Source organism: Hippopotamus amphibius, chromosome 12, assembly GCF_030028045.1.
Source record: "Hippopotamus amphibius kiboko isolate mHipAmp2 chromosome 12, mHipAmp2.hap2, whole genome shotgun sequence".
NCBI lineage: Eukaryota > Metazoa > Chordata > Mammalia > Artiodactyla > Hippopotamidae > Hippopotamus > Hippopotamus amphibius.
In genome coordinates this window covers 23,626,819-23,769,297 of record NC_080197.1, presented here as the reverse complement: position 1 = coordinate 23,769,297, position 142,479 = coordinate 23,626,819, and the positions used below count along the sequence as shown (strand labels likewise).

The 142,479-nt window shown below is 50.1% G+C and overlaps 1 protein-coding gene across 8 annotated transcripts; it reads left to right on the top strand.

Moving 5' to 3' along the window:
- Positions 1-47,712: 47,712 nt before the first annotated feature.
- On the top strand, positions 47,713-134,474 carry DLGAP4 (DLG associated protein 4). Of its 8 annotated transcripts, none has more exons than XM_057701748.1 (11): positions 47,713-48,730; positions 51,594-51,835; positions 54,484-54,598; positions 57,195-57,245; positions 60,116-60,356; positions 99,545-99,906; positions 102,404-102,492; positions 103,034-103,446; positions 130,627-130,718; positions 131,641-131,796; positions 132,648-134,474. In XM_057701748.1, exons 1-11 carry the CDS (start codon positions 47,732-47,734, stop codon positions 132,864-132,866), a joined length of 2,979 nt encoding a protein of 992 aa, XP_057557731.1. In that variant the 5' UTR covers positions 47,713-47,731; the 3' UTR covers positions 132,867-134,474. The 8 variants fall into 8 exon arrangements, with proteins under 8 accessions (XP_057557731.1, XP_057557738.1, XP_057557734.1 ...); XM_057701755.1 differs by lacking the exon at positions 102,404-102,492 and adding an exon at positions 102,070-102,149; XM_057701754.1 differs by lacking the exons at positions 47,713-48,730; positions 51,594-51,835; positions 54,484-54,598; positions 57,195-57,245; positions 60,116-60,356 and adding exons at positions 70,045-70,856; positions 73,365-73,412.
- Positions 134,475-142,479: the final 8,005 nt, after the last annotated feature.

Below are 142,479 nucleotides of genomic sequence, written 5' to 3'. Positions count from 1 at the left end.
AGCTTTTTATTTTTGCATGTATCTTTCAGGTACTTTTCAGGTACAAGTAAGAGAAAACCCAACCCAAACTGGCTTAAACAAAAATGGAGTTTATTGGCTTGTGAATGTAAAGTCCAGGGGCAAGTTCAGCTTCAGGCTTAGCTGCATCCAGGGGCTCAGATCTTGTCACCAGGACCTGATTTTTTTTTTTTTACCCACAGGATTTTGTTTGTTTGCTTGTTTCTTTGTTGTTTTGGGTTTTTTTTTCTTGTTTGTTTGTTGTTGTTGTTTTTGCCATACCCCGCGGCATGAAGGATCTTAGTTCCCCAACCAGGGATCAAACCTGCACCCCATACAGCGGAAGCGCAGAGTCTTAACCACTGGACTGCCAGGGAAGTCCCCAGGACCTGATTTTTAGTCACCATTTCTCAACTCTGCTTCCTCTGGGTTGTTCCTGTGTTCTTACAGGGCTTTCTCATACAGGTAATAAGATGCCTGTCCAGAGAGAATATGCTAGACTTCTTCCCAGATAGCTCAGACACAAGTCCCAGAACAGAGTCTTGGCATTAATTGGTCAAATTTGTGGACGTGCCCATTCCTTAATCAAGTGCTCTGATTGGCAGCCTGGGCCTATGCACTACCGCCCAGCTGGAGGTGGAGTTGACACCCAGAACTTTACCAGTGGAGAGTGGAGAAGAGTAGCTTCCCCAAAGAAAATATAGGGCTGTGGCCTAAAGTCGACCCAACAGTAGCCAAACACAGCAAATTCCCCTTCCTGTATTTATCTGAATTTCCCAAGATGTGTGACTTTCATAATCAGAAAAAAACAACACAACAATTGAAAGGAATTCTGATCCCAGACCTTACGATCAGAAGCTCCCTGAGGCAGCTTTAGACTCTCTTGGAATCAGAACATCAGAATCTCTGAAGTGCCAGTTCAGCTCAGGAGACATTGGCTCTCTCTGTGTCAGAGTCCACTGTGGGCCCGGAGGGGAGCCGTCCTGGCCTCCAAAGGTCTTGCAGTCTTTGGAAGATTGGGAGGAGCCCACAGATGATTCACCTGGAATGTGGGTGTACATACTGGGGCTCAGGGAACACAATGGCCAGCATGGGAGCAAGGAAGGCTTCCTGGAGGAGGTGACACCTAAGCTGAGTAGCCAAGAGTACGGGAAGAACATTGTAGGTGGAAGAAACAGTGTGTCCAAGGCCCTGAGGCATGGGGCATGAGGCACATGGAGGCATGTGTGGTGGGAGAACAACCAGTTGATGAGCAGCAGCAGGCCCAGGTCACAAGGGCCGTGAATGCCAGGGTAAGAACTTGAACTTGATCCTGAAGGCAGTGGGGAGCCTTTGAGGGATGTTGTGGGAGGAGGGAAGTGTCAGCAAGCTCAATCTGGCTGGTGCTGAGAGCACAACCTTGGAGGGGTCAGTTCGAGGTTCTACATGAGGAAGGAGAGAGGATACTCAATGGCCCCTTAAGGGGGCCTTAGATATCTACTGGTCTAAATTCCTCCCCACCCTGGGTCAGAATTCTTGTCCCGATATATCCAACCACTGCTTGCATACCCCCAGAGATGGGGAGCTCACTCTCTGTTCTCTCCACCTCTAGTCAAAAAGCCCCTGCACAAGATCAAGTCCACAATCCTGCCATTCCCCGAGGCACACCCGGAACACTGCCCACCCCCCTGCCACTGAGGTCTTTCTCCCAAATGACCTGCTGGGAGGGCTGCCAGGGGTCTGCATTTTCAGGCCAGAGCATTCCAAAGCCAGAAAACCCTGAGTGTCTGCACACCCTGCTGGGAGCTTGAACGGAGAGGGACAGACAGAGAGTGTCACATCAACCCAACAGCAGAGGAGTGTTTAGGCCTTTGGATGCACATCTGCCTTAGCAGTTCTCCAAATGCCTTTTGCATTTTACCAACAAGAAACTGAGGCTCAGAGAGGTCAAGCCACCTATACAACAACGCAGAGCAAGTTAGAGGCAGGTCTGGGACATGGACCTAGTCTCTTCCACCCCTGCCCCCTCCAGGGCCCTCCTCCCATCCTTCAGGTGACCCTGGTTACTTCATCTACTTGGACAGCTTATTTCTTGAAAGCTCCAACCATCCCAGATCGTCCCCGGATACCCTTCTAAATTCGAAGGCAGCCAGCAAAATCTTCATTAATCAAAATTTTCGTGTCTGTTTATTTTGACAGCAGCATTTTTTGTTTCTGATACATCAAAGCTGTGACGCATGTGAGCCATGTTTTATGGGTCGCCTCTAATGCTTCATTGCGCCCCATGGTCCCCATTTAATCATTCATTCTCACACTCCACCGACATTTATTAGCACCTGCCATGTGCCAGGCGCCGTACTAGACACCAGGCTACAAAGTACACTAGAGCAGCCCCTGCCCAGGGGGAGTTCACAGTTCAGCCGAGGAGAGAGGCGCCTCCATCACCCATGGCAGGTGACACGTGGCAGATCAGAGGGGGGCCCTGATCCCTTGGGGATCTCTGGGGTCAGAGCCATTGATTTTGTCCTTCTGAGCAGAGTCTTGAAGGATGCATAGGGGTTCTGCAGGAGAAACAACTGGGCTATGCAAAGATCTCACTTGCTTCCTGCTAAGCTCTTAGGCCACTGGGCGTGAGGGGTGGTGGGGGAGAGAAGGCTGGAGAGGGCGGCCCAGGCCAAAGCTTGGAAGGCCTCAAGTGTCAGGTCAGGGAGTTTGCATTTGATCCTTGGTATAGAAGGGAGCCAAGGGCAGGACAGGTTTAGGTGTTAGAAAAACCAGCACCTTGGGCTGGTGACAGTTGGGGGTGACAGCGGGCAGGGCAGGACCATGGGAATGGCTCAGAGTGTGCTTAGCACGGAGACAAGACTTGGGGACTTAGAGGTGCTGCAGAAGGGGAGCGGGAAGGTTGAGCTCGATCCTGGGAGAGGGGTGGTGTGGGCTTGGGGGCCCTGTGGGCCAGTTTCAAGGGAAATCCTGGCAAAGGTTGGCTCAGTGTCAGTGAGAGGGTCCCCAGGCGGGGCCAGCAGGGACCTCTTCTGCTTTCGTGAGACTTAGAGCCGCAGCCCCGTGAGGCCTCTGGGGTCCCCATGTCCCTGCTGAATGACTTAAGTCTCTACCCCCACGGAGGGTCACTTTGCTACTCTGTAGAATGGGGTGATGATAGTACTTCCCCAGGGATTGTGGGGAGGGTCAGAGGAGGATGTCGGCGGGGGGCGGGCTTTGCACGGTACCTGGCACACATTAAGTGCTGGTGACTGGGGGCTGTTCGGCTATCATGCTCGGGGTTGCAGAGGTGGGCACGGGAACTTGGGTGTGTCACCTGCAGAGGGGAGACCAGAGACCTTGAGGGGGCCTTGCTCCCTGCCCTTCTGTCTCTGTGGGGGAAGGCAGGCGCAGGGTCTGGCACTCAGACCCAGGGGAAGAACTCCAGGGAAGGAGATGTCAGCTAAGGTTAGGAAAACCTTTTGGATACAAAGAATTCTCTGCAGATGGGCTAACTTGGGTGGTAATGATGCTGGAGAATTCAAGCACCAGCTGCATCACAACTTGACCAAAAACTCTGTAGAGTATTTGCAATTCTGCTGAGACTCTGGAAGGTCCTTTCTAGTCCAGAGAATCTTTGACTTCATGTGTTTTCTTCTCTGAGCCTCCGTTTTCTCATCTGTAATACGGGGGAAATAGCAGTCCCTGTCTTAGATTTGATTGCAAAGTTTAAGTGAAATCATGCAAATAAAGAGCCTAACCCAGATTCAGCGCTCCGGGAGTGGCTGTCACCGTTGTTGATGTATGCTAAATTCCTGGGCGTGTCACGTTGCTCAAGTTGCTGTATGTGGGTCAGGTATTCCTGCCCGCCCACCCTTCAGGACCCACTCTCTGGACCTCTCATTGCCACTGTCTCTGTCGCCAGCTCCTCCCCACCCCCCACCCCCCACCCCCCTGGAGGTGGTAGGAATTCCAGACCCTTCTGGGCCCCTTTTAGCTCCTGCTTGAGAGAGAGTTGGCAGGTTGGGGTGGCGGGCGCCATCCGCCTCCCATATGCTTCCTGCTATTTAGAGGAAAACTCTCCCCGCATTCCTCCAACCACACGGGCTGACATTTCCAGACAGACGCTGGAATCAGCTCTTCGGGGGATTGGCAGATAAATTTGGCCCAGGCTGTTGGGAAAATATTCAGCTTTACTGGGGAAGTGGAGCCCAGGCTCACCGACTTCCGTCCACCCCACGACTCCTCGCGCCCAGTCCTCTGCGGGGCTGGAGCACTGTCCTACAGCCTTGCAGGTTAGGGTAAGTCTTACCAGCCCAGCCTTCCCCCAGGAGAGCCCTGGTCAGGAAGTGTGACTTCCAGCTTTGCATTCAGAGGCAGCAAGAGTTTGCAAGAGGAAGCAGTGCCTCCCCCCCTACGCCAAGACCCCTGGGTGTCACCCAGCTCAGCCTCACAGATGAGCAGGTTTTGGATTGGAGAGACCTGAACTCAAGACTACTTAGGGATTTCCCTGGCAGTCCAGTGATTAAGACTCCATGCTTCTATTGCAGGGGGCACAGGTTTGATCCCTGGTAAGGGAACTAAGATCCCTGCCTCGTGATGTGGCAAGGAAGGAAGGAAGGGAGGGAGGGAGGGAGGGAGGGAGGAAGGAAGGAAGGAAGGAAGGAAGGAAGGAAGGAAGGAAGGAAGGAAGGAAGGAAGGAAGGAAGGAAGGAAGGGAAAGAAGACTACTTATGAGTCTGTGACCTTGGGCAGGTGGCTGCATCTCTCTGAACCTCTTTTTCTTCATCTGTAAAGTGGAGATAATAATAGCATCTGTCTGAGTAAAAGCCCTTAGGATGGTGTCAGGCTCATGCTAAGTGCTCGACAAATACTAGCTGCTGTCCTCACCATCACCGCCATCGCCATCGCCATCTGGTTATTATTTGGCCTAGAACAGTGCCTGGGACATAGTAGGGGCTTCGTAAATATTGGTGTTTTTCTCTTCTCCTTTCTTACAGCTGCAGCTACCTAGGGAATATTGGAGTATTTCAAAATGAGCTCCAGTAGGGGTGAGCAGAGGCAGAAATGCAAGAAAAGGAATATACAGAGGCTGCCACATCCAGGGTAGAGTGTAGGTGGCCAGACACGCCAGCACGTGCATGTGCGCACACACTCACACACACACACTCACACACTCTCACACACACTCACACACTCTCACACACACTCACACACTCTCACACACACACACTCACACACTCTCACACACTCACACACACACACACTCTCACACACACACATTCACACACTCACACACACTCACACATTCTCACACACTCTCACACACACACATTCACACACTCTCACACACTCACACACTCTCACACATTCACACACTCACACACACACACACTCACACACTCTCACACACACTCACACACTCACACACACACATTCACACACTCACACACACACACACACTCTCACACACACACTCTCACACATTCACACACACTCACACACACACACTCACACATTCTCATACACACTCACACACTCTCACACACACACACTCTCTCTCACACACACACACACACACACACACACACACACACACACACACGCTCTCTGTCCCAAAGTTTCATTCACCCCCGCCGGAGTCTGGAATGCCCATCTGCTTGAATTCTGTTGGTGCTGATACACAAGCCACATCCTGAGGGCATGAGACACAGAACAGCTTGGTTTTGGTGGACGGAAGGGAGAGGAAGGCCTGGCTGGAGGCGGAGTTGGGGGGAGGCTCTGGGCATCGGCAGCGATGGGAAGCTTCGGGAAGCCTGAGTAGTGCTGTGCGGCTGGAGTAGAACGTGGGAGGCGGGAAGGTGTGGGAAGCACGTCTGAGCTTCATTCAGCACCTCCTGACTGAGCCCGCATGCTGGGCCTCATGCCAGGCATGGGGAAACTGGTGGAAAAGATGGGCCTGCTTCTTGCCCTCAAGAAGCTCCGGTTCTCGTGGGGATGAGGGGAGGGTGTAGATGGCAAACAGGGAACTAACAAGATTCTGGGTTGTGCTTAAATTAACCCAGGGGGTGAGAGAGGAGGCGGCACAGGCGGCTGGTGGTAGGTACCTGCTCGAGGCACGGTGGGCAGAGAGGGCCTCTCTGTGACCTGTAGTTGTAGCTGACCCTGCACGTGCTGGTCAGGGTTAAGAGACAGGGGGCATAGGGAATGTTGGGAAGGAGGCAGGAGGCAGACCCTCGAGGCCTTGCATGCCAGGTCCAGTCAGAACTCTCCTTGAGGATGCTCCTTCTGGTGGTGGGTGTAGGACCCCAGTGGGGAAGAGATGGGAACCAGCAAACGTGTCTGCAAAGATTGATTGCCAGTCTGCTATGCGCACAGTTGGAGGCAGTCAGCGGGGTAATTCTGGGCCAGGTCGAGGTGGAAGAGCAGAGAGGAGGGGGAGAGCACTTCACTGGGGTCAGGAGTTGAGCAGAATCCTGGGGCTTGAGGCAGGTATGTTTTGAAGGGGGATTCAAACCTGTGTTTAGCTGGGAGATGAAGTTAGGTAAGAGAGGAGAAATTGGGGACACCAGAGTGGTCAGGAAGAGTCTTAGAGGAGAGCCAAGTGCTAGGTGTGGGGTATCAGGCCTGGGACTGACAGCATACAGATGAGGGAGTGGGCACAGGCTGACTGACTTACCTGTGCTAGAGCTAGAGACCATTTCCAAATCTGTTTACCTGCTGTGTGACTTTGGGAAAATCACTCGACTTCTCTGAGCCTCATTTGTTATAATACTAGATCAATTGGAGTTGAATTTGGCTGCATTTAACAGAAGGAAAAAAGAAAATAACAATGATACAAACAGCCAGGAGATTATTCTCATGTAACAAGAATCTCAGAGGCAGGCCAGGGCCAGCGCAGCACTTCAAGCAAGTGACCGAGGGCCCAGGCCTGTGCCGTCCTTAGCATGTGTCTTTTGTTCTCATGGCTACAGAAAGGCTGCTCCACTTCCAGATGTTGTATCTGAATTCCAGGCAGAACAAAGGAAATAAAGACTACGTGCTTTCTGAATCTGCCCTTCTTATCTGGAAAACAATAGATTTGCTAGAAGCCCCACTCAGTGGACTTTTGTCTGCATCTCACTTATCACATTTGGTCACATAGCCATCCTTGCTACAAGAGCAGCTGGTAAAGGGAATATTCTGCTAATTAGGCAAAAGGAAGAATAGCTAGCAAGATGGCCAGCAGGATCTGCTTTAAAGTGCCCGCCTCAAAGGGCTGTTGGGAAGATTCTGTGAGATTATTAATGTGTATAAAGTATTTAGCACCTGGAATAGCACACCCCCTCAGTATATGGTGGCTGCCTTTATTATACTGCTTTACTGCATTCATTCACTCATTCATTGATTCAGCAATCACATATTGTATTCTGGGCAGCGTATACAGTCTTGGAGACATGACAGGAACAGTCCCTGCCCTTTTGGTACCCACAGTGAGTAGGGAAAATGGGCAAGGAAACAGGCAGAATCACTTCACGCCAGTCAAGGCATAGGAGGATTGGAATGTCCATTGATTTATGTCTGTTTTTTCTTATTGCTGTGGTCCCACCACCTAGAACAGTGCCTGGCACACATTAGGCACTCAATAAAGAGTTCTGAATGAATGAAATCATTTAAGAAATACTCATTAGGGGCCTACTGTGTGCAGGGCTCTTTGGGCCAGATAGAGAAATAGGTGACACATCGTCCCCCCCCCCCGCCCCAGAAGAAGTGGGGAAAGGAAATTGCTACAGGCCAGGCCTTGAGGTGGGTTCGCTAGCAGTGAACAAGAGTGTTGTGGCTCCCGCCGCCATTGAGTGCACAGTCTAGGGGCAAGAGCACTGGAGAGGAGTCTGGAGTCCTGAAATCACATCTGTTCATGTGTCCTGGCATAAGTCCCTTCCCCTCCCCGGGCCTCGGTGTCCTCATCTTTATGACAGGTGTGAGGGTCCCTATGTGAGAGATCCGTGATGCTGGGTATGTAGGCAATACCAAGGCACACGGGCGAGTGCCCGCTTGCAGTGTTAGGAGAGGACTCCATGTTAGGAGAGCAGTGGGAGGGAACTGCATCTGAGCCCCTTGAAATCTCCTGGGGGCAAGGAGTTTGGGCTCTGCTTCCATCCTCAGCTGCTCCAGTATCTGGGCCCAGCAGCTTGACAACAGCCAAGTAGCTGGGCATAGTGCTTCCCGCCCAGCTGTATGTGGGCAGGTCGCGAATGGGCTGTGCTAGGTCCCCCAGGGGAGAAGTAAGTATGATTATAGCTATCAGAGATCTGCTGGAGAGGGGGAAGCAGCCTGGAATTTGAGGGTGGAGATCTGGTTCTGTCATTTGGTTGGTTGTGTGACCTTTGGCAGATTTCTTGACCCCTTTGAGCCTTTGTTTCCTGATCAACAGAATAGGTATAATAATCCTTGCCTTCTCTGCCCCTGAGGACCTTGACCCAGCATCTGACATGTAGTAGGTACTCAATGTTGGTAGTGATCACCATTGCCATCATTATATTTTCCTTCTTGGGGAGGGGGAACAGACATTTACTAAGCCCCTATTGTATACCAGGCTCAGTGTTGGACACACCACCTCATTTTATCACAGCTCTGAGGAAGTGGCCTGCTTCCTGTGTGTCAGAGAACAGTGGGAATCTTTTGTGGCCTCATCTCCCCTTTCTGCTGTCTCAGAAGGACTGGGTTGCTGGCTTTTCTGGGGTCCTGGTGAACTGAAGCCCTAAGGTCCTTGAAGAAGGGCCCGAGGCAGCTCATGGTGCTTGCTCTGAGACCATGCAGGCGGCCTGTGAGGTCAGAGATGGAGGTGGGCGGGGCAGGAATCTAGCCCTCATCAAATGGGCAAGGAGCAATAAAAGATGACCTCAGGGATGAGTGATGGAGTGAGATCCATTCCACTCAGAAGTGCTTTTCCTCTTTATCCAGTGTCTTGAGAACAGGGCAGCGAGCCCAGCCCTTGAGATGAGGTGGCAACGGGCCTGGCCCTTGCTGCCACTCTTGGCCGTGACACTCTGCCCAGTGGCCATCACTACTTGTGTCTGAAATGAGGCCAGGAGTGAAAAAAAAGGAAGGCTTGGGAGGCTCTCCTGGCCTAGGGAGATGGGTTTTCCCAGTCAAATGCCCCCAGAAAGCCTTCCTGAGGTACCCCAATCACTGAGCGAGAAACAGGAAAACAGGCCATTGGCATTATAAATGACTACAAATTGGAAATAGAAAAAGAAGTAGCCTGTTCTGGGCCTTACAAATAGTGGAGCAGGTAACTAGCTGGAAAACAGGCTTTCAGTGCCACCCCAGCATGGGCTGAGGGGATTTTGACACTGGCCTTGGCACTGGGCTCCTTGGGGTGTGCACAGTGTGGTTGCCTTGTCCCTGATGTGGATGGTGGGGGTGTTGTCCGTGGTGCTGAAGAGAGGGTTTGGCCCCGTCCCAGCATTTGGGGATGCTGTCCATGGTTCTGTCTTCAGAAAGTTCTCATGAATCATTGCCAGGACTGGTTTTCTGGGAACCCAGTTGGGAGGTCAGAGGCTTTGGGCTTGGCATTGAGAAAGTCCAAGCAATATCTGAGGTAGGATTCAGGCCCACGTCATTGTCTACCAAGCACTCTTTTAAGACCTTTTAATATATTATGCTGTTTATTTCTAAACATTAAACTACAGGAAAGGTACTAATATGTATCCCCATTTTAGATGTGAGCAAACTGAATCCTAGAAAATTTTTTTTAATATTTATTTACTTATTTGGTTGCCCCAACTCCTTAGTTGAGGCACGTGGGCTCCTTAGTTGCTGCTCACATGTGGGATCTAGTTCCCCGACCAGGGATCGAACCCCAGACTCCCTGCATTGGGAGCGTGGAGTCTTAACCACTAAGCCACCAGTGAAGTCCCAATCATAGAGAATTTAAGTGAACTGAACTGAACTGAGGACTCTGTCTCTCTCTAGCCTCTGTTTCCTCAGTCGTAATAGGAAGGTTGTTGGTAGCACTTTAGAAACTAATGGGTAGGGCCGGGCTTTGTAAACGGATGAGTGGATGGGGTGACCTTAGTCTTACACACAGAGGAAGGCAAGAAGGAATTGTTAAGTATATGCTCTTAGAATCTTATGGGATTCCTGAAAGGTGTGAGATTTGAGCCAGATCTGAAAGAGGGTGAGTCTCAGGGATTGTATGGAAAAGAAGGGGATGCCCATTTACCGAGCACTTATTACATGCCAAGCCATGTGCTGGGCACTTGGCAAACCTGATCACTCTATCCCCACAAGCACACCAGGGAGGAGTGACTGGTTCTATTTTACAGATATATAAGCACAGGGGCAAGACTTCCCAAGTTTACTTCACTAGAAAGTGATGGAGTTGAAAAAAGCCTTGAAGACTAAAAACCACAGACTTGAACATCAAGGCTGGGAAGGATGCTTGGTGTCATCTGGTCCAGCCCAGAGAAGGGATGTGACCTGCCGGGGGCATAGGGTCGGCAGCAGGATGCTGCCTGGATTTGACGTCCTTTAGTGTCTTTCTTTTCCCAGGTCTGTGGCACCATCACCTTCCCCTCACCACTGGCCTAAACTCCAGGGAGATGAGAAATTGGTGTTGCATCACAAACAGGGACTAGATGTCAAAGAGGCCCAGAACTGAAGTTCTGGATCTGCTGTCTGTGAGCTGTGTGACTGCAGATAAGTCACTTACCCTCTCTGGGCCTGTTTCCCCATTTTTAGCAGAGCGAAATAGCACTGTAGTCACTGCCCTGCAGGGTAGTTTTGAGAATGAAGAGACAGTGAGTGGGAAAGGGCTGACATGTTAGCTGTTAGTAGAAATAAGTCCCAGAGAAGGGAAAGAAGCCCCCCAAGACAGCACAGCAAGTATCAGAATATACTTACAGAGAAGGGCCTAAAACTGCCACCCTAAACTACCCAACAGGACTGGCAGCCAGGCCGGGACAGCACCTGGCAGCCCCAGCTGATAGACATTCCTTCAGGCAGGCAGACTCGAGCCCCAGAGCCAAGTGTCCCTGTGGGGGTCGGTGGCTGGGCCAGCTCTGGCTGCTCCTCCGCCCCCACCCTAACAGCTCCAAGCTTAATATGCCTCACAGGGCTGCCGTCACGCCCAATTAGTCTGTCTTCCGCCACCCTCTCTCCAGGGCCCTGTTGTGGCCATCTGAGGCCCTGGATGTGATCAGGGCTGCTGTCCTTGGCACCTGTTTGGCTTTTGGGACGAGGTGACCACCTGCTCTTATGACCACCTATGGCCTTAAGGGTCTAATTCCTCAGCCCAGACAAGGAGGCAGAGATTTAGCTCCTGGGCCTAGAGATCTGGCTGCACCCTCCCCCTATACCCTACCCTGGCTCCAAGGCACTAAAGCAAATGAAGAAGGAAAGAAGGGAAAGATGCAGGGATGACAGAGGACAGGGGGGAAAGGAAGGCAAGAGACTTAGCACCTCCGGCCGCTCTCTTCGGTGACCCTGGTGTCCGCTGGTGCACTTTATGAGACACAAGCCCACCTCATCCACACGCTCCTGTGACGCTCTCAATAGCCAGGGAAGCCAGCAGGATGCAGGATCATGTCCATGTCACAGACCCCGAGAGATGATGTGACATGGGGTCTGAGGTGAGGGCTTAGTCTGGGGCCAGGCTCAGGGGTCCTGATGGGATGCTTTTCATGGCAAGAATACAACCTGGGGCCTTGACCTCATCTCTAGCACCTGTCAACACAGGGCAAGCATATCAAGCGAAGGGAGCGAGGGAGGGATAAAGGAAGGAAAGAAGGAGAGAGAGAAAGAAGGAGGGAAGGAAGGAAGGGCGGGAAGGAGGGGAAGGAGAAAGAGGGAAGGAAGGAAAGAGGGAAGAAGAAAAGAAGGGACGGAGGAAATGCTGAAAGTCTTTCCAGGTATTAGAGGGAGCTTTCACAAACTCAAGCTTCTTATATAAATTATGTTATAATAAATGAATTATCTTTGCATTTTGCTTTTTTCACTTGCCATGTTTTTGACATCTTCCCAAGTTCAAGTGTATCTATAGTTCACTCATTTCTTCTGCTGAGCAGTATTCCATTATATGTTGATACCACGTTTTGTCTATCCTCCTGCTGGTGGGCATTTCAATGTTTCCGCCGATTTCTTCACCTTAAGCAGTGTTGCCATGAACTTCCTTGTAGACGTGTGTTAATGTTTCTCTGGAAGCAGGATTTTCTGTTTTAACAAACACTGCAAATTGCCCTCCGAGGTGGTCATGCCACTTTGCACCCCTGTTAGTGATGTATCTGAGTTCCCGTTTCCTCAGCACCTTCCCATCAGTTGACTTATCACTCTTCAATTTTGCCAGTCTGCTGGGAGAAAACATCTCATCTTCATTGGCATCACCGGACTGCCAGAGAGGCCGAGCTTCATTATATGTTTAATTGTCACCTGAATTTCCTCTTCTGCGGAATGTCTGTTCATATACTTTGCCCAGTTGTTTATGGGTCACTTATCTTTTTCTTACTCATTTGTTAAAGAGGTTTATGTACGTGGATCTTAGTCCTTATGTCTGTTGCAAATATTTTCTCCCAGTGTGTTGCTTTTCTTTTAACTTTGTGTCTCTTTCATTCAGAAGTTTAAATTTCTGGTGCAGTAAGGCATCATTTTCCCCCTTATATGCTTTTCTTTACAACTTCTCCACCCAAGGTCATAAAGAGAGGCTGTATTTCCTTCTAATAATTTTAAAGTTCTGTTTTTCTTTTATGCTTCATATTTCAGTCTTTACTCCATCTGGAATTTTATCTTTGCATGTGGCAGGAAGTAGGGAATCTAATTTCATGTTTACATGGGTAGCTTGTCCTAGCAGCATTAGTGAAATACTCCATCCGTTTCTTGCTAACTTGAAATACCGTCTCTGTTTCATGTTTAAGTGCCCGTGTATTTGTGGATCTATTTCTGGGAGCTCTGTTCTGTCTCATTGATCTCCTGGCCTACCCCTTTGATATTTTTAATTCTACACTAATTACTGTACCTCGTTTTTTTCAACAGGGACTTTTTGGCATTTGAGGTAGAACGATTCTTTTGGGGTCTGGACTATCCTGCTCATTATAGGCTCTTTAGCATCCGTGATCCAGTCCTCAGTACTCAATGCCAGTAGAACTGTCCCCTTGTCCCCCAGTCATTGGGGGGTTTTTTTGTTGTTGTTTTCTTTAAAGCCCATAAGTTGGGTTTGTTTTAAATTTATTTGGCTGTGCCAGGTCTTAGTTGCGGCACACGGGATCTTTTTTGCGGCATGCAAACTCTTAGTTGCAGCATGACCAGGGATGGGACTCCGGCCCCCTGCATTGGGAACGCAGAAGTCTTTGCCACTGGACCACCAGGGAAGTCCCCCCAGTCATTGTTACAGCTGAAAATGCCCTGATCATTTCCAAAAATGCCCTAGGAGGGTCATCCCACCCACTGTTGAGAAGCACCACAAATAACTGTCTAATGTGGTTTGATATTCAGATACCAAGCCCCTCCTCCACGTCTTGATTCTTTTTTGTGATCTCGTCCCACGCTGCTTTGCTGTTAGAAATGGAATCCATAACATGGCACTCTGTCCGACACCTCTGGATTTTTTTTTTTTTAGTCTTTATTTATTTGGCTGTGTCAGGTCTTAGTTGTGACATCTTGAGGCATGCGGGATCTTTTGTTGCAGCATGTGGGCTTCTCTCTAGTTGTGGCGCACAGGCTCCAGGACACGTGAGCTCTGTAGTTTGTGGCACGTGGGCTCTCTGGTTGAGGCATGTGAGCTCAGTACCTGTGGTGCGCGGGCTTTAGTTGCCCTAAGGCATGTGAGAGCTTAGCTCCCTGATCAGGGATTGAACCTGCGTCCCCTGCATTGTGAGGCAGATTCTTTACCACTGGATCACCAGGGAAGTCCCAGGAACCTCTGAATTTTTGTTGGACACACTGGGTTAGAATTCCTGCTCTCCTGACTGTTAGCTGTGTGACTCTGGGAAGGACAGTTAACCTCTCTGTGCCCCATTTGTTAAATGGAGATAATAGGTCCTCCACCTCACAGGGTCAAGAGAGATATAACTGATTAGAAGCGTGACAAGTCCTGGGCCTGGTGGGATTGCTCAAGAAGTGATAGCTGTTAACATTGTTCCTGTGATTATTCCTTCTCTGTGACTCTCGTGATGGTCACTGTCCGGTGCCCATCCGTCAGGAGAGGTGCCCAGAGCTGAAAGGAGCACCAGGGTGGGCTGTGGCCAGGGAAAAGATCACCATTGCCTCCTCTGTCTGGGAAACAAGAGGGTGTGATCTGCTGCTGGGCTGGTTGTGAGGATGACAAAGCGGAGTCAAGGCTGAATCCAAGGTTTGGGTCTGATCAATTAGGAGGGTGGAGCTACCAGCAATGGCGGTGGGGAGACTTTGGGGAGAGCAGGTTTGTGATATCAGGGGTGCAGGTTTGGACATGTCAAGTTAGAGATGCCAGTAAGACGTCCAGGTGGAGGTGTTGCGTGGACAATTGGATACACGAGTCCAGAGTTCAGGAGAGCAATCCAGGCTAAAGATGTAAAAAGACCTTCCTAGGTCTTTTTCTCTGCAGTTGCATAGATATTGTTTTATCTTGTGTGCTTTTCTCGTAAATGGAACCATACTCTAAATGATCTGCAGCCAGTTTTTTTCATGTATCCTATGGTTTGGCGATTTCTTCTCAAATCACTACATAGAAATGGACCTTATTCTTTTTCATGGCGGCATAATATTCCAGTGTGGCTGGATCAGGTTATGTCCCCAGTCTCCTACTGTTGGCCGCTGGGTGTTTCTTGTCTTCTTCTCTCACTCACTGAACCGTGAGCAACCTCACAGAGGTCTCCTTGTGTGGAGAGATGGGAGGGTGGGGGGGGTGGAATTGCTCTGGCTGGCCTCAGGGCTGTGGAGCTGCAGATGGCAGCTCCAGGCTTACCCATTTTTAATATTTGGCCTCTGCCCAAGGGTTTATTTCAAAAAATTTTTTTGAAAAGTTTGGAAGCAAATATTTATTGAGTCAAGCCTTAAATTGGGTCTGAGTTCACAGCTGCGGACACACCTGAGGACCCCTCCAACTTAGAGTTCCCAGTGTTCTGTGGCTGGGGAGATAGGAAAGCACAGTGGTCAAGGAGACTGGTTTGGGAGTCAGACGGTTCAAGTCCCAGCTCTGGCTCTTTCTCACCATGTATCCTGGGGCAAGTTACTTCCTTTCTTTATGCCCCTGCTTTTCCATTTACAACACAGAGGTAACAAGAGTGCTCACCTCTTCCTTAAGAGAGTGGTGGGGATTACAGGAGATAATGAATGCCGGGTCATGGGCTTTGCTCAGGCCTGTCACGGGCAAAAAAGCACTCTCTCTGTATGAATTCGGTATTTATCATTTACAGCTATGAGTCTAAGCTATGATTTTCTGATTCATTCCTTTGTTCTTTTTCTTCCTCTCTTCTTTTTCTTTCTAAAATTCCCTTGTAGAAGTAAGAAAAAGAAATAAATAAGAGATCAGAAGACGAGTAAATAGAGACAGAAATGAGATAATTCCAGGATATACTTTGCTAAAGGTGGGCTATAAATTTGCCTCTGAGCTTCTTAATAGACAAAGGAAAAAGGGACACACAAGGAGTAGCATGACTCACAGCGCCCTGGAAAGGGAAAGAAGGCAGTTAATTGCTCAGGTGTGTGTAGAATGACCACGTCTGCAGGGCCATTCGTACAGTGCGTGCAGTAACGGTGGGGGCTGCTACAGCTCTTGTCTCCAAAGGATCTGAGGGTGAGGACCGTGGCTGTGGGACCCTGAAGGCCAGAGTACCAAGGAGTGCATGGGGGAGCCTGAGCTCTTGACCTCCTGGTCTGGTGGGGGAGACTGCCAGGACCACACCGACCCTACTTCATGGTAGAGTGGGCTCCAGGCTGACATGGGGGCTCAGCAGTGTGCCAGCTGGACCAAGGGGCAGTGAATTTCAGTGCAGGAAGGCTTCATGGGGAAAGTGGTATTTGCCCTGGGCCCTCAGAGACCAGGTCAGACTTTGACCACTGGGGATGAAGGTGGAGGTCACGAGATCCCCGCCTTTCTCTGGGAAAGGAGGATCCGTTCATGGTGTCTCACAGGTAAAGGGAACTCAGTGACCTAAGCGCAACTGCCTTCCCCATGAAGGGAAAGCTGAGGCCCAGAGAAGGCAGGGATGAGCCTGAAGTCACACAGAGAGGCAGGGACATCGCAAGCCTCGAACCCGAGCCTCTTGCCTCGCCGCCCAGAGCTAGCTCTCCCCCTGCTCACACCCTCAGCCACCACGGCTCCTTCTCTGGGTTCAGACTCGCCTCCTGCAGGGTCGTTAACCAGCTCCTGCCTGTCGTGTGGTGTCCCCTTATATTTAACTCCCACGTTGTGACGTACAGAGGCTCAGAATAGCAGCCCCGAGGGAGGGGGCATGCCTCCGCTGCCCTCCCCTCTGGTCTAAGTCAATTTCTAACCGTCACAGCTCCGTCCCTAAGACAGAGCAGAGCCCTGGATCCTGGGCCTCTGTGTCATTGCTAGAGAACTAACTTGTCCCTAAGTAAGACCCGGGTATAAGAGTGAAGTACCCACCTGGGGAGTCCTGGATACACACTGAACCCCAACTTTGATCCTAGCCTAAATCCTGACCCTAGCCTCAGACTGGGCCCTGACCTTGCTCCAAGACTGAACCCCGATCCCTTCTCCAGGCTGAGCCCGTGAATAGCTGAGGTTGGCCCTTGCCCCCATAACTGCTGGAAACTCAGCTGAGGCTCCCCCCAATAGAGGCCAGTGGTTCCTGATTCAGACTGTCCTAAGGGTTCTGTCTCAAAGACCTGCCCCCCACACCCTGGCCTTGGCCTCAGTGGCCTGGGCAGCAGTATCCATGGGTAATGGACAAGCAGTTCAGTCCCACCTGCTCTGACCGTGAACTCTGCATCCCCCGATGGGCTGCCAGCACGGCTGAAACCTCCCTCCCGCACCTCCTAATTTGCCTCCTGGCGAATTCCCCATGCCATGTGATCCACGGTGAGGGCTGAGATATTTATAAAATCGATGTCCTTCATGATAAAGCCAGCCCCAGGGACCAAGGCCAGAGCTGCTCTATTCATTTTCTAAAGTCCCCAAAACTTCAAACCGCATCCACGCAGAGGGCCCTCATCACAGTCCACCGGAAGCCACAGCTCCTGCATTTCAGAGCTGCCCCCTCTCTTGGGCCCTCCCAGGCTTAGAACACTGTTCCCAGCAGCCACCAATCCTGGCAGAGCGGAAGGGGCCAGGCCCAGGAGGCGGGCAGCAACTCCCCGTCGGACCGGTGCACCTGCCAGTGAGTCACTACCCATCTCTAAGCGCCCGTCTCTTTGTCTTACAAATGGAACGGTGGCCCCTGAGTCCCTGCGCTGGGAGTGTGATTCAGTAGGGCAGAGTGCTTAGCGCAGGCCTGGCAGAGGGGATCTGCTTGGTGTTAGAACTGTTCCCACCATAACCAGTGCCACATGAGCAAGTGGGCAGGCCCTACTCTCCCTTTCCCACAGCCTTTCACAGGGCCTGAAGGTGCACCATTTGGGTTGTTGAGAAATCTCAGTTAAAATACAGATCACCCTCGGAGGGACGCAGCTTAATGCTGTCCTTCCGATGAGCTGCAAAGGCTCCTGACTTCCCGTGGTGGGCTTCAGGGCCTGGATGATAGGGAGTAGCTTGGGGTCATGCCCCTGAATGGTCCCCCGTACTGACAACACGTTCACCAGTAGATCAGAGACCTTAGAGGTCCTCCAGGCCACCTCTTCCTGGGGGCAGAACCCCCTCCTCGAATTCTGCCAGCATTCCTCTGGTCTCTGCTTGCATTCAAGTTCATCATCTCCTGGGCAGTTCCTTACACCATTAGGATTTTTCTCAGATTGAGCCAAAATCTTTCTCTCACTTCTGTCCTCTTATTCAGATGCTTTTGCTTGGAACATTGATTGTTGAGCCCAGTCCTGTGCACTGGGCTCTGAAGACCCGGAGGAAAAAAGCCTAACGTGATCTCTGCTGTCAGGGAGTTCACAGTCCACTTTTAGAGTCAGATGGACTTGAATCCTAATCTCAACTTCGCTTGTTACTTGCTGTGTGATCCTGGGCAGGTTACTTACCCTGTGTCTCCATCAGTGAAGTGGGCTGCCACGCAGATGATAGGAGGTGACACACGTGAGGCTCTGAGGACAGGGCCTGATATGTGTTTGGAAAATAATAAATGGTTGGGTTCGAGGATGCAGGCTGAGGGCAGCATGGCCCAGGCTGGAGTGGACACCTGCCCAGGGAAGGGAGAATCGGCCCACGCTGGTCAGGAGAGCAGCTCTGAGAAGATGGAGCAAAGCCGGGATGTGATGGGCCAGGCTGCCAGAGGGGAAGGCTGTCCTGGCAGTGGGCACTGCTGAATAGAGGTCTGGAGGCTTGACGCCCACAGGCTGTCATAGTGGCAGAAGCCTGGGTGTGTAGTGGCAGTCGGGGCTGGAGAAAGTGCCTGAGTCATGTCACATGTAACACATGTCACCTGTCGTTATTGGGCCACAGAGTTTGGGCTGCAGCCTGTGGTCACCGTGGAGGCGGTGGGGGGTTAGGAGGCATGGCCAGGGGGCATGGATTGAAGGGGCCGGGCTGCTATGACCCTCCTGACAGGTGATGGCGGCCAGGTCCAGGGATGAGGCAGCAGGGATGGAAAGAAACAGGCAGATTTGAGAGCTGGCTTAGAGATGGGACCGCCAGACCCAGCCAGCGGGCTAGCGGGAAGGCTGCTATTTGAGCTACAGAGGGGAAGCAAGGGCACCTCAGCATCCAGCTCAGATGCTGGGGGCTGCCACTAGGATGGGGACACGGAAGGAACAGGTTTGCCAGAGGAAATCCGGAATTCCGCTCAAATGTGTCGTCTCAGGTGCCTAGTTGACATGTAAGCGGAGGCGGCCAGGAGGTGATGGCTCCTCAGGGTTACCGGTCGTTCACTCATTCACTCATTCACTGATGCGTTCGTCCACTCAGCGTACCCTTGTTAAGCACCTCCTGTGGTCAGGCACTGTATCAGGCCCAGGGTGTTACACTGGATGGGACCCAGCCCCAGCTTTCCTGGGATTCTCTACGGGGGAAGAAAATAGACAACACGCAAAATCAACGAACACATGCTGGGAAGAAAATAAGCCTGGGTGACATGGGAGTTGGGGAGGGAGGCAGGGAGGCCTCTCTGAGGAGGTGACGTTTGGGTTGAGCCGTGGGTAAAGGGAGGGAGAAGCCACGTGAGGACCTGGGGCGAGCACTCCTGGTGGAGGGAACAGAGAGGGCGGCGGCGGCGGAGGGGGAAGCGCAGGCAGGAAGGGGTTGTGTGGCTGCCCTGAGGAGTCCAGAACCCCGCGGTGGGAATTCCCTGGAGGTCCAGTTGTTAGCCCTCTGCTCTTCCATTGCAGGGGGCACGGGTTCAACTGGGCCAAAAACAAAATAAAACAAAACAAAACAAAACTCAGGGGCAAGGGTGGGGTGGGACAGGGAAGGTGGGAGTCTTCAGGGCAGAATGGGTGATTAAAATCCCGAGAGGGACCAGGTGCACCAGAGAGGGGGTATTGAGTGGGGAAAACTGGCCTGGCCGAGAGCCTGAGGAGGCCTGGAAGTGTCCCCTGAGCCCTGGGGTCAGAGAGGCCAGACTTAGAGCCCGGATCGCTGGCCTGGGCAGGTCTCCCCTTCACCAAGCTTCCTCATCTGCTAAATGAAAGCATGGATCCCTGTCCCCAGAGAAAGGGGCTGCTGAGCTGTGAAGGGCTGTGCATTTAGCAGGCACTGTGGTGACCTGGAAGTCCAGCCCCTCTGGCTGAGCTGGGGAGGGCAGTGCTGGCCCAGTTTTCTAGACTTGTCCCCACACTCCCAGGTCTCCCCAGGTGCTCTCTGGGGAGAGAGCCCAGCTTGGCAGGACTGGTCAGGCAAGTGTGCGTGGGCCAGCCGTGAGCCCTGACCCAGTGCTTGGGTCAGTCCTAGCCTCAGACAGACCCTGGTCCCTTTAAGGAGCTGGGAGCAACGTGAGAGACCAAGGTGGAAGCCAGCAGAGGAGAGAGAAGGAATCAGGAGGGAGGCTCCATTTATCCTGTAGCTACCCCATGCCTGCTCCCTGTGGGGCCCTTTAAACCTGCTGTCTTGAATTTCAGCACAGGTCTCCACTATTCAAATGAGGCTCAGAGGCTCTGTTCAAGGGTCAGAGAGGGAGGCGACCCGCGCAAAGTTACACAGTGAATGCGTGCATTCCAACCCTAGCCTGTCTCTCTGCCAGCCCTGGGCCCTATGCACACACAGGGAAGGTTGACTTCAGTGGCACACATCTCTGTCCCCCATGCCACACTGGCCTTCTCTCTATTTCTCTAAATCTATGAATCTTTTTCCAGCCCCAGGGCCTTTGCATGCACTGTCCTCTCTCTGAAACAACACACACACACACACACACACACACACACACACACACACACGCACACACCCCTTATCCTGTCAATTCCTACTCATCCTTCAGACCTCAGATCAAACCTCACTTTCTCCAGAAAGCTTTGTCTCACTTTCTCTCTTTAAATGCTCTCCTTGACCCACCTACCTCTTCTCGCGAGCTCTGGTCACTGCTGTCACTTTCACCCACCTGTGTGGTGATGTTTATGGTCTCTCTCCCCTGAGAGACTGGTTGTCTCTAAGGGCAGGGACAACATTTCTCCTGGTTTCCACAGGACCTGATACAGAATAGGGGCCCCCAGAGCTCCGATTGTGGAGATGGTGGGCTGCAGGGGTACAGAGGAGCCCTGGCCCTGCTGGTCCTCCTGGACGCCTGTGCCCCATCCTCGTCCTGAGACAGACTCCAGGCCCCCATCTCCTCCAGGGCGTGACATCAATCATTGAGTGGCTTCTGCGATGTGCTGGGATGGCGTGGGTTCTGGGGTGCGTGTGTGTGCACGTGGCCCTGGGTGCACACACATGTGCACACGGGGCTCCGTGAGTAATTCCAGCGGTGCTTCCAAACGCGGTCTCCATGGAGAGGCCGCCCCCGCCCCCCCGGCCCCGGGTGGCTTGCCTCTGCCACCCCTGCCGGCTCCCCTTCCTGGCTTCTCCGTGACCCAGATTCAACCCACCTCGCCTCCCACATCCACGGGGCTCTGGCTTCTGAAAGCTGGGGGCTCAGGGGCCTCTCCCCAGACACACCTCTCATTCAGGACCAGCCATGCTCATGGAGACCATGTGGAGAGTGGGCACTGGCGTGCGACTGCCTGGGCTGGAGCCCGCTTCCTCCACCCTGGGTGTGGCCAGAGGATAATGACGGCTCATCGGGGGATCCAGTCCTGGGACCCTGCAGGATCTGCCGTCCTCTGCACACTGTCCCTTGCTCCTTCTGTTCCAGCCATGCTGGCCACCTCTCAGTAAGCCCCTCGCCCAACACACACTCACACACTGTGACACCCACTCTCTTACACACTCCCACCCTGACTTGCTCCCGCGTACTCATGGTCTGGCACATGCTCACATACTCTCTCACACTCACAGCACCAACTGCACACCCACTTAGGCACCTGCCATTCCTTTACCTGGAATATTCTTTCCCCAAGTATCCATGGGGCTCACCCCTCACAGCTGCCCAAGCATTGCTTTTCCAGAAAGCCTGTCCTGACAACCCATCACACCTGTCCTTCTTCACCTGCCTGAATCTGCTTCCAAGAAGCTATCATTACCTGAGGTTACATTATGTACATTTCTCTGTTGTCCCCTCCCCCCAGAATGTAAGCTCTATGCAGACAGGAACTTGGTCTGTGCTTCGTACCCCAGAGCCCTGATTGCCTGGCACATAGGAGGGGCTCAGTCAATATCTGTTAAAGGAAGGAATGAGTGAACCTACAGCCCTTCAGCCAGAGCCTGGCCCCTGGTGATCGGTGCTGTGGTTCTCACAATTGCTGCCATTCTTCACTCTGAGTGAATGTTAGTCAGCGCCATGCGAGGGCTTTCCATTGCAGTGGCTCTGTTGTTGCAGAGCACGGGCTTCGGTAGTTGCAGCACACAGGCTTCAGTAGTTGTGGCATGCAGGCTAGTTGCTCCGTGGCATGTGGGATCTTCCCGGACCAGGGATCAAACTCATGTCCCCTGCATGGGCAGGTAGATTCTTAACTACTGGACCATCAGGGAAAAGTCCCTGTGCTGGGCAGTTCCACACACCTTATTTATTGCCTGTGACCCTCACAGTCAGTCCTGTGAGGGAGGCACAGATACCTGTATTCCCACTTTCTAAAGGAGGCTATGAGGCTTTGCTAGTTGCCAGGGGTCCCTGAGGCTGGCCAGGCTGATGGAGTTGGAGCCCAGGCCTGCCCAGTCCCAGCTCCAAGCCAGCGCTTCCTGCCAGCTCTAAGGTCACCACCTGCAAATGCAGCAATCCTGGGAGCCCTATTGATATAGCATCCTGGAAGCAGACACTCCAGCCCACTGAGGAAGGAGGTGGTTCTGTGTCGAGGAGAAAGGTGGACCCCGGAAACTGGAGCCACAAGTTCCAGTCCCATGTTGACCTCCTCATCACCAGGTGACCTTGGGCCAGCATCTGCCCCTCGGCACCCCACTTGGCCAGCTCGAGAACTCTTTCGTGTCTAAGAAAATGACCAGAAAGCGTGGGGCAAGGGGGCTCCCAGCCCTAATCCCCTCCCCCACCACACACACACACACACACACACACACACACACACACACTCTCTCTCTCTCTCTCTCTCATTCACTCATACCCCAGGACCTCATGAGGGATAGGGATGGGGAGATTTGACCTCCTTTGGGGGTAATTCCAGGGACCCGTTGAAGACCTTGCACCTCAAAGACAGCCTTAATCAGCCTCAGTTTCTTCATCTGTAAAATAGGGACCCTAATAAGCACTGCCTGACCTCCCAGGCTGTTGTATTCAAATGACTCAGAGGAATGAGGATGGCCTTTGTGAGCCCTTTTGAGGAATGACAACTCACCAGCAATAACCACGCCCTCCCCCCACCCCGCCATCCCTACCTCCACTGCCGTGTATTAGGAAGTTGACCTGTGCCCCAGGGAGGACTTGCTAGGAAGAAAAATCCTGAGGCTCTGGAGTTGTAGGGAAGTAACCATCTTTGTTCTCACAGTATAGACAAGTAAACTAAGGCTCAGATTGGGGGCATGATTTCTCCAAAGTGGTATAGAGCAGGTTATGAAAACGTCACTGGGTCGAGGGTCCCTAAGGGAAGAGCAGGTCCCCTTGACAGACATGCCTGACCTCACACATTTTCCTGAGGCTTCCTTGCTCTCCCTCACCTTGGGACTCATGATTGATACACATGGGATTGTCCAAAAGCTTGTTAGGAAATGTAGGTCCTAGGGTCTCAGCCCATTTAGACTTGGGTGGGCCCAGGTGATCTGATGCCGTTTTCAAATTGGGAACCCAACTTGAAAAATACTGAGACAGAAAATGGAATAGTGAGAAACTAAAACTGTCGTATGCACAGCATGCATTCAGCTGACACTGACTGCAATGCTCCAGCACTTAGCCCTGGCCAGCCTCTGCTGGGGACCCAGAGATGCCCCCCGTGTGATGAGGGGCACAGATGTGGAAGCCAGCAAGCACTCCCTCCCTTCCACCTTCTTTGGATTTATTGTGGTGTTCTTTTTCAACTTCTCGAGTTGGATGTTTATCACACTACCTTTCAGTCTTTTTTTACCTTTCTGGGTGCTTAAGCCTGTACATGTCTCTCTAGGTACTACTTTAGCTGCATCCCACAAATTTGATATATTGTATTCTCATTATCATTCAGTTCTAAATATCTTCTCAATTCTCTTTCGGTTTCTTTCTCAACCCTTGAGTTATTTAGAAGTATGTATTTTTAAATTTTCAAACATACGGGTGATTTTAAGTTATATTTTATTATTGCTTTATGGTTTTTAGAAAATGTATGTGTGAGACTGTTTCTTTGGTACTTGTTGAGATTTGCTTTATGGCCTAAAACATGGCCAGTTGTTGTAAATGTTGCATACAAGTTTGAAAAGAACATGTATTTTCTAATTACTGGGGTCAGAGTTTTCCATGTGTTCTAAATGTTTAGTAGCAGTTCTGGTGTGTTAGAACTTAGGGTTGTGGGAGCCAAGAGGAGACTCCTGACACAGCCTGTGTGTCCTAGGGAAAGCCTCCTGGAGGAAATGCTACTTAAAGATGTGTTAGCCTGGTAGGCAAGACTGGAAGAGCATTCCACCTAGAGGGAGCAGCATGGGCAAAGGAGCAGAGGTAGGGAGAGTAACCTGCAGGAAAAAAAAAAGGAAACACTGATAGAACTTGCTAGGAATCCAGGGGAGATAAGATGAATCTGGTTGAGGTGGCAGGGACAGGGAGTGATATTTATTGGAAGACATACTGATCCTAGGATGGTGGGATGAGTCCAGTTTTAACTAACATAGACACGCAGAAGGGCATGTCAGGTGGCAGGAACTGTGAGAGTAGTAATACTAATTCCAGCTAACATCTGTTGAGCTCTTACTACTTACCCAGCAGTATGCTAAAATTCTATGTGAATTCACTCATTTCATCCCCTCAATAGCTCTGTGAAATAGATACCATTATCATCTCCATTTTACAGATGAGAAAACAGAGGCCAGAGAGGTTAAGTACCTTGCCCCAGGTCACACAGCTCCAAATGATGGAGCCAGAATTTGAAGCCAGCCAGATATAATCTGATTCTAGCTCCCATGCTTTTAAGCCACTACACTGCTCTTTCCCAAGTATGATGGGGCTGTTGGAGGATGACCCGTGGCCCATTGTCACTGAGCTCGGATTACCTGAGGCAGGATGGAGCTGAAAAGCACAGGCTGGACAAGGTGAAGGTTTTACACTCGTGAGAATGGGGTTCCATTGCTGATTACTTCCCAGCTCTGTGACTTTGGGCACGTCGTTTTCACTCAAAGAGCCTTGGTTTCCTTATCTATAAAATGAGCCTGGCCTCTGCCCTGCCTGCATCACAGTGATGTGTAAGGATCAGATAAGATCCTGGGTGCTTCATAAGTGCTCTGCACATATGTGTCATTGTTGGACCAACTCAGGGAGAGCTTGGAATGTCAGGCCAAGGTGCCTCCTGTCAGAGCTGGGAAGCTTTGGGTGGGCTTTGAGCTGGGGAGGGGCAGGGAATCCTGTGCCTAAAGCTGAAAAGAACCTTTCAGATCCTCCATCCAGCTCTGTCAATTCGGTAAATATTTGTAAGAGTTGAATGCGTTTCTACTCTGAGCCAAGTTCCAGCTCATGAGCAAATTCCATGAGCAATTCGGGTTGCACAGAGTGCCAATTTGAGGCTTCGGTGAGGAAGTGAGCTTTCGATTAGCCATGTCTGCCGTGGATGCAAGAAACAGCAGTGGTGGCAAAGCTCTGTATCTGCCATTCAGGCCCTAGTCCAGAGGCTGTCAGGGGGATGGCACTGCCCCCTAGGGACCGTTTTTTTTGTTCCCACAGTAATTGGGCAGACACTACTAAGCACTTAGAGGGCAGAGAGCTGGGGATGCTCTGGCCAGGCCCTCACAATGAAGAATTGTCCCACCTGCATCCCATGTGACTTTCAAATGTCCTACCAGTCATTCCAGCAGACGAAAAGATCTGTTTCTAATTCCCTGAGCCTGTCCCCTCACTATACTTCATATACACACATGAAGTATTGTCTGCACAGCTTTAACGTACCTTGAATTTTCCGGGAACATATCTATCACGTAGACAAAGGAATGACATGCTTTGCCTGTTCGTTCAGAACTTTACCAAGTGTTGGTCGCCATTTTAAAAAAATCACGCCCTCTCTGGCTTTTGGTACTTGTGGTATTTGAGTAACTGATTCAACAGCACATCTCTCTGTCCGCATTCACGGCTGTCACTGATTATGTACGTGTAGGTGCCGGCATCCAATTCCTTCATTATGCTTTCTAGTGGAGTTGTGGCCCAGCATTTATGTTTTATAATATACTCTGTTATAAATTACTTGCCTTTCACTTCTCCATTATATTTCAGTTAGGGCATTGTATTTTTTTTTAAATTATGTGTAGGTGGGTAATGTTATCTGTGAATTTCATTTCGGGATAGTAGAGGGGGACATTACCAAATATTTGCTATAAAAATGGGAATTGGGGGGAATTCCCTGGTGGTCAAGGTTAGGACTCCGCTCTTTCACTGCTGAGGGCGCAGGTTCAACCCCCCTCAGGGAACTAAGATCCCACAAGCCTCGTGGTGTGGCCAAAAAAATGGAAGTGGGGTCTGATGGGTTTGGATGGGGTGGAGACCTACATCTGAGCCCAACCCCTTCCTTTCATGGGGAAACTGAGGTCCAGGGAGGGAAGAGGCTCACCTTTGTTCATATGGCAAGTGGGAGGCAGAACTTGAAGCTTATGCTTTAGGAAAATTTGCCTCATTTTGTGGGGGCGGGGGTGGGGTACATGGAGGCAGGAGATCAATGAAGTGCCTGAGGCAGAAGAATGGGGGTGAGAGGAAGGCTTGGCTGGGATAATGGGGATGAAAAGAAGGTGCAGAGTTGGACCAGGCAGGTGTGTGTCGCGGGGCACTGGGCAGGGCTGGGGGCGTGGAGGGGGCATGTGCCTTTAGTCCTTTCTTGAGGAATTCCTCCCTTTGCTGGAAAAGCTGGCCATCTCTGGCTGGGAACATCAGTGGAAATCAGGCCACCCCACAGAGAGGCAAGACAGATCTCCTCCTGCCACCCACCCCCAAAGCAACCAGAGAGCCAAACTGGGCCCAGCCAATCAGGCAGCCTGAGGCCAAACCAGCTCCCACCCAATCCTGGGTGGCAGAGGCTTCCGTTCCCTGGGAAAATGATGTGTCTGTTCTGAGAAATCAAATATCCTACAATGAATCCAATTAGATTTCACAGGCACATGAAAATGCAATCCATCTCAAATGTCCTCTGCAAACCTCCAGCCACAGATAAATATTTTATTCCATTCCAAGTGGTCCCAGGCAGAATATCAAGCAGTATCTAGCTGCCTCCCTGGTGGGTCCAGACAGTCCTGGCCAAGGAGGTGGTTCTGAACAGAGAGATGGAGCCCTCAGTTTGTGCCATGTGCTGCTGCTTTAGCCCTGAAGTGACCTTCAGCAGGTCGCTTTTCCTCCCTGGGAATCGCGTGGCCTCACTTGCAAAACCTCCTGTCCTGCTTTTCTCCTGCCCATATAGTCCTGACCAAGGTGCTCAGCACACCAGAAGTTCATGTTCATCATCAGACAAATAGTCCCTGAGTAGCTGCTGTGGCCAGCATTGTGGTTGCTGTAGGGACACACAAAGACAGGCCAGTCCTCACCCTTGCAGAACTCATGACCAGGGAGGAAGAGGCAGAAATCAACACATAAAGAAAGACCACTTTTGAAGGAGATGAGTTTTGCAAAGAACATAGGCTGCTATGTTGGAGAAAAACAGGGAGCACATACTATAGACTGAAGGGTCAGTGTAGGTTTCCCAGAGGCCAAGATCTGAATTGGGAAAAGTATTCCCAACAGAGGGCTCAGCAAGTGCAAAGGCCCTGAGGTGGGAAACTCCTTGGTGAGTTTGCGGATCAGGAAAACCAGTGTGGCTGGAGCCAAGTGAGCAGTAGGGAGAGAGGTATCAGGGTCACGCTACATCTCTGTTCAACAGATGAACTGTGAAACTGTTCACAACTGTGAATGAGCAGGGCCGGGAAGATACGCGTCACCCCAGTGGGAAGAGCTCTGAGTCAGTGCAGTTCGGGTCCAGGTTCCCTCCTGGAGCTCTACTGATGAGAGCAGGCTGGCAGAAAGGAACTGCCTCTTAGCCAGGATCTCTCTCAACCTGGAAAGTCATTTGGGGTTCAAAGCTCAGCTCCACCACTTACCAACTGGGCAATTTACTTCACTTCTCTGGGCTTAGTTTCCTCTGAAAAAAGAGCCATGATCTCGCCTCCCCTGCAGGACTGTTAAATGGGCTAATTTGTGTCAAGGATCTGATGGATCATATGCGCCCAGTGAATGGCATAGTTGGTGTTATTATGCTGTCATCATCATTACATTAACTCATTTACTCCTCCTCCTGACCCAGGGTTACCCCAGAGTCCCTGAGGGGCACCAAGGTAGGCTGCAAGATGTTCCCCCAGAGGGCGTCATCCCTAAGCATCAGGCCACATCTTATGTGGCAAAGGGGGCGTCTTAGGGGCAGGTAGGCTGCAACTGGTGCATCCCTCTATTCCCCCCCAAAAAATCCCTCATAGATCAGATCCTGTATCATCCACCTCCTCTTCCAGTATGCTTTTTCTGAAAGCTTCTCCAGAGAGACAGTGTATGAGCGGGTGGAGCGGAGTGAGGGATGCAGAGGGGATGGGCATGCATAGATGGAGCCGTGTGTGTGATGTTGGCCTCCCCACGAGACAGCTCTGCTGGTGAGCACTGGCCTAGCTCGTAGGAGATGTTTGCAAATGATAGTTGAATGAGACACAAAAATGAGTACACTGCCATCCCAACTTGCGGGGCGCCCTCGGTCCAGTCGGGACCCTGACAGTTCATTCCAGCACAGGCCAGATGCTCCAGCAGCCTCTGCAGGGTGCAGGAGCTCCTGGAGGGAGAGGCAGCTGACTGGGCTGCAGGCGAGAGGGGTGGTGGGTGAGCAGATCAGGGAGCGCCTCCGGAGGAGGTGATGTGTGAGCCAGGCCTTGCTCCAGATCTGGGGGAGGAGAAGGGCATTCAAGGCGGAGGAAACAGCACACACAGCAGCCTGGAGGGAGTGAGTCCTGGGAAGCGCGGATGGCGTGGGCTGGAGATACTGCCGCAGAAGTGGGCGGAGCAGGATTGCAGAGGGCCTCGGATGCCAGGGGGAGCAGGGCAGACAGGGAAGGGTCTTTGGTAAAGGAGGATGTGATTAGAGTCAGGAAGACATGTAGACTCATTAAGAGCAAGGACTCTGGTCTTAGATGGCCTGGGTTCAATCCCCAGCCCTACTACAAACAGGCTCTGTGACCTGGGGCAACTTCTATCTATAAAACAGAGGTTCTGGGGCTTCCTAGGTGGTTGAGTCCGCCTGCCAGTGCAGGGAACACGGGTTTGATCCCTGCTCCAGGAAGATCCCACATGCCGCAGAGCAGCTAAGCCCGTGCGCCGCAACTATTGAAGCCCACGCGCCTAGAGCCTGTGCTCCACAACAAAAGAAGCCACAGCAATTAGGAGCCCGTGCACCACAATGAAGAGTAGCCCCTGCTAGCCACAACTAGAGAAAGCCCGTGTGCAGCAACAAAAACCCAACACAGTCAACAAATAAATAACTTTATTTTTTTTAAAATAAAATAAAAATAGAGGTGCCAATAGTAGTTAAGTGCCATGTGGGGCTGTTGGAGGTTAAAAATGAGTTAATAGATGTGCTTTAAGTGCTTAAAACAGAGTCTTAACACGTGGTGAGGCTAAGTATTATTATAAGTATTGTGTACACATGTGAGAGAGACATAGGCCATCTCTGAAAGACCACATGAGAAATTCCATGGGAGGTCCAGGTGGGAGGGAGACTTCCTATTTTTTTGAACACACCCTGGGCATGTGCTGTTTTAATAATGATGGTGGATGGGCCAGGGAAGCTGGAGGGGGCTGGGGAATGGTTAGGCCGGAGCTGATGAGGGTGTGGGGAGGGAGGCTAGGGCTAGATTAGGGTGTTGGATGCTGCCACCCTAGAACAGTCTGATGACCTGTTAAATGTGGGAGACAGCGAGGGGGCAGAGTGAGGGCACCCCCAAGTTGGCACAGCCACATTGGGACATCCAAACCCAAATGGACACCAGGCTGGGGGCCTCCAGGGAGGGGGAACCAAGAAACCATGTCAGGCTGGTTCCTGCGAAAAGGGCCCAAGGTAAGAACTGCTCATGGGGCCCAGGGTTGCTTCCTTGAAGGTGCTGAGAAAATGACCAAAGCAAATTATTGGTGTCCATGGGGAGGCTGAGCCCCCTGGCCCAGAGCATGCAGGTCACTGCTGGGAGCTGGAGCCACAGTGAGGAGCTCACCCCTTGCCCTACCTGTTCAGCCCCTCACCTTGGCGAGGGATTGAGTGGAGGTGAAAGGTTCACCACCAAAGTCGTGTTGGATGAGTCGCCTCCACTCTGCAGAGCACAGACACCCTGTTTGTCTTGGTCTCAGAGCTGGAAGGGGTGATGGGGCACCTATGGGGGGAGTGTGGCTCATTGCAGGATGTTCAGATACCACAGATGGTTCTTGACCCTGGAACACAGCTTTGTAATGACCAACTCCTGTGCCTGACCCCCCTTCCCGTCCCTGCGAGAGGAGGGAACAGGCTGAGTCCCCTTCATCCAGGACATTCAGCTGGCAGACACTAGAATCTCAGACTGTGAGCTGCGGAGACCTTGGAGACTTCCTATTCCAGCCAACCCCCACGTTGTGCAGATGGGGAAACTGAGGCCCAGAGGCCAGCAGGGGCCAGCCTGAGTTTACATCATGGGTTACGGACCCAGCCAGGACCAGATGGCAGGCTTCATGGTCCAGCTTGGTGGAGTGGGGGCAGGGTGGAGTGGGAGACAGTGGAAAGCCTTCAGGAGTCCAGGAGACCCCAGTTCGAATCCTAGATCTGCTACTTACCAGACAAGCCCCTCACCTCTGAGCCCCAGTGACTTTTAGTCAGAATTAATGATGCCTCAGCCTTAGAGTGGTGGGAGGCCCAAGGATACCATGTCTTAAAGAGGCTGGTGGTAAACAACAAGGACCTACTGTATAGCACAGGGAAGTGTATTCAATATCTTATAATAGACTATAATGGAAAAGAATATGAAAAGAAATATATATACACACACATATTATATAACTGAATCAGTTTGCTGTACACCAGAAACTAACAAAGCATTGTAAATCAACTATACTTCAGTAAAATATATATGTATATATATTTTTAAAAATTTCTAGAGAGGCCGATGCACAGCAGACCCTCAGTGAGTGCTGTTTCACCTTAACATGTGGTCCTCAATGGTTGTGTACTTCTTTCTGCATTCTTTCATTCATCCATTCATTCATTTACCAGGCTTTTATTAAGCACCTGCTCTAGGAGGTAGATCAGACTCAAGAGCATCTTTGTCCTCAAGGAGCTCACAGGGTATAGGAGAGAGGAGTCCAGATTTGCTGGAGGGGTGACTAAAGCACCACGTGCCCCCGAAGGTCAGAGAAATACTCCCAGAGGAGATGACATTCGGGCTGAGCCATTGGGATGAGCAGGAGATTGCTGGGCATCTGGGCAGGGGAGGCACTCTAGGCAGAGGAAAGAGCAGGTGCAAAGTCATGGACATCTGAACCTATCGTGTTTGGGGAACCCCAAAGGGCCCTTTATGTGCAGGTTATGGGCGGGAGGCAGGGATCGAGACACAGACAGCCTAGGCATCAGGCTGAGGGACTTGGGTTTTATCTCGGTTGGTGTTTTCCTGGAGATCTAGAGACACGGATTGCAGGGAGATCTTTTGGGGGGTGATCCCAGGCCTCCTTGGGGAGTGGAGAAGGAAAGAAAAGGGAGTGGATAAAGGATTGCTATCCTGGCAGGTACCGCTGTGGACAACGGGGGACCCTGGGAGACTGAGTAGAACCACAACTCAGAGGTATCAGCACCCAAGGGCTTAAGGAGGCTGGGGATTTATCTACCATCATGGGTTGAGGGCTGCTTCTGGGGGCATTCCCTGCTTGCCTTGTGCATGGGCTGAGCTTGCTGCTGTACACAGAGTCACAGTCTTTGCAGGAGGCAGCCTTTGGTAGGTGGAGGTGAGTGCCCAGGGGCTATGGACAGGGCTCCGACAGCATCTGCTATAGCCTTCCATTGTCTTTTGGGGAAAAGGGACCAGCAAATGCCTGTGCCAGGAAACCCAGCCCCTATGTACCACTTGCACAGCCCTGGCTCGCCTTCCTGCAGGCCTCCAGTGCTGAGGCTCTGTCCAATTACCCTGGGTCAGGTCACGCCTGCTCAGAAGCCTTCGGATGACTCCTAGGAGCTGCAGTTTATTGTTTTTTTAATAAAATTTTGGAATAGATAATATACTTGCCTGAATCAAAATTCTAAAGACAATGCAATGTGAGAGCCTGGATTAGATCCTGAAACAGAGAAAGAACATTAATGGGATTGGTGAACTCCAAATAAAGTCTGGAGTTTCATTACTAGTCATGTATGTACGTTAATTTCTTAGTTTTGACACATGTACTCTTGTTATGTAAAATGCTAACGTTCGGGAAAACTGGGTGAAGGTTATACAGGAACTCTCTGTGCTCTTTTTGCAACCTGGAATAATCTAAAATTATTCCAAAATAAATGGCTTATATTTTTTTTAATTCTCAAAAAACATCTCCTACCCTTTGTTCCATCCACCCTGTTCCTAGAGTCTTGGGTACCCTTCCACAGATAAACAAATAGGCCCCCTTCACGGATGATCGGTACCCTTCTGTAGCAGACGCTGGGGGGTCCTGCCGCTACCGTCTCATCTCACTGTCTGGTTCATGTCGACTGCTTCCTCCTGGAAACACCTGCAGCTCTCCAGCGGAGGGATCGCTTTCAGTTTGCACAAGGAGGACGGAAGTGCTGGGAGTGAGTGCCCCCAGGCAGCCCTCAGCTGGTGCCTAAGGAGATGGAGAATAAATGCCCTGCTCCCTCGGCCCTCCCTCGGCGGGGAGATGCTGAGACGTGAGCTCTCTCTGCTGTGTAGAGCTCCCCGCAGCGGGCCTGAGCTCCGTTGCCCACAGCTCAGGAACACGCCTCGTATTGACTTTCCTAGCTTCCTACTCCTTCACTGTGCTTCCTGGAATCATCTCCCAAATAGACCTGAATCTTTGGCTAGGGGTCTTCTTCTGAGAGAACCCAAACTAAGACAGGCCCTCGCTGTTTCCACTGACCAGTGTATTTTGGAGAGCTCTTCAGGTCAGTACTTAGAGCTGCCGCATTCTTTCTCACAGCTGCAGAGGTGTCCATAGTGTGCTGGGTCGTAGTTTGCTTATCCGGCCTCCATCTGGATGTTTGGGTTGCCTTCAGGCTTTTGCCAGTACAAACAGCATTTCAAGGAGAACCCTGTGCACCCCCATTTCCCGTGCGTAGGGCTAGGCTGCTGGATAATTACTGGAAGTGGAATTGCTGGTGGCAGTGGCCTTTGTGACCCTGCTCTGTTTTGATAGTGGATGGCCTACAGTCTAACTCTAGAGTCCCCGGGGTTCACCAAGGCCCCCCAAGATCTGGCTCCAGGCATCTGCCCCCTCCACCCCCACCACAAGGACAGCTTGCTGTTTCCAACACTGCCTCCACCTCTCACCTCTGTGATTTGCCTGTGGTTTTCCCTTCTATGAAATGCTCTTTCCTACACTTTGGTCTGTTGAAATCTTTCTTGTCCTCAGAGACCTGGCTGAAATGCCACCTCTTCCAGGGAGCCTTCTGGGTGTCCCAGTGAGTATTAATCCCTGCTTTCACTGGGCCACACACTCTGGCTTTGACGCTTCTTGGAATTTATTTTTATGTCTTGTCTAGTTGCTGTGAGTATTTCTGCCTCCTGCACTTGGCCACATGCTCTATAAGGGCTGGAACTGTCTGAGTCACAGAGCAGGCTCTGTAAATGTTGACAGAATTGAATTAAATGTGCTGGCAATTGCTGCATCCTGGCCATTTTGTTCCTTTGTTTGCCAACGTGACTTTCCAGGATGGTCCCTCAGCGGGGCTTGAAATGAAACAGGCTGAGGCAGGTGGAACTCTGGGGCCCACCTGCCCACAGTCAGACCTCTGAGGCTGGAGAACAGGGCAGTGTGTCCCTTGGATGACCTTCCCCTAATAGACGTCTCCCAGGAGGGCCATGGTGAGCAGGCGGTCAGAGGTCGTGTCCCCTGATCCAAGCTTGGGGCTCCATGAGCTGGTGGCAGATGGGACACTGTTACCTGAAAGCTGAGAGGCACAGGCTCTGTAGCCAAACTGCCTAGGTTAAAATCCCAGCTCCATCACATCCTACCTGTGTGACCTTGGACAAGTCATTTTTGTCTGTGCCCTGTGTAAAGTGGGACTAACAATAGGATGCTCTTCCTAGGGCTGACGAGGATCCAATGGGACAGTTCATATTAAGTGCTTATGCATATGTAGGAAGCACTTGATAAATAAGCTTCAGAAAGGTCTTGAAAGACTTTGGGGGTTGGGGGCGGGAGGTTTCCCGTCACAAGCACCTACCAGAAACTTTCCTGCGTGCTCTGCTGAAGCTCACGTGTATCCTACAAGTGAAGTATCTTAATGTCTTAAATCGTGGTAGGATACATATAAAATTTACCATTTTAACCATTTGAGTATAAAATTCAGTGGCATTAAGTACATCCACCATGTTGTACAGCCATCACCACGATCTATTTCTAAAACTCTTTTATCACCTCTAAGAAAAATCTTGTACCCATTTAACAGTCACACCTCTCTTCCCCCTCCTCCTAGCCCCTGGCAACCACTACTCTACATGCTGTCTCTATTAATATTTACCTATTCTGTATATTTCATATAAATGGAATCATACAATATGTGGGCTTTTGTGTCTGGCTCCTTTCACTTAGTATAATGTTTTCAAGGTTCATCCATGCTGGTACGTGTATCAGTGCTTCATTCTTTTTATGGCTGAGTAATTCCATTGGATAGCAAGTGAAGTATCTTATCTATGCTTCCCAGTGAAGCAACTGAAGGCTGGAGAGGCCAGCTGACCTGCACAAGGTCACGCCGTTGGGAAGAAGTGGAGCCACATTCACACTCAAGTCGATGGGATCCGACACCTGTTTCCTTCCTCTCTTAGCACCTCCTGGTGGACAGATGCTCTCCTATCCAACTGTTCCCATTTGACAGTTGACAAGGGCCCCACACAATTGGGATACTCATCTCCATTTTCCAAATGAGAAAACCGAGGTGGGGAAGGAAGGTGACTCGCCTGAGGCCACACAGTGAGGGTCCCAGCCCCCGTGAGCCAGGACTGAGGGTCCCGGCCCCCACCAGCACAAGTAATGCTTTGCCATGGCAGCCAAGGGAGTTATTGAGGTCCCTCCAGACTCTGATAGAATGGGAAGGGGAGAAGATGAGTCCTGCCTTTACCCCCTTCTTAGCCCTGTAGTCATCCCAGTGTGACCTGGGGAGCTGTCCGTGGTGCTGATGGGCACCTGCTCTGCAGCTGTGGCCAGCTGTCCCCTGTCATCCATCCCAGAGTGGTTTTTTGGCTATTGTTCATCAGCAAAAAAAAATCATTTCTGTTGACCAGCACCTCAGTCAGACTGCTGACTCTCCAGCCTGAGCAGCAGGGTGCTGGGGCACAGCAAGCAGAGTCAGGAGACCTGAGCCCCTCAAAGCTTCCACCTGCCATGTGACCTTAGGCGAGTCTGAGCCCCTGCCTGAACCCAGTCAGGAAAGTGCACCATGAGGAGGTTGGACAAGATATGACAGATTAGTGCTGAACATTCCACAGTTATTAGGCTTTAGAGAGGCTTTCATAGGCACTGCAGGGGGCGAGACCCCATTCCTATCCCCCTCCAGCCCCATGTAAGCATCATAGGCAACAACCATGTGCAGTGACCCAGTTCCAGGCAGCACTGTTCCAGCTGTCTGAACTGGTGGAAATGGTCTCTATCTGCCCTGTGTATGTGGTAGCCACTAGCGAAATGTGGCCATTGCACAGTGGAGATGTAGCTAGTGAGACTGAGAAGCTGAATTTTCATTTTTATTTAATTCTATTTAAGTTTAATTAAATGTCTAGAGCTGGGCTAGACAGTTGGGCTCTGGGGATATGAGGAAGGGAGAGGACCACTCAGAAAGTGCCCACAGCACAGAACACACCCAGCCCTTGTTGGTTCTCAACCTCCAGAGTGCACTGGCCTAGGAGTCCAGTGGCCGGGATTCAAATCACAGCTGCCACCAACATGCTGTGTGATCCAGGCCAAATCCCATTACCTCTCTGAGCTTCTAAGTAGCTAAACAGGGATGGTGTCCAGCCCTGCCTACCCGTGGGTATGTCCTGTTGATGAGGATAGCGATAGTGTATATGTGTGCCAGGCGCAGTGCCAAGCCATCTGACTATATTAACTCATTTACCTCTTCTAACAACACTTTGAGGACACTGGACTCAGAGAGGTTCAGTAACCAGCTCAAGGTCACACAGCACCAAGATTCACACTTGAGGAGGCTGCCTCCAGAGTCCACATTCTCAGCCTCCATATTGCAACTGCATGCAGGGGGAGGGCTGTACTCAGCCCTCCCTCGGGCCACCACAGGGAGTGGCTGGAGCAGGGCAGCGAGGCTTGGCGTGACAAACGGGAGCCCCTCCCCGCCGTGAGGCCTGGAGGTGGAAGGGAGGGGGTAATCATGATCATCACCCTCTCATCCCCTCCCCAACTCAGGATTTTCCTAGGTGAGGGTGGGCTGACCCTGATTCCCCTAGGATTGAAGGGACCCTGGCTTGGGAATTTGGGGGCAGAAGCTCAGATCAGACCTCATTTACTCCATCTCAGCCACAGACACCTCTTCCTTTGCCTGTGTCCCCATGTTCCTTCTTGCATGGGGTGAGCATATGATTCATCATTTAAATCATGACACTTATGAGAGTGAGACAGGGACTAGCCATCAGGGATTCAGGATAAAGCTAGAATCCGAGTAAACCACGATGTACGTCACCTTGTTTGTGCATGATCGTTAATGAGTGCCAGCCCTGTGCGGGGTCCTGCTTCTGGTACAGAGGAACCCTCCGGACTGCCTGTGATTCCTTAGGGCGGTGGCTCCCATCACCGGGGAACTCAGAGGAGGCTTTCCCCCCACCTGCAAGGTCAGAGAAGACTTCCTAGAGGAGGAGGTGTCTCCTCTGAACTTTGAGGATATTAAATAGGGAAGGTGGCTAGGGACAGAGCATTTTTCAGGAAGGTTCTAGGGAATAGAAATAGACCAGGCTATCTGGGACGCAGACGTGGAGAAGAAGCAAGAAAGGGGAATGGGTTAGCCCAACAATCAACTCCCTTCTCTCCCATTGGGCAGCTTCAGCGCTCTCCAGCTGCTCTCCCTCTGAGGCTCTGTTTGTCTGACTACCTCATTCATTTAACAACTGCTTATTGTACACCCACTATGTGATGACTCTGCCCTTAGGACTGGGGATACAGTTGAAAATGAAACAGACGGGGTCTCCCCCCTCCACTCTCAGAGCCCGCAGAGAATGGAGAGACAGATATTAATCAAGTGCACAAGGAATCAAGCGAGATCGCTGGTAACCCTGATGAGTGCTTTGTAGGAAATCAAGAAGAGGGTCAGGAGAGAGGAGGATGAGCCGTCTTGGGTGGTGGAGCCATCTTGGACACAGGGGTCAGGGAAGGCCTCTGAGGAGGTGATGTCTGAGCAAAGATTCGAATCAACGCAAGTAGCCGGATATGTGAAGAATTGAAAGGAAAAATGTCAGTGAGAGGCAACAGCATGTGTGAAGGCCCTGTGGCAGGAAAGAGCTGGGAGTGCTGGGGAAATGATGAATGAGGGGCCCAGTGTGGCCGAGTCAGGATGAGGAGGATGGGGTTTTGCCTGAGGGCACGGGTAGACCTTGAAGGGGGTTAAGGGAACTGGGTGAAGCAATTCTATTCTATTTGGGTTTTTGAAAGGATGACTCTGTGATTCTGCCCCGTAGTCCCTTTGTTCTGAGGGTCTAGGTCTGTTTCCTTTGACCTTTTCTCTGTCTGCTACACAAAAATGGGTGCTGAGTAAGGAGTGTGCCTGTGACCTGCAGAGCCCCTGCTGAGGACAGGCAGTTTAAATGGGGTGTGGTCTCAGAGAGCCTGGTGAGCAGCCTTGTCTCCACAGAGCCCCTCAGTCCCAAAGCTGTGCCGCTTACCTCAGAGGAGCTGCAGCACCCACAACCCGGGCCCTGGGTCCAGAGTTCACCCACAGGATGGGCAGCACAGGAATTGGGCTTCGAGCAGGGGAGGGGTCCCAAGGTGGGGATAGTGTCGGCCACATGTCCTGAGCAGCCTGGTCCAGGGGTATCTGCTGGAGCCATTGCCTGCCGTCCTGTTGGCCAAACAACCAGCTGATTGAACGTCATGCTTTTCACATAGTTGCTATGGACACAGACTTAGGCTGGAGACAATTCAGACCTTGCATCCATCAGGATAACGGAGCTGTCATCGACGGGAAGGACCCTGGAACCTCAGCCTGGAATGTGGGCTCAGGAGTCAGATTGATTTGCACCGGGCTCTGACCCCTACCAGCTGTGGGACCTAGAGCCTGTGACTTTAGCCATTTGAGCTCTTCTCTAACCAGGATGTATTAGTTACCTATTTCTGCATAAAAAAATATACCAAAACCTGGCAGTGGCTTGAAACAACAAGCATGTATTATCTCACACAGTTTCTGAGAGTCAGGAACCCAGGAACAGCCTCAGTGGGTGGTTCTGGCCGAGGGTCTCTCATGAGGTTGCAGTCAGGCTGTCAGCCGGGGCTGCAGCCATCTGAAGTCCTAACTGGGGCTGGACGTCCGCTTCCCAGTGGCTCACTCACGCGCTAAGTGAGCGCTAGCTGTTGGCAGGAGGCCTCAGTTCCTCCCCACGGGGACGTCTCCTTAGGGCGGCTTGAGTGTCCTCACAGCATGGCGGCTGACATCCCCCAGTGCCGATGATCCCAGAGAGCACGGCAGAAGCTGCAGCGTCCGCCCTGACCTATCTCAGGAGTCGTACTCAGTCACCTCCACAACATCTTATTGGTTATACAGTCAGCTCTGTTCACGTCAGGGTGGGTTGTACACAAGAACGTGAACATCAGCAGGTGGGATCACTGGGGTGTATGTTGGAGGCTGGCTACGACAGTGGGCTCGTCATCTCCACCAGGAAAAGCTACAGTGAGGATTAAATGAGCTCGCAGATGGGACGTGCCTGGTATCCACTAAGCACTCAGGAAAGGGTCGCTTTGATTAGCTTGAGCTGAAAACTCACCACCCCGTAGCTGCCTCACTTTCTTCTCTGTTTCTGGGCATCCCCCAAGACCTCCTGCCACTCTTTCATTTAGCAAAAGCCTGGTGAGTCTCTACTGAGGCCAGGCCCTGTGCTGGGTGCTAGTGACACAGCAGTGACAAAGAGAGACCCTGTCCCTGCTATTCCAGGTTCCATCGGATGTAAGTCTGGATGATACAGAAGAAAGGGCTGGCAGGTAAGGGGCTGCTTTGGATGGTCGTCAGGGCCGGCCTCTCTGCGGAGAGCGCCTGTGTGCTGAGATCTGGACGAAGTGAAGGAGGAGGCACGCGGTCAGAGGGGGGCAGAGCATTTCAGGCAGATGCACCAGTAAGAGCAGAAGCCCCAAGATGGGAGTTAACGATCCGTGTTCAAGGAACAGAATGGAGGCCCAAGGAAGCAGGGGCAGGAAATGAGGTCGGGAAAGAAGAAGTAAGACGAATAAAAAGACTGGCTTTGAGTCTAAGGGCCAGGGGAGTTTAAATCGTCTAAGTGAGATCTGATGGGGGCCTGGCCCTGGGCAGGGCGGTGGAGGCGGGGAAAAATGGTGGGATTCCGGGATATGTTGAAGGTGGAGTTGTTTTTGAAGGATTTGTTTTTGAATGGGATTGGGGGTGGGGAGGGGAGGCGCGGAATGAGAGAAAGAGGAGTCAAGGATGATTCCAACGTTTCTGACCTAAGCAAGCAGGAGGATGGAGTTGTCACCAGCTGAATTGGGACAAATTATCAGAGAAACTGGTCAGGGTGGGTGGGAGATCAGATATTCGAGTTCGGACCCGTCAGACATCCAGGGCAAGATGTTAAGGAGGCAGTTAGAGATATGAGTCTGGTATTTGAGAGAGAGATTGGGCGGAAGATGTAAATTTAGGAGTTGTCAGATATAGGTGGTGTTTAAAGCCACACGTCTGGATGAGATCAGCAGGAGAGGGAGTGTAGAGAGAAGCAAAGAGCACCCAGTTCCTCTAGCATTTAGAGGTCAGAGGAGGGGAAGCCAGCAAGAGATAGAGCAGGTGTGGCAAGAGATGTGGGAGGAGAATGGGAGAGGTACCCAGAGATGAAGTCACAGTATAACACAGCCTGCCTCTCTCTACCTCCACCCCTACCCCAGGCAGCACCAAGGCCCTGGAGACCCCTTAGAGCCCATCCTTCCAATTCCACACATCATCCCTTCAGAGGCCTAAGGCAGTGGCTGTATCCTCCATGGACTTCTGTTTGGCCAGAATGTTCGGCCATTCCACCCACATCATTTCCAGCCTTTCATCACTCAGCTCACTCTCACATGTCCCACTCCAGCTGTCTGTCTCTCTCTTAACAACAGGGCTCATCACTGAACAGGACTTACCCCTCCCTTCATTTAGATTCTTTCTCTGTTAATGCAGCTTTAGACAAAACCAGCCTTTTGGGTGGCACCAAATTCAGATACAGGTAGGAAATAGTAAGGGATCTGGGCTTCCCCGTGAAGCAAGGAAATGGGATTCGTAATGTCTGCAAAGGGGTAAAGGAGTTTGGGGTTAGATCATCAAGGGTCTTGATTGCCACACCAAGGTATTTGGACTAAGGAGGGAAGAAGATCCAGAGAAAGTTCTAGGTTAGGGAAATGGCTCAATCAGGTGAGTTTTGCTTCAGGAAGGGCCATGCTGGGTTGTGTTCTTGGACTTGTCCCTAATTAGCTCTCGTATGCTCACTGGCCCACTCTGGCTCCAGGATGAGCTGAGGTAGGGCAGGGAGGCCCCGCTCTGTGCAGATGGGGGTAGCGGCTGGAGACAGAGGCACTGTGGAGCAGGAAGGGCTCTCGGGGAGGCAGCGGCTCTGCTGGTTCCTCCACGTTTCCATGAGGGCAATGAGGCTTATATTAATGAGAGGTAATTATGGGCACCCGGATGGGCCTAAGTATAGCTCAGAGACAAAGGCAGCTCAAGGCAGCCAGCTGCTTCCCCTGCGAGGCTGAGGCCTGCCTATTTTAAGACTTCCCCAAGGTGAGGCTCCTGCCACCCCTGGGTGTCGGGTGACCGAGGTTGGCACCCAGAGTTCCAGGAGTCCTGATCAAGAGAGCTCAGAGAGAATCTGTGTGGCCAGATGCCCAGACCACCCTTGTGCAAACCCTCTACCGCCTAGAGGTGGAAACTGAGAGGGACCAGTCCAAGGTCACAGCAAGTACAGAACAGAGCCAGGGTTTGAATCCAGGTGCAGTTGCTTGCACTTTCCGCTAATCTATGCAGCATCCTACACTGGACGCCTTGGCCTGCCCCCAGGAAGCACAGTGAGGTGAGGACCAGAGCACGACTGATATTTATCAAGCGCCTAGAGGCTTTCTGTATGACGTCACCATTAATCCTCATCATAATCTTGAAAAGGAAAGATCTTCATACACCTGTTATAGAAGGAGAAACTGAGGCTTAGGAGGAGTAATTAAATCACTGAATGTCCCGCAGTAAGGACAGCAAGAAGTAGAACCCAGTTACATCCTGTCTTAGGGTCAGATTCCCCAGGAAACCGACTCTGAGGTTTGCATGGGAAGTCTCTTGGGAACACCTGTGACAAGTGAGGAGTGCAGGATCGGGCAGAGGGAGGAGCTGAACAGAGATGCAGTTGCCACAAAGGCCTCAGCCAATCCCAGGGGAAGCTCTGGAGCTGGGATGGCCCATCCGTTATGAATTGGGCAAGGAGGCCAGACCTTGGTGCTGCGCATCGATCAGTTACGAGACACAGGCTGCCCCTGGGGAGAAGCGTGACCTTGGGTGAGGCATCTCCCGTTGGCTGAGAGCAAGTCCTAACAGGTACCCCCTGCTGTGAACTGTCAGCAGCCAGTGCCCTTGGCAGCTGGAGACGCGAGTGCCTCCGTCCGGAAGCAGGGCTGAGGCTGGAGAAACTGGCAGAAACCAGACCAGGCTGGGCCTTCGGGGCCTCCACTCTTGGCTGAGGCACCTGCTCACACTGCCCCACCCTCCTCATCCTCTACTCCTCAGCTGGGGATGCAGCTCCAGCATGGTCCCCTTCCGTTGCAGACCCTCTAGTTCAGGAGGGCCAGTGGGGTTGAGAGTGAAGAGCCTTGGCTTCCAGGCTGGAGTGACCTTGCTGTGAGGCCTTATGCTGTCCCTTCCCCAGAATGATACTCTTTGTCTCATCTCTTTAGCTCTGGCAGGCCACGGGGCTGGAGCTGAGGTTTAGAGGTCTGCAGAGACTAGCTCCCCACTGGCCTTGAATGCCAGGTGCATAGTCGAGCATTTGTCCCAAGAGCCATGGGGAGCCACTGAAGGGGAAGAGCACTATTGCTTTGGCATTTTATTTTATTTTATTGTAAAATTATTTTATTTATTTATTTTCTGCCACCTTGCATAGCATGTGGGATCTTAGTTCCCCAACCAGGGGTCTAACCCACGCCCCCTGCATTGGGAACTTGGAGTCTTAACCACTGGACGACCAGGAAAGTCCCTAGTTTGGCATTTTATTTTATTTTATTTTTAAATTTATTTATTTATTTATTGGCTGCGTACGGGCTTTCTCTAGTTGCAGCGAGTGGGGACTACTCTCCATTGCAGTGCACAGGCTTCTTATTGCAGTGGCTTCTCTTGTTGAGGAGCACAGGCTCTAGGCGCACAGGCTTCAGTAGTTGTGGCACATGGGCTTAGTTGCTCCAGGGCATGTGGGATCATCAAGGCCCAGGGCTCGAACACATGTCCCCTGCGTTGGCAGGCGGATTCTTAACCACTGCACCACCAGGGAAGCCCTGCTTTGGCATTTTAGAAATATGACTCCAGCTGCAGTTTGCAACCTGGATTGTAGGGGTCTTAGAGTGGACACAGAGAGACCAGGGAGGAGGCTGGTATGATATTCCGGGTGACAGGTGGGAGTGACATGGAGGTTACAGAGAGGGGATGGCATCAGAAAATATAACTGAGGCCGAGTCGCTGTGGCTGTCACAGTTGGGGTTCCTCAGAAGCATGCCTGAGACAAGGATTCAAGTGCAAGTACTTTATTTGGGAACAGGCAGCACAGCCTGGGGTGGGGGGGTGGTAAGGCAGGGGAGGGAGGCAGCCAATGAAGGGAACATTATCGAGCAAGTGACCGCTGTGCACAACTGGAGCTCGGTCCCTCTGGGGACTGTAGAGCCCATTCCTCAGTTGTCCCACCCAAGGCGGGAAGAGCTGGGGTATTTATCCACCAACTACCCAACAGTCAGTATTTGAGAGCTGCAGCCCGATGGTGTGGAGGGAGTTGTTAATTCTCTGGCAGTTCCTGCCAGCCACATGTGAGCAGAGCACGCTCCAGCTGCAAGAGAAAGCCCGCCCCACCCTCCGGCAGGGATGCAGATGCTGACCGTTGGAAGTCAGCCTGTTGGGCACCACAGTGATGAGGCCGCAGGAGAAATGGGTGGAGTACCCGCAGCCACTGCTGCAGTGACCCAACTGGACGTGAGGTCCGTATCAGGTTCTTGTTGAAGGACGCAGAAACCCAACTCAGACTTAAGCAGAAAGTCTCTTAACTGTCTCATATCTGAGATGTCAGGCAAGATCTTGATGAACGACTCCAGGCTGACACGCAGACAGCAGCCCTAACAGAAAGGAGGGCACCTCTTTCCCAAGAGTTCAGCCGTAATCCCAGGGCCAACTCTCATTGGCTAGCAAGAATCCTGTTTCCATCTCTGAGCCAATCACTACTCAGGGATGCAGGGCTCTGATTGGCCAGGCCTGGGTCACATGTCTACCCCTGGGGCTCTGGCATAGGGCTGACTCCACCTGGACCACAGGAACTGAGCCTGAATCATTTTCCAGGCAGAGTGGGAGCTATGATGAGGGGAAAGACAAGGAAGGTCAGGAGAGGGAAGAATTCAAGGAGATGCCAAGGTGTCTGGCTTGAACCTCCACTAGGTGACATTGGAGCATTTTACTGATAGGGGGTTACTATGGGCCCTTCCAGAGCCCTGGGATGCACCAGCATTTAAGGTGGGGTAGAAAGACAGATGTGCAGGGCCCAAGAAGTCAGAGACTGTTTTAACAATGAGGATCCAGTCACGGGAAGAAAAGCAGCTGGGAGGTCACTTGTGGTCATTAAAGTTTGTAGCTGGTATCTAGAGGTCTCCCTGAGGCTGGCAGCCCCCACTCTCTCTCCTGTAACCCCAGAGGCACCTCCAAGGCAGGGAACCTGTCTAACTCCTCCCCCCACAAGCCAGGCAAGGGGCCTCATCATCAAGACCACCAGGACTGAGGGCAGGGTTTGTCCCCCAGGGAAGGGCATGTGCCAGCATTTCCCAGTTCACCAAGCACTTTCCCACACCCTTCCTCGCTTCCTCCTTTGGCCTCACTTGGCAGATGCATAGTCTGAGGCTCAGGGAGGTAGCCATGGGCCCAGGTTCCCACGGTCCTCCTGGGGCAACTCTGGATTCCTGGGGTTGGGAGTGTCTGTGATATGAAATTGAAGCCAGCTTCTCCCTGGGAGGACTGGAAAAGGTGCCCTGGGCTGGGAGGAGAACTGTAGTATGCACTTCTGGGGCAGGGCTCTGCAGCTGTCCTCTGCCTCTCCACCACTGGTGTTTCTAGGGAGTCTGGCCCCTGCCAGGCCAGCGAGCCAGTGGGCTATGTTTGCAAACTCAGTCTGAGTTTTCAGTATCATTGGCCTTCCTTGAGTGGGCATCAAGGACATATTGCTACACACACAGTGCTCCAGCTGGAGAGCCGAGGAGGCTGGCCCCTGAGTCCAGGGACACTGCAGTCCTGAGGGGATGCAGAGAGGCCAAGAAAAGGCCAGGAGCAGGAGGGATGTGGGGGTGGTTTTGCATTTGCCTGAAATTGTCTTCAAGAAGAGGTTTGCCCAGAGGCAGCTGCTGCTGGCTGGAGTGGAGGAGGCTACAGGGACACTGATGGGGTGGCTGAAGTCCGAGTTCCTTACCTATTTCATCTTGGCTAGAACTGCCTCTCCCAGCCTCAGTTTCTCCATCCGTAGACTGGAGATAATGGTCCCCCACCTTGTGTAGTTGTTGTAATGAAGATAAAGACGCGAGTCAGCAGACGTCCTCTCTAGGTGGGTGATAAATGCTCTGACAAGTTGCCTGGTGGAAGCAGAGATGCTTCCAAGGGGGCTGCTCGGCCACAAGGACCATCCCTAAGATGCTCTGGACTTCAGGAGTGGGGTCCATCAGGCTCCTAAGGCAAGGAGAAGCTCTAGCAGAGAAGGGGGAGAATTCCAGCCAGTGGACTCTGCAGAAGTCTCAGGGCTTAGGAAGGCTTGGGGCACATTTGGTCATGAAAATGGCTAGGTCCAAGGAAGTAATTCTCAGATCCCTGAGGGTCTTAGGGCCAGTAAGCTCCAGGTGACAGTTGCAAGACAGCTGTACAGAGGGATAGGAAGAGCTGTGGATCCCAGCCCTGCCTCAGGTACTGGACCCACTATGTGATCATGGGTAAATTCTTCCCCTCGGAGAGCCTTAGTTTCCCCATCTATAAGATGGGGGTTTCACCTAGGCCAGTGTTCTTCATGCAGTGATTGGCAGGGTCTGGGCTTTGCCTTAAGAGCTGCTTTGAGGGATGGGGGGGTATCTCGGATACCTAAACTCATTCTTGGTGTATTAGTTTCGTATTGCTGCAATAACAAATTACCACAAACTTAGTGGCTTAACAAAGTGATTCATACACACACACACACACACACACACACATACACACACATTCATTTTTCAAGGCCATGTTCAAAGCAACATTTTCCATGAATCCTTTCTTCATTTTACCACTCAAAACTTGTCAAGCCCTCCTTGGCAGTGTAGCATAAGAATGAACAGCTCCACCCTGGAATCAGACCTCCTGGGTTTCATTGCTGGCTGGACCACTTCCTAGCCATGTGATCTTAGACAGATTTTTTAACCTATATTTTCTTATCTGTAAAATGGGGATAATTATAAAAATTACCTTAAAGGTAGGAAATTATTTACTCCACATAAAGCACTTTTAACAGCTGCTGACAGAGTAAACACTGAATACATATGAGTTATTGCTATTAGCTATATTGGAACTGCATATTAAATTCAATAAACTTTTATTATCATCTAAAACAACAAAAACAAAAACAAAAAAAATCTGTGTGTTTTAGTGGCTTAAAACACACAGATTTATTATCTTACAGTTCTAGAGGTCAGAAGTCTAAAATGGGTTGCAGGGCTGCATTCCTTCTGGAGGCTCTAGGGGAAAATCTGGCTCCTTGCCTCTTCCAGCTTCTAAACGCTGCCCGCATTCCTCAGCTCATGACTGCACATCACTCTGACCTCTGCTTCCATCATCACATCTCCCTCTTTGACTCAAGGACCCGTGTGATTAGGTTGTGTCCCTCCAGATAATCCAGGAAATCTCCCCATCTCAAGATCCTTAACCATATCTGCAAAGTCCCTTTCAACAGGTAAAGTATCATCCCCACAGGGTCTGGGGATTAGGACTGGGCATCTTGGGAGCTATCATTCTGCCTGGCATACCTGGCTTCAGCCAAAGCCTGTCCGCTCTGCTCCCAGTGCCCTTGGCCTCACTTGCTCTGTTCTAGCCACACTGACTCCTTGCAGATCCTCAGCACACCAGGCACACAGGCCAGACCAAGCCTTGGGACTCCCCAAGCAGGACTAGTGGGGTCCAGGGCTAAGAAACCTTGCTGACCTCCCCTCTGCCCCATGGTACAGATGGGAAGACTGAGGCCCAGGAAGGAAAGGGACTTGCCTAAGTTTGAGACTGGCACTTCCAGGATGGTCCTGGCTGGAAGACCAAACGAGTCCAACTGTCTCATTTACATTAGAGAAACTGAGGCACAGTGGTTCTACCTATAAGCCATCTTCTCCTGAGGCTTCGCCCTGTCACCCAGGCCTGAGGGTATGCTCCTGTTATTGACTTGCTGGAAACTCTTTTCCAGGCAAGGTGTCATTGATTCATCCTAGTTGGAAATGATGGGCTGATGGGCTTGGTGGCCTCCCTGATGTCTGCAGCCCCCAGCATCTAGCCCAGGGGTCACACTCAGTAGATGTTTGTTGAGGACAGAGTGGGTTTTTACAGAGGGTTTACACTTGATGTAAGGATTCTTCTGCTAAAATAGAGCCGGACAGTACTGCCCTCAGACCCGGGTAAGAGGGGCCCTGGCCCCAGGCCCCACTCTTTAGAAGGCCTCTCTGGCCCACTCTCAACTATGCTGTTCCCCACGAGGCAAGGAATGTTTGGGGGCCAAAGAACATGCCCACCCAGAGCCTACATCCCCCTTTCAACCACATTCTGGATCTTGGGCAGACCTCAGTCTGGAATTCCCTGCCCCCAAGACCCCAAGCCTGCTTCCAGGGCCAGCACGGATTTTCCCACAGTGGCCTGCACTGCCAGTGGGACCAGCCCTAGGGCTGAGGGGTGGCAGTTTGGGGGGCATGTGGAGTGAGCTGGGGATGCACACGTGTGGGGCTCCTTGTGGTGAGGAACAGAGTCAGAGAGAGGAGGAAAATGGAGGGCAGGCAGCTCCCCCGACCACATAGAATTCAGAGGAGACCCGGAAGTCTGAGCTTGAACTGGCTTTCCAGGTCATTGTGAAAATATGCTTGTCAAGGTAGGAGAATACAACATATTTTAACCGTTTGCTAGCCTGAGATGTAGCTTTTATTTATACGTATGGTATGTGGGTCTCCATTTGTACTCTTGACCTCTGCCCCACACTGTTAAGGGCAGGCCCGGAGTCTTCAGAAATCCTTCCAACCTTGAGATCTGGGGGGGCGTGGCTGACCTTCCCAGCATCTTGTCCCCTCCAGATCCAGCTGAGCCCTGTCTGTCTTCTCTCCGCAGGTTAGCTGCTGCCCGGGAGCGGCGCCCCGGGCACCGCGCTAGAGCCACGGCCCCCGCCCCGAGGGCCGGGATCATGAAGGGCCTCGGTGACGGCCGGCCCCGCCACCTCTCCGACAGCCTGGACCCACCGCACGCGCCCCTGCTCTCAGGGCCTGATCGCAACCCCTACCTGCTCTCGCCTACGGAGGCCTTTGCCCGCGAGGCTCGCTTCCCCGGGCAGAACGCTCTGCCAGGGGACGGGCTCTTCCCGCTCAACAACCAGCTGCCGCCACCCAGCAGCACCTTTCCCCGCATCCACTACAACTCCCACTTCGAAGTGCCAGAGGAGAGCCCCTTCCCCAGCCACGCCCAGGCCACCAAGATCAACAGGCTGCCCGCCAACCTCCTGGACCAGTTTGAGAAGCAGCTGCCCATCCACCGCGATGGCTTCAGCACACTCCAGTTCCCCCGCGGGGAGGCCAAGGCCAGGGGCGAGAGTCCTGGCCGCATCCGCCACCTGGTCCACTCGGTCCAGCGGCTCTTCTTCACCAAGGCGCCCTCCCTGGAGGGCACGGCAGGCAAGCTTGGCAGCAATGGCGGCAAGAAAGGTGGCCTGGAGGACGGCAAGGGCCGGAGGGCCAAGAGCAAGGAGCGGGCCAAGGCTGGGGAGCCCAAACGGCGCAGCCGCTCCAACATCTCGGGCTGGTGGAGCTCTGATGACAACTTGGACGGTGAGGGTGGCGCATTCCGCGGCGGCGGCCCAGCCTCTGGACTGATGACGCTAGGCCGCCAGGCGGAACGCAGCCAGCCACGCTACTTCATGCACGCCTACAACACCATCAGTGGACACATGCTCAAAGCCGCCAAGAACAACACCGCCGAGCTGACCGCCCCGCCACCCCCGCCCGCACCCCCGGCCACCTGCCCCAGCCTTGGGGTGGGCACCGACACCAACTATGTCAAGCGGGGCTCCTGGTCCACTCTGACCCTCAGCCACGCCCACGAGGTCTGCCAGAAGACCTCAGCCACCTTGGATAAGAGCCTACTAAAGTCCAAATCCTGCCACCAAGGTCTCGCCTACCATTACCTGCAGGTGGGTCCCTGCCAGGGTCAGGGTAGGGTGAGGGGTTGTGGCTAAGGCACCAGTTTGAGGCCCAGCTGTGTCACAGATTGACTTGGAAAGTTGTTTCCCCAGGCCTCTGTTTACTCATCTATGAAATGGGTGGCTGGTGGTATCTTGCTAATAAGAGGATTCCTTCCACTGGGCATGCTCTTAGCAGACATTGATTAGGACCCTTCTGAGACCAGCCCTAAGTAGGGACTAAAACATGTCCCTGCCCTTTGGAAGAAAAATCTGGAAGCTGTGCCATCTATCCCCTCCTAGGATCAATTGCCTGGCATTCTTCTTGCCAGCCTCCTGCCTGGTACTGCCACCAGACTGGGGGCTCCTTGAGGACAGGGACCATATCTGGTGCAGTTCTGTGTCCCCAAGGGCCAAGACAGGGTGTTTCACACAGAAAGTACTCAAGAAGCATGAGAGGAGAGAGGGGTAGATGAACAGATGGACACTTAAAGGAATAGAGCGAGAAATAAGAAGACATCCTCCCGATTATCAGGATGCTGGGAGAGAAAGACACATGAACAGACAGTCCTGTCAGCGTGAGCAGAATGTGATGGAGGTGAGCCGGGGGGCTGCAGGAGCCCAGAGGCCCTAACTCCATTTGAGGGACTAGCTTTTTTCTTTGAAACACTCATGTTTATTGAGGCGCTTATTATGCACCAAGGCCACACTCTTGGGAAGTGGCAGAAGGCTCAGAGATGTCCCTGCTGCTGCACATGTGCTGGGTCTCTCAAGGGCAGGGTGAGTGGCTGTGAACTGGGTGGCTCCTGAGGCCAGAGCCCAAGCTGTGGGTGAAAATTACAGAAGCGGATTTTGGTTCGCCTGCAGATGGAAGGGGCTGCTTCTGTAGGTAGTGAGCACCTCATCTTGGAGGGCATGTCAGCACAGGCCTGGCCAGGCTTCGGGAGCACAGTAGATGCATTTTGAACCAGATGAGCATCAAAGTCTGACAGGGCCCTGAGTTCTTGTCATTCTATATAAAATTCCAAAGACAGGGAGACTATTGGGGATGGGATGGGGGTGGGGCGAAAGGCTTTTTTTTTTTTCAATAGGAGGGAAATGAAACCTAGGCAGTATTTCCTATATTGAAGGCTTTTGTGGCTCTCAATCTGCTTCCTTGGTTTAGAAACATCAGAGAGGGTGGTGTGTGACCTAGCTCCCTCTCAAATGATGTGGTTTGGTCTGATCATGTGAAAATGCTTCAGAAACACCATGAAACAGTGGCCCTGCAGGCCCTGGGGTGGTGCTGCCTGCTTGCGCAACAGGAGGTAGGTGAGTAAGGGCTGGGGAAGCAACAGATGTTGAGCAGGGATATAGAAAACCACCTTCCCAAGGGACAGGTGGAGGGAGGAAGGATGGACCAGCAAATGGTTTGGGGTAGAATGCGCAGGCCCTGGTGACTGGCGGGGCAGTCAGCTGGGGAGGAGGCTGTTAATGGGAAGCGGCAGTGGGGCCCTGGGGTGGGAGTCCCAGGCAGGGACCCTCCCTCAGCCAAGAATCAGCCACTGGCAATGCGAGAACGGAGAAGGACGTGGTCTCTGTGCAGGCCTGGTGATTTGGGGAGTGTGCACTTGTGGACATGGTGAAGGATGGGTGTGCTGTGTACACTAAGAAACTCCATTTGAGGGACTAGCTTTTTTCTTTGAAACTGTGTGCCTGGGTGTCCGTGGTGACGTAGAGACCCAGTGCGGGTGTGTGCTCTGTATGTATTGAGGCGGGGACACACTGAGATGTGTCCACAGTGCGGTGGTGGCTCGTGTGCGTGTGAGGGCCTGTGTACGCTCTGTGTTCACACCGTGCACTCACTGAGGGGCGGGCACATGCTGAAGTGGCTGGGTGTGTCCTTGGGGAAAGGGGTGTGTGGGGGAAGGGTACGCTTGCTCTCTGAGATGCGTGCACGTGGCACGGTGTGTTCACTGTGCTCAGGCTGAGCTGTGCGTGAGTGCTGAGGTGAGCACACTCCGTAAGGGGGTGAACATCCACTGCGGGGACACACCAGCGGGTATCAGGTGAACCAGGGTATAGACCGTGTGTGCTGCCTGCAGCAGCTGGCAGAGCCTGACCTCAGCAGGGCAGGGGAGGTCCCCTCAGTTGGTTTCTGCCCCTGTAAGCACTGGGGACCAGGGCTGCCCTCACGGCTGTGACCTCATTTGCCCTTATCCCAGCCACCTTCCACAGATGGGGTCCCTGGAGCTCAGATGGAAACACTGAACCCTTTCTCCAGCTCGTCATGTGACTGCCAAACCCCAGAGAGCCCTGTGCTCTTTATACCTCAGTTTACCCATCTATAGGATGAGGAATGTTATTTGGCCCCAAAGACCTCACCCCCGTACTGATGTGCTAGGATCCCCTGCCATCCTCCTCCACCATCCTAGGGTCCAGGGGCCTCTCTTAGGCCTGCTGTTCTCCTCTGTGCGGTGGGATCTGAGATAGCCCAGGAAGTGATGGGAACACAGCGGCGCTCAGAAGCGTAGCTGCAGTGGAAGTCGTTGTGGTCATTCTGTCTGGGTGGTTTTCTCCTGGGATCCATGGAGAAATCTGAGGTCGGAGAAGGCCACATATAGAAGCAGCTGGCAGAGCTGGTTCTAGAACCCGGGTATCCTTCCCAACCCCGGCTCTGCCCTGCTGCTGAGTGCTTCAGTGGCAGTACCCAGCACCGAAGGCCGAATTCTCCGAGGTGGGCAGCGAGGGAGCTTCAAAAGGTCCTGGAGATGGGGGTTCTAGCCCGCAGCTGACTCCCCAGGTGATGAGCCCGAGGCTGGGTGACCGGCGGCGCGCCGGGGGTGTGCGCTGCTCCCCGAGCCACTCTCGCTGAGGGCTGTCCGCCCATCCGCAGGTGCCCGGCGGCGGCGGCGAGTGGACCACCTCGCTGCTGTCCCCGCGCGAGGCGGACTCCGCGGCCGAGGGCCCCATCCCGTGCCGGAGAATGCGCAGCGGCAGCTACATCAAGGCCATGGGCGACGAGGACAGTGACGAGTCCGGCGGCAGCCCCAAGCCCTCCCCCAAGACGGCGGCGCGGCGCCAGAGCTACCTGAGGGCCACGCAGCAGTCGCTGGGAGAGCAGAGCAATCCCCGCAGGTGAGCGCACAGTCGCGCCCCCCAGAGTCGCGCCCGCAGGCCAGCCCCGCCCCCCGGAAGCCCCGCCCCTGGGAGAGCCTCTCCGAAGTCCAAGTCCCGCCCCAGGACGTCTCTGCTCACCAGGGAGTCCTGCCGCCTGGGAACCCCGCACCAGAAACCCTGGCAGCTAGTGAGTTCTGCTCCCTAAGTGGACCACGCCCTTAAAGCGAGCCACGCCCCTGTTGGCCACGCCCCCAGGCTTACCCGGCGCCCTGGGACCTTGCCAACGGGCGTGCTCTCCTCTGGGAAAGGCTCTTTACACACGCACAACCCTGGCTCACAGGCAAGCCTTGCTCTCTAGGTGAGCCCCTCACAGGTATGCCCCACCCCTGAGAACCTCGACTTCCTCCTCTTCGGCCGCCCAGAGAGCCCAGCCCCACAGATGAATCCTGCCCTCCAGCCTCAATTCCAGGTGAACCGGTGACCCCGATGATCCAGGCCCCCTAGGTGAGCCCTCCTTCAGGTTAGCCACCTTCCTGAGATCTTCGTCCTGAGGTTGGCCCCTGCACTTTGATAAGTTGATTCTGGAGAGCCCCGCTACTTGGTTAACCACTCCATAAGGCCTCCACAGTTAAGTCCTGACCGCAGGTGAGCCTTCTCCTTTGGAAAATCATAAGGGGAGTCTCTCTAGAGTGACTGGCCCAGGTAAACCCTGCCCACGGGAGCCATATCCCCAGGTGATTTCCACTCCCACAGGAGAACCGCCCCAGGGGATCCTCTTCTTCAGCTTAGCGCACCTGCCCTTAGTGAGCCCACCTCCTGTGCCAGCACTGCCCAGGGAAGGCCACCGCCCCCTTCTGCCAGGGCCCCTGTAACTGATCCCTGAGTTGAGCTCCAAGACTGGGGGTGAGGGAAGATCCAGCAGCCAAAGGGAGATAGCCTTCACCTGTCCCATCCCGCGGCCTGGCATTCACCAATGGAGTCTCATCCTTTTGCTTTAAGACTAGGAAGAGTTAGTGAAAGTGAGAAGAATGAAATGCAGGCACACAGAAAGCAACAATAAACATGTTAGAGGAGCGAGCCTTTCACATGCAGACGTCACCGTGGGGATTAGAACAAAAAAGAATGAGTATAAAACAGGCGAAAATTGGTATAGGCGATTCAGAACCCACTGAGGAAGAGAAACAGGCAAGTCAGAAACAGTCAAAAGACTTGGAAGAATTAAAGGAAACAAGGTTAGTCCTAGTTCTTCAACTCCTGGGGCGACAGCCAAGGCTCCACGGAGGAGGTAGCCCAGGAGGACTGCAGCAGAGGGAAGAGAGTAGGGCAGGTGACAGCAGCACTGAGGCAGGGGATCTCATTGGCTGGGACAGAAGGCAGGGAATGGCCTGCAGGTGGGAATTCAGGATACCACCAGCCATTCCTAGGTCTCACTCTCTCTGAGCCTCAGTTTCCCTAGCTTTAAGTGAAGGGGGCTGAGCCGGATGATCTCTAAGACCCCTTCTACTCCCGAGATCCTACAATTCCTTGAATGACCTTGGGCATGGAGGTGGGCGAGGTGGGCAGGACCAGGGCACAGGCCCTGAATGAGAGGGAATTGATAATAGTAGTACAGGCATACCTGAGACCACTACAATCAAATGAGTCACATGAATTTCTTTGTTTCCCAGTGCATGTTTACACTATAGTCTATTGTGTGCAATAACATTCTTTTAAAATGTACATACCTTAATTTTAAAATGCTTTATTGCTGAAAAATGCTAACCATCACCTGACAACTCAGGGTTGCCACAAACCTTCAATTTGTTTAAAAAAAAAAAAAAACACAAAACACCAAAAACAAAAAAACAACCAATATCTGCAGAGTACAGTAAAGTGAAATGCAGTAAAAGGAGTATTCCTGCAGTAACAGGAATGAGGGCCATCTGTTAGCAGTTGCTGCTCTGGGCTCTATGCCTGCCTCAGTACCCTTTAATCTGCATCACTGAAACCTCCTCACAGCCCCAGCAGGCAGGCGCAATGACACCCCCACTTTATAGGTGAGGAAACTGAGACTTAAGGGATGATGACTTGCTCAGGATCAGCCAGTGAGGAAGCTGGATTCCAATCCAAGTTTGTTTATGTCCAATCCAAGTTTGTTATGAGCTCTTGGCTTCCTGGACCTTATTTCCAGAGCAGTGGTGGGGGGATGCCCAGGGTCAGGTAGATGTGGGAAAAATGGAAGAGCTGGGGCTATGGGGAGAAGTGGTAAGTCTTCAGTGGCTTGGTGGAGGTTTACCTGGACATTGTGTCAAAACTGATGACCTTTAGGCAGCCCAGGCCAGAGGTCAAGGCTGTGGACCTTGACCCATCTCCTCTAACCAACCCCTGGAATTGCCTCAGGCCTACAGAGAAGGGGGCTGTAGAATTGAGAATGTCAAAAGCAAGCTTGTGCTGCCATCTGGCGGCTGCAGCAGAGATGAGGCGGTGAGGGCCCTCCAGACTCACAAGGCTTCCAAAAGCTGGGAGCTCTCCTTTCTCCTCACCCCCCATACTACCCAGGCTGGCATCACCCCCCATTTTTCCCTCGACCACCGGATGACCTTGGCCAGTTTTTCCCCCTCTGGGCCTCAGTTTCCCAGGCTGAGCAAAGGGTGGGCTGAGCCCCATCTGCTCCCCATCCCCACCAGGAGTCTGGACCGCCTGGATTCAGTGGACATGCTGCTGCCCTCCAAGTGTCCAAGCTGGGAGGAGGACTACAATCCCGTCAGCGACAGCCTCAACGACTCCAGCTGCATCAGCCAGGTGAGGGTAGCGGACAGCTCTCTCAATGGGCTTGGGAGAGCCCCAACTCCAGCTCAGGAGAAGGACAGACGTCCAGGCCCAGCGTCTGTTGAGTGGTCCCTGAGTGTCTGCCTTGTGCTTCTGTTCGGTCTTTGTTCCTGAAGCTGCCTGTGTGTGTCTCTTCCCCACTGACTGTCCTGTGGCTAGAGAGCAGTCACAGGGCCTGACATTGATGGCCTAAGCTGCGGGCGCAGAGGGAAGGGCCACGCCACTACTGTAGACCCAGGAGCCGTGAGGATAGGGAGCTAGAGACCTGGCTTTGAATCCTGGGTTTGTCTTGTTACCGACAGTATGAACCCAGGACAAAGCACCCCCTCCCTGAACCTCAGTTTCCTGACTTACCACCAGAGGGTGATAACTCCTGTTTCAAAGGGTTGTGAGGAATCAGTGAGATACCAAACATAGTGTGCTCAGTGAGGGCTGGCTCCCTTGGTGGCTGTTGTTGTCATCTTGCTGTGTGACTTCGGGCAAGTTGCTGCTCCCCTCTGGACCTCCATGTCCCACCTGCAAACTGGATAGTTGGACTTCCAGGGCCCAGCCAGCTCTGCCCCTAATAGCAATAAACATGCTGTGCTGTACTATTAGTTCTCTCAACCATCAGCTCCTTGATCCCTCACAGCCTCCCCCAGAGGGGGCCTTATCACCCATATCCCCATTTCACAGATGAGGAAACTGAGGCCCAGATAGGTGGGGTCACACAGCTAGGAGGAGGCAAAGCTGGGCAGAGATCTAGGGCTGTCAGACCCAGACTTGGACCTCAGCCTTGGACCAACAGACTTGGACTGTGTTGTGCACAGTACTTTACAGTTTGCAAAGGGACAACCAGCCAGGGCTTGAGGGCTACCCGCCCGCCGCCATGGTGTGGATGGGGAGACGAGGCCCCGAGAGGGCAGACACCTGCCAATAGTAGCACCGTGAGGCCACAGAGGCAGCCAGGTGCAGACCCAGCCGCCACTCTGGGCAGGAACAGGCCCCAGGTCCCACCACGTGCAGCCCCAGGGCCGGGCTAATGGACTACTTAGGAGTGAAAGGCTTTCGGACCCCAGCTCCTCACCACACCATTATTCCTGGCCCAGCCAAGCCCTCCCCAGCGCCCCACCCTCAGCACTGTCATTCCCAGACTCCAAGGAGACTGAACTCAGATGTGGAGAGAGGTAGAGCCCCCCCAGCCAGGAGACCCTCCACCCCTGCCATCCTCATCCAGGCCCCTCCAAGTCTCACCTGAATGGTTGTCCTGGCCTCCTTGCCTGCCACCCCCAATATATTCTCAGAGGCCAAAGGGAGCTTGAAAAAGATGTCACCTGCTCCCATCTCACGCCCGTGAAAGCCAGACCCGTGAGGCCCAGCCTCCCTTTCAGAAGTGATTGCTGATGTGCTCTGTCACTCACTCTGCTCCAGCCACACTGGCCCCCTTTTGCTCCTCGCACACCTCCTTCCTGCCCAGGCCCCCTGCATTTGCTCCTCCCTCTCTCAGGAGCATCTTCTCTCAGATCCTTGCACAGCTGGTTCTTCTCTGTGTTCCAGGTCTTGGCTCAAATGTCACGTCAGAGGGACCTGCCTATCACTCGCCTCAGGGGATCCCCAGGGTCCGTTCCGTTACTCTGCTTAATTTTCTTGACAGTATCTGGAGTTATACTTGTTTGCTTATTTACTTGATGTCTGTCTCACTCTTAAGACTGGGAGCTCCCTGCACATGGGGACCTTGCTGTCTTGTCCCCACAGCATCCCCAGCACGTGGCACAGGGCCCATGGGTGTTTGCTGAATGGACGTCTTTCCGCCCTGTCTCTCCCATCCTGTCTGTTCTCTCATCCCTCAGTCTTCCTGTTTTTTTCTCCCCTCATTCACAGTTTTCTCTGATTCTCTCCCGTGTGTCTCATCTCCATGTTTCTCTCTTGGTGTGTCTCTCTCTCTCACATGCACCATCTCCATCCCCCGCCTGGCCCCAGCACCTGGAACAATTTTGTCCTTTGGCTATGCTTAAAGGTACATGGCATCAGCCAGGCTGGGGACCCCAGCAGGTCTCTTCCACTAACCCCTGCCCAGCCCCAGCCCTCTCCTAGGCCAGAGTCCTCTGAACCCCCAAACCCTCGCCCCATAAAGTTTGAGTGAGCAGAGCCACATAGGTGGCCCCAAAGTCAGAGATGTCCAGTTCTGTCTGTGTCTCTGAGGCCTCAACTCCTGCCAGAAGAAGCCCCCCTCTCACCATGCACTGGACTATGTAAGCCCTGACCAGGGAAGAGGAGCCTCTGGGCTCTGTCCCTCATCAATAGAGCCTGGGGGCTGCCTGCCCAGGTGAGAGGCAGCAGATGGTACATCCCTGGTCCCAAAAGCCAACCCAGGAGAAAGACTTATAAACAGCAGATTACAAGTCCTCAACGTCACCCAGCCCCAGAAGGAGTAAGCCTCCCATCCCTGGAGGAGGCCAAGACCTCCTCAGCCAGTCTGGGGAGGAGGTTAGACCCACCAGCCCCAAGTTCTCTCGCAGCCAAGCCTGAATACCCCACCCCAGCCCGCAGCCTTGGTCTCCCCATAATCTTCCCCATCTCTTTCCTGCAGATTTTTGGACAGGCCTCCCTGATCCCCCAGTTGTTTGGCCACGAGCAGCAGGTCAGTATGTTTGCCATTCTCTCGTCCCCCAATCCCAGAGGCCAGGGCTGGGTCTCAGGCACCTCAGTGGTCCTGGCCCCTGATCTGGGCAGGTGCAGGCAGAGCCAGCACCAGGAAAGTCACCTCCAGTGAGGATGGCGTCGGGGCTCACATTGGTGCCCAGACCTTCCACTCTTTGGCCCTATCACTTCACTCCTCTGTGCCTCAGTTTCCTCTTCTCAAAAATGGAAAAGAATGGGCTAGTTCTATGGCAAGAATAACCCTAGGATATTGGCACAGCATTGTAAATCAACTATTCTTTAATTTAAAAAATTTTTTTAAAAATAATAACCCCAGGATAAGGGAAGGTCTACCCTGAGAGTTTCTATCTCCCGCCTTCCTCTCCTCCCCCAAAGCCTGGGAAAGGCCTGGGGGGACTGTTCCATTTGGATGGATCGGGGCAGGGGGCATTGGCCTCCACATCCAAGCCCCCAAGATCCCCTGACTTTTCTCCTTTCTTGGGTTCCAACAAGACCTTTAAGGATGTTAGGGTTCTGGAATGAATGCAGAGACTTTTTGAGTTTACCAAAGCTGGTGAAGACGACGCCAGTTCTGGTACTGCCTGCCTGTCCTAAAGGTACCCCCTCCCACGCACACCCATCCCGCCCCTGGAAGTGGTCTTCTCCTCCCTCCCAGGCCCCAGCCCCAAGGCCAGATAGACAGGCAGGGAAAGTGCTCTGAGCTCAAGTCCTCATTGTGGCCAGGAGTGGGCAAGGGACTGGTCCAAGGCCACACAGCCTACAGGGCAGAACTAGGACTGGCCCCACATCTTCCAGCCACAAATGCCTCCTGTGCCTCCCACCCGCATATCATAGTTCTTCTTGAGCACACAGTTGCAGAGGGTCTTTGGGGAGCCCAGAGTATGCCAGGTGACCTCTTCCTTCCTTCAACAGCGATAAGGGTGTGATGTGTTCACATATAAAACCCTCAGGGCAGTCCCCTAGTCACAGTATGTCCTCAGTGATACACATAGCAACAGCATTAACCAACTGGCCTCTCCCCAAGATCTTGGGAGCATCTTAACCAACACTGACAAATCCTTGCACTCACCTCGCAGAGCTGCCTGTAATAACAGGTACAGGTTATCAGGTGCTTACTTTCCCCAACACTATTCAAAGCATGTAATATGAATGATCTCATTTAATCTCGACCACAATTCTGTGAAATCTGGTCTCCAATTAGCCCCCATTTTATAGATGGGGAAACTGAGGCACGGAGCAGTTAAGTGACTTGCCCACACTCATATTGTAAGAAACTTGTGGACCTAGGAATGAAACTCTGGCCGTCTAGCTCCAGAGCTGGGCCATTACCGTGCAATCCCAAATCAAGACCTCACTGCCCTTGGCAATCATGAGGGCCTCTCAGTATACCTCAGGTTGCAGCTTTGGAGGATAAACACCTATCTCTTTAATACCCCCTCCAGGTGAATTTTGGGTATGTCACATGGCCTGTATTTTAATTTAGCAGTGCTGTTTGATAGAACTTTCTGTGATGATTGGAAATGTTCTGTAATCCATGTTGTCCAATAAGGTAGCATGAGCAAGTGAAATGTGGCTGAATTTTTTTTAATTTTGATTAATTTAAACCCACATAGCCACACGTGGTTAGTTGCTACCGTATTGGACAGAGCAAATTTAGACCTTTCCAAACATATACTCCAAATTGGGTGACGAGCCATCCAGCTGTTTTACCTGATGCAGTGCCAGACGAGTGCACAGGCATTCCATTCCATTTAGGTGAGGAAGCTGTGATCCAGAGGATGGTGCTGGCCTGAGGTCACAGTCCAGGCCCAGCTTCATCTTTTCCTCCACATGGTGCTCACTCAACTTTTGCCCCCTCCCCACTAGCCCAGGTGTCTCCCAGGACCCCCACCCAGTGTCCATCTTTAGCCAGCTGACTCCTCAGCTTATACTCTGTGATCCTCAGGTACCGAGATGGGCTGAGACATGGGTCAGAGAGACCCTTCCAGAACCCTTGGAGAGTGTATGCCTGATGAGGGCTCTTTATGCTCACACCTCCAGGTGCAGATTTGTAGGATCTTGAACGGTCATCTCTAGAGGGACACTCAGAAACCATCCAGATGAGGCTGAGCTAGATGTGAGATGGCAAATAGCATATATACCGCCATTCTCCAGACTGCCCATGGTAGACATGACTAATCAATCCTCACTGCCACTGCCCTCATAACAGGATTATTTTCTCTCACCGGACTATTGTATCAGCTTCATCTCTGGCCTCTGCCTCCATTCCAGACCCTCGATCCAATATCCATTCTGTACACCAGGGCTGGATTAATCTTCCTTAAATACACATTTGGAATATTGATTCTGCTACTTCCTCACTGGGTACACCTGGCAAGTATCTTCCCCTCAGTAGCCCTCAGTTTCTTTGCTTATAAAAATGAAGGAATTGGACCATAAGATGGTAAATATCTAGCACACCTGTTGCCACCTCCCCATTCCAAAATTCAGGGCAGGCATTACTAATTGATTATAGCCTTCTTTCTCATTGAATTCAGATGTGACCTCAGACTCTATTAATTAGTCAGTCTGGACGCACGAGATATAACCTAGTTAATATCCTAGGAAGTATGTTTAATAGTTTCTCCTCCATTGTAGAGATGGGGAAATTGAGGCCCAGAGAGGTGAGAGGGGCTGTGTATTTTTTAAGGGCTCCAACTGCCCATCTCATGCCCTGAGTGAGATGGGAGCAGGAAGGTGGGCGTAATTGAGGCACCACAGACTCCAGCTCTGCAGCTGAGCCGACCACCAAGCATTCCTCCCATCAGAATGGGCAAAGCCGGCCCCTGATGCCTGCTTTTGCCCGGACAGGTACGGGAGGCAGATCTGAGCGACCAGTATGAGGCAGCCTGCGAGTCGGCCTGCAGTGAAGCAGAGTCGACTGCGGCGGAGACTCTAGACTTGCCGCTGCCCAGCTACTTCCGCTCCCGCAGCCACAGCTACCTGCGCGCCATCCAGGCCGGCTGCTCGCAGGAGGAGGACAGTGTTTCCCTGCAGTCCCTTTCCCCACCGCCCAGCACCGGCAGCCTCAGCAATAGCCGCACGCTTCCGAGTGAGTACCGAGATATGGGGCGGGGTTTGTTTATTTGTTTTGCAAGAGGACCCCGGGAACCATTCCTGGTGGACCAGAGCTGGGAAGGAATCCCTGGCGGGTGAGCCAGGATTGGAGGAGTGCTTAGCAAAAAAGCAGGAGGCCTTGGGGCTGAACTTCCCACCAACTGATGAACTGGAGCTCAAATGGGGGCCGGGGTGGGGGGGGCGGGCAGGTCACAGAGGAAGATGTCAACACTGGGGGTGGGGTGAGGGGGTCGAGAGGGTGGGAGCTTGTGAGATATTTGACTCTGTAGACCCTGGCTCAGAGCACCCACCTGCTGGTGGGCAGGGCTCACTGAAGCCCTACTTACCTGTTTGGATTGGTTCAGGTAGACAGACCTGTGGGGAGGGTGTGCCCCTGCAGGGAAGAGGATGGGATTTGCATTGAGCCTGGGTTTGCAGGTTTCTCTCACATTTACAATCAGGGACAACGTGTCCTCCCTGATACTTCTTCTAAGTTCTCTGACTGTAACCCAGGCACAATCAGAGAAAAAGGGGACCCTCTGTCCCAGAGCAAGCCATGAACCTCAAGACCCAGGATGGCTTAGTAGAGATAACTTCAATCTCACCCTGACTAGCGAGTTTTCCTCCTTGAGCCTCAGTTTCCCCATCTATAAATTGAGGCATAAGCCAGACTTCAGAGAGCTTTCAGGGAGATGAAATAAGGCTGTGCCTGGGGAAGTTTAGGCGGGCCCTTGCATGTGGTAGGAGCTGACAAGTATAGCTGTTATCACTGGTTCTCAGACTTGACTCTGAGCCTCCTGACAATCAAAGGCATTTGGGGTTGGATTATTGTAGGAAAAGACACGTGTTTCAAGTGCTCAGTTGGTGTGTTTGATATAAGTAAGTGAGCCTGAATCTCATGGGTGTTCTATACACAAGAAACCAGCTTATTGACTGAATGAACTGCAAAGGCAGGGGGCAGAGCAAGAAACTGCTTTGTTTCAAATCATGGGTGATGTATGTCTGGGCAGATCCCTGAGCTTTTCCAGTCACTTTTAGGCCTTCAGGAACAGTCTCGTGTTCAGGTATTGAAAGTCTGGTCTCATTTCAAAACAAAATATCAGTCTCGTCCTCTTCAGACCTCATGCACCTGCAGCTAGGGCCTGACTGGGCTGGGAAGCCCACAGCGGGGAGTGGGACGTGGTGGCCAGTGTCTTCTCTGTTCCTTGTTCACCAGTGGCCATTTCTGGTTCCTCCATTGAGGGGGGAGGTCGCTAGTGCAGGTGCGGTCTAGCATCAGGACTGTCTGTGCGATAGATGCCACTTGCTAGCTCTTTCTCTTAGGCGGCGCTTTCGGAGTTTCTCCTATCCTGCCAGGCCCTCGTGGCGTCTTCTTTCCTGGCATCGGCAGTCCCCCTCCAGGCCACTGCTGCTTATTCCCTCTCAGCTTCTCCATCCAGGGGTTCCCCTCCCCGCCCCCAGCCTCTTTTTGCCAGGGTTACCTGGCCCTGCCAGGTAGGCATCTTGGGCAGACTCCTCTGATGACAACTCCAGCCCTGCTGTCTCCCTCTGTTCCCACCTAACGCATGTGAAAATGAAGCCTGTGCCTTGCAGAACTCTGAAAGTATAGGTCTGCTGCAGCCTTCTCTCTAGGCCTGCTGTCACAGCTGGCCCTGCCAGCCTCTCCATTTTAGAAGTTTCCAGGCAGATGTTGGGGTCCAGGTTCTTTGGCTTCCAAATCCAGGGGGTCCCTGCCAGCTCTCCCAGGCACTCCTTTACAATCTTCTAGGAGCTCTGGGTAAAGGATCAGATTCCCCACATCATCAGGCCCAAGGGAAGTTCTCTAAGCACGAGGTGAGCCTGGGGAATCAGACAGCACCTCAGCAATTTTCTTCAAATAAACCTTCACTCACCAATCTCCCCCGACCCCAATCACTCATGAATGGACTGAGGATTGATGATGGGCTACATGTCCCAGAACTGTTTGGGTCCCAGTATTAGTCAGCTGTTTGCTACAATAGTGCTGCATAACAAACAACTACAAAAATCAGTGTAATACAAGTTACATTTCTTTCCTTTTTTTAAAAAAAATATTTATTTATTTATTTTTGGCTGCATTGGGTCTTCATTGCTGCGTGCAGACTTTCTCTAGTTGTGGCAAGCAGGGGCTATTCTTCATTGTGGTGCGCAGGCTTCCCATTGTGGTGGCTTCTCTTGTTGCGGAGCACAGGCCCCAGAGTGTACGGGCTTCAGTAGTTGTGGCTCGCAGGCTCTAGAGAGCAGGCTCAGTAGTTGTGGTGCACAGGCTTAGTTGCTCCACGGCATGTGGGATCCTCCTGGACCAAGGGATCGAACCTGCACTGGCAGGCGGATTCTTAACCACTGCACCACCAGGGAAGTCCCAACATTTATTTCTTGCTCCCGAGTTTGTGGGTCAGCTAGAATGGCTCTGCTCCACATGTTTCTCCCCCTTCTCCTGAGACCAAAGGGTCCTCCTGAGATCAGCGGTTTCGGCAGGGCGTGTTCTTCTTATGGTGATGGCAGAAGCACAAGAGAGCAAGCCTAACTACACAGGCACATTTCAAGGTCCCTGCTTGCATAATATCTGCTAAAATCCTATTGGTTAGAGGGAGTCCTATGACAGAGCTCAAAGACAAAAGACAAAGGATGAAGAAGTACCCTCCAACCTTTGTGTAAGAAACTGATTCATACGGTAAAGGGTGTGGATAGAGGAAGGGGTGAAGAATCAGGTCAGTCATTCAATCTCCTGTGGTCCACTTTCTTGGCCACACTTATTCATGTCCCTCTCACAGAAAATACCCTTATCCTAAAGATCTTGAAAAGTCTCATCCAATCACAACATCAAGATCTTATGGTACACCTGAAACTAACATAATATTGTAAATCAACTGTCCTTCAATAATAAATAAATAAATATTTTAAAAAGGAAAAAAGATCTCATGATCTGTGTCAGATCTGGGTGTGGCTTCTCTTGATCGAGCAACCTAAAAAAAAAAAAAAATATATATATATATATAAAAAGGTATCTACCTCCCACCCCCCCCACCCCCACCCCCACACATACACCCAGCATATGTTGGTGAAATAGGGACAGGATGACTGCAGTCCACACTCTTGTTCAGAAAGGAGGAAGAAAGAGTTCAGAGACTTACTGATCCATGGCCATTCTGAAGTCCTTCTGGGCAGATGTTGGGCAAATACTCTGGGATAGGGAATGTCTCCTGATTAGGCCCAAGTTTTATTCCCAGGTTCTATTCTTAAGCCATGGCTTCCTGTAACTCTTGGCTCTGCTCTCTGAAAGCCCTTCCTTTTCCATTAGCCTTTTTGGCCACGTCTAAAGAAAGCATTGGGGAATAGGCCTTAGGGCAGCCGAACAGCCTTCTTTGCCTGCTTCCTGCCTGAAGAAAGTGAGGGACCCAGATGTCTTTTTACATCTTGAGTGGTCTCAGTCCCCTTAGCCTGAGCTGCTCAGAGTTGTGGCCACAAACCTCCCTCAAACACTTTATAGGTTTTCTATGTATTTGATTCCACTTAATTCCATGTACCAAAAAGCACACCCTCAATTATTTTTGAGTCATGCCAGTGTCTCTCGACTCAATTGTGATGACTTTGGGTGCATCAGGCTGTGGGGCCATGCTCTTAAGCTTTCTGGAAGCCCTTCTGAGCAGCTGAACACATCTACTAAATGGTACCTTATTATTTTGAGTATTAATAAAAGATGTAACCACACCCTCAATTTGATCTGGCCCTCATGCTGTATCTTAACTGGCCATGACCTTGGTCTGATCTTTGTCCCCAGGCTGTATATTAATTTGAAACTGATTTACTGGCTGGAGAAGCTGGAGTTGACTGATTTATTTCCCAACACAGCAAGTTCTGGGCTCTCTGTATCCCTCTAAACACTCCCCGTGACACTCCCTATTTCTTTTATGAATTCCTCTTTCTTGTAAGTGTTTATCAAATTCAGCCCAAAGGAGCAAGCTCTTGCTTTCAGCATTTTATTTGGAAGCTATCTTGCCCAAATCCATTGGTTCTCTTCAATTTACTACAGATTGACAGTTTTACCAAGCATTTTTTCTCTGCATAGTATGCGTCATCTTTTTGCAATTCCCCTATGAGTTTGCTCACTGCTCACCAGTTGGTCCCAGAGCCAACGCTACATATTTTTGTTTTTGTTGCTAATACACCCCACTCTTGGTACCAATTTCTGTATCTATCAACTGTTATCACAGTAATGCTGTGTAACAAGCAAGCACATCTGATGTCAGTGGCACACCATAGTACACATTTGTTCTCATTTATGAGATCTCTGGTCGGCTGGCTCTACTCTGCGTGTCCTATATCCTCTTCCTGGAACCAAAGTGTACTCCTGGAATCAGTGCCCTAGCCAGGCCATATTCTCCTCATGGTGGTGGCAGAAGTATAAGAGGGCAAATCCCACTCTACAAGCATATTTCAGGTCTCCGTGTCACATCTGTGAACATCTGGTCGGTCAAAGCAAGTCACATGAGCCCAAAGTCAAGGTCCAGGGAAATACACTCAACCTTTTGTGGGAGAAACTGCAGTTACATAGCAAAGGGCATGAACACAGGGAAGGGTTGAGAACTGAGGCCAAAAATTCAATCACAGCCCCTTCAGCACATCCCTTATGAATGATCCAGCATCTCTGGCTTTAATGTAAGAATGCGGGGCTCCAATTAGTCTCAGTTTGGAGGCTTAAGCCCAGATCAAGATACTCGAGAAAGTATTGGTAGCAAAGGCTGACACCTACCCAGACATGTGTGCATATATCCACCTACTTATGGACATATATAAGGTTCTGTACCTTAGACCTATCTCTATGAAAACATATAAAAACACATGTACACTGATATTCTCACATGCACACACATACACCTAATCTCACATAGAGTTGCACATGCTCTCACATATGTGTGTCTCCTTCAAGATTCATGCCACCTCGACACCTGCGAGGAAATCGTGCCCCTGACAAATTGGAGCCACCAAAAAAATCCACCCTCACCCCATGTTTCCCCACTCAGCCCTCCTTCCAGTTCTCCATGGTGACCACCACATACTTGCTCCTCTGTCCTTCAACCCCCGATCCCCTCATGCTCAGCAGGTAAACTCACCTGCCTTGCAGGGAAAACCAAAGCCACCAGATTTTTCAGACCTGTGCCCAGAGCTGCGGTTGGTCCCTACGGTACCTTAGTGCTGGGTTAGGAAAGACACTTTCATCTATTGGAAAATTATCATGATGCGCAATTTTTATTAGAATAAGGTCCGTTACTGCCATCTGCCACAAATGTGTCATAAGAAATATATAATTCAATTATGTCTGTGTTGTGAACAGCACCTACCTTATACATGGCCTCCTTCATCAGTGTAAAACTGGCACCTGTAATCACCTCCCTCCTTGCAGACACACCCCAACACACACAGGCACCCCCTCCCTCAGCCACTGTCTCCCTTCAGGGGTCACCCCTGCTCAGAAGGCTGCCCCCTGTCCTCAGCATACATCTCCAAGAAGTGAGCAGTCTGGGGCCTGTCCCCTGCCTAGGGCTGTTCTGAGCCCCCAAGTTGCTGAGGGGCCTGAAAGCTCTTTGTCCCTCTCACATGGGCACATATGCTCTCAGGCCAAATGCTGGCAACTGGGTAGATGTGGGGGGCAGTTACTGAGATGATGACAGCCTGGAAGGGGCGGACCCCTCCAGAGTGGCCGTGGGCAGGGCATGGAGCTGGCCAGCTCCCCAGCTGCCAGTACTGCCTCCGCAGGCACCCCCTTTTTCCCTCCCCCTCTCTGACCCAGATCCCACATTCCAGAAATAGCTCTGGCAGGTGACTGGCAGGCGGGGTCAGCCCCAGCTGGGATGGTGGGGGAAGCAGCAGCTCCGTTACATATACATGCCCCTCCCCAACCAAAGGACCTACCTGGGAGGGCCAGGGGGGTGCCGTTACCCCCTCAGTCTGCCCCATCCCGCCCGCCTCTCTCCAATTCTGAGAAAGAAAGACCAGAGAACTCCCTCCGCCCCCTCCTCCCTTCTCTGATGCTGCCCACCTCCCATTAGTGCTCATTCTCCTCTCCTCCCTCCCTCCGTCCATCCCTTTCTTCCAGCTTCCCCTCCCCTCCAGCATCTTAGCCTTCCATCTGTCTCCCCCAGCCCTGTTTCTCCCCCCCACCCCCAAACCTCTTTCCCTTTCTTTCCTCTCAATTTCTGGATTTTCTCTCTCTACAGCCTCCCTTTCTGTGTCTCTCCCACTCCCTCTGAATCACAAAGGAGGCTGTGATATCACCCAGGTGTGGCAGTGGTGGGCTGCTGGGTGGTACCTGCCACCCGCCCCGCCCCACACCAGCTGTATTCTCTGCACCTGCACATGGGTACCTGTGGGTACACACACAGAGGCACATACACCTGGGCACTCTCTGCCAGTGCTTGGGACAGGTTCCTGGCCTGGGAAACACCCTTGCTGCTTGCTTAGGGCCCTGAATTCTAGTTTCAGCTCCGCTGTGTCACTCTGGGTGGGTCCTGGCCCCTCCCTGTGCCTCAGATTCTCCATCTATGTTGTGAGGCTTGGGTTTGGGGACCCCCAAACACCTCCTATCCAAGTCACAGAATGCTGTCCTCCCTTCTTTGTCCCCCCTCCCCTCCCCCAGAACTCTCAGTTTCTTCTCTGATTCACTCTCTCCTCCACAGATACAGGAAGGGAGGCTGCCAGGCTCGCAGTAAGCAGCCAGCCTTCCAGGCAGCCTGTCCCCCAAACCCTCTCCCAGGCCTAACGCTCCATAATCTCTGGTTATTACACTACAGGCTCCTTTCAGGTTGGACACTCCAGCCCCCAGAGTGTCGGGGCTGAGAGGAACCTCAAAGACCATCGAGTCCAGAGATGCAAATAGACTTCAACTCACCTGTCATCTGTGATGGCTGGAGCTCAGGATTGAGATTGAGTTAAGCAGAGCAGTGTGCCACCATCGATTACTGATGTCTGCTTTGGCCAGGAGCGTTGCACTTATCTGACATTCCTGATTTAGCCCCGTTAACCCCCCCCCCCACACACACACACAAACACACATACATGCATGCACATACATGTTTACAGATATTTAGTAAGGTAACTGTAGCCTAGAAGAGGTAAGTGTCAAGACAAGTTCACCAAGTTAATAGGTCAAGGAGCTGTTTCCCACTTAGGGTCTGCCTGACTTGAGTTCCCCATTATCCTGGGTGTGGGCGAGCCATCCAAGGTCCTGGTAAAGAGGCAGTGTGGTCACAGGCGTTTCAGGGAGAATTGTCTGGCAACATAGGCAGGATGGATCGGAGGCTGTGCAGTGGTCCAGGCAAGGCACAGTGAGGCCTGGGCCGCAGCCATAGAGTCAGAGAGTAATGGGAGGGTCCAGGAGGCCTTCCTAGAGTGAGTGATGAGGAGCCAGAATTCCCACCTCCTGAAATAGGCACCTCTCCACAGAGGGCAGTGGGCAGAAGGTGGGCTTCTTCCCTGGGTCCCACCCAGCCTTGGACCAGGAAATCCCTGGGTAACTGAGTCATTCTCCTAAGTCCCATTTTTAGGCAGACCCATTGAGCTTTTTGGGGCAAATAGTGATTGGGCTTAATGACTGGTGGGCAGGCCAGGAACCCCAGAATTGAGATTCTTGAACAAGAATAATTCCTTACTCCCTCTGGGGTAAAGAGGTCAGGCGGAAGGAGGAGAGACTGAGGTGCTTAAGTTGGACCTTGGAGGCCCTAAGGCTGTGGTGAAGGGCAGGAGCCTTGCAATGCGGCAACTCTTTCTTTGAGTAGTTGCTTACTGATCACTTACAATGGGCCAGGCTGTGCTCTAGGCACCAGGCACACATCAGTGAACAACACAGAAACCCCTGCCTTCATAGAGACTACATTCTTGGGGGGGGGGGGTAGATGGGGGGAAGCAGAAAAAAACAATAAGCATAAATAATGCAAGTAAGTATATGGTTTATTGGAAAGTAGTGTAGGGCAAGGAGTACTGGGAGTGCCAGCAGGGGGAGGAGAGGGGTATTGCAGCATAAACAGGTTACCAGGGTAGAATTCATTGAGAAAGATGTTTGAGCAAACACTTGAAGGAAGTGAGGGAAGGAGTAGTGCTGGGGAGGTACTCCAGGCAGGAGAAGAGTGGTACAAAGGCCCTTAGGTGGGGCAGGGGGGTGGGGGTGGGGGGGGGGGTGGTTTGCGCTTAGTATTTTGGAGGAGGAGCAGGGGTAGGTGTGATTAGGGCAGAGCAAAACAGAGTCAGGCATGTGCTTTGGGGCTTCCTGAATTTTCCTAAGTAACCAATCTAAAGATAAAGACTAAATGAATGGTATAGGTGTACCATAGTGACTGTGAGCAGGGCAAAATAAGCTAGTATTTTCCAAGTGCTTAGTACAGTGCCTGGCATCCAAATGGCTCAATAACCCTCAGTTGCTTTCGTTATTATTATACCTTTATGCAAAAATCATGACTGGTATTGGAAAGACTATCATCTTCTTCAGTAAGATTCTTTTCTCCATTTTACGTTTGAAAAAGAGATGCAGAGAGAAGGGAAGGGAGTTGCCTAGGTCACCCAGCAAGGCAGGTCGGGGAGCAGAAGCTGTATCTGCAGACGGCGGACCTACTGTAGGTGCGGCCTAGAGGGATGACACCCTCAAGGACCAGGACTGTGAACAGGGGGACTCGCAGGGGAGAAGTGGGTAACTGCGGAGGCCATGAGCCGTGAAGGGAGTGACTTATGAATTTAGGCAGCTCCTACTGTACTTGGCTCTCCAAGGCATCGCGGATGTGATGGTTTATTTTACTAAAGAGGAAACGAAGGTTCAAGAGGTTGAATGAGCATCTTGTCCAAGGTCACACAGCCATCCAAAGGCTGAGCGGGGATTCGAACCCAACCTGGAGGACCCCAGATGGGCACAGCAAAGCAAGGATGGAGTGGAGGGGACAACTAGAAACACTCAGGACGTCGCGTCGATAATTCTTGGGGGCTAATTTGATCTCACAGAGGAGAGAAGACCACGTCAGGCTGCTTGCTCCGAGCCTCAGTTTCTCCCAAGAACAGCGAGGAGTCGCCACAGTAAATCCGTACAGACGCTCTTGGCGCCTCTCTTGTCAGGGAGCATGCGTCTCGTTCCAGCTGGAACCGGTTTGGTGGGGGCGGCTGGAGGGGCGGAGTCCCCCGTGCTCCGGCATGCGCGTGCTGACGTGGGCGCGCGCTCCCTCTCGGGGTCGGGCGGCCTGGGCGTGGGCTGGACGGAGCGCCCCGCGCGCTTGCGCACCTGCGCCGCCGCGCGCGCGCGCGACGGGCCACGTGCCGAGAGGGCTGCGCGCGCCCCCGCCCATCCCGGGAGTCCCGAGCGACGCGCGCGCCCGGCTGACGCGGGGGGCGGGGCGGGGCGGGGCCGGCGCGGGGCTTTAACCCAGAGGCCCCGCCCCTCGGGCGTACAAAACCGGAGCCTCGGGCCGGGCCGCGTGAGGGAGGAGGGTGAGTGCCCGCCGCTGGCCGCAGCTGCCGCCAGCCCGTCCGTCACTTCGTCGGTCTGTCCGGTCCACGTCGTCGCCGCCGCCTCCTCAGCCCGGACGCCTGGGGCCCGCCCAGCGCCGCCCGGAGCAGCCGCGGCCCCGCGAGGAGACGGGCGCCGCCCCCGCCCGGCCCTGCCCCCGCCCTCCTCTCCGTCTGTCCGTCCGTCCGTCCCCACCACCCGCTCGCGCTTCCGTCCTTCTGTCCGGCCACCAGCCCTCGGGCCCGTCTCCCCGCTCCGCCCGCTTTGTCTCTCCCTGGCTCGCTGTCTCTTTGTCTCTGCGCTCGCGCTGCCTCCCCGCCCCTCCCTCGCTGCCGGATCTCGGGTACCCCCTCAAAGGGCTCGCCTCATCCCTCAGAGCCTCCCTCTCTGAGCGCCCCCGTTCTTCGGGACTCCCCCTCTGAGCGCCCCCTCATCTTTGGGGGCCTTTTTTTCGGAACACCTTCCACACACCCCCAGGATTCTCGTCTGAGCTTCCCGCACATCCCTTGGGGGTCCTCCCTTCCATCTGTCCCCCCAAGTCCCGGGGGTCTTGCCTCCTCTTAGCCCTCATTTCTTCGGGGTTTTCTCTCTTTTGATGTCCCTGACTTCAGCGCCCCTCCCTGCCTTGCCTTGGTTTGTCCCCTGTCGCTGTCTCCTTGTTCTCTCTTGGGCCTCCGCGCCCCCCATTCCTCTGGGTCGGGGTCCCCTGCTTTGCTCTCCCTGCCTCTCTCTGCTCCCCCCCCCCATCTGTCTTGCTGGTGTCACCACTCGATGTGTGTTGCGCTGCGGACCCCCTTTTGAGGCTACTCCTTTGCCCAGAGCTCTTTACTCCCTCCCCTCCCCCCACCCCCTGCTTTCTCTGCCCCGGTCCCCTGTCTCCCCTTCTCTCTGCTCCTGTGTCTCTCCCTCTCCCCTTTTCTGTCTTTGCCGGTCTCTGGGTCTCTGACCCCCATCCGGCCCTCATGGCTTTGTGTCTGGAGCTCTTGAAGCAATGTGAGTGGTGGGGTGTCCGGGTCGGGCCGGAGTCGCCCGCAGGCTGGCCGCGGCTGAGGCTCCATGGGGTTGGCGCTGGGGCGAGGGCTGGTGCTGGGGCAGGAGGCTGTGGGGCCTCCCCATAAAGGGGACAAGGAGGGAGGGGCCAGGCTATCTGGCCGAGGTGGGAGTGGGGGGGGCCTTCTGCTCTGAGGCTTCTGCTTTAGTTGCTTGTGTGTGTGGACGGTGCCACGGGCTGGGCATCCCTGCCCGCTTGGCCCTGCATGGCCTGGCATTTTGTGATCGCTTGTGGGCAGGCCTGGGCTATTTTGGAGCCAGCAGGATGTGATATCACTTGGGCGTTTATTTAGACCCGACTGGGGGTGGGGGCTGCGTTCTTGCCAGCTTGAGTAATCAAATTTTGCAGGGGGGTGCGGCCTCCTTGGCAGCTGGGCTGTCAGGTTTGTGGCCAGAACTTTGCAAGCCAGCAGACTGGGCAGGTGAACCAGGGTCTGTGGTGCCTTGGTCTTGCTGAGACTGTCAGTCAGCGTGAGGGGAGAGAGGAGTTGTTCTTCATTTGATCAACCTTTGGGGGTTGGGTTTGGTGGTCTAAGACCTCTGGGGCCGTGGTTCTGCCAACCTCAAGCTGTGCGACCTTGAATGAGACCCTCAACCTTTCCAAGTCTTACTTTCTCCATCTGTAAAAAGGGAATAATTATGCCAACCTCACAAGGTTATCGTGACGATCAAATGAAACATCTGTAAAGACACTTCGGGAACTGTCAGCCTGCCTTTAAACTGAGCCCCACAGAGGGAAAGCAGCTTGCCCAGGGCACACAGGCTAGTTCACGGCAGAGCTGGGACAGGGATCCAGGCCTGGGGCTCCCCAGTCCAGAGTTCTTTACTCCCTACTCCATTGCCCCCTGGTGGTTCAGAAATGCACCTGCCCTTCCAGGAGGGCAAGGAGCAGGCTGCCCCTTTTTATGCCCTGATTCCTGGTTGCTCTTTGTCAGTTTGTAAAGATAGGTGGGTGTGCCCAGCTGGATGTCTGTGCTGGGAGACAGTCGGATATTCCATGCTCCATCCCATTGTTGTTTTGGGTGGGCCTTGCTTGGCCAGTGGCACTTGGCAATAAAATCAGTCAGTCTGTGGTTGTGAGCCCGGGTGCTTTTCCAGCTCCGCATTGAGCGGGGGAGCAAAGGCCCCAGCCGGGATGTTCCACACACAGCTGGGTCTGCTGTCAGGAGCCTTAGATGTCCCAGAACTTTGGAAGAGGAGATAAGATCAGCTGGTGTAGCCCCCTTATCTTATAGACAAGCTCCAGAGAGGCCAGGGACCCACAGAGGATTCAGCCAGGACTCCCGTGTCCTTTTCCATAGCACTGCCTCTGAGGAGGTCACTGTCAGGCTGGTGTCACCTGCCCACTGGTGTATAATAATTTCCAGTGTCCATTGACTTTTTACTGTGGGCTCTGAGCTTGATATGCTACATAGACTACTTGCAGTGGGGAGGAGAAAGGGCTTGGTCTCTGGCCTGGAAGCGGGGGGGAATCAGGGTTGTGGTCCCCACATCTCACCCTCTCAGGGAGGCTGCTTTCCCCTGGGCTTCTGCTTCCTTATCTGTAAAGTGGGAATGATAATTCTTGTCCTAAGACTGATTCTGAAATCATAGAATCCTGAAGAAATACTGTGAGGCAGAATGCCAAGGTTCTATTCTCGGCTCTGATGCTAAGATGCTGTGTGACTTGAGACAAGTGTCCTCCTCTGTCTGTATTTTTCCTTCGAAAAAATGAGGAAGCTGGATGTTGTGGTCTCTTAGGCACTTGCAGCTCTGACATTTGAGGATTTTAAGGTAACTGAAAGGCCACCTATTTGTACCTACATCGCATCTCACCTGTTAAAAGTGTGCATGGTCACTAAATAAGAGGGAGAATGTTGAGTGCCGCCAGATGTGTGTTGAGGATGTGCTGTAGGGTTTCATCAGAGAGAGGTCTTGTCCAGGCAGAGGGATCAAAAAGGCTTCCAGAAGAAGGCAGTGCTTGAACTGGGCCCCTCTATCAGACATGTTCTGCCTCTTAAACAAACTGTTCCAGAGAAAGAATGTAGGTTTTCGGGCCGCAGACACCGGGATTTAATTGGTCACTGCCATTCACTGCCTGTGTAATCATGGGCTAGTTACTTCCTTTGAGCTTCAGTTTCCTCATCTGGACTCAAGATAATCATATTTACACTGCAGGGTTGTGAGGAGGGTTAAGTGAGATTCGATATTTAAAAATACCTAGCACACAGTAGGCATTGAATAAATGTGAAGTTTTGCCTCCAAATAACACCTGGATCCCTTTTCTTTTTGTGTGAACAAGACAGAGGCCCAGCCTCTGCCTCTACCCCCTGTGGCTGGGGTTCAGGTAACAAGGAAAGCACCTTCTGGCAATTCTAATATGTAACAGCAGTAATCCTCTAATCTCGCACTTGCTGTGTGAGATGGTTGTGTAATCTGCAAGGCTCTTTCCTTACCATTGTTTCTCACCAGAGTCCTGAGAGGAAGTCAAAAGCCGGTGGAGTTCTCCCTGTTTCACAGGTGAATGAAGAATAGGGGGCCCAGGGAGGGCTTGCTCCCAGGCCTTTGGACTTTTCTTTCCCTGCAACCCACAGTGTTGCTCCAGACTGGCTGCCGCCTGGTAGCCTACCCCGCGGGCCGCCTTCTCGGGATCTGGCATCTGTTCTGTAAGGAGGGTTTGCTTGACATTTCCTCAGCCTCTGAGCTCATCTCAAATTTAAATGGGACTAGCTTGAGGTTGGGTGGGGACTGAGTCACCACCTTCCCTGGCTTTCTCATCCTGAGCAGCAGCCAGATACACCCAGAGAGCCACTGCCACAGCTCTGCTGGTTGTAGACCCCGCACACAACAGGCTTTCCTCCCGGAAGCTCAGCTGGCTCAGGAGTGCCTGTCTCTGGGCTCTCTGGGGAAGGCTGCAGTGCTGGCTCCATATGTGTTTCTTCACACCTCAGGGATCTGGAAGCACAGGCCACCCTGAGCAGTTGTTGCCTGGCCTCTCCTGCTCCAAGCCTTTGTTTGTGCTGTCTCCTCCCCCACGGTGCCCTCTTTTCCCTTCGAGGCCCACATTGTCAAACGCCACCTCTTCCAGGAAGTCTCTGATTGCTGCCTCTGGAGTCAGACTGTGAATTCAGTCCCAGGTCCATACTTGCTGAAAGTGTGACCTTGGAGATCACTTTACCTCTCTGCCTCAGTTTCCTCATATATAAAACTTAGGCTCGTCATTTTTACAGAGTTCAGGTTCCCAAGCTCCATCCTCAAAGATTCTCGTCTGGCAGGTCTGGGGGCAGGAATCAGCTTTTTAAACCAGCCCTCTGGGGGAGTCTGACGCTGAGAGCTTGTGGGCCGCACTCCGGGAAAAGCTGAACTGCGAGTTTCCTCGGTTGGTGTCACAGTTTGGCTTGTCCCTGCTGTGTGACCTTGGATTGATCAAGTCTCTGAGCCTTCTGTGCACAGTCGCCTTCTGTGTCAGATTGGGATGGAAATACCTTCCTCACAGGTTGCTCTGAGGATGTGAGCTCATGTTGGAAAGGCCCCTGAGGACGTGGGAACCTGTCTGCTACACTGCCGTTTGCTGGGTGTCGGGGATGGTGCGAAGCAGTTCCTGGCATGGTCCCATAGCATTATTGCAGCAGTCCTATGGTACGGGTCCCAGTATCATCCCAGTTTTACAGGTGAAGAGACGGATCCCCTCATCATAGTCTTTGTTTCAGGCAGGATTGGTTGTTTCCGGAGCAGGTTACCCTTCCTCTGCTCAGTCCCAGCAGCAGACACCATCAGGCCTGGCCGGGGTGAGGGCTGTGGAATTGAACGCCTGGGCGGGAATGCAGTCTGGTCGTCAGCAGGAATTCAGTGAGGTTGTCGAGGTGTGTGGTGTGAGTGCCTCTCAGGTTCCCAGCTTTCCCAGTCCTGGCTATGGCAGCCTCCCCTCCCTCAGCCTGTGTTGGAATCAGCTGGTTCCTCACCCACCCACTCTGGGGAGCCAGGGGTGCCTTAAAGACAAATAAAATCCATATTCTGGAGCTAAAAGATTATTGTTCCTTGTTTCACTGTAAGAAACAGGCCCAGGGAGGGGAAGGGACAGGGACATGCCTGGGATCCCAGAACAAGACTGTGTCAGGGCCAGGTGAGAGCCACAGCCCTGCCTCCCCATCCAGGGCTTCCCCATTTCTCTATCCCTGTCCTGGATCACCCCAGGGAAAGCTGGTGCGTGGAGGTCTGGTTTGGCCAGGGAATAGGGCCAGAGCAAGAAAAGTGGTCCCAAGTGGTTGGAACTGGACTCGGCTCAACCTGGAGCTGCTCTGGGCTTGGAAAACACCTACTGACCAGGGGCCTGCCCTCCCAGCCCTGGGCCAGGCTGCGGGAGGATGGGCAAGATCAGACAGACAGGGCCTCTGCCCCTGGGAACTTAGGCTCTGACAAGGGAGACAAGGCCTACAATTATGAGAGACTGTGCGACAGTCTGTAATTAAGCATCTGCTGAAGAAAAGCATTGTCTGAGAAGGAAGAAGTGAGCGTGAGCCAGAGGAAACAAGAGCCTTCGCGAGGGGGGCTGGATTCACAGAGCCTGACGTTGGGACTGACATTCCTGGGAATGGTTTCTGCAGAGGCAGAGGTGCGGGGGCTGGACAAGGTAAGCACATATTATGGAAACAGTGAGTAGACTAGTTTTTCTGATGCATCAGGGCTCTGGGAGGGGCCAGGAGACTGTAGGCAGCATTGAACACAGAGCAGAGGATTTGGAGAGCCATGGAAGGCTTTAGAGGCAGGGGAGCACAACTGGAGGATTTTTTCAAGATGAGTCAGACTGAGTGAATTGGAATGAATGAAAGTGACAACAGGGAGGAGCTTTGCAAGCAACCTGGAGAAGGGAGAGGACGGGTTCAGGTTCGGGTGGAGCCCGTGCAAGTGGGCAGGGCCAGTTGGGGTAGCAGAGGATGTTGTGTTCCCTGAGGAAAGCCTGACCCGGGGAGGGGGGGAGCTGATGGGCCAGTGGGAAAGATGTTGGGTGGATGTTGCTACTCGGAGCAGGAAATAACAGTTTGAGCACATTGCTCGCACACCTGCTCTATGCCAGGCCATGTGCCAGGGCCTCCACGGGTGCTCTCACGAAATCCTTACCGCAAGCCTGCGGCAGGCGGACTTCACCATCCCCATTTTACAGATAAAGAACATGTGGCTCAGACCCAAGGCTGACTGTCTGCAGACACTGGCTCTTCCCCCAGTTTAGTTCTGCTTCTTGGAAAGGAACCTGCTACTGTTAGGATCCAAGCATTCTGAGCCTTCTTGCCCCTTGAATTGGGGGCACATAATATATCCCCTGAAGGCCAGAACCCTCTACTTTCTAAAGACCTGGAAGGTTGGGGCTGGGTAACAACTCAGAATTTCTTGAAGGTGGGAGAGTCAGGGAGTTGAGGGGCCTTCCCATCAGCAGTTTTGCTCACCAGGCTGTGAGCAGCCTCTAGAGTTGGGCCTCGTGTGTGTCTGGTCCAACAGTGGGCACACTGGGATTCTCAGCCAGCCCCCACCGGAGAGGGTGGACCCTGGCCCAGCCACAGTGGTGGGAAGGGACTTGTCCGAGGTGCTCTCGGCACAGGACAGCCAGGTGATGAAGCCCAGTCCCATTTTCCAGGCTGCAGCCAGGGATACCCGTTGGGCAGAGGCAAGGGGAAGGGGACCGGACTGGTACTTACAAGTGGCTACCAGGGGAGGCAGCAATGATTGGTCACAGTATGCAGCTAGGAAACTGTGGGCCAGTCATTCTCTGTGTGCCCACCCGAGCAGGGCCTTGGCCTGGGGACATGAGACCACATGGCAGGCACAGCCTCTGTGCTCTGCTCACCCCACTCCTCCCTTGTCTCCAGTAAACACCCCCAGGGTCCTCACGCCAGTCTAATTTGGCAAATACTCTCTGAGCCCAGGTGTATGCAGGGTACAATTGTAACTGCACCCATGTTTTTCATACCAAAATCAGGACAGAGGTTTTGTTGAGGGATTTTTGTGCTCCTCTGGAACAGACACAGCCAGAGAAATGTTCGGACATTGGAGCAGTAAACTAAAGTGACCGGTGTTTTCCCTCTCAATTGTAGTAATTCATTTGATTAACGGTTTAGCATTTGCCAGGTGCTTTCTTGTAAATGTGATCATTCTCATGTATGTTCATTTTTTTAATTTTGTTTTCAGCACATTGTTTCTGGATCCTTAATGTTCGTGTAGCCTGTTTTTTATTTCAAAGCACTTGCATCCACCGTATCTCAGTAGATTCTTATACAACTCTAAGAGGCATTGCTATTCTTGTCATTGTCATTTTCCAGAAAGTGACTTGACCAGGGTCTCTCTGGGGTTCACTGGCTGAGCTGTTGTTCACGTATTCAACAAATATTTATTAAGTGCCTGCTGTGTGCCAGGCAATGAGCTGGCCCTGGGGATACAGTGGCAAGCAGACCCGTCTCAGAGACTTAGCTCCTGACCTCCCAGAGTCCACAGAATCATCAAGGTCTAGCCAGGATCCCCCGTAGTCCTGACCCCACCCCGAGCTCTTTCCACAGCAGACCCCTGGAGTTTGGGCCTGAGGCTTAGACCTAGACTGTTGTAGCCTGTGAGTCTTCAGCCTGGAGCATCTTGGTAAAGCAAGCCAACGCAGCAAGTCTCTGCAAACTGAACTTCAAAAGTGACAAAAGAGGTGTTCGGTGTAAGGACTTAATTATTAACAAGAAGGTGAGGGAGGGCATCTCTACAGAAGGCCATCTGCTCCTCCCCAGGGGAGAGAAAGTCGCCCAAGGGCTGCTGTACCTAAGATCCTGGCCTGAATTTTCTTTAGCCTCCAAATATTTGATTACAGTCTGCACAGGTGTGGAGCCCTGTGGCCATGTGCTAAGCTGGGGACCCTCCCTGTCTCCATTAATATTAAATGAGCCGAAGTAAAGGCATATCGTAGGATATCAGTCTGGAAGGGACTCTGCCAGTCCCCTCATTTCCCATGAGTGGGAACCAAGTATTGGAGGGGAAGGGACTTGCCAGGATCCCATATTGAGAGAGACATTCTTCCCCTTCCCCTGTCTTACCAGCCTGACTTGATTTCCCCAGTCCTTCCTGTAGGAACCCTCCCCTCTCAGCATTCAAAGCCCTCTTCAAATCCTTCTTATGCCTTAAGGCCAAGTTTTTCCTGAGTCTTCCCTGCTACTTTCTCCCCTGCCCAGAGCCCTGTGGTGTCCAGGTTGCTTCCATCTACTCTCAGAGGCTGACCACCTGTTCTGCAAGGGTAGACCAGCAGCCCTTAAGGAGACTTCAGAATCCAGGTGTTTGGGCCCTGCCCCCAAGGAGTCCGATGCCTGAAACCCAGAGGGAAGCTTCTTTGGGTACATTTTGCTGAAGTTATTTTTTATGTGCAAAAATTATTCGTTTGAGTGTATTGAGAAAGCAATACGTGTACGTGGTTAAACATTTCAAACTTTGTAGGAAAAAAAAGGGTCCGGTGAAAAATTAGTCTCTCCCACCTAGGCTCCTAGATAATCACTGTGAATGGTCCTAATGTTTCCTTCCAGACATACTCTGTGTACACAGGCAGCTGTGTCAGTATATCCCTTTTTATTACCTACTGCCCACTCTTCTGTACCTTGTCTTCTTCACACAAGGCTGTCTCTGTTGTAGATTATTCCCTATGGGGACACACATGGCTGTGTGACAGTCCATTGATGGATGGACCACCCGTCGTTTGTCCAGTCCTCTACTAAGGGACTTTTAGATTGTTCCCAGCCTTGCTGCTACAAGCAGTGCCCCAGCGAGCAGTCTTCCCCTCTGGCGTATGCACATGGGCACACATTGCTGTGGGAGTGATTCCTGCAAGTGGAATTGCTGTTTTGAAGAATCTGTGCACCTAAAATTTTGTTACCTTCTTTTGCGTTCTGAAAATCTGTATATTTTTAAAAGCACCTTGCCCCCACCCCTGGATTCATATTCCTTTCTTTGGTTAAGTATTGACTATTCTAATCCAGCCCGGAGAGGGGAAGGAGGCTGGTCAGTGTCATTCAGAAGCCCTTAGCCAATGAGATGTCTCCAGAGTAAGGTGCAGGTGGGAGGTAGTGAGGAATGAAGGGAAGAAATGGGCTGGAGGGACAACAGGAGTGGAGCCAGGACTGTGGGGAGGGGGTTCTGTTACACAAACAGAACCAGGTACCTGGGGACCTGTTTGTGACTTGGTCTCCAGGGAGAGATGCCCCCCCCCCCCCACACACACACACACTGTGTCCTTCTTCCTGTGCTTCTCTGGTGTGTGCTGCACCTGCTTGGCAACGGCTGGGCCAGTGAGCTCATTCATCCGGCAAATATTTACTGAGCTCCTAAATCCAGTGCTGACTTGGCCAGTATGTCCCTGTGCCTTGCCAAGCCTCAGTTTTCCTCATCTGAGAGGTGGGGAGGCTCATCCCTGCCTTTCTCATGTCACCAGGCTAGTGGGGAGATTTGGTAAGCCAGCCAGTGGGACATTACTGTAAAACAGATTACAGTGGTCTTAGCTAGACTGTGCCAGGCACCCTGGGTCGGCAGAAAGTGAATTTTGGACCAGTACTGGGTGGGCTGCTGTCAGTCTTAGAAGATGGCCTGGTCGGCCCTTGGGCGGGAGTTTTCAGGCAGCTGTTGGTGTCTCCTCTTGTGGTGCCAGAACCAGATCAAGCTCATCCCTGGGGTCTTCCTGAATTTCCTCTGCCCCAGGGGCTGCTCAGGATAAAGGTTGGGGAGAGGTAGTCAGGGAGACCAGGAGGGCAAGGCAACAGGAAGGCCCTTTTGGGTCCCCCTCAGATCATTTCTGCAGCTCCTTTTCATCCTCAGTGGTGGCAGGGATGAGGAAGGGGAAGTTCCGTCATTCTTCTAGTTTAAAATGGCACTTTAAATCACTAGCCAAGTTCCTCTTGTTTTATCAACGGGGGCACTGAGGCTGGGGGTTGAGGGCCTCCTCCCAAGTTTCCCAGCGAGTCAGCAGCCTCACAGGGATGAGAAGCCAGGTGTTCAGGCCTTAACTCTCACCATCTTTCCCACGTCGTCCCAGTCTTTAGTTTCACTTTGGGGTTAAAAACCAAAGCGAAAGAAAAAGGTAAAGCCGGAAGCAGCCGCTTCAGGACCAGCCCAGGCTGGGGTGGGCCTCCCGGGGACCTCACTAGGAGGGGAGCAGGCCTCTTCTCCACTGGCTCCCACCCTCGTTCTGGAGGCCTGGCTGGGGTGGGGGCCGGGCAGGGCCCGGCAGGGAGAGGCGCCAGCCTGCAGACGGGCGGTGGCCTCCTGGCCCGGCCTGCCGCTGTCTGGGAGACGGCCAGTTCCCAGTTCGACGGGTTCCCTGGTAAAGTCACCCTCACTCGGGTGTGGCCCCAGGTGGGGAGCTGCTGCCTTTGGAACTCCCGTCCTTCTGGGGCAGGGCTGGGCTGGAGCTGGGCTTGTGTTGGCCTAGGACATCAACCCCAGCTTCCCGAATCCAGCTTTCACAGAACAGTTCCTCTCTCTCTGAAGGTAAGAGCTAGTGCCCTGTCTCCACCAAGAAAACCTTTAAACTTTCGGTCACTAAGAAACCAGACGGCCTGAAAGCCTTTTGTCCTGGTTGCAGTCCCAGGGACTTGGAGAGGACAGGGTGGGGGGAACGGGAGCCATGCTTCTCCAGGAGTTGATAGGTGGCCTCTGACAAGCCCCTTCCTGGCTATGGACCTCAGATTCCCCATTTGTGTCTTGGCAGGAGCGAGCTCCTTCTAGCTCTGCTGTTCAGTCGAATTGATTTTGGTCCCCCAGGAGGTAGTGAGAGTATCACTAGCGGTTGGTTCACATGTGTATTTCAAAGATTAGCTGTTGCCTGACTAGCTGGGGTCTCAAGTTCCTGTTTCTCTTTTTTCTAAGGAAATTCTCAGCCTTGCCAAAGCAGATAGGGTAGCAATTTTGTTGCTTCAACAAATAGCACTTTTGTCTACCTCTCCTCTCCTCTGCACAATCCCAAGGCCCCCAGGCACAGAGCCCTGTTGGTTCAAGTCTACTCCCTGACGACACACTCTGAACACACAGTAGGTGATCTGGAAGTTGTGGCTGAGTGACTGCATTGATGGTCCACACCTGGCCATGCTGCTCTCCTGGGAGGTAGAAACTGTCACTTACAGAGCCCAACTATGTATGGAAACCCACACACCAAAGGTGGTGCCGCCCCGTAGTTAAGAGCATAGCTCTGGAGTCATACTGCCTGGGTTCAGATCCTGAGCTGCCACTTGGAGCTGTGAGGCTTTGGCAAGTTGCTTAACCTCTCTGGGCCTCAGTTTCTTCACCTGCAAAAAAGAGCTGAGTCACAGTATGAGGACAAGAGAAAGAATGTGTGTGTGTGTGTGTATAAAGCACACAGGACAGTGCTGGGCACAGAGGAATCACTTAAGAAATGTTAGCCTCTGCTCTTATTGACATCGAAGGGGAGAGAGAAGATTTGAAATATTTAAAGCCTGTCCATGTCCTATGCCTGGAAAGATGCAGGTGCACTTGGTATTTGGCGAGGAGTTAGTCATTTGATGGCTCTTTGTTGAGTGTGGGGCTCTGATGGAAAAGATGGAGCAAATCAAGGCAGGCTTTAGAGAGGGGGTGACCTTCAGGACCTCAAAAGCTGGGTAGGCTCCAAATTGGTGGAGATTTTTAGGGGAGGGTACCTAGGGTCGGGGAGAGGAGGGTGCCCTGGGGAGGCGAGGCAGGGGCTGGTTGTCCAGGGGCCTGGGGAGCTGAGATCAGGCAAGAGAAGCCCACCCAGGGCCATCAGATACCACCAGGCACTTAGAGCCAGGGTTTATCTTGGCAACGTCTTCACTCCATTGGGCAGTTTCCTTCTGGGGACTGTGATGAAGAGTCTGATCTTGAGGGTGTCGTGAATACAGTAATAGTTCCAGGCTCTCTTGGAACTTTCTTGCCTTCCCAAGCTTCCCACGCTTCATGACATGCCTATTGGCCCTGCACAAAGCGTGGTAGCAGTCAGGAGGTGCCTGCCTGCAGGGTAGGGGGAGCAGAGCTTGTCTGACAGCACCTATAAAGGCAGGGCTGCCACCACGACTGCTGCCCCAGCAGTCTCCTGAAAGGGGGCATGCCCAGCAGTGTGTGGGAACAGTCCAGGGGAAGAGGACTTGGGTTCATCCCAGCCAGCTCTTCCCGCCTCCTCCACTCCTCTTTCCAAACAATCGGCCGTTCATGCCAGGTGCTGAGCCAGGGGAAGGAGAGGGAACAAGATGAACTTGATCTCTCTCCTCATGGAGCTCGGAGACCTCATCCAGCTTGGAGACTGCATCCAAGCAGGTACAGGCGCACAGGATACTGTGTAATTGCCATAAGAGCCCTGAAGGAAACATAGTTGCTGAGAAGAGCTTGTTCAGAGAGGCTGGGGAAAGCAGTCTCAGGGAAGGTGAGGTGGAGGATGGAAAGGAAGCAGTCAAGGGCAGACTGGGGACAGCAGGGGGCAAGACCCTGAGGTGTGAAGTGTTTAGTGTATTGAGGGAGCTGGGAGAGGTTCGGGTTATGACTGGGAAGGTCTACAAGGTCAGGCAGGGCCTGGCTGGGCTTGGCGGGCCTGGTTAGTTCTGAGGCCAACAGCTTTGCTCGCCCAGAGGTGTGATAATGAAAGTACTACAAGTGATTTTTTTTTTTTTAATTAACATCAGAGCTTCTGCATACTTATGTTGTCATCGTCAGGTTTTCATACTGATCGTCAGTCATCAAGAAAAGGCTGCTTCAGCACTCCCTACTTGTTGCTAACACCCTTTCACATACTACTTCACAATTCACAAAGCCTTGTTGCTTCTGTTGCTGTGGGAGGTTGCAGTTATTATTGCTGTTTTTAGAAATGATGGAACAGAGAGGTAAAGTGACTTGTCCAGAGTCACACAGCTTAAGATTTGGAAGTCCTGATTCACTACTCTTTCTGTTTTACCAACTGCTTTTGTTTAAGAAGGCCAGAGCAGAAGTTTCTTTTCTTTTTAGCCACACTGCCATTCCAAAATGATTAGTTTAAACGTTTTGATGTATAATGATGTGATAGTAATTGTATTAGGGCAGTGGGATTAAAATGACTTTTTAAACTGTTTTCTATAATGTTATATATTTATAGCTCTTTTTTTAAAGTTTTCATTTTTTTAACCTCCATACAATCTTCCATCAAGCTATTTTCCAAGGTTCCGATACTAACACATCCATCTCTACCCCTGTAGACCTCCAGTCTTTTTAATTTTCTGTTTGAATTCTTTCTTTTTCTTTTATTTCTATTTCCTGAATCTCAGGAAAGAGATTGTAGGCAGATTACAAATCAGCCTCTGCTCACAAATACATTTAAGTCAAATCAAATAAAAAAATTCATGTTTAAAGTAGCTTTAAATATTTTACTTTGTGGCTTTTGGATTTGGGGTGAAAAATCAGTTTGAAAGCTGGGACTCATTTGTAGAGAATTCCTTAGTAGACTCCTCACTAGCCCATTTTTTAAAAAACTGATAAAGTGCACATAAAAATTTACCACATGGGCTTCCCTGGTGATCCAGTGGTTAAGACTCTGCACTTCCACTGCAGGAGGCATGGGTTCAGTCCCTAGTGAGGGAACTAAGATCACGCTGGACGGCCAAAAAAAAAAAAAAATTACCACTTAAACTATTTTTAAGTGCGCAGTTCAGTGGTATTAAGTATGCTCCCATTGCTCTTAACTACCACCACCCTCCATCTCCAGAACTCCCTTCATCTTGTAAAACTGAAATTCTGTACCCATTAAACAACTTCCCATTCCCTCCTCCCCCAGCCCCTGGAAACCACCCTTCTACTTTCTGTCTATGTGAATTTTACTACTCCAGGTACCTCATTCGCTAGCCCATTTTAAGGAGGTATATTTGAAAGGGGGAGTAGGTGGTGTCTGTGAATAATGAACTCTTTTGGTTAACTCTCCAAGTTAATGCACATTGCAGCTCTCAGCTTTCTGTGGCTGTGTTCCAACAGAGTTTTTAAAAGGCTGCTCATCTCCCAGGAGGGCTTTTCCCACAGAGGCAGCCTTGGTTCCAGCGCCCGTGGTGGCTGTGTGGAGCCTGGACCCAGCTTCAGGATCCTTCTTCTTCTTTTTTTTTAAAATAAATTTATTTATTTATTGGCTGCTTTGGGTCTTTGTTGCTGCGCACAGGCTTTTTCTCTAGTTGCAGCGAGTGGGGGCTGCTCTTCGTTTCGGGGCATGGGCTTCTCATTGTGGTGGCTTCTCTTGTTGCAGAGCACAGGCTCTAGAGCGCAGGCTCAATAGTTGTGGCACATGGGCTTAGTTGCTCTGCAGCATGTGGAATCTTCCCGGACCAGGGATAGAACCTGTATCCCCTGCATTGGCAGGCAGACTCTTAACCACTGCGCCAGCAGGGAAGTCCCGAGGATCCTTCTTAACACAGACAGGTACTAGCAGTCAACCAGAAGTAGCACACCCGGTGGAACCTGTGCCATCCACAACGTAGTGCAGTGCCCAGCTTTTACAGATGGGCATCAGTCCCAGGAGGGGAAGGGGCCATTTGAGAGGCAAATGATGTCACAGGTCTCTTTGTGAGGGCGGGAAAGGGCCTGGTAGGGCAGCCCGAAGCCTGGGGAGGTGATTGCTTGCTAAAACATCAAGGCAGAGCAGCTCCCAGAGGGTTAGAAGTTGTCAAGGTAAAGTCTGCCTTTTCAGGTGCTCTTCGGGATGCTGGCTTGGGCTTGAGATCTTTCTAAAAGTATATTCTAGTAGAGTCTGCCAGCAGAAGGGAGAGACCAAACTTGTCTTTCTACGTTGACTTCTAAGCTTTGTAGGAATGTGTGTGTCAGTCTCCTTGTCAGCGAACTTGTGGTTTTGTTGTGAGACTGGATGCTATGAAGGTTAGGTTCTGGGGTTTGAAACCTGGAAGGTTTGCACTCGCTTAGCAGATAGAACACGACTTGCTGTGTGACGCTGAGGAAATCCCTCAGCCTCTCTGAGCCTCCATTTCCTCAGCAACACAGGGGGCAATGGTGAAAATATTTCCTTGTGGGGATCAAATATGAGGACCTTGGACCATGACTGGACCACTGCAGTAGCCCCTACTGCCTGAACAGGCCATATGACATATGACAGGTAGTCACTAGTATTCAGCCAGTCCTTACCTGGGCCTCTCACTGTGCCATTGTCGGGGGCAGGGTTCTGTGGATGGGGTTGGGGGGCTGGTGACCTTCCCTTGGGTAGGTGTTCTTTCAGAGAGATCTTCCCAAATGTCACCATGTTACTTGTGAGCATGTTACCTCATGCTTTAAGAGGTGGTTGGGAGAAAACTCGAGTAGGGAGGGATATGGAGGCGGGAGGAGGAAGCCTTTAGTCACGATGTGTCCCAGCTCCTCTGCCTTCTGCTTGCCAGGTCACCCCTCACAGACTCTTCCCTACTGCTGCATCCTCAGGATCTTCCGGGGGAAGGCCCTGCAGGCCTGCACCGCTTTTGAGGTGAAGTCAGAGACAGGGTCCCGCCTTGTAAGTGGCAGCAGGCATTCACCTGGGCACACTTCTGGGTGCCACAGGCATGGGAACCATGCAGTCCCTGCCTTCAGGGGACTCAGGGTCTAAAGGGAGAAGGACAAAAGTCAACAGGCCTGTAAAACAGTGTGATGGCAAAGGCCTGTGGCACCTATAAGCCCAGGGGCTGACCCAGTGAGGGGCGTCAGGTGGGAGCAGGAGGACAGTCAGGGAAGGTTTAGAGGGAGTAATGCTGGAACGGAGACCTGCAGGAGGAGGTGGGGTTAGGGAGGAGGAGGGGTATTGCAGGCAGGGAGCAGCCAGTGCAAAGGCCCGACTGAGAATGTGGGGTGTTGGCGTGAAGAGGGTGGCAGAGAGACGTTAGAGGGGTGCTTGGCAAGCAGGGACACCAGAGGTCACTACCCAAAAATATTAGAATGGTGATGCGAGCACGGCATGAGGTGGGGGGCAGGCGACGGGGGATCTCAGACAAGGCACTGAACGTCCCTGACCTGCCCCAGGCCAGAACCCCAGCTTCGGGCTCCTGGAGTCCTTGAAGGGCCTGGGGTCAGGCGGCTACTCTGTGGGCCCCTCACTCAGATATGTGGGCCCCTCAGATGACTGTAATGATAGTTTCTCACCTGCCAAGCCCTTTCCCACCTGTCTTCCCAAGAGAGTCTCACAGCAGCCCTAGGGAAGTTGACACGGTGAGGCAGGATGGTTCCCGTCTTGCAGATGGGTGAGCGTGAGGCCAGGGGAGCCTTAGTCATACAGTGAGTGAGTGCGTGAACAGTGCTCACACTCAGGGCCTCCTGACCTACGGGCTGCTTCTGTAACTCAGCAGCATGTGGGGGGCGGGGTGAGGAGCAAGGGTAGCCAGTGTTGGCTGGTCTTGTTCTGAGGATGGGTTTATCATCTCAGGCAGGGGCTCTGTGCTGCCAGACTGTCCCGAGGAAGGCGCGTTCAGCTCTGACCGTGCTGTCTTAGGCCTTAGAGTTGGTCCTCCCACCATTTCCCCTGTAGGGGGAAGCATCCCCTGTCTGAACATGCTCCTCCCTCTCCTCTGCTTGTTGGTAATAATTCTCTGGAGGCAAAAAAAAAAAAAGATTGAACTATGAATGTCACCCACTCAGAAATGATGTCTGATGTCACATCCAGAACTGAGTGTGACGTAGGAAGCCAAAAAAAAGAGCAAACATCTCAGGCCTGGAAGGAATCTTAAAGGTCACACCCGTGGGGGCTTGAGTCCCTTCCTGCATCCTTCGTGCCTGTGTCCGGCCTAGCTGACCTCCTCCTAGGCAGCTCTGCCCCTTAGAAACTGCCTCCTTACGCGGAGGAGGCTAACTGCTCCCCCGTCACCCCTACCTTCTTGTCTCCCCTCTGGTTGTACTGTGATGACCTGGACCACAGTATATGTGACAGTCTCGTAGGTGTTTGAAGAGAGTAGCCATGCTCTTCTGAATCGCTTCTTTTCCAGGCTACTCTTCTAGTCTAAGTCCCCCGCCCCTCGTGTTAGACTAGGCACGGCTCTTGGTGCACATGTGTCACACCCCATCTGTGGCAAATCTGTGACAGACGTCACTAAACGGTCACGGCACTCTTGTTCAATCAGTCCCAGGCTTTCTCCTGCAGTACTCCATGTGGCTATGCCCAGTTGGTAGAGTTTCACTTTATTGTGAGTTTCTTGAGGTCAGGGACTGCCCATCCCACGTCGCTAGTGCCCACCCAGGGCCCAGTGCGTGGCCTCACTTGTCGTAATGGAGGACGGACTAGAGGCTCCTCCCTGTGCGGATTGCCCCCTTCTCATCAGGCTCCAGTTTGGCAATGTCCCTTGTCCAGAATTGCCACCAGTACCCACAACATTATCTAGAGTTCAGTGGGGCTGCCCCGTCCCTGGTCCTGCACCTTCCCTGTTAGTGTAGCCTCAGACCGTGTCTGTGACCAACTGGAGTCACTAAGACATTTTCCCACATGTCTGTTTCCTTGTGTAGTTGTCCAAATTGGGATCCTGAACTCAAGATCTTAATTTAAGCTCTGAGGACTGGGCCCTCTCCCTTCCTGTGTCCCTGTCCCCAGGCCTGGCACCAAGGAAGGCGGCCTGGCCTGGGCTGACCTGAGCTGAACTCATGGTTTCCCCTCACTGCTGCACTGTTCCTTTCATCCCATCTCTCGGCTGCCCAGGGCTCTTGGCTCCGGGTTCTGTCACCCGATATGCCACCTGTCACTCCAGGCACAGTGAATGAGCCTCTTAACACCGTCTTTCTATTCTGGGATCCGCTTGGTCATTCAGGACGATGAAAGAAGCCAGCAATCAAGGTGCGCAGGGCCTGGCAGTGTCTGGCTTTGTACACTGGACGTGGGGCCCTGTGACAGCTTGGAAGAAGCCAGGCTTTTGTGACCCATTACCCGGGTTTGACGTCAGCCCTCCAGAAGTGAGGGTGGTTTTTGAGGCTCTTTCTTCTAAGTCGTACTTCCCAGGCTAGGCTCCTGGGACCTTAGGGCTTTGGAAAGGCTGCGTCGAGGTCCACATGCTAGAGCCAGTCTTTGAAAAGTCACAGAGTGTTGGAAAAGCCAGATCTTGGATTCTGCACCCCCCGCCTCCTCCACCCAGCCAGACAGGGGCTGTTTTTGTGTTGGACCGGAGCCATGGCAGCCCTGTAACTCTGGCCATCTTCTACTCATCAGCACCCCCACTAGTGTTTATAGCTTTAATGTACGAGAAGATCATGATTCAGTAACTGCTGCTTGGAAGCTGGTATCTCTTTAAAGCTTGGACTCCCAGGGGTGGTGGTAATAGGGTGTCTGGGGGGTAGGGCGGGGGCCTCGGCAGAGCTGCTGGCAGAGCCAACTCTGCCGGCAGCTCTCTGAGGATAAATAAAAGGATGTTTGCGGCGGATTCCAGCACAGAACGGCCGGCGAGGGGTGAATGTTGCCTGATGGGCTGCTGACTGGCTGCAGTCGCAGTAACGATGGAGATGGTTTTTGAGACACAGCGTGCTATTTGGTGTCCCCTGGTCAGGGGCTGGAGGGGGTGGGGCCCAGCCACAGGTGGGTGCCACCCTGTGAGTGATTGGAGCTGGTGGTCTTCAGGCTGCGAGTCAGGGGGGCACAGGGAACACCCCCCACTCAGAGCCCCAGGCAAGGTCCCCGCTCTGCCACCCGATCCTCAGGGAGTACATTTGCCTTTCTGAGCCTCAGTTTCCTCATTTGTACTCTGAGGAGGTTAAGTTAGTCTGGTGGATCCCAAAATACCACGTAGGCATTCCATGTGGCGGCAAAAAAGAAAATGGAGCTGCTCCAAGGGCCCTGGTGGGGCCTGGTGGGGGATGGGAATCAAAAAGCCTTCCCAGGCCCTCTTGAGGGCCCCCAGAACCTGGTTTGAAAATCTCTGGAATTCCTCTCTCCTCGGACTCTGGAATTTGGAGGTTTCACATCCTCGTTCCAGTCCCAGTACCCTGTCAGCCAGCTGTGTGACCTGGGACAAGTGGCCTCCCCTCTCTAGGCTCTGCTTTGAGGCTGTAGTGAGACTTAGCCACGCTGGGGAAGTCCTGCGTGACTGGGAAACCATGTCAGGGGTTCTGAGTGTTTCTGGTGGAGGGTCAGGGTGTCCAGGACCACACATCCAGAGAAGGGCCTGAGGAAGGGCGGTGGGCGGCCATGATCACAGGCAGGGCGAGGCACCTCTTCTTCCATGTGCTGGGGTTCTGATCCAGGGACCAGGCCTCTGTCCCCATGGCCAGCAGAGCCAGAGGCTGCCACTGTCTAACCCAATCAGAGGATGTCACCAAACCCTGTGTGGGGACCCAAGATTAGAGTCCTGACCGGGGAACTGGCCTGGCCAGGATATCAGCCGGGCCCTGCTGTGGCACCTGACTCCAGCCCCGGGCGGTGTGGTAAAGCAGCAGCTACAAGTGCTGGCTGTGGAATCAGAAAGCCTGAGCTCGAATCCTGGCTGTGTGGCCTGGGGCTGTTCCCTTCTCTCTGGGCCTCCCTATTTTTCCTCTTTGAAGTAGGAACCACAGGCCTGGTAAAGAGCTGATGAGCTGATACAGTTAAAGCTCTTCTTGCTAGGCCAGTTTACGGCCAGCCCTCTCAGGGGCAGTGCCCTGGAGCTTGTGAAGTCTCCTGACTGGCAGCTTCCTGTCCTCAGAGAACCAGCTGACCTGAACTATGGGTCCTTCTGGAGGGCATTGCTTAACCCCATCCTCCAGCCCCTCTGACCCAAACATGTCAGGACAGAACCACCTGATACCTTTGACCCCAACTGGGGTGTGAACAGGGCTTCTAAGGAGCAGCTGTCTCTGGAGGGGGCGAAGGGTGTTGCCCCAGCAACCTAGCAGGACCCTCTCAGGCAGCTGCTCCAGGCCCGTGAAGGGGGGGCGGCCATCTGTGCTCCGGATGGGGCTCTCCCACCACCTGTGCCCTGGTGCCAAGAGCCTGCAAGCAGACCTGGCCTGCCGACCAGAAGGGGCTTCTCTGCTTTCGCCCAGCAGACTTGAGACACCACCAGAAGGGCTTCCTGCTGCCTCAGTTTCAAGGTTCCCAAGGGTCTCCTGCCTTTCCATGGGGGAGGTTCTTGCGGACCAGCTTCCTGGGGAGCAGGGGGAGAGGGGCTGGAGCTCCAGGAGGAAGGAGGTCTGAGGGCAGGTTTTATTTACTTATTATTAAGTCCAGATTTCTGGCTTCTCTCAGCCAGGTCTCCACTGACAGCTGTGGGCCGGAGGGGTTAGATGCCTGGTCTCCTATAGATATTTAAACTTGTGAGGCCTATTCAAGGCCAACGCACTTAGCTGGGGAAACTAAGGCCCAGAAAGGATGAGACCCTGTGCAAGCGGCACAGCCCACCACGGCCTCACAGAGCAGACTTTTCTACATGGCACTCTCAAGCGAAAAGCCTGTTGTCTCATCTATAAAACATCAGCGATGATTATCTCGCCTCCCGGGCCTGTGTCTGGAATAAAGTAGTACCTGGCCGAGGACTCACTCGGTCATGATTCTTTTAAATCTGTACATATGATATGCCTGGCCCGGAAGATGTTGCTGGAAGCACTGCTTACACTCTTTCTCTGCCACCTTTCAGAAGTGGTTATTTTTCAAACTGTTTCTGATGCCCAGTGCTTAGGGTTGGTTGAGCTCTCATTCCCACAGCTTCATTGCTGAACTTTAAGCAGAGTTGCTCCAAGCTTTACCTCCCACCACCAGATTGTGTTCCTGTAGTGTGCGTGAGTGCGTGCGTGCGTGCGTGCGTGCGTGTGTGTGTTGGGGGCTGACCCGAAGGGAGCTTTTCAAAGCATTTGCCGTGGCCATTAGATTCTGACTCACAGTCAGGAGTAAATCATTCTTCCCTGTGCCTCAGTCTACCCAGCTGTCAAGTAAGGGTTTGTTTGTTCATTCATTCATAAATATTTATAGAGCCCACCCACGTATTGGTTCTGGTTCTGAGAAAGCATCTTACTTCTATCAGGTATTCAGGGTCCCCCCCTCAGGAATCTATATTAGACACTCAGAGTCTCTATCTGGTACGGGAGAGGGACAGAAGACAAGTGAACCAGTAAGTTGATCAGTGCTTGATGAAACAAACCGGGTCCTCAGAGCAAGAACAGCGACTTTAGACAGGGTGGTCGGGGAGGCCCTCATTGAAGATATGAGCCCTGAGCTGAGACGTGAGTGGGAAGCAAAGATGAGAGCAGGATGGGAAGGAGTAGGTGTGCTGCGGTGGGGAGTGGGTATCATCTCAGACAGGGAACAGCAGGTTCCAAGGCCCTGAGGCGGGCACATGCTTGGAGTGTTTGAGAAATCACAGCGTGACTGGAATGGAACAAGCAAGGGGAAAGTACAGGAACTGAGGCTGGAGAAGGGGACAGTGCCTGTCATAGGCCAGGGTGGGCAACTTCATGAAGTGGAGCTTTAGAAAACCTTTAGAAGAGGAAGGCAGTATTCTAACTTGGACTTTTAAAAAACCCCTCAGGCTTCTGTCTGGAGAGGGATTGTGGGTGAGTTGGGCCACCGATGAAGCCGAGACCAGGCTGGTGGGGTGGAGAGAAGCCTGGCTCTGTGACATGTGCTTTTGTGGAGGAGGGGCAAGGCCTTACAGATGGGGGAGGCCTGGGAAGAGGACAGTGGGAATTCCCAGGCTTCCTGAGTGCATGGGGTCCCCTCTCTAGGAGAGCAAGGCCAGTGTGGGGGAGGAGAGGCTTGGATTCATCCTGGACACACTCAGCTTAGATGGCCTTGGCACCTCACGCACAGCTGCCTAGTGTGCCGGGCTACGGAGATAGGAGGCGATACGCCCTTCCGGCTGCAGTCAGGCCTGTGTGCTGTAAAATCCTCTGACTGCAGGCCGGTTTGGAGGGACTTTGTGAGGGATGCTGTGGGCAGGAAGAGGACACCACCATCCCGTAGTCCAGGTGGCCCCAGGAAGCCGAGGACCCTGTCTGAGAGGAGGCAGCCCTCTCTCAGGCTTCCCTGGCTTCCCTTCACCAGCCAAATCACCTAAATTCCACTTTGCTGAGCCATGCCCTGCTCGAATCTGTCTTCCCAGGCCTCAGGCTGTGCTACGCTGCTCCTTTGCTCAGAGGATCCCTCCACCTGAAAACCCTGCATTTCGTTGCCCCTCAGCGACTCTGATCCATTGTGCCAGACCCAGTCGACCTTCATGTCTTCCAGAAGGGTCACCAGCTGTCCCCCAGAAGGTGACCACTCTCCCCTTCATCAAGAAACCATGGCAACTGAGTTGTAGGGGCCACCCCAGGATTATAGGGCATCTTCATGTCTGCCATCTCTTTGGATTCTACTCAGAGCGTATTGGGTGTCACACCCCCTTTTCTGGGTGAAACAGTTGACGTGCTCAAGGCTGTTTCCTCTACATGACCCTCACAGAGTTGGCACAGTGGGCAGGGCATAGGGTAGGGGTCTGGCTTCAGGCAGCCTGGGTTCAAGCCCCGGCCCCAACACTGCCAGGCTGGAGCCTCACCTGGAAAACAGGGCAATGACACACCTACCTCACTTACCAGTTCTGAGGATTCATTTGGCCAAAGTACAGGCCATTCTCGTTATTCACGGTGCTTACATTCATAGTGTCTCACAGACACTGAATTAGCGAATGTTGAACCACTGCTCCTATGGGAAAGGCAGAGTCCCTGCATTTCCACCAGCTACCAGCAGAAACCACCAAGGTTTCTGTTAAAGACACCTTACTTAATGTATTGTTGCTTTATTAACACTGATCTAGACCAACAGCACTGTAACTCACGCCTGAACGAAGCTTATCTGACACGCGTTTCCTCCATTAGGCACATCGCAACCTTCTTGCACTTAGGAACATTGGACAGCACTTCAGCACTACACTTGGGGGCCATTTCAAACAGAGAAATCGCCACCAACGAAAAAACTCACAAAAATGTGAAAGCACAGCACTAAATAGGCCAGGAAAAGGATGCTTGTTTACTGTATGAGCTGAAACAAGAAGGCAGTGTTGCCTTGTTCAGCCTCAGCTGGGAACCTGTGTGTTGGGCGACTCAAATTTTCAGCCTCTGCTCATGTCTGCAAGTGGCCGCAAAAGCCCCACAGGTATTGATTTGGGGGTTACAAATGAATCTTAGTGAGCAGGTGAATTCGCAGGTACAGAATCGTGAGTAATGAGGACTGAGCGTAGATGGGGTGCTTGCTCAGTAGCACTGTTAACCTTGGCACCGATAGCAACAGGAATGCATCCTGGATTCTGGACAGGGCGCCAATGCCGGGGCCAGGACTCCCTGAGCTTTGTGGCTTTGTTTCCCCCAGTGTCACCTTGTAAACTCTTGGCTCCTGTGGTCTTTGGGGTCCGAGGCAGGTGCAAATTCTGGAAGCCCTGAGTGCCCTCACTGAAGGGTTTGTTCCAGTTCCACTGGGTGGGTGGTGGCACCATTGAAAGATTTCAAAGCAGTGGCGTGATTGGATTCCCCCTGGCCAGGGTGGAAGAAGGACCGGAAAGGCAAGATAGGCGGTTGGGGGTCCAGGGAGCAGCCGTGTGGGGCATCTAGGGGAGGCTGGCTCTAGGTGGGGAGAGAAGGAAAGGTTGGAGAGGCAGTTAGGAAGCGCCTGGTTGTGGGTTAGAGGAGCCCCAGGAGGATGTTGGGGTGAGAGGTGCCTCCAGTCCCTCTTGCTGGCATTTGAAATTAAAGTTTGATGTTGTTACTCTGAAGGCACCGTGAGGGAGGTGGCTTCCAGGCTGGTACGGGGGAGGGATAGGGGCATATGGGCCGTCAACAGAAAAGTGGCTCTAAGAGGCCGATCTGTCCCAGATCCTGACCTAGCAGCTTGGAATTCTTTCCCAGCTTCCCCTGCTTTGGGGGAAGAAACAGGGAAGGAGGGAGGAATTTGAGGTAGGGTGGGTGGGAGCCTTGAGTTCTGTTTTTATCATAGCAAGCAAGCTGCCTGATTTAGCTGCGTGGTTTGACAGGTTACTTGTTGGGTGAGAGAAAGAGGGATCTTACAGGCTGTCAGCCCTTCCTCCAACAAGCCCTTTCTTAAGCCTGACAGAGCCAGCAAAGAAGTTTAGGGGGGTCTGGCTCTGAGGCCAGCTCCATTCACGTGGAGCGTTGCGTGGGTCCACTGCCTCTTCTGTAAAGTCTGCAGCCATGGCTCCCACCCTGTTTAGGCTGCTTCTCCTTCAGCCCCCTGCCAACCTCGGGCCCCTGGGAGCCAGCAGACACGAGGACTGACTGGCACCTCCAGGGCATTTGCAGGGGGCTGGTGTCCTGGGGTTGCTGGGGAGTTGGGGCCCCAGTCACTCTCTGAGCACCTGACACTCTGGCCATCTTCTACACCTGAACGGTAAAAAAACAAGATGTGGAAACAAATTCATTCTGACCTGATAAATAGAGTTTGCTGGATGAAATCTGGGGCAGAAGGCAGACATGAGAGAAAGGGAGCTTCTGCTTAGAAGCAGCAAGGACTTGTGCACGGTGGGGCAGGGAGGCTGAGCTGGATGTCTGGGGCCTGGGCCAGGCAGCAGTGCACAACTGGCTTCTGTCTGAGCCTTGGCGTGAGGGACCGGCTCAGCCAAGGTGAAGGCAGGGAAGCACACAGCCCCCAGGCACAGCGGTGCAGTGTGCAGACCGCGCTGTGGCTCAGCAGTGCTTCTCTCAGGATCTTTAAAAACACGCACGAGGCCCAGCTGGAGGAGACAGTCACCCTGGAGTGATGTCCCCCCAAGCTCCCCGGGCAAATCTGAACATTTCCCAAGAGTGAATGGACAACGAGTCGGACCCATATGCCATGTTGGTGTAAACTGTGGCACATAGAATGCCTCCCCGGGGCTGGGAGGGCTGCAGCCACATCCTGGCCAGGGCCAACATCTTGGGTCTCGGGGGCCCTTGCTTCCCTCTAAAGTTTAATTGGCAAATGATGGTTGTGCACCCTCTGGACTGGGGACCGGCTGCCGACCCGCATGGGACATACACCCAGGCGGAGACGTGGCCACAGCCCTGAGTGCTCCAGAGGAGAAGGTCAGACTCTGCCTGGACCAGAAAGGGCTGGGGGTGGAGGGACTGGCTGGAGGACGGGAAGCATGGAGGATGCGCAGAGGGGTCCTGGCAGGAACGGTGCATGTGCAGAGGCTTTGGTGCATGAAGGGCGTGGTGTGTTGGGGAAGGGTGCGTGGGTTCTGTGAAGCTGGAGGGGGCATGCTGAGGGGTGGGAGGGTGGGGGTGAGGCTGAGGGGTGGGAGGGTGGGACCAAGCAGAAAGGGCTCCGGATGTGGGAGGGAACTAGAACTTAAGGTTCTGAAGTGCTGGGAGCCTTCACTATGGCCAAATCTTGGTTTTTGGCAACCGAGGGGTTTTTGTAGCGATGACGAGGTTCATTTTCTTATTGAACAAATGTTTATTGAGAGCTTTCTATGCTTGAGATATTACCCTGGGCTGGGGTTACGACCTGCTGTGCCAAGACAGACAGAGTTCCCCAACTACCTTAGGCCTGTCACTGTCAGCAAGTAAACGCCTAGATGAGCTAATGACAGATGTGATAGGTGCTCTGGTGGAGATCCTGGGTGACGGGAGCGTAGAGAGCCGCCAGGGGAGGCCTCCTGGAGGAAGTGGCACGTGAAACATATGAGGAGCTGAGAGAAGCCTTCCAGGCAGAAAGACAGCATGTGTAAAGGCCCGGAGGTGGGAGGAGGTGTGGTGGGCGTGAGGAACATAGACTGGCTGGAGGTGTGGACCTGTATTTCTTGGCATTTCATGCCTATGAAATGAGAGCTGTCCTGTAGAGTCGGGCCCCATCCCCCTGCTCTGGCGGGGGACAGTGTTCACAGCTGAGGGATGCCTGCCACCCAGGGAGGCCCTGAGGCCCCCAAATCCTCTCCATTAGTCACACCACTTGTCTGGCTGTCACCTGTGCCCCAGGAGACATAGAGAATCCAAGATAAGTTCGCTTTTCCTTTTATCACATCTGGCCATCTGGCCTGGCCTCCCTCTAGTTCACTTTCTCACTCATGAGCGGCTGTGTCAGCAGGACGCTGGCCTGCACAACCCTGAGAGAGAGAGGCTGGAGGGTGAGTCCTCTGTCCAGGCCCATTGTCTCATGGGTCAGGCGGGTCCCTGCACGGACTGACTCCTCCAGGCAGTGTCAGCTGCACCGCAGGTGGGACGAGGACCCTGACTGGGGCCGTGTGGCCTCAGCCAGCCTCAGAGCCCAGTTCCGGGTCCCCATGCTCAGTGTCCCCCCTTTAGGGGCGTTCTCCTCCCTTAAACATTTGAGCAGGTTGGAACTGCACTCTTCTGATCTGGGACAGAAAGCTCTGAAGCTTCCTTGAGCTATTTAGGCCAGCCAGCAAAGGAATCCTGAAATTCCCAGTGAGTCCTGTATCTGCTGGGCTCTGGTGGTCATGGGCTTCAGTGGGCTGCTCTGTGTGTCCAGTTCTTGGGGGAACTGCCGCTGGGCTGGTTGGAGAGCCAGTCCGGCCTCCCTATCAGTGGCTGGGGAGTGGTAAAATTTTTGCTCACCGCCCCCCCCGCCCCCCACTCCAGGCCTATCTGCCTCTGTACCAGAAACCAGTCAGAGCCATGCGGCCCTGGGCTGTCTGAGTCTTGACCTCTGTGATGTAGTCTGTAATCACTCCTTGTGGCCACACAACTGGTACATGACAGAGCTGGGATCTGAACTGAGGCTTGTCTGATTCTCCACTGCCTTCTGGCTTCTGGAGCCTCACCACCAAAGGAATGACTCTCAAATGGTAGAATTTCAGGCAGTGGGGAGGAGGGATTCAGAGCAGGAATCTTTCAGTCACAATGAGGGGAGCCTCCATACCTATCCTCGAATGAGAGCATAAATGGGAAAATGCTTGGAGGTAGTCAAGGGCTGTGTGAATACAGTGAGCTGTTGCCTGGTTAGGACTCCTTCACCCCCACTGAACAAAGTTCATTCGGGGGGCAGGGACTTGGGTGAGGGATTGTCAGGGGGCCTGGAAGCCAGGCCTCTGCCTTTAGTCCAGGCCCTTCCTCCTCCAGCAGTCAGTTCTCAGCTTGCGTGTGCCCCTGCAGACTGGTTCCAGGGTCCAGCAGGATGCCGAGGGGCACAGTGGTCGGTGAAAGCCTCAGACGCCTGCAGCCCCAGCCCAGCAGGGAGGGGCCTGGGGAGCCGAGTGTGGTGGGCCGTGCAGCCAAACAGATGTGGTTGCCACTCGCTGTTGGCAACTCTGGGCAGGTTATCTAACCTTTCTGAGCCTCGAATGCCCCACCTATAAAGTGGGCATAATCGTATCCCCACCTCCACTGTGAGGTGTAAATTTCGAAGCCATAAAGCTGCTGAGCACAGCTCAGTAAGCGGCGCAGCTTTCGGCTGTCAGCCTGTACCTCACAGCCAGCGGAACGTGAGCTCATCTTCCGGAGCAGGCCTCTCCCTTTCCCACAGGGCTGGACGCTGGAGGGTCCTTCTCCCGAGGACTAAAGCCCCGCCTCCTGCCTGCCCCTGCGCCACCCTTCTTGGGTTGGGGAGTCAGAGACTGCAGGTGTGTCTGTCTCGGGGGATCCCCGAGCAGGACTGGGAAATTTTGAACAAAGGAGGAACTGAGTGCTCTTGGCACCTAGACTAGGTTGAGCACAAGACACGGCTCCCAACTCCTGGGCTTTTCTACTGTGGCCTCTGTTGCTGTTGAAGCACTTGTGTCATGGCTGTTTCTCTGCTGATGGGGGCTCCTAGCTTTCCCTGGACCCCAGTACAGGGCCTGGCTTCATACATGTCTATCAGGTGAACAGACAGATGGGTGGGCCTTTTAAATTACATTTTTTATTTTAGGTAATTGTAATTTACATACAGTTGTAGGAAATAATACAGAGGGATCTTGTGTACCCTCTATCCAGTTTCCCTCCGTGGTAAAATCTTGCAAAACTGTAGTATAATATCATAACCCGAATATTGATAGAGATACAACCCCCCAATCTTACTCAGATTTCACCATTTCCACTTGTATCACCTGTGATGTATTTAGTTTGATGCAGTTTCATTGTATGTATAGGTTCCTGAATCCACCACCATGCTCAAGATGCAGAATTCCCATCAATTTGTACACACTGGGGTCCTCCCTGTTGCCCTTTTATAACCAAGTCCCTCCAGCCTCCCCAGCACTCACACCCCCTAGTCTCCCCACCAACCACAAATCTGTTCCCATCTCTATAATTAGGTCATTTCAAGAATGTTTTATAGATAGAATCATGTGGTTTGTAACTTTCTGAGGTTGCTTTTTCACTCGGTGTAATTCTCTTGAGCTTTCATCCAAGTGGTTGCTTGTAACAGTGGCTCATTTCTTTTTGCTGCTGAATGGTGCTCCATGGTCTGGGTGCACCACAGCCATTCACCAACTGAAGGACATCTAGGTTGTTTCCATTTTTGGCCTATATCAAATAAAGCTGCCATGAACATTCATGTATAAGTTTTTTGTGAACGTGTGTTATCATTTATATGGGATAAATGCCCAAGAGTGCAGTTGTTGGGATGTGTGGTAATTGCATGTTTAGTTTTAAAAGAAACTGCCAAATCATTTTCCTGGGTGGTTGCATCCTTCTACATTCCCACCAGCCATGTATGAGTGATTCCACTTTTCCGCAGCCTCCCCAACATTTGGTGATGTCACCATTTTTTATTTTGGTCATTCTGATGTTTGTGTAGTGATATCTCACGGGGCAGATGAATGGATTCTGCTGTGCCTTGTCCACGGCCCCTGTGGCACTGGGTCTCATTTTGAGGGTTTCCATTGGGCTGTCACCATCACTGTGATTGGCAGCCCCTTGAACGCACGGCTTAAAGCCACTCCTCTGGCTCCTGCTCCCGGCCCGGGCCTCAGCCGGGTAGAGGCTCATTTCAGTCCTCACTGGGGAAAGGGCAGTTGGAGTTAAGATGCTGAGGAGAGCTGCTGGGTGTGACCCAGCCCCTCACAGCAAGTAGCTACTGCTGTTGGAAAAGCGCCTCCTGTTTCAGACCAAAAGTTGAGCATTTATGAAGCCAGCTGTGGACCAGCCCTGGGCCAGGTTCAGAATGGGACTCTGAGAACCCAGCTCCCACCCATGGCAGGTCCTGGTTCCCTGAATCTTGGTGGAGAACAGGGAGTCTGACCGGGCGTGATAGACTGACCAGGGAGGCCGACTGATGTGTGGGTATTTCACATAACAAGGTGGGAGTGGGGTGGGAATGGCAAGATGTGGGGAAGGATAGCTGAGCCCCAAAGGATGTGTTGGTCTTTGACCAGACAGGGAGGGGGCATCCAGGCAGAGGCAACAGGGGTGGAGAGAAGGTGGTAGAGTAGGAGGAAAAGACCGGGGAAGGGGAACGGAAGGTCTCTCAGTGAGTTTGAGGACAAGTGAGGCCATTGCTTAGCTGTCCTGACTGCCACTGTGCTGTCACCCTCCAGCCCGTGCCCTGGATGGATAACACCTGTGTGCGGGCCTCAGGTGGAGGGTCTGTTTGGTCCACGTGGGCATCCCCCACTAGACTTGGCCTTGGCTCTGCATGAGGGTGGGCAGGGCCCTTGTCTGTCTGTCTTGGTCATTGCTGTGTCTGACCCCCATTCTCCTGCCCCTAAATCCTCACCAAGGCCAGAGCTAGGGTCAGGTCAGGTAGGGCCTCAGCCCTGAAAGGGGCTCGAGAGGGCTGGTGGCCTCACCTTCTCCCCTGCCCTCCTCACCTTCTCCCCTGCCCTCCTTGCACCCATCTGCAGGTTCATCATGCCTAGTGGCATATAAGAAGACCCCGCCACCGGTCCCTCCACGCACCACGTCAAAGCCGTTCATCTCCGTCACGGTCCAGAGCAGCACCGAGTCTGCCCAGGACACCTACCTGGACAGCCAGGACCACAAGAGCGAAGTGACAAGCCAGTCCGGCCTGAGCAACTCGTCAGACAGCCTGGACAGCAGTACCCGACCGCCCAGCGTGACACGGGGCGGAGTCACCCCAGCCCCCGAGGCCCCCGAGCCACCCCCAAAACATGCAGCTTTGAAGAGCGAACAAGGGACGCTGACCAGCTCCGAATCCCACCCTGAGGCCGTCCCCAAAAGGAAACTGTCATCTATAGGAATACAAGTAGGGGCCCCTTTCGCACTCTGTCCTCGGCCCGCGCCGTGCACCTGCCTGTGTGTAATTACATCTGGCGGAGGCCCACTAGGTCTCCTGGGCAAAGGTGGTTTGTCTGTTTTGAGGGGTCGGCCCCAAGTGGCCAAACCAAATTCCACCCATAGCCACGCCTTCCTCACCTTCACGCAAATGTGCTGCCAGCTCTGCAGCTGTGGGCAGGTGTCCCTGCTCCAACAATGGGTTGTCCCAGTGAATGTAGTTACACTCAGCCAGCCATCTCCTGTCCACTGTTTGCCTGTCCACTGTCTGTCTGTTCACTCCACCCTTTGCCCTGGCAGCCGACGCGTGGGAGGTGGGACTGGCCTAACAGTTCTCTGATCCAAGGTCAGCTCGGGTGTGGAGGCCACAGCCCTGCCTGGCAGTGGGAGCAGCGTGGAGCGTAGACGCCGAGGGCCAGGGGCCCAGGACCCAGGGCCCTGGCGCCTTGGGGGTTGCTCGAGGGGAACTTTGCCCAGAGCCCTCTCGGGCCTTGGGGACAGGTAGGTTGCTCGAGGTGCCAGGCCCATGTCAAATGGAGAAGTGGGACGTCGGTCCTGATGCCTCCCTCCGTGAGAAAGGATCCAGGCAGATGATTCTCTGGGACCAAGTGGCCAAAGCCAGCAGACCCTTCAGGAAGCCAGGCTCACTGTGCACCCACGGCCAGGGCACACAGCAGGGCAGAGTGAGCCAGCTTCCCCTCCACGGCTTCACTGCACCCCCTGCATGCACCTAACATCAGTAACCTGTCTCCTGTTAGCTGAGCGGGGAAAACTTGGGACTGCCTTGCAGGTTTCAAGAGTTGCTGTAAATCTAGACTGAAGTGGAGCACACTCAGGGCAGGGAGGGAGGGAGCTACAATGGGCTAAGAGCCTGGGGGAGGCAGAGCCCCTCCAAACCCAGAGGGCAATCAGGGAGGTCCAGGTGTGCATTGTGGCTTAGATTGGACAGACTCTCCGTTTCCCCAGCCAGCCCTGAGCAGCTGGGCATGGCCAAGTAGATGACAAAGCACTGGCATTACAGAAGGAACATGGGATTCAAAGGGGGGCTGAATGGACCAGAGACAGCCCACTGGCCCATTTCTTATACTTGCCTCTTGAGGAGGAAAAATTTTGGCAGCTCTAGGCCTCAGTTTCCCCACATATACAACAAGAAAGTTGGCCAGGAGCCTTTTCTGATTTCTGGGCTCTTTCATAAGGGGTCTAACTCCTGGCCTATAGGGATTCTGAGGAATACAGAAAATAGCCTAGTCTCAGGGTCTTTGGGCAGCCCCACCCTCTGCTTGGCCAAACCAGATGCTCTTATCTTTCCAGGAGATCTGAGAGACAGTTAGACTCACCCTGATCCTTTCCCTCAGAAGTTCACACGGGGCCGAGTACTCTGGCTCTTGGGCCTATCCAGGCTTCTCCTTCTCTGGACTCACCCCACCCCCACTCCATGCTCTCCCAGCAGCTTCTTGAGATCTGGCGATGCTGCATCCCCTGAGCTGGCTCTTGCTGAAGGAGAAATGCAGCTGCACCCCCATGGCAAGGAGGAGCCTGGTGCTCAGCCCCTGCCTGAGAAAGCCTCCCTGGCCTCTGTGAAGCCAAGAGATGAGACTCTCCGGTTTCCAAGGACGCCCCCACAACTTTTGTCCCGCCCCTTGGTGTCTCAAGCTCTGGGGTCAAGTGTGGGTTCTCCCTCATTCGTGAGCAGTGGTGGAGGGGCTGGCCTGGCTGCTCCGTGGCCACATATCTCTGTCCCAGAAAAGAAAGGTAGGCCCAGGGCATCACTGCTATAAAGAAAGAGTGACAGCTTTGCACGTGGCCCTGGTTCTTCATACTGCTCCCCCTTCACCCAGTGCTGAAAGTAACCTTAGCCTCGTGGGATGGAGGCCCAGGGGTGGCATCCCTTAGGGCCCAGGGACTTTGCCGGCTGTGGCCGTGGTGGCAGCTTTCAAATCCAGAACTGCTGTCCAAGGTTTGCCGCTAGTGCAGGCGCCTCCAGCCTGCCCTTCAGCTGCAGGGTTGGGGGAGTGATCTTTGCCTCGAGACAGCCCGGCTTCGACTACACCGGATAACGGCTGTGGCTTTGTGTGTGTGTGTTTTCTTTCTCTTTCGTTGTCCTTTTTTTTTCTTCTCTCTGATGCGTGTAAAGGAGAGGACTAGAAGGAACGGTTCCCACCTCTCGGAGGACAACGGACCCAAAGCGATCGATGTGATGGCACCCTCCTCAGAGTAGGGAAAGCCAGTCATCTCCACCCCATCCCACCTCCCGCCCACCTGCCCGCCCGCCTCCGCGCGAATGAGCAGTGCCCGGCTTAACCTGGTCCGGCCTCGGGCCCACGTGCAGTGTCCGCATGCCTCGTGTCCGTCTGTCCACACGTCCGTTTGCGTCGTCCCACTAATGTGAATTTCAGCAGCAAGTGTGGTGTTTGTTCTTTATTTTTGTCTTTGTCTCCGTGCCGTTGCTGTCGTTGTCCTTCAATAAGGTTGACTGCATTCAGCCAGTGCCAAAAGAGGAGCCCAGTCCCGCTACCAAATTCCAGTCCATCGGGGTTCAGGTAGAGGACGACTGGCGGTAAGTGGCACCGAGGTGGTGGCTGCCTCTCCCCTCTCCTCTCCCTCCCTCTGCTCTCCCCTCTCCTGCGCCTTCTCCTCCTGCTCTCCCTAACCCACTTCTCCTGGCTGGATTTCTAGTAACCAAGCTGGGTTTGGGGCGCGGGCGGTGGCCCAGGCGCGGGAGGCTGGGTGGGCGGGCGTGCGGACGAGCGCTTGCTCTGCGAGACTAATCAGCCGCGGGGGCCGAGGCCGGGCGGAGACGTGGCCCGGCACCCCGATGTTGGTGGGCTTCGGGCCCCACTGCAGTAAACAGGCAACCTTATGACCTTGTCCGTGTGTGCGTGTGTGCGTGTGGGCGGGGCGGGGCGGGGCGGGGCGGGGCGGGGGCTGAGCCGAGAATGAGACGGGGGCTGTGGGACCCGCTTCAGGCGCATGGTGAGCAGACGATGCATCCGTTTCTCTGTCTCCCGTGTGTCCGGGTCGGGGCGGCCTCTGGTCTCTGGCCCTCTTGGTGATTCACCCCTTCCTGTCCCTACCCCACTCCACCCCCACACCCACAGAAGCAGCGCCCCCTCTCACAGCATGTCCTCCCGACGGGACACCGACTCGGATACCCAGGATGCCAACGACTCGAGCTGTAAGTCATCAGAGAGGAGCCTCCCGGACTGCACCCCACACCCCAACTCCATCAGCATCGATGCCGGCCCCCGGCAGGCCCCCAAGATTGCCCAGATCAAGCGCAACCTCTCCTATGGAGACAACAGCGACCCTGCCTTAGAGGCATCCTCGCTGCCCCCACCCGATCCCTGGCTGGAGACGTCCTCCAGCTCCCCTGCAGAGCCAGCGCAGCCAGGGGCCTGCCGCCGGGATGGCTACTGGTTCTTGAAGCTACTTCAGGCAGAAACGGAGCGGCTGGAAGGCTGGTGCTGCCAGATGGACAAGGAGACCAAAGAGAACAGCCTCTCTGAAGAAGGTGGGTGCTGTGAGGGGCAGGGGCAGGGGGTGCCAGCCCCAAGCCTTCGGGGGGGGGGGGGTGTCTCTTAGGTTCTTTTCCCGGGTCAGTTGTGAGCCAGCCTCTTATTTTCATTCTTTTCTTTCTTCCATCTATCCAGCTACCTAAACAAACCTTTTTCCAGAAAGGATTTATGGTATCAGCTGCTAGTTGCACAGGATGTGAGGTCAGCTGCTGCCAGGGTTGAATCCCAGCTCTTCCCTTACTAGTGAAGTGACCTTGGGCAGGTTACTTGAGCGTCAGTTTCCTTACCTGTAATGTAGAGATAACCCTATCCTATAATGTGGTGGTGCATGTTCAGGGCGTGTATTGATTTCTACTGTAATAGTTCAGTATTTAACTCTGTCACCTCCACGTACTGTGCCCCACCCTTCATATATTACATCAGTTTGGGGTTAAAAACCAGCCAGTGTTTTATTTTACTGTGAATATGCAAATGTTGTTCACTGCAGAGCCTAGTAGTATATTTAATTTTCTTACACATTTTGTTTTTCCTAAAATGAATGGTTGCCTCATCTTTTTTATATTCCTTATTTCCTAAGCTCTTAAATTTTTTTTCACATGCTTCACCAGATCTACCAGCCCCTCATTAATATTATTTTTCCAGGTGTGCAAATGTATCAGATAATGTCATGATCTCCTGTTTTTCCTCATGCCCTCTGTCCTCTCCTCTGATTTGGCCAGCTTGCTTTCTGGGCCTGCTGCCTAGTTGCTGCCCAGAGACTTCCCTTTTCATCACCTGGGTTTGGCTACTTTCCCGTGACGGACACCCTGCTTTTTGGACCACATGGTCTTCTGCTTTCCTGGTTTTAGTCTCTCACTTTACTGGAACACACCTTCAGTTGGAGATAAATTTTTGGAAACTGTATGTCTTTATTCAGACCTCATATAGTCTGGCTGGGTGTAACGTTGAAAATATTAAGTACAAATTATTTTTGTATATAAATATAGGTATAATTTATACATAAATATTAAAGTTGAAAATAACTTTCCCACAGAATCTTAAAGAGGCTGTATTATGTATAGCTTCCATTACTTGTGCTGGAAAGTTTGAGGCCATTCCAGTTCTGTCTTTTATATTATTTTATTTCTGGACGCTGTTAGAATCTTCACTTTACCTCTTATGAAATTTCTCAGTGATGTGCCCTGGAATGGGTCTTTGTGCCAGTAGTTAATAGGCCACTTTTATGTAGAGACTCAAGTCTTTTGTTTCTGAGAAATAGTCTTGCATTAATTTTTTAAAATAATTTCCTCACTTCCACTTGTTCTGTTTTCTCTGAATTTCCTCTCTCTCACGTGTTGGATCTGCTGAGTTGATTCTGTCTGTGATCTTTTCTTTCTCTTATCTTTTTGTTGTCTGTCTTTCTGGAAGGCTTTCTTTTTTTTTCTTTCCTTCTTTTCCCCACACTATAACAACTTTATTGAGATATAATTCACATGCCATAAAATTTACCCTTTTAAAGTGTACAATTCAATGGCAGTTAGTACACTCATAATGTTGTGCAACCATCACTACTATCTAAATTCAGAATATTTTTATCACTCCAAAAAGAAGCCCCAAGACTGTAAGCAGTCACTCCTCATCCCCTCCTCCTCACTAGCTCTTAGCAACCATTAATTCTGTCTCTGTGGATTTGCCTGTTCTGGACATTTATGTAAATGGAGCCATACAATATGATTGTTACGACAGCTCTTTTGTGTCTGGCTTCTTTTGCTGCATGTTTTTAAGGTTCATCCGTGTTGTAGCATATATCAGTTCTTCATTTCTTATCACGGAATAATATTCCATTTTATGGATAATACTATATTTTATTTCCATATTTATCTTTTTTGGGGGGTGGTGCTACGTTGGGTCTTCATTGCTCCTCACAGGCTTTGTCTAGTTGTGGCGAGCAGGGGCTACTCTTCGTTGTGGTGCACAGGCTTCTAGGTCTGGTGGCTTCCCTTGCTGCGGAACATGGGCTCTAGGTGCATGGGTTTCAGTAGTTGCGGCTCACAGGCTCTAGAGCACAGGCTCAGTAGTTTGGCACACGGGCTTAGTTGCTCCTTGGCATGTGGGATCTTCCTGTGTTCCCTGCATTGGCAGGTGGATTCTTAACCACTGCACCACCAGGGAAGTCCTATACATTTATGTTGATGGACATTTGAATTGTTTCCACTTTGGGGCTAGTATGAATATGGCTGCTATGCACATTCGTGTACAAGTTTTTGTGTGGACCTATGTTCATTTCCTTTGGGTATATAATAACTAGGATTGGAATTGCTCGGTCATAGGATAATTGTGTTTAACTTTTTGAGGAACCTGCTAAACTTTTCCACAGTGGCTGCACCATTTAACATTCCCACCAGCAGCACACGAAGGTTCTAATTTCCCCACATCCTCACCAACACTTGTAATTATTGCTTTTTTTGATTATAGCCATAATGGGCATAGTAGTACCTCATTGTGGTTTTGATTTGCATTTCCATGGTGGCTAATAAAGTATAGCATTTTTGCAAGTGTTATTTCTGTATCTTTTTTTGGAGAAATCTGTTGAGATTGGGAGGTTTTCTTGACTTTATCTCTAAACTCTGTACATCAAATGTTTACTACAGCCATCCGTATAAGAGCTCTTTCTTTGTTCCTTTTTCATAATATTTTGTCCTTGTGTTATGGATAGAGTATCTTCTAGCTTTCTAAGACTTACATATATATTTACTTAAGTCTTCATGTGTCTCTGTGTTGTTCCTATTTCCTTTAGCTTCCTTTTTTCTGTGTTTTTTTTTTGGGTTGGAGTCTTTCCTGGAATGTCCCGTAATCTTTAGTTGTTTATTCATATTAAAAGTGAGGAACTAACTCAGGAGTAGGAAGGGATAGGGTAGAAGATTGCTGTTTTTGCTGTATGCCTAGTAGTTCCACTTGCTGTTTTTTAATTTTATGATTTAATTTAAAATAAAACTTTGGAATTTCCTGGCGGTCCAGTGGTTAGGACTCAGTGCTTTTGCTGCTTTGGCCCAGGTTCAATCCCTAGTTGGGGAACTAAGATCCCGCAAGCCGTGTGGCACAGCCAAAAAATAAAAATAAAAATAAAATAAAATAAAATTTTAGAGTTAGCAAAAGTGAACTATATAATATAAAAATATCAAAAGTCATGGTAATATACTGGTATGTTGATAATATATGGTAATAACATCAAAGATGAATAATTATTTAACCATCAGGATAAAAACTCTTTAATAGCAGAATAAAACGCATAATAGCAGATAAAAGCTATTATGAATAATGCCACTGTGAACATTCATGTGCAAGATTTTGTTTGACTACCTGTGTTCAAGTCTTTTGAATATACACGTAGGAGTAGAATTCCTGGATCATGGGGTAATTGTATGTTTAACTGGTTTTTGTTTGTTTTCTTTTTCCTGCATTGGGACTTTGTTGCTGTATGTGGGCTTTCTCTAGTTGCAGCAAGTGGGGGCTACTCTTCATTGCGGTGTGTGGGCTTCTCTTGTTGCGGAGCATGGGCTCTAGGCGTACAGGCTTTAGTAGTTGCGGCACGCAGGCTCCTTAGCTGTGGCTTGCAAGCTCTAGAGCGCAGGCTCAGTAGTTGTGGTACATGGGCTTAGTTGCTCCTTGGCATGTGGGATCTTCCCAGACCAGGGATCGAACCCATATCCCCTGTATTGGCAGGCAGATTCTTAACCACTGCACCACCAGCGAAGTCCCTCTTAAGTTTAACTTTTTTCATTTTTCTATTGTGGTAAAGCATATATAACATAAAATTTGCCATTTTAACCACTTTTAAGTGCATAATTCAGTGGCATTGCTTACATTCACAATGTTGTATATCACCAACATCTATTTCCAGAACTTTTTTATCACCCCAAATAGAGATTCTGTACCCATTAAGCAATAATTCCCCATTCACCTCTCCACGCAGTCCCTGGTAACCTCTAATAATCTACTTTCTGTCTCTATGAATTTCCCTATTCTAGATCTTTCATGTAAATGGGATGATACAGTGTTTATCCTTTTGTGTCTAGCATGTTTTCAGGGTTCATCCATGTTGTAGCATATCAGAACTTATTCCTTTTTATAGCTAAGTAACATTCCATTGTATGTAAATACCACATTTGTTTGGTCCTTTCATCTGGTGATGGACACTTGGGTTATTTCCATCTCTCAGCTACTATGAATAACGCTACAGTGAACACTGGATACAAATATCTGTTTCAGTCTTATTTTCAGTTCTTTTGGGTTTAAACCTAGGAGTGGAATTGCCGGGTCACATGGTAATTCTATGTGTAGCTTTTTGAGGAATCACCAGACTGTTTTCCACAGCAGTTGTACCATTTTATATTCCCGCCAGCAATGCATAAGGGCTCCAATTTCTCTATATCTTTGCTAACATTTGTTATTTGCCATCTTTTAAAAGAGTTGTAGCTGTCCTAGTAAGTATAAAGTGGTATCTCGTTGTCATTTTGATTTGCACTTCCCTAATGACTCATGGTGAGCATCTTTTCCTGTTCTTAGCGGTCACTTGTATATCTTTGGAGAAATATCTATTCAATCTATTTAATTGAGTTGCTTGTCTTTTTATTGTTGAGTTTAGGAGTTCTATATATATTCTGGATAATAGGCCCCTGTCAGATCATGATTTGTAAATATTTTCTCCCATTCTTTAGGTTGTCTTTTCATTTTCTTCATAGTTTGATAAAGTCTGATTTATCTATTTTTCTTTTATTGATGTGCTTCCACTTATTTTTAAAGTTGAGTATATATTAATTTAATAAAAATTAAAATTAGGACAAAAAAAAAGATTGAGGCAGTGAGAGGCTAACTGGCAGCTTTGTGGGCGGGGCGTGTTGAAAGGTAGACTTCTGTGGACACCTCAGAATATTGGTTTTAAATAATATACAGAAAAAATAAATAAATAAATAAATAAATAAATAATATACAGTAAAAATTATATCAGGATAACAAAGGAAACAAATTACATTAATATACATTTATTGAAATAGTAAATGTGTGATATAATGCTATATGTACTTCTTTGTTAGGGCATTAAATAATACGATCTAGCAGTCAGCCTAAAACTACTATAATTTTAAAGTAATAATGACAGTAAACATTATTTCAAGATAATTGTGACCACTGTAATGTGATATGAAATTATCTTTGATTTCCATTGGTGACAATGTGACAGGTACTGCATACATTCAACTGAAGTTGTTTATTGCCCATCTAAGTTTAAGGGTGTCCAGGTTCAGGGTATTTGGGTGACAAATTGGCCCTTTCCTTAGAAGATCTTGAAATGTCAGTATCTTTTCTCTAGCATCTTTCAGAATCTTTTTCAGAAAAGAATCCTCTAGTTTCTCTTGGGAGCGTGTGTCTGATTGCTGGCATTCCAGGTGCAGGGCAGAGGGAGGGAGCTTGCAGACTGTCATTCACTCCACACCATCCGCCACTGACCCTACCTGGTGGCCTAGGGTCAGAGCATCTAGAACAGCACCATTTAGTAAAAATATAATGTGAGCCATGTGCTTTACATGTTCGAGGAGCTGCATTTAAAAAATAAAAAGAAATAGATGAAATTAATTTAATAAGTTATCTTAGTATGTCCAAAATAGTAGTGTTTCAACACATATGCAACATAGAAAATCATTCCTTTTCATAGTAAGCATTTAAAATCCAGTGCGTATTTTACTTTATCGTACATCTCAATCCAGACAAACCACATTTTGGGTACTTGCTGCTACATATGGCCAGGGGCTGTCGTACTGGATGGTGAAAGTGAGACGTGGGGGTGTGCAGATACCTAGAGACAGTGTTAGTACAGCAGGTTACACTTTCTGTACTATACTTAATTCTAAGTTTTTCTGGTTTGAGAAGATGCTTACCTGCTAAGGAGGTTATGTCATGCCAAAAAGTATTGGTGTTACCTTCCTATAATATTATGGGAGTGGGGGAGGTGCTCTTTCAACATGAGGACATTTCTTAAGAAGCAGCCCCCAGTGCCTGCTGTTGAACCCAGTCTCTGGATGGAGCCCTTTTCATAGCCCTACATCAGTAACTATAACTTAAAGACAGATGTAGTCATGTTGCTCTGTCCCTTAGATTCAAAATAAATATTCTGACTGCTTAGGTAAATCAGTAACACCCATGCAGAAGGCTGCCTCTCTTGATGGGTTTTGTATTATACCCTCATCCAGCTCCAGAACTTTTTCATCTTCCCCAACTGACACTCTGTACCTATTAAACACTAAGTCCCCATTCCCCCTCCCCCAGCCCTGGCAACCATCATTCTCCTTTCTGTCTCTGTGAATTTAACTACTTTACGTACCTCATATAAGTGGAATCATATGGTCTTTGTCCTTTTGTGCCTGGCTTATTTCACTTAGTGTAACGTCCTCAAGATTGATTCATGTTACAGCTTGTATCAGAATTTCTTTCCTTTTTAAGGGTAAATAATATTCTGTTGTGTGGAGAAACCACATTTTGCTTATCCATTCATCTGTGCGTGGATGCTTGGGTTGCTTCCATCTTCTGTCTGTTGCTTATGACACTTCCTGTCTCTTAGGACCACAGTTCTTCATTGGCAGCACCATGCTTTCTGATCCGATTGTGTACATCCACCCAAGGCCCGTCTGACTTATGACCAGAGGTTTTTTTTTTTTAATAAGTTTGTTTGTTTATTGGCTATGTTGGGTCTTTGATGCTGTGTGCAGGGTTTCTCTAGTTGTGGCGAGCAGGGGCTACTCTTCGTTGCAGTGCACAGGCTTCTCACTGCTGTGGCTTCTCTTGTTGTGGAGCATGGGCTCTAGGTGCATGGGATCCAGCAGTTGTGGCGCATGGGCTTAGTAGCTCCATGGCAGGTGGAATCTTCCAGGACCAGGGCTTGAACCTGTGTCTCCTGCATTGGCAGGCGATTCTTAACCACTGCGCCACCAGGGAAGTCCATAGCTAAGGTTTTAAGGTCACTCTTTTTACATCTGTGGAAGAACTTCACCAAAGAGGTGCCTCAAGGAGACCATGATACCTGCAGAAGCGTGGATGGGGTCTTCAGGCGGGGGAGAGGACAGGCATTGTACGTGGAGGGAGCAGCACATGCAAAGGGCCAGAAGCAGATAGGGCAGGGCGGGTTCCCGGAAGGGGTGGCAAGAGAGGGATGGTGGGTTGCGAGAGTAGGAAGCTGACTGAGAAGGGCCTCAAACGTCAGTTCACGGTCTTGGGCATTATCCTCCAGGCAGGGCATAGAGCAGCTGGCGGATCTGAAGCGACAGTGAGATTTTCTTTTCAGAAAGATCACCTAGATTGCTGTGTAGAAAAAGCTTTGGAAACAGGGAGACCGAGGCGGTGGGATAGAGGAGGAAGGAATGGATAAACAAAAGAAATGTTTCTGAACATTCTGAATGCATCAGCTAAAGGAGCACAGGGTTGGAGTCGGGTGGATAGCCCCAGCCTCCCCAGTCTGGGCCCCAGGTGGATGGACAGATCATTAACTTGAAAGAGGGAGGCGGAGGCAGGGTGTACTTGGTTGGCTAAGGAGGGGCCCCTGGAGAAGCAAGATTATAGAGGTCAAGTTGTGCAGATGTCTTTCTTGCTGTTAAAGGAGGTGCAGATGAAACAAATGCTTAAACATAGTCTGTGGAAACTCCTGTGGCCAGGGGGCTGATCAGAATCATTCCAGAGTGAGGGAGAGAGCCTTGAACACTGGGCGGCTTACCACGAGCCAGCACTGGGCGTGCATCGTCTCGTGTACTCCCCGCTACCCAGTGAGGTCGGAGATGTTAAAATCCTGTCTTGAAGAAGAAACAAACACATGGAGGTGAAGCGCTTTGCCACTCAACAGCTGTGTGACTTTGGGCACATCTGAGCCTACTTCTCCCCATTATTCAGTGGGGATAATGACCCCACCCTCAGCCTGTGGAGGGGGTAAGATGAGATCCTGTGTATGCGGAGTGCTTGGCCTGAATGCTGGGTGAACGGAGCAGCCATGCCTGCTGCAACTGCCGTCACTGTCACTGTCATTTATGGACAGATGCAGCCCAGGCCAGGAACTAAAAAGGAGGCCATGAGCTAAAAAGGAGGCCACGCCTTTAGCCTCAGTGCTGGGACATCAGCAGTGACACAGAGCTAGCAGCCTGAGGGAGCGGCCTGCCATCCCATTTCCCCAGCTCTGGCGAAGAAGGAAGCTGTGAGAGACCTTGGGTGAGCCACCTCACTTCTCCAGGCCTCCACTTCCTCACCTGTGAGTTGGGTGGATCGATACCAACCCCACAGGGCTGAGCATTAGTGCAAGATTAGAAACCCAAAGCCGTTGGCAAGGACCGCAGAGATGGCAGTATTTATTACCATCATCGTTGTTCATGATGTTAATATTATTAGAAACAGGCATTGTATGGATTTCCCTGGTGGCGCAGCGGTTAAGAATCTGCCTGCCAATGCAGGGGACACGGGTTCAGTCCCTGGGCCGGGAAGATCCCACATGCCATGGAGCAACTAAGCGCATGTATCACAACTACTGATCCTGCGCTCTAGAGCCTGTGAGCCACAACTACTGAAGCCGGTGAGCCTAGAGCCCATGCTCCACAACAAGAGAAGCCTGGACACTGCAACAAAGAGTAGCCCCTGCTCACTGCAACTAGAGAAAGCCCGCACACAGCAACGAAAACCCAGTGTGGCCAATAAATTAATTAATTAAAATAAAAAAAGAAACAGGTATTGTAGCCTCCTCCATTTTCACCAGTGGGCAGTTCTGAGTGCAGGTCTCCTTTTTAGGATCTCTCCTAAAGAACCGGTTTGTGTGAGAGGCCTATGCAAGGAATTCTTGGCTGTATTATTTGTAATAACGCAGACCCTTCACTGCCCATCAGTAAGTGTTTAGTTACCTTTGTTGCACAGAAAGTCACCCAAACCTAGTGGCATGAAACAACCAGCATTTTATTATGGTTATGGCTATAACCATAGGTCAGCAGTGCAGCAGGAGCATGGCGAGAACACCTCATCTCTTCTCCAAGATGTCTGGGGCTGGGATGAGTCAGGGCCTGATATCCCAGGGAAGGAATTACCAGAAGGTAGTTCACTCACGTGCCTGGTGCCTAGACTATAATGACCTAAAGACTAGGACTGCTTGCCGGGGCCCCTATGTATGTCTTCTCCATGTGACTTTGCTTCCTCACAGGCAGCCCTGGGGCAGTCAAACTTCTTACCTGGTGGCTCTGGGCTCCAAGCTAACAAGGCTGCCTTGCCTTTGATGACCTCGCCTCAGAAGTGCATGGATCTCTACCACTGTATTTTTTAAAATTTATTTATTTATTATTTTATTGGCTGTGTTGGATCTTTTTTTTTTTTTTTTTTGCTGTGCGCGGGCTTTCTTTTTTTAGTTGCGGTGAGTGGGGGCTACTCTTCCTTGCGGTGCACGGGCTCCTCATTGCTGTGGCTTCTCTTGTTGTGGAGCACGGGCTATAGGCGCATGGGCTTCAGTAGTTGCAGCACCTGGGCTCAATAATTGTGGCTCACAGGCTCTAAAGTGCAGGCACAATAGTTGTGGCGCACGGGCTTTGTTGCTCCGCGGCATTTGGGATCTTCCTGGAGCAGGGATTGAACCCGTGTCCCCTGCATTGGCAGGCGGATTCTCAACCACTGCGCCACCTAGGAAGCCCTCTACCACTGTATTTTACTAGCTACGAGAAGTCACAAGGCCACCCAGATTCAAGGAGGGGGAGAATTAGACCCTGCCTCTTGATGGGGGAGTGTCAGGGTTCTAGAACCCGAGAGACAGGAGATACTGCTGGGGTCACCTTCGGAAAGTACAGTCTGCCACAACACAGAACCAGTTCGATCTACTAATACGCAGTAGTTAAAAAGAGTACTTTTACTACTGAACATTTTGTTTTGAGGTTCTGTCTAGTTTGATATACAGATCTGCTTCAGTTTGGTTAAATTCTGTGACATGTTCAGTTATATGCATAAAGTACTGCATTTTCTTTGCCCACTTTCCTGATGATAGGCGTTTAGGTGTTTTCAAAGTTTTATCAACATCTTGGCACATGTTTCTCTGGGCATCACATGTGAGAGAATCTCTCTAGGGTACTTAGCTTGGACAGATTGCTGGATGGACAGAAACACATTTTATATTTTAATCAGTTCTGTCTGATTGCTCTCCAAAGAGGCTATACCAGTTTATCCTTACACCAACAGTGTTGGAAATTTTCCATTTCTGTGATATCCTCACTGACGCTTGATCCTGCCAGACTTTAATTATTTGTTAAGTAGAAAATTATATCTGGTTGATTTATTTTGTATTTACTTAGTTATTAGTGAAGCTGTGCATATTTTCATTAATTTATTGGTTCAACTTTTTCTCCTATGAATTGTTCATATAGTCAGTTCATTTTCCTGTTACATTGTCAGTATTTTTAAAATTGATTTGTAATTCTGTATATATGTGGATACTTATTCTATCTCATATGTATATTCTATTATATATATGTGTATATACACACACACACAACCAGTATTTTCTTTCATACTGTTGCTTCTCTCTTAAAATTAATGATTCTTGTTTTGTTTTGGCCACGCCATATGGCTTGTGGGATCTTAGTTCCCCAACCGTGGATTGAACCTAGGCCCCTTGCAGTGAAAGTGCCAAGTCCTAACTGCTGGACCGCCAGGGAATTCCTAAAATTAATGATGTTTTTAGCACTTTTTTTTTTTGGCCATGCCACACAGCTTGAGGGATCTTAGTCCCCTGACCAGGGGTCAGACCCAGGCCCCCTGCAGTGGACCACCAGGAAATTCCCGAAATTAATGATTTTTTATCGCTATTATTTTTAAGTTCATATCTTTTCATCTTTTCATCTTTTGATCTTTTTAATTGTGGTAAAATTTACCATCTTAACCATTTTTAGGTGTCCAGTTCAATGCATTCACATTGTGTGCCACCATCGCCACCATCCACCTCCATAACTCCTTTCATCTTGTAAAACGGAAACTCTACCCACTACACTGTACCTCCTACTCTCCCTCCCCCACCAGCAACCACCATTATACTTTGACTTTATGATTTTGACTCATAAAAATCAATTGATAAAAAAACAATAAATAAATCACTTTTTGTGATTGGTTTCACTTAGCATAAGTCCTCAAGGTTCTTCTATATCAGAGTTTCACTCCTTTTTATGGCTGAATAATATTCCATTGTGTGAATAGACCACATTTTGCTTATCCTTTATCCATCAGTGGGCATTTGGGTTGCTTCCATATTTCAGCTATTGTGAATAATGAACATGGTCTACAAATATCTCTTTGAGTCTCTGCTCTTCATTCTTTTGGGTTTGTACCCAGAAGTAGAATTGCTGGATCATGTGGTAACTCTATTTTTAGTTTTTTGAGGAACCACCATACTGTTTTCCACAGCAGCTGTACTATTTTACGTTGCCACCAATAGTGCATAAGAATTCCAGTCTCTCCACATCCCTGCCAACACTTGCTGTTTTGTTCTTTTTGATAGTGGCCTTCCTAATGGATATGAGGTGGTATCTCATTGTAGTTTTATTTTATTTTTAATTTTTATTGAAGTATAGTTGATTTACAATGTTGTGTTAGTTTCAGGTGTATAGCAAAGTGAATTAGTTATACATATTCACATATCCACTCTTTTTTAGATTCTTTTCCTATATAAGTCATTACAGAGTATTGGGTAGAGTTCCTTGTGCTGTATAGTAGATCCTTAGTTATCTATTTTACATATAGTAGTGTGTATATGTCACTCCCAATATCCCGATTTATCCCTTCCCCCCCTTTCTGCCCTGGTAACCATAGGTTTATTTTCTACATCTGTGACTCTATTTCTGTTTGTAAATAAGTTCATTTGTACCATTTTTTTAGATTCCACATCTAAGTGATATTATATGATATTTGTCTTTGTCTGACTTACTTCACTCAGTGTGACAATCTCTAGGTCCATCCATGTTGCTGCAAATGGTATTATTTCGTTCTTTTTATGGCTAATATCCCACTGTATATATGTACCCACGTCTTCTTTATCCACTCCTCTCTCAATGGATGTTTAGGTTGTTTCCGTGTCTTGGCTATTGTAAACAGCACTGTAATGAACATTGGGGTGCGTGTATCTTTACGAATTACGGTTTTCTGCAGATACATGCACAGGACTGGGATTGCTAGATCATAGGGCAACTCCATTTTAGTTTTTTAAGGAAAAAATTTACATTCCCACCAACAGTGTAGGAGAGTTCCCTTTTCTCCACACCCTCTCCAGCATTTTTTCTTTACCCAATTTTTTTTCTTTTTTAAAAAAATTATTTATTGATTTATTGGCTGTGTTGGGTCTTCGTTGCTGCACACAGGCTTTCTCTAGTTGTAGAGAGTGGGGGCTGCTCTTTGTTGCACTGCGTGGGCTTCTCATTGCAGTGGCTTCTCTTGTTGTGGAGCATGCACTCTAGGCATGTGGGCTTCAGTAATTGTGGCATGTGGGCTCAGTAGTGGCTCACAGGCTCTAGATCACAGGCTCAATAGTTGCGGCGCATGGGCTTAGTTGCTTCTTGCCACGTGGGATCTTCCCAGATCAGGGCTTGAGCCAAGTCCCCTGCATTGGCAGGCGGATTCTTAACCACTGCGTCACCAGGGAAGTCCTGATAAAGACTTTTAATAAAATTGTTAAATTTTCATAAACTCCAGTTTTTCCATTTTTTCTTTGGTTACCTTTGCCTTTGGTGTTAGAGCTAAGAAGTCATACAAAATCCAGTGTCCTGAGGCTTTTATCCTGTATATTCTTCTAAGAATTTTACTGTTTTAGTTTTTAAATTTAGGTTCTTGATCCATTATGAGTTATGGTATTACATAACCATAACTTTTGCAATTGACTGTCCAGTTTTCCCCACACCATTTGTTGAAAATATTGTTCTTTCCTCATTGAATGGGCTTGGTACCCTTGTCAAAAATCATTTGATCATGTTTGCAAAGGTTAATTTTGGGACTTTTATTCCATTGATTTATATGTCTGTCTTTAGGCCAATATCACATCGTTGGATTACTTTGGCTTTCTAGTAAGTTCTGAAATCAGGAAGTGTGAGCCCTCCTGTTTTATTCTTTTTTAAGATTGTTTTGCATATTTGAGGTCTGCTGAGATTCCATATGAGTTTTAGGATGGCTTTTCTATTTTTTGCAAAAAACATTGGAATTTTGATAGGAATTGTATTGAATCTGAAGATTGCTTTGAGTAGTTTGAGGGGGGTTTTTTTGTTTTTTAGTATTGACTTTTTAACAATGTTAGGTCTTCCAGTTCGTGAACGTGCGATGTGTTTCCATTTATCATATCTTCTTTAATTTCTTTCAGCAGTGTTTTATAGTTTTCATTTTGCAAGTCTATCACCTCCTTGGTTAGTTAATTTCTAAATATTCTTTTTGATGCTATTATAAATGGAATCATTTTTATAATTTCCTTTTCAGGTTGTTTATTGTTAGTATTAGAAATGCAACTGATTTTTATGTGTTGACTTTGTATCCTGCTTAATTTGCTGAATTCATTTATTAGTTCTATCAGGGTTTTTTTGGTGGAATCTTTTGAGTTTTCTGCATGTAAGATCATATCATCTGCAAACAGATAATTTTACTTCCTTTACAATTTGGTTTTTTTTTTTTTTTTTTTTTAATTTATGGGCTGCATTGGGTCTTCATTGCTGCACTCAGGCTTTCTATAGTTGCGGAGAGTGGGGGCTACTCTTCATTGCAATGCATGGGCTTCTTATTGCAGTGGCTTCTCTTGTTGCAGAGCATGGGCTCTAGGCGTGTAGCCTTCATTAGTTGCAGTGCATGGGCTCAATAGTTGTGGCCAGCGGGCTCTAGAGTGCAGGCTCATTAGTTGTGGCACACAGGCTTAGTTGCTCCTGGACCATGGCTCAAACCTGTGTCCCCTGCATTGGCAGGCGGATTCTTAACCACTGTGCCACCAGGGAAGCCCCTTCCTTTCCAATTTTGATGCCTTTTCTTTTTCTTGCCTAATTGCTCTGGCTATGTTGAGTTGGAGTGATGAATGTGGGCATCCTTGCCTTATCCCTGATCTTAGAAAAAAACACCCTGGAGTATGATGTTCACTGTGGGTTTTTCACATATGACTTTTGTTGAGGTAGTTTCATTCTCATCCTACTTTGTTGAGTGTTTTTCTCATGAAAGAGTGTTGAACTTTATCAGATGCTTTTCCTGCATCGAGCTGATTGTGTGGTTTTTCCCCTTAATTCTGTTGATGTGGCATATTATACTGATCACTTTCATATGTTGAGCCATCCTTGCATTCCAGTAATAAATCCCACTTTGTCATATGTATAATCCTTTTAATATAGTGCTGAATTCTGTTTGCTAATATTTTGTCGAGGATTTTTGCATCAGTGTACATTAAGGATAATATTCTGTAGTTTTCTTGTAGTGTTTTTGTCTGGCTTTGGTATCAAGGTAATGCTGGCCTCACAGAATGACTTAGGAAGTGCTTCTTCCTCTTCAGTTTTTTGGAAAAGTTTGAGAAGGAGTGGTGTCAGTCATCTTTAAATGTTTGATAGAATTCAGCAGTGAAACCACTGGGTCCAGAGCTTTTCTTTATTGGGAAATTTTTGATTACTGATTTAATCTCCTTACTATTATAAGTCTTCAGATTTTCTATTTTTTCATGATTTATTCTTGGTAGGTTTTGTGTTTCTATGAATTTGTCCATTTCATCTAGGTTATCCAGTTTGTTGGTGTACAATTGTTCCTCTAGTACTCTCTTATAATCGTTTTTATTTCTATAGACTTGGTAGTAATGTCCCCACTTCCATTTTTGATTTTAGTTTTCGAGTCTTCTTTTTTCTTAGTCTAGCTGAAGTTTTGTCAGTTTTGATCTTTTGAAGAACCAATTTTTGTTTTTTTTTATTTTCTCTATTGTTTCTCTACTCTGTATTTCATTTATCTCTGCTCTAATCATTATTTCCTTCCTTCTGCTAGCTTTGGGTTTAGTTTGTTGTTCTTCTAGTTTTAGATTATAAAGTTAGGTTGTTGGTTTGAGATGTTTCATAAGTTTTTTAACATAAGTATTTATAGCTATAAATTTTCCCCTTAGCATCACTTTTGCTGTATTGCACAAGTTTAGATATGTTGTGTCTTTGTTTTTGTCTTAAACTGTTTTCTAATTTCCTTTGTGTTTCTTCTTTGATCTAGTGCTTGTTTAAAAGTGTATTAATTTCCACAATTTTGTTAATTTTCCAGTTGTTACTGATTTCTAACTTCATCCTGTTGTGGTCAGAGAATACACTTTGTATGATATCTCTTTTAAAAAATCTGTTGAGACCTAATTTGTAGCCTAACGCATGGTCTGTTCTGGAAAATGTCCCATGTATACTTGAGAAGAATGTGTATTCCGTTGTTGGGTGGAGTGTTCTGTATATGTCTGTTAGATGTAGTTGCTTTATTATGTTGTTTAAACGTTATTTCCTTACTTCTGTCTGCTTGCTCTACTATTACGAGTGAGGTCTTGAAATCTCCAGCTATTACTGTAGAACTGTGTACTTCTCCCTTCAATTCTGTCAGTTTTTGCTTCATATATTTTGTTGGTCTGTCATTAGGTGCGTAAATGTTTATACTTGTTACATCTTGTACTGAATGCACCTGTGTTTCTTAGGAACACCTTCTGTGTTCCAGTGATTTTTTTCAGTTTTAAAGTTTGGGGGTTTGTGTTGTTTTGTCGTATGTAGGTGTTTAATCCACATGCAGTTTATATTTTACTTTTATCATATGGAGAGCCAAATGTTTTGAAGTCTCTGCTTTCCTCATTGATTAGTGATGCCAGTCAGGCATAACCCCTGCAAGATTGCTACAAACACAGGGGTGTGGTTCTGGGTTCTATTCTGTTCTGCTGCCTTTTTGTCTATTTCTGTGTTAATACAGCTTTTAATTGCCATAGCTTTTTAACATGCCTTGGCACCTGATAGGGTGAATCCCCTTCCTTATTCTTTTTGTTCAGAAAGAAAAAGTCTACTTATATCTTCATTCTTCCAATATAATTTTAGAATTAATATATCAAGTTCCTCAGAAAAAATTTCCTGGGTCGTTGACTAGAAATAGAATTTACTGATTACTTTGGGAAAAATTGATACCTGAAAAATGTTGAGTCTTCTTAGCTATGAATGAAGTTTACCTTTTCATTTATTCAGATCTCCCTTTTATATCCTTCTATTCAAGTTTGATTAATATATCTATTAAGACCTTATGTATTTTTATTAGATTTATTTCTTGGTACTTTCTAGTTTTTGTTTTGATATTAAAATGAATTTTTATATTTGCATACTCTGATTAGTTGAGACTTCTACATTGTTCTTGTGCCCAGCAAGCTTGTACAATTCTCAGTCCTCTTGGATTTGCATCATAAATGATCATATTGTTTTCTCTAATGGCAATTGTCTTTCTAATCTTACTGTGTCTCACGCATATCTTGTCTAACTGCAAGAGTGTCAGGACATTGTGGGATAGTGAGAAGAAAGCAGCATCCCTCCCTTGGTCCTGACCTTCACTCCTCAGTGAATATTTGCTGAGTTTCTACCATATGTGGGCACTATTCTAGCTTCTGAGGATGTAGCAAAACAACACAAAGTCCCTGCCCTTGTGGAGCTTACATTCTCATGGGGGGAAGCAAAAAATAACTAAACATATAATATGCAAGATGGGTAGACATGCAACAGAGAAAACAAAGCACAGTAAGGGCAGGATGAAGAGTGCTGTGTGGCTGGGGGCAGTGTTGCTGTCCCATATAGTGTGGTCAGGGAAGGCCTCCCAGATAAGGTGACCTTGGAGCAGAAACTGGAAGGAAGGGAGAAGAGGTCTTAGAGCTCTGGAGATCAGAGAACTCCAGTGGTGGGCAAGTGCTTGACATGTTCCAGGCCTGGGAAAGTTGGCCAGTGTAGCTGCAGGAGCGAGCAGGAGAGGTGGGGGATGAAGTCAGTGTGGTGGGGCCCCAGATCACAGAGGACCTCAGAGGTGTTAAAGGCTTGGCTTTGACTCCCAGAAGAAAACGTGTTGGAGGGTTTTGAGCACTGCAATTTGACATTCTTTTTTACAGGATTAATCTAGTTTCTCTGTTCAAAAGAGAGTGGGGGGAGGGGCACAAGTGCAAGCTGGAAGATGCGTCAGGAGGAAGTAACATAATCTGGGGAAGAGGAGGTGGTGGTGGCCACGGAGCATTTAAGGGAGGGGTCAGATTCTGCGTATATTTGGAAGGCAGAGCAGAATCTCCTGATGGATTGGATATAATGAAAGGAGTCAAAAATGGTTTGGAGTCAGTGACGGAAAGGATGGAGTTGCCACTGCGACAGGGAAGGCTAGTGTAGACATCAGGAGAGAAATCAGAGTTCAGTTTTGAACATGTTTAATATGATATATATTATTAGGTATCAGAGTGAAGTCAAGCAGGCAGTTGGTATATGAGTCTGGGGAGAGGTCCAGGTTGGAGATCATATTTGGGATCATCAAAGTATAGACTAAAGTCAAAAATGAGATGAGAATTCTCAAGAAGAGAGAATCAACTGTGTCAGATGCTTTTCTGATGGGCATAGCAGGTCAGACTTAGACATGCAAGGTCATTACAGACTTGAAGGGCTGGTCTGCTTTGGAAATGGGGAGCAGAGGGAGGGACAGCCTGATTGGAAAAGGAATAAGAGAAAATAGGAGAGTAACCAGGAAACCACAAGTATAGACAACTCCACTGATGAATTTTTCTGTATAGGGAGCAGAGAAATGAAGGAATATAAGGGTCAAAGGGGAGGGTTGGAGTTCTTTGTTGTTGTTTTTATTTTTAAATGGAGTGATACATGCATGTTTCTAAATGGTTGAGAATGACCTTGCAGGGATGGGGAAATTCATTATGCAGGAGAGAAAGGGGATAACCGTTGGGTGATATTCTTAGGTAGGTGGGAAGAAACTAAATTAGTGCCCGAGTTGAGAACGCACAGTTCCTCCATAGCGGTAGGAGGAAGCAGAGTGTTTGCGGGGCGCTGTGGTGGGAGAGCAGCGTTATCACTGCAGAGTGAGAGAGTGGGCGGGGGCTTTCCAGCTTTTCACTCGCCTCATAACCGTGTCTCTCATAATCAGCACATTCCTGGATTTTGTGTTTTGTTCAGTCTGTTGCTTTTTATTTCAGAAGTAGAAAATGTCATCCATTTATCATGGGATTTCTACTGTTTGGATTTATTCAAATCCCTCCCATGTTATTTTGTGCTCTTCGTTCTGCTTTTTTGAGGTTTCTTTTTTTTCCTCTCTTTTCTTGCCTCCTTTTGCATTAAAACACCTCTCTCTCCGTTCCCTTTGCTATTTTGAGGCTGTGTTAATTGGGATTAGGTTTGCCTATAAATACTCAAAAAAAGAAAAAAAAAAAGAAAAGAAAAAGTGGTTTGAACAAGACTGTTAATCTCTCACACTCAAGGATGTCTGAGTTAGTAATGCTGGAGCCCAAGGCTTCTTTTTTCTTGAGGTTTGATGTTATTAATTGGCTTCCATTCACAAGATCTTCTCATCTTTCCAAGTGGCTGCTAGATTCCAGAACCGCAAGTTCATTCCAGCAACAAAGAAACCAGTAGCAAAAAAGAGCAAGACAGCCCCACACAGCACTTGGACTTCCACCCCTTTGACCAAGCTACTCACAGCTTATTGCAAGGGTAGCCTAGGAAATGCCTGAGTCCGAGCTGCCATGTGCCCAAGTTAAAACCGCAGGCCCCCACAGATCACTTGTTTTCAGATGCCTGTGCCTGCTTGGTGGACACAGTGTATACATTATAGAGATATGACATCATGCTAACAGCAGAAGTCCTTATTCTAGTCCTGATGCTAGTATAACTTGTTCTGTGAATCTAATATTTTGCATACCATGCCTCATATTTTCCATCTGACAGTACTTTGTCCTGGAAAATTCACAGTATGCCTGAGAAGTTTCTGTGTTTTATTTCATCTGAATAAAGTTACTATTTGACATGAAGAAAAAAAAAAGGTTCTACTTCTGAGGGAGAAGGAGAAACAAACACTGGGGACAGCTAGCCCTATCTGCCACAGAAGTTATACACTCTGTGTTTCTGTTCTTTTAACCCTTAAAATTTTAAAAGTAAATTACTCAACATCTTTACCTTTCTCCCAAACAATGCAAGCACCTTAAAAATATGATTTATCTAATTGTTTTCTTATGGTTTAAAACCCCACAAATTATTATATAACTTTCAATTATATAATTACAGATTAAATAAATGTGTAAATACGAAGTTTCATGTTTCCCATTGTCTGTGCCCACCCTTCCTTATCTCAGGTCTTCCTTCTTGGGGCATTTTCTTCTTTCTTCATCCTTTATAACTTTCAGGAACCTGAGAGCTGGCATTCACTCTTTTTATTTATCTGAAAATATTTTGCTCTCATTCTTCATATTAACCTTTATTTTCATTGTGAAATATACATGCAAAGAGTAGACAGAGTAAAGAAAAATAATAAACAGAACACTCCTGTACCCACCACCTAGTGTACAAAATGGAATATTACCAATATCTTTAAATCCAATGACAGATCCTCTTCTTTCTGCCACAGCAGAAAGCACTATCCTGAATTTTGTGTTAATTATACCCTTGCTTTCTTTATACTTGTACCACATTTATGTGTGACTCTAAAGAATATACTGTTTAGTTTTGCCTGTTTCGAAATTTAAATTAATAGGACCACAGTGCGTGTATTCTTCTGAGGCTTGCCTTTTTGATTCAGCCTTGTTTTTGAGATTCATCCATGTTAATACACGTACCTATAGTTCATTCTCTTCACTGACATGTGGTGTTCCACTGTATGAATCTACCACGCTTCTCCATTCCACTGATGAGCATCTGAATTGTTTCTAGTTTTTGATTGTGAACAATTTTTAAAGCAGTATTGAGATATAATTCACATACCATACAATTCACCCCTTTAAAGTACATAATTCAGTGGTTTTTCGTATAATAGCAGAGTTGTGCAACCATCACTGCTACCTAATTTTAGAGCATTTTCATCACTCCCAAAAAAGAAAGCTTGTACCCATTTAGCCATCATTGTCTGTCCCTCTAAAACACTGATCTGCTTTATTCTCTATAGATTTGCCCATTCTGAATGTTTCATATAAATGGAATCATACAATATGTGGTCTTTTATGTCTGGATTCTTTCACTTTGCATAATGTTTTTGAAGTTTCTCCATGTTGTAGCATGTTACAGCACTTCATTCCTTTTTATTACCTAATAATATTCTGTTGTATGGATATATTGTGTTTTTCTTATCCATTCATCAGTTGTTTCCACTTTTTGGCTATTATGCGTTCCTTGAACTACAACAGTTAAGTTCAATTTTTTTTTCTTTCTTTCCTCTTGTTGTCAATTCTAAGAAGCCATTGCTAATCCAGCATTGTGAAAATTTACTCCTGTTTGCTCCGAAGAGTTTTATAGCTTTAGCTGTTACATTTAGGTCTATGATCCATTTTGAGTTAATTTTTGCATATGGTGTGAGGTATTGGTCCACCTTCATTCTTTTACATTTGGATATCCAGTTGTCTCAGCACCATCTGTTAGGGAGACTGTTCCTTTCCCCATTGAATGGTCTTGGTACCCTTGTCAAAATCAGTTGCCCATAAATGTAAGGGTTTATTTCTGGACTCAATTCTATTCTGTTGCATTGATGTACATGTGTATACTTATGCCAGTACTACATTGTCATGATTACTGTAGCTTTGTAATAAGTTTTGAAATTGGGAAGTCCTCCAAATTTATTTTTCAAATAAAAATAAAAGAGGTTATGGCTCTCAGGTTCTCACTAAAGGAGGTTCTAAAGTTTGTACTTCATTCTTGCATTTCCATATGAATTTTAGGCTGCTTGTCAGTATCTGCAAAAGAGGCAGCTGGGGTTTTATTTTGATAGGGATTGTGTTAAATATGTAATTCAGTTTGACGAGTGTTGCCATCTTACTCTTAGGTCTTCTGATCCATGAACATCTTTCCATTTATTTAGGTTTTCAAGAACTAAGTTCTTTTTTTTTTAATTTTTTAAAAATTATTTTTTAAAATTATTTATTTGGGACTGTGTTGGGTCTTTGTTGCTGCGCACAGGCTTTCTCTAGTTGTGGTGAGTGGGGGCTACTCTTTGTTGTGGTGCATGGGCTTAGTTGCTCCACAGCATGTGGGATCTTCCCAGGCCAGGTGTCAAACCTGTGTCCCCTGCATTGGCAGGCGGATTCCTAACCACTGTGCTACGGGGAAGTCCTATTTAGGTTTTGAAATTTTTCTTTCAGTAATGTTTTATAATTTTCAGGGGACAAGTCTTACATTTCTTTTGTTAAACTTATTCCTAAGTATTTTATTGTTTCATGGTAAATGAAATTGTTTTCTTAATTTCATTTTCAGATGTTCATTTTCAGATGTTCATTGTTACTGTATAGAAATACAATTTATTTTTATATGTTGACCTTGTGTGCTTCAACCTCACCGATTTTTGGAGAATTCCTTAGGATGTTCTATATAGTAACTGGAAAGACAAGTTCCCCCAACCTATTCTTCTTCAAGAGTGTCTTGGCATTGACTCTTTGCTTTTCCATATAAATTTTAGACTCAGCTTTTCAAGTTCCATGTTGAGGTTTTGACTGGAATTATATTAAATCTGTAGGTCAGTTTGGTGGAAAGCTGACATGGTTATGAATGAGTCTTTTCTATTCAAGAACATTATGTCTCTCCATTCCTTTAGGTCTTCTTTAGTGTCTTTTAAATTTTATACTTTCCACATAAAAGTTTTACATATTTTTTAAAGATTTGTTAGATTAGTATTTTAATTTCAGAGGGATGCAAGTGGTATTTTTTATTGTATTTTCTGTTTTTTGTTGATGAAATGCTCTTGGCCTTTATATTGATCTTATATCTAGAAATCTTGGTGTATTCTTATTTTATTTGTAAGTAATGAATTGCTTTTAACATTGTACCATGGACTATGATGTTTCCTATTGGTCTGTTGTAGATACACTTATTCTGGTTAAGAAAACTGTTGGAATTTAATGGAAATTAGTATATCTATTCAGATAATCATATGGTTTTTCTTTTTTTATCTTTTTTCAGATAATCATATGGTTTCTCTTTTTATCTGCAATGTGGTAAATTTTATTGATAGATTTTTTTTTTCTCCTTTCTTGCCCTTTTTTTTTAAGATTTATTATTTATTTAATTTTTGGCTGCATTGGGTCTTTGTTGCTGTGCACAGGGGCTACTCTTTGCTATGGTAGCTTCTCTTGTTGCGGAGTACAGACTCTAGGTGTGCCGGCTTCAGTAGTTGCAACACGTGGGCTCAGTAGCTGTGGCTCAAAGGCTCTAGAGTACAGGCTCAGTAGTTGTGGCACATGGGCTTAGTTGCTCTGCAGCATGTGGGATCTTCCCAGCCCAGGGATTGAACCCGTGTCCCCTGCATGGGGAGGTGGATTCTTAACCACTGTGCCACCAGGGAAGCCCTCTTGCCTTCTTTTTGGATTAATCAAGTATTTATTTCCACTTTGCTCATGTTAGCTTATTATTCTTTTAGCAGTTACTCTAAAGATTACAACCTGCATCCTTGCCTTTGTAAAGACTAAATTAGTACTTTTAACCACTTCACAATGATGCAGGGACCTTAGATCACGTGTACTGTTGTTGTGTACTATTGCTATGAGATATTTAAGTTCTGCATGTATGTTCTAACTGCCGCAAGACATTATTTTTGTTTTATACAATCAATATTCACTTACCCACATATTTACTCTTTCTGGTACTCTTCACTCATTTATTTCTGTGCTTCTAGTTAGGGTCACTTTCCTTCTGCCTTAAAAACTCCCTAGACTTCCCTGGTGGCACAGTGGTTAAGAATCTGCCTGCCAATGCAGGGGACACAGGTTCGCTCCCTGGACTGGGAAGATCCCACATGCCGCAGAGCAACTAAGCCCGTGCGCCACAACTACTGAAGCCCATGCACCTAGAGCCCGTGCTCTGCAACCAGCAGTAGCCCCTGATTGCTGCAACTAGAGAAAGCCCACACAGCAACAAAGACCCAATGCAGCCAAAAAAAATTAATTTAATAAATTTAAAAAAAGAACTCACTTTAGTATTTATTTTAATGCAGTATTTGCCTTAAAATGTCTGTATTTCCCCCTGTTTTTTTTTTTTTCCTCCCTCTTTTTTTGAACAGTATTTTTGCTAAGTATAAAATTCTAGGTAGGTATTGATCTTCTCTTAACACTTTGTCTTTATGTCCTGGTTTCCAGCCTTTCTATTGAAAAAACTGTCAGTCCTGTGGCTTCTTTGAAGAATAATTTGTTTTCTCCCCTCTGTCTGCTTTTAAGATTTTTCTCCAGTGTTTGAGTTTTATCCATTTTACTGTGATACCTAGGCATGGTTTTCTTTGTATTTTTCAAGCTTGATGTGCACAGGGTTTCTTGAATCTTAGGTTTTAATAATGTTCATCAGTTTCAGAAAAGTCTTGGCCATCATTTCCTCAGATTTCTGCTCCATTTTATTTCTTCTCTCCTTGTGGACTCCAATTACACATATTTTAGACTGTCATGTGTTACATTTCTTCTTTCTCTCTTCTGTATTTTCCCTTTTTTTTCCTCCTCTGGACCTCAATCTGGATATTTTCTGCTGGATTATTTTATAGTTTGGCTGTAATTAATCTATTAAAGCTATCTATTGCAGTCTTAATTTCAGTTACCATATTTTTTAGTTCTAGAATTTCCATTTGATACTTTTTGAGAGATTCCAGGTTCTTCACTGAAATTCCTCATCATGTCATATATTTTCTTGGACATATTCACAGTCATTTTAAAGTCCTGGTAAAGGCTTTAAAAGACCTATATCTCCTGTAGGTCTTTTACCTTTTGCTGATTTTTCTCTTTTGGTGTTCAGTCATTTGGTCCTGCGTCATGGCACGCTTGGTAATTTTTATTCAATGCCAGAAACTGTATATGAAAACTACAGAGATGACGTAAGGCTCAGGATGATTTTCTTTCCTTCTTTTTTTTTTTTCAGGACAATTTTCTAGCCTTCAAGAACAGATTTACTACTTTTACTTCTCATAGACAAGTAGAGTAGGACCAGGCCAACTTAACCCAATATGGGGTTGAACTGATTCAGAGCTGGGTTTTGTGACAGCTTGGGCTATTTCCAAGCCCCTCCTCCTTGGCAGACACTGAGCTCCAATTTTTGTCTCTCCCCATCTTAAGATTGCTGGAAGCTTTGCTCACCTTGATGCTCTTGCCCCCAAGTCCTGTCTGCCTTGGTAGCTCCAAATTCCAGTTTTGGTCTCCCTGTCCCCATGGAACTGCCACAAGCTCTGCTCAGCTTCTCAGACCCTCAACCATTGCTGTCGGCTTGGCTTCTTAGCTCCTCAGCCTTGTGCTGCTTATAAATTGGGAGATGCCTTGGGGTAAAAGGCAGTACAGAATATCAGACTCGCCTGAATATAGTTTGCCTTCTCACTGAAATCTTAGCCTCTCAAATTCTGGTGCTTTGGTAATTTTTTAATGTCTTGAAAGGGATTTTTTTGTTGTTTTTGGTATTTTAGTTTTTTGCTTTTTTTTTTTTTTTTTAATTTTTCTTGGTGGGAAGGTTAGTTTGTCTAGTAGTAACTGGTTTTTCATAGCCATAATCAGATGTCATTAGAAATTTTAATGTTGAAACAGTCTTGTATTACCAGAATAAACCTAGCTGAGTTACGTTATTTTAGTGCATTGTTTCACTTTTGTTAATATCTGATTTAATAACTTTGTCTTTGTTCATGAGAACTTGGCTGGTAATTTTCCTTTCTCATCCTTGTCCTGTTTTAGTATCAAGGTTATCTAGCTTTAATAAAATGAGTTTGGGATGGTTCCTCTATTCATATTCTAAATCATGATCTCTCTGAATAAATTTCTTTTCTTCCAATTTTTCTGTCCCTTTAGAACTCTGATAGATATTTATTAAGCCTCTCTCCTCCATGTCTCTCAGTCACTTTATAAAAAATAGTCTCTTCTTTTTAATACATCTAGTTGCTTCTTTTATTTCTTAAAAAATAAGGTACCTAAGTGCAGTCTTATGTTTAGGAATTCTCAGGAGAGACTTTTTCTTTTATTCCCACTCTACTTTAGACCAAGCCAGGCATATATACCCACTACCTGCTGGGGGGGAGGGAGTATTTTAATCCTGGCAATTTAGCTATTCAAGATGTCTTGCTTTGTTAATCTAGCAGTATAACTGTTTTGTAGTTTTGTACCAGGAGCTTTTTCACTCCTGTTCTCCTTGTCCTTATTAGTTTTCTTCAGGGTTTATTCTTTGTGCTGCTTCCACTTTGGCCCTGTGAGGCCTGATTTTTCTCTTGCACTAGTTCCAGAGCTCATGTTTTATCCCCTCCATTGTCTTGCATCTCTTTTCAGAGCACCTCTATCTATGCTTTGAACTACTGTTTATTTGTGGCCAAATATCACTTTTCATTTATTCTCTAGCAACAACTTTCTGATGAATGCTCTTCTGCCATTTGCTGCTCCTATAACATGTTTAGCTCCTGTATTGGTTCCTTTTTAATAACTGATTTCTTTTTTGTGTATGTGTGGCTGCACTGGTCTTGCTGCCGCGTGCAGACTTTCTCTAGTTGTACTGAGCGGGGACTACTCTTCATTGTGCCGTGCGGGCTTATTGAGGTGGCTTCTCTTGTTGTGGAGCACGGGCCCTAGAGCATGTGGGCTTCAGTAGTTGTGGCACGCGGGCTCAGTAGTTGTGGCTCACGGGCTCTAGAGTGCAGGCTCAGTAGTTGTGGCGCATGGGCTTCGTTGCTCTGTGGCATGTGGGATCTTCCCAGACCAGGGACGGAACCCATGTCCCCTGCATTGGCAGGTGGATTCTTAACCACTGTGCTACCAGGCACGTCCCTTAATAACTAATTTTTGAATGAGGTGACATTCTTCCTTGATGAGCTGCTGTTAGTAGACCCTTGTGGGAAAGGAGCCAGGCCTGTGTTCCAGGCTGGCAGGAACTCCTCAGGCATGGTGATGGGTGCAGGGTGCATTCTTCAGCCTGGTCTTCTCCCCAGGCAGCTAGAGGGCAGTTACAGTGCAGTGCTGTCGTCCCCTTGCCCCCCCCACCCCCCCACCCCCCCCCCCCGCTGAACCAGGTTCAGGAAAGCTCCTGCTGTAGTCCACACCCCCTTTTTATGTCAAATAAGAGATTATTGGCTTCTCCTCTCAAGTTATGCTACTTTTGAGAGCTCAAAACTGCCATCTTTATCTGAGTCCTTCAACCCCAAGACTCCTCCTTGTGTGGCTATCACTGCACGTGGCACCTTTCCTCATATACTGTGCTCCAGAGTTCTGTCAGGAGACAGTTTGCATTTTGATTTCCTGTTTACTCTGTTTTGCTTTTCAGTGATTTCTGAGGGGGTTAGGAGGTCGTACTGTCTGCCTGCCACCACTTTAAAACTGGAAATCTGGAAATCACACTAAAAGATTTCAACCTTGTATTCCTGGGCTACACACTTCGTGGTTAACTCTTCTGTTGGATTCTCTTTGCTTCAAGACTTTTATGTTCATAATGAAAGTGGCCTGTTCTTGGCGTGTCCTGTCTTCTCTCAGTGCTCCTGAAATTAGCTGTGTCATTTTCTATGTTTATTTACTCTCAGGAAGAATCTGAATATATAGAACAGGGATTATCTGTTCCTAGAAGATTTTATAAAGCCTCACCTGTGAAACTATGTAGGCCTGGTTACATTTACTGGGGAAGATTTTTAACTCCTGCTTCGGTCTCTTACCACGGTTATTGGCCTAATCAGATTGTCTGTTTCTTCTTGAGTCTAAGATAGTAATGTATGTTTTCCTGAAATTTTCTTCCATTTAAACTCAGGTTTCAAATTTATTGCCATAAAATGTCATTAGCAACTAGGGGATGGGGCTCCTCAACTTTACGTGTCTAGTTTGCATTTTTCACAAGAGTGGGTTAATATGTAAGTAAAGTGAAGACTGACTGCCATCAGCAAATGATGATTGGCATCCTAAGGTGGGGAGGGGAGGTGAAAGCCTTGACCCTGATCCTGCCTTCCACCCCAGCGGACCTTGTGCTCTGCTCAGTCTTTTTCTCCCTTCTCTTTCTCAGTCTTAGGGAAAGTTCTCAGTGCTGTGGGCAGTGCCCAGCTACTGATGTCACAGAAATTCCAGCAGTTCCGGGGCCTCTGTGAGCAAAACCTGGTAAGTGTGATTATTCTCCCTCCACAGTGGGTCTTATGAGCCTCTAAGCCTCTGTGAGCGCCTCCCTAACGTGGAGGCGGTGCTGCTTCCTCACGGCACTGGCACATGGCAGTGCCTAGCACGAAAAAAGGGCCAAGAATGGTCCTTTCAGATCTCTGATACCTTCTGAAAGAGAAACGGGAACTCTGTGTAAAAGCAGCCACATGAAAGTTAAAAATCAGTTAGCACTAATTGATTGATTGATTGATTGACTGATTGATACTCTATATCTAAGAAGACAGTCAAGGGAAGAACTAAAGAAATAACCACCATTAGGCTTGGTGGGTTTCCCTCTCCTTCACCCTCACCTCTTAGGTGGCAGCTTTTCCTGTGGAAGCCTCTTTCCATCTGGCCAGGTGTGGTGTATTCCCGGGGGGGGAGGACAACAGCCAGTGTTGGTATCTAGGACCTGTAGGAGTTTGGGGATTCACTGGGGGAGTCATGATGAGGCCTGTGTTGTCAGAGAACAGAATGATGGGAAGGAAACCACACGCACTTCTGTGGTTTCACCTGGGAGTGATCGTGCCTTCTCTCTGTAAAATGAGACGAGTTGCCTGCCTGGCACACATTAAGGCCATGCGAGCTGTCCTCACTGTAGCCCTACAGTGGTGGCGAAGGCCTCAGTCCCCATGTGTACGCAGGATCCACTCTCATGATGGGACTGTCTATTCCTCCCAACGATCTCCGCCATCAGGGCCAGCAGCGGTCAGGAACTGGCTTCATTCTCTCACATAGATACTCACCTGACCCTGGGAACAGGAGCGCAAGACCAGGCCTCAGGAGACCCCAACCAGGGTTGGCAGGGCTAGGAGACCATCCTTGGGATGAGGTGCAAGACAAGCCTCTGCCCTGCCTGCCCCACTGATCCCCTTCTGTCCCACAGAACCCTGACGCCAACCCACGTCCAACAGCCCAGGACCTGGCAGGGTTCTGGGATCTGCTACAGCTGTCCATCGAGGACATCAGCATGAAGTTTGATGAACTCTACCACCTCAAGGCCAACAGCTGGCAGCTGGTGGAGACCCCCGAGAAGAGGAAGGTGAGCATGGAGCAGTGCGGAGGGGAAGTCCAGGGACAAATTCCTGGTCGGCAATAACGCTGCCCACATCGGTCAGTGCTGCTTGGCTCCCTTCTCCGTGTGTCGTCTTTGAGCTGGGGGCTCACGTCCATCAGTGTGCGGGGTCCATGCTCGGCACTTGTCCAGCACGCTGCTCGCTCTGTGTAGTTGAGGCTGCCCTCCCAAAGCATGCCTTCCTGCCCTGCATGTTCAGAAAATGGGACTCCTGGGAGACACATGCCCACAGCCCAGAGCACTAGCATAGACACAGCCGTTGGAACTTAAGAGGCAGAGAAATGGTCCTCCTAGGACCACGCTGCTAGGAGTACAGGGGTCTGGACCCAACTCTGCCTCCTGGGCCAGCCTCCTCCCTGAGGCTTAGGCTTCCCTCTGTGAAACAGTGTCCTCCAGTGACCCCTTTGGTTATTGGTTATAGACTGTGGCCCTTGTGAGTTCTGATCCCCTAGAATAGCATGTGAAACGTGACCTGGGAGGCGGAGGCCCTGAATTTAAATCCCATCTCTGGCTGTATGATTCCTGCATGAGTTTCAGGCTCTCACTGGTTCAAAGCAGGGGTGGGAAGAGGTGATCCATCTGTCCCTTCCTACTAGAACATTCTAGGATTGTAAGCTTGCTTTTTTGCTCCTATGCCTCGTGCTGTTCCCACCATCATCGCTTCTTGTGGCTTCCTGATTCCAAATGTGTGTTGCTTGTGCCCGATGCGGGGAAGCTGGGGTGGAGACTCCAGCTGCCAGCATATGGTGGGTGGTCGCGCCACACGAAAGGTGGCACCTTTATTTTATTTTTCTTCCCTCCTCACTGTCTCACTAAAGGAAGAGAAGAAACCACCCCCTCCGGTCCCAAAGAAGCCAGCCAAATCCAAGCCGGCAGTGAGCCGCGACAAGGCCTCGGACTCTGGGGACAAGCAGCGTCAGGAGGCCCGCAAGAGACTCCTGGCGGCCAAGCGGGCCGCTTCCGTGAGGCAGAACTCGGCCACAGAGAGCGCGGACAGCATCGAGATTTACGTCCCTGAGGCCCAGACACGGCTCTGAGACCAGGGAGCAGGAAGCAAACAATTTTACGTCATTAAAAACACACACACACACAAACTAAATGCGAATGGAACAAAATTTTCTCAACCTTTAGTATGGTTATTCTGTCTAGAGACCCTGAGCCAACTTTCAAATTGACGCATACAAGGGCTCACGATTTGGCTTTTTTGGGTCCCTCCCAGCTTTAGGTTATGAAGACTTCACACATACAAAAAAATCAACAAAAACACAAAACTATAAAACTTTTTTTTTTTTTCCTCTTGCTGGCCGTGGTGGACTAGATAGATGGACTTCAGCAACTCCCCGGCCCAGCCTCCAGACTACGGTCTTTTTACTTGTTCTATCCAATGAGAACTTAAACTAGCTTGTTTACAAGATGACGACAGCCCAAGGGCAGCCTTGGGCACCTGCCGTGTCCTTCCTTCTTTTCTTGGCTACCCCAGCTCTGACCTTGGAGTTTTCATTCTTACGTTTTTCTCTTTTCCCTTCAGAGCTCACACAGGGGTCACCATCCTGACTATCAGCTTTCTGGTTCTCAGCCCTTTTCGTGGTTGAGCCCAGAGGACAGAGATGGACACGCGTCCCCTCCCCCACCAAGTGCTCACACACAGTCACACACGCAGATGTAGGTTCCTCAGCAGAAGCAGCCCGCCCACTGTGACCCGCCAGCCCTAGGCAGTGTCAGGCGGGGGACTCGCCTCTCTGAGACCATGACGAGGGCTGAAGTCTTTGTGGGGGGAAATGAGATAAAAACCACAGCTACCACACTCCAGACTCCCGCCTTTTTCTTCTCTCTAGCCCCTTCTTCCTTCAGCAAAATGTATGACTCAGAGTGACTTGCAGGGGCCACTCAAGAGGGACCCCATTTTCCAGGGGTTGTCTGTCCCTGGCCGAGCCTGTATACAGTACCCGAGGGGCGGGCGGCTGTGTCTGTACGTATGTGTACATATGCACATAGACCTTAGAGTGTATATTTAACAAACGCCCCTCTGCTCACCCGTGCCCACCAGCGCCACCGCTGGCTCTCGGGGCACCTGGCAGGAGGCGGGTGTGTGAATAGCATATATTTTTACATGTACTATATCTAGGTGTGTGTACAAGTGTGTGTAAAAATATATACCTTGCGTGTAAGCAGCCCCCCCCCCCACTTTTTTTTGGTCTCCTACCTGCCTCCCACCATGGGCCCATCTGCCCAGCCTCTGAGTTTTCTATTTTTTTACCCCAATCATCCTTCTCTCTCCCCTGCCCCCCAGTCCCACTCCCAGGGTGTCATGAGCCCTGAGCTGCAATGGGCCAGGCCTGCAAGACGAGGTGGGGGGCAGGGAGAGGGCGAGGCCTGGCCTGCAGCGAGCTCCGTGCACGAGGGCTGCTTTCTCCTGTGTCCACAGCTGTGGCACTGGAGACGTCCTCGTGTCCAGCACCTGCCACAGGGGTCCTGGGTGAACTGAGGGCCTGCTCTAGGGCCCATTCCAGCGTGGCCGCTGTCTGTGACCTTGGGCAAGTCACTTGACCTCTGTGTGCCTCAACTTCCTCCTCTGTAACATGGGGACAGTCCCCGCCCCTCCCTACCTCACAGGCATGTTGTGAGAATAAATGAGGTAACGTGTACCAAGCGCTCATGGTGTTATTGCAGTGGAGCGGGCCAGGCTGGGGGGAGGCGGGGGGAGTGGACGCCCCAGGAGACAGCCAGCACCCTTCCAAGTGGCAGCTCCTTGGAGACAGGCTGACGGTGCACACTGTAATGCCAGCTCTCTCACGTGCCAGCTCTGTGATCCTGGGCAGGAAAGCTAAGCTCTCGGTTCCCTCATCTGGAAGATGAGTGTGTAACATCTGCCTGGCCAGCTTCCTCGGAGAAATAAATGCCTAATAGTTGCTATATGGGAGCCAGGATGGGCTGCCCTCGCTGACAACGCACACCCCCTCCGTAGACCCCGACTCTGCTCACACTTCACCCAGGACGGGGCACTCGGTACCCCCAGCAGCTGCCTCTGCCCTGCCAGTTACATGCACTGCATGCACTTCCTGAGCACCTCCCCTGCCAGGCCCAGTGCGCAGCAGGTCGCACATAGAGCTCACACTCCAGTGGGGGAGAGCTGGCACATGTCATAGGTGAGTTCCAATCTACAGCAGGTGGTAGAAAGGAGATGCAGCACGGTAAGGCCGTGGGAACCCACCGACAGCACTGCCAAACCCGGCCTGGGCAGGAGCATCTGGTCAAGGCTGAAGGACAGTGGGTATTAACCAGCTCTGGTTGGGGAATGGAGATGGGACAGGGTGCAGGGGAGAGCCTGTGGGGAGTACTTTCTAGGCAGAAGGAACAGTAGGTGCCAATGTCTGGGGTAAGAATGTGCATTTTAGAAAGTTCTTGGGCCCGGTCAAGCTGCAGACACCTTGCAGACACCTTGTCTTCTCCCTTGGCCCAACACAGCTGAGATGCTGGTGACCTCAGGCCCAGGGGAACTGCCTTCCCAGGAACTTTGTTCAGGCTGCCCTGCCCTCCCCAGCAGGGCCGCTCATGAGCTCATCTGAAGCCTGTGGGCCAGACGCCCTGCACTAGGAGCAGTGTGCCCACATGCCTAGTCCTGGTAGTGGTGGCTGAGCGTCCAATGACCATGGATGGCTCCGATTAACTCCTGGGGCTGGCGCCTGCCTGGACCTACCCCTGCCCTGAGACACAGCTGAGGGTGACTCGAAGGTAAGTGAACCGATTTCAGGTTGCCTGGGCGCTGAGTCAGATATGCAGAGGCGTGAGTGAACGTAGGAGGCGGTTGCGAGGGACTTGGCCAGCTAGCAGCCCAGCTCTATCTACTCCTGATGGGCCTCAGGGAACCAGGTGGACCCTGAGTGTTTGTGCTGCAGCAGGGGAGGGGCCTTGAAGCTTAGATCAGGATCTCAGGAAGGGTCCTGCACTCCCTGCATCAGGGCAGCAGCTGGGGGTGGGGGCTGGGGGGCGACACCTGATTCGCAGAATCTGGGTCCCCTCTCCCAGCCCTACTGGTGCAACACAAGAGAGCTCCCCCCGCTTCCCAAGTTGGAAGAATAGTTTAATGTCTTACCCAGAATCACCAACTGTCAAGATTTTGCCATATCTGCACTGTTCCTCTCAGGGACATATACAAACATCTCCCTCACCATGAGCCATTTAACTCAGCTGCACACACCATGCTTTCACCCCCAAACACACCAGGCGACACCTGAGAATGAGGACATTCCTGCATGAGCACAACACCACTATCGCCCTCTAGTTTAACAAACGAGTGGCCCTCGAGCACCGCCCTTACCCAGGAGGGCACTTGGTGCCCTGACACTAATACCAGCGAAAGCAGGGCCGTACTCCAAGTGCCCCAGCAACGTCCTCCATGGCTTTCCCTTTGTATCCATTTAGGATCCAGTGAAAGAACATTCACTGCTTTCAGTTATCATGCCTCTTTAGTCTCACTGAATCAGAAACCGTTTCCACATAATTTGGATGTGTTTTCTCACGACTCAGATTAAACAGCCTGAACGAGAACATGGGTTACATGACGTCCCATCTCCTGTACTCTGTTCTATCAGGGAGGCATTTGTCACTTTAGGAAAGGCCGAGAGCAGCTTCCCAGAGAAGATGGGAGGGAGTCCTTGGTTTCTGTGTTTCCAACCCTTGAGGGAACAGAAAGGGCCAGACAGGAAGCACCCTCCTGAAGTCTGCAGGGTGCTGAGAGGAGACTGCACACCCTCCCTGGGTCCCTGAGAACCAACCACCCAGGGGCTGCAGATCGGACAGCAGGGAGGCCCAGGTTCCCCTTGTAAACTTGCTGCTCTCCCAGGGTTTGTGGGTCCCCAGGCCTTTCGGAGTCCCCACCCCATAGCCTGAGAGCGGGGAAAGAAGGCTCGGCTGCAGCCAGGAGCAGCACAGGGCTCGGGGCCTTATGGCAAGGACAGCAGGACAAAGCCGTTGCCACCAGTGGCCTGAGAGCCAGAGACCATGAGGACCCCCAGACCAACTGAGATGAAGTTCCTACCACTGGAGCAGGGTTTGTAAGAGAAATTTAAAATGCAGTTGTATCTCCCACCCATCTGAATCTGCCCCTTCCCTATGGCAGCCAGAGAGACTCCTCAAACGTCCCCCTCTGCTCAGGACCCTTTGCAGCCTTCCAGGTACCAGCAAGAGAAAAATCCGAGGCCTTGCACAGGGAGCCATGGTTTCCCCCATCAATGCATCTACTCCTCAGCTCTCAGGCCAGCTGGCATTTCTGCAGGGAAACCCTCCCAAAGCACCTCAGCCAGGCCAGGTTAGTGCAAACCCCTTGCCCTACACTTGGAGTGAGAGAGTCACTTTGCTTACCTTTCTTTATTACTGTCACTGATGCTTAGATCTGTGAGATTACAAATGAATATCTGTCTCCACCAGGAGACAATGGGCTCCCTGAGGACAGGAATAGATTTTTTTTCACCAGACTTGGTGCCTAGCACAGAGAGCAGCCTCAAGAACTGTTTCCTAAATGAATGACCTTGTTGGGGGGAGTAGGGGGACTTCACAGAGAAGGTAACATTTGAGCTGGGCTTTGAAGGATGAGCAGGAGTTCTCCAAGCTGTGGCAGTGAAGGGCACAGCGAGCAGAGGCAGAAGTGTAAGACGGTGCTGCTGCTCAGGGAGGGGGTGGTGCTGGACAAGCCTTGAATGCCAAGGTTAAGTAGTAAGAGCTTTTACCTGCTTTGAATAGAGCAAGGACATTTCCTTCCACAGAACCCAGCTTCCCATAAGACAGGAGACCCCAGTCCCAGCCTCCATGGAGCCACGGTACTCTGGTGACCCAGTCAGCACCATGGCTTTTCTCCAAACTGTCAGCAGACCCCAGGCCTGGTGAAGCCCTGTGACCAACAGGGGACATGGGCCTTGGAGATCCTCAACTGCTAATGGCTTTAAGCTTCTATAGACTGACAACTCCTACATCTAAATCTACGATCTGTACCTTTCCTTGAACTTTACACTTCCCACTCACCATCTCCACTTAGATGTCTAACAGATAATCTCAAAGTTAACATGTCCACCAACTAGTAAAAGTAAAAGGATGTGAGAAGGATTAGAAAAATCACCATTTGACAACCGTCACAGTAACAACCGAATCATCAGTGCATGTTAAAAGCTGTGGGTAAAAGTTTGATGAGGGGGACTTCCCTGGTGGTCCAGTGGCTAAGACTCTGCACTCCCAATGCAGGGGGCCCAGGTTTGATCCCTGGTGAGGGAACTGGATCCCATGTGCCTCAACTAAGAGATCCGCATGCTGCAACAAAGATCCCGCAGGCAGCAATGAAGATCCCACATGCGGCAACTAAGACCCAGCGCAGCCAAATGAATAAATAAATAAAATAAATATTTTTTAAAAAGTTTGATGAGATACAGAATATTTAGTCTCAAAGGAGCATCCCACAAATTACGTATTCATGAACATACTAATTACAAAAGGGAAAAATAGTAATTTTCTGATGAATAAATCTGACAGACACTAGATGGCCCAAGTTGTTATTACCATCGATGGAAAAAATTAACATCTTACGTCTCTTGGTAAGATGCACAGGGAAGGGTACGACATCACTTCTGTGACATTCCTGTCAAAGATCCATAACCCAAAACTAATCATGAGGGAGCAACTAAGTAATTGGCCTGGACTCTCCAAAAATGTCAGTGCATGAAAGACACAGAACAGCTAAGAGACAGTTCTAAGGGGCAGCGATTAAAGACATTTCAATACATGCAAAAAAAATTTGATAAAACCCAATACCCTTCCATGATAAAAAAAGAAAAAACAGATAAAACCAAAGAAAAAACATATAAACTTCATCACAGTTAAAAACATGTATGCATCTTGAAACGAACCAAAAAATGAAAAGATAACCCACAGAATATGGGAGAAAATATTTGAAAGTCACGTATCTGGAAAACGTGTAACAGCTAGACTATATAAAGCACCTTTGCAACTCAACAACAACAAAAAGAAACAAATTTTAAAATGGGTAAAATATCTGAATAATCCTTTCTTCAAAGAAGACATACAAATGTCCAATCAGCACGTGGAAAGATGTTCAAGATAACCAGTCATTAGGGAAATGTAATCAAAACCACAACGAGATACCACTTCACACCCTGTAGGATGGCTAGAAGACTAGCGCTGGTGAGGATGTGGACAAACTGGAACCTGCACACATTTTTGGTGGTAATGTAAAAACAATGCAGCCTTGAGGAAAACAGTTTGGAAGTCCCTCAAGAGTTTAAACACAGAGTTACCAGATGACCCGGCAATTCCACTCTTAGATATATATCCAAAAAAGTGAAAATATACATCCACACATAAACTTACACACCAATGTTCATAGTAGCATTATTTATAATAGCCCAAAAGTGGAAGCAACCCAAATATCAACTGATAAATACATAAACAAAATGTGGTATATCAACAGGATGGAATACTATTTAGCAATGAAAAGAATGAAGTATTACTACATGTTATAACAGATGGACCTTGAAAACATTATGCTAAGTGAAAGCAGCCAGTCACAAAAGGCCACATATTATATGATTCCATTTACATTAAATTTCCAGAGTAAACAAATCTGGACACAGAAGGTAGATTCGTATTTGCCAGGAGATGAGGGGAAGGGGAGGTGCAGAGTGACTGCTAATGAGTATGGAGTTTCTTTGGGGGTGATAAGATGTTCTGGAATTACATAGTGCTGATGGTTGTATAACTTTGTGGGTATTCTAAAACCAATGAATTGCACACTTTAAAAGGGTGAATTTTATGGTATATAAAAATTACATAAATTTTAAAAATTATTTTAAACAGAGAAGTCCACAGAATGGGAGAAAATTTTTGCAAATCATATTATTTGATAAGGGATTAATATCCAGAATATATAAAGGACTCTTACAAGTCAACAACAAAAAAACAAACAATCTGATTTTTTTTTTCTTATGGCCGCATCGTGCGGCACGTGGGATCTTAGCTCCCCGTCCAGGGATCGAACCCATGCCCCCTGCAGTGGAAGCATGGAGCCTCAACCACTGGACAATGAGGGAAGTCCCAAGATTTTTTAATCTTAATCCAGTGTTTTAATCTTTAACCCAGTGTTGCCTAAACTGTTGGCAGGAATGTAGAGAAATTACAATCCTTGTGCACTATTGGTGGGAATGTAAAATGGGACAGCTTCTGTGGAAAACAGGTTGGAGAGTCCTCAAAAAAATTAAAAACAGAATTACCATATAATCCTGCAATTTAAGTTCTGGATATATACTCCCAAGAATCAAAAGCAGGGACTCGAAAAGATATTTGTATTAATACCAGCCAAAAGATGGAAACAACCCAAATGTCTAGCGACAGATGAATGGATAAGCAAAATGTGGGCTCTCCACACAATGGAATATTATTTAGCCTTAAAAAGGAAAAAAATTCTGGGACTTCCCTGGTGGTCCAGTGTTAAGAATCAGCCTTCCGATGCAGGGGACATGGGTTCGATCCCTGGTTGGGGAACTAAGATCCTACATGCCTCGGGGCAACTAAGCCCGTGCGCCATAACAAAGAGCCCATGCAACACAACAAAGACCCAGTGCAGCCAATAAATAAATAAATAATAAAGAATTTAGGTTAAAAGAAAAAAAAGAATAGGGAGTTACTGTTTAATGGCTACAGAATTTAAGTTGGGGAAGATGAAATAGTTCTGGAGATGGATAGTTGTACAACAATGTGAATGTACTTAATGCCACTGAACTGTACACTTAAAAATGGTTAAAATGGTAAATTTTATTTTACCATACACACACATACACACACAGAGAAGGAGATCAAAGAAATATTATAACCTTGGATTGGCTGTTGGACCAGAAAAAAATTTTTTGTAAAGGACATTATTGGGAGAATTGGCAAAACATGAATATGGATTGTAAATTAGATACTACTATTAAATTAATGTTAAAATTTTCCTGATTTTTTACAAGGATATATTGTACAACACAATATATACTGTATATAGCCAATATTTTATAGTAACTGTAAGTGGAGTATAACCTTTAAAAATTGTGACTCACTGTATTGTACACCTGTAACATATAATACTGTACATCACCTATATTTCAATAAAAAATTTTTTCCTGATTTTAATCATTGTACTATGGGTATGTAATAGAATCTCCTTTTAGGAGATACCCACTTAAGTATTTCGGGGTAAAAGGGCCTGATATGTGCAAGTTACTCTCAAATGGTTGGGGAGGAGGACACACACACACACACACACACACACACACACACACACACACACACACACACACACACACACACACACGAGAATATAATAAAGCCAAATATGAACAATTAGAGAATCCAGATGAAAGTATACAGGAGCTCTTTGTACAGTTCTTATAACTTTATTATAAGTTTGAAACTATTTCAAAATAAAGTTTTTAAAATTTAATATGTCTAAAACAGAACTTCCGATCTCTCACCAAACCTGCTCCTTCCATAACAGACTCATCATAGAAAATGACAGCTCTTTCTTTCCAGCTTCTCAGACCAGAACCCTTGGAGTCTTCCTTGATTCTCACACACATACCAATCCGTGTGAAACTGGATGAAACTTCAAAATATGCCCAGATGAGAATTCCCTGGTGGTCCAGTGGTTAGGACTCGGCACTTTCGCTGCCGATGGCCTGGGGTTTGATCCCTGGTCAGGGAACTAAGATCCCACAAGCCGTGTGGCATGGCCACCTCCCCTGCCCCTGCCCACCCCCCGGGAAAAAAAAAATATGTCCAGAACCCCATCCCTTCTCCCACTGCCACCATACTAGTCAAGGCACCTCATCCTGCTGAATAGCTCCTCACTCATCTCCATGTTCCCCCCAACCCCAAAAGGGATTCAGTTAAAACATATGCTAGATCATACCACCCCTCTGCTCAGAACTCTCAGATGTCTTACAGTGGCCTACAAGCGTAAGCAGGTAAGTTAGGAGGTCCCTGGAGAAAGAGAACCAGGAATGGCTTTCTTGGCATGAGAGAAGCCATTTTGGCCTAAGCCATTTTGTGACCTAAGCCTGGCCACAATGCTTGCCCTTGAACAGGTCTCAGTAATTAATGATCTTAAGGGAACAAAGAAATGTAGGAACAGAAAAAAGGCAGTCAAACAACAGTGCGATGATAAAGCAGAGTCCTAGTTCCTCCTCAAGGGACATACATAATACAACTTTGAGCTCTGCAGGAACCAATGCCCCCACGCAGGTGGAGGCTGCAAGGATGATGATGACCCTCCTGACTTCAGTCAACTAAAGCCTGGACTTTGTCTCCGACCTTGGCCCCAGTTGTATGCTGAATTCTCCTCTGCTCAGGCCCCTTCATGAATATGTAGGTACCTTTAGCTTAAAGCTGTTCAGGGAAACACTGCTTTTGAGAAAGATCCCTGGTGTTTTCCTTACTGGCTGCAAGAAATAATAAATCCTCCTTTCTCCCAATCTTTGGCTTGGTAGTGTCTATCAGCTTAACACCCACCCAGAGGCAAACCCAGTTTTCGGGTAACACAAAGAGCCCGGGTTAGGTCCCTACTGCTTCTCAGACCTCCTCTCCCACCCCCTCCCCTCAGTCACACTGACC

Coding starts and splice junctions, on each gene's coding strand:
- DLGAP4 (XM_057701748.1), top strand. CDS start 47,732: ATGAAGGGCCTCGGTGACGGCCGGCCCCGCCACCTCTCCGACAGCCTG. Junction 57,246..60,115: donor TGTTTGGCCACGAGCAGCAG/GTCAGTATGTTT, acceptor TTGCCCGGACAG/GTACGGGAGGCAGATCTGAG. Junction 103,447..130,626: donor GAACAGCCTCTCTGAAGAAG/GTGGGTGCTGTG, acceptor TCTCTTTCTCAG/TCTTAGGGAAAGTTCTCAGT.